General features: G+C 42.9%; 3 protein-coding genes and 1 pseudogene across 4 annotated transcripts; 2 read left to right on the top strand and 2 right to left on the bottom strand.

Moving 5' to 3' along the window:
- Positions 1-13,072: 13,072 nt before the first annotated feature.
- Positions 13,073-13,509, bottom strand: LOC138078605 (midkine pseudogene; annotated as a pseudogene).
- Positions 13,510-22,515: 9,006 nt separating this feature from the next.
- Positions 22,516-26,676, bottom strand: LOC138079198 (tubulin alpha-1A chain). The gene is made up of 4 exons (XM_068972060.1): positions 26,528-26,676; positions 24,287-24,509; positions 24,002-24,150; positions 22,516-23,655 (listed from the first exon to the last, which is right to left on the bottom strand). The coding sequence occupies exons 1-4, from the start codon at positions 26,528-26,530 to the stop codon at positions 22,675-22,677; spliced, it is 1,356 nt and encodes a 451-aa protein (XP_068828161.1). The 5' UTR covers positions 26,531-26,676; the 3' UTR covers positions 22,516-22,674.
- Positions 26,677-64,925: 38,249 nt separating this feature from the next.
- On the top strand, positions 64,926-118,158 carry LOC138079169 (tubulin alpha-1C chain). Of its 2 annotated transcripts, XM_068972031.1 has the most exons (5): positions 64,926-66,406; positions 71,936-72,090; positions 114,449-114,671; positions 114,814-114,962; positions 117,049-118,158. In XM_068972031.1, exons 3-5 carry the CDS (start codon positions 114,551-114,553, stop codon positions 118,021-118,023), a joined length of 1,245 nt encoding a protein of 414 aa, XP_068828132.1. In that variant the 5' UTR covers positions 64,926-66,406; positions 71,936-72,090; positions 114,449-114,550; the 3' UTR covers positions 118,024-118,158. The 2 variants fall into 2 exon arrangements, with proteins under 2 accessions (XP_068828132.1, XP_068828131.1); XM_068972030.1 differs by lacking the exons at positions 64,926-66,406; positions 71,936-72,090 and adding an exon at positions 110,339-110,422 and having other exon boundaries at positions 117,049-118,157.
- A 4,911-nt stretch (positions 118,159-123,069) lies between these two features.
- LOC138077915 (tubulin alpha-1C chain-like) lies at positions 123,070-132,267 on the top strand. Its single transcript, XM_068970312.1, has 4 exons — positions 123,070-123,153; positions 128,692-128,914; positions 129,057-129,205; positions 131,293-132,267. Exons 1-4 carry the CDS (start codon positions 123,151-123,153, stop codon positions 132,265-132,267), a joined length of 1,350 nt encoding a protein of 449 aa, XP_068826413.1. The 5' UTR covers positions 123,070-123,150.
- The last annotated feature ends 11,912 nt before the right edge of the window (positions 132,268-144,179 follow it).

Here is a 144,179-nt window from a genome sequence, read left to right as displayed (position 1 = left end):
CCAGTACTTTGGCCAGCTTATGCGAAGAGTTAACTCATTGGAAAAGACTCTGATGCTGGGAGGGATTGGGGGCAGGAGGAAAAGGGGACGACAGAGAATAAGATGGCTGGATGGCATCACTGACTCGATGGACAAGAGTCTGAGTGAACTCCAGGAGTTGGTGATGGACAGGGAGGCCTGGCATGCTGCAATTCATGGGGTCGCAAAGAGTCGGATACGACTGAGCAACTGAACTGAACTGAACTGAACGCTGGGGAATACTGAAGAAGGAGTAGGTATAGGGAAATGGAAGGAATCAAAAGATCAGTTTTGGATGTTAAGTTTGAGATGCAGTATAGAGACAATGATTAGGCAAAAGGCTAAAGTGCAGAGAAGTCACATTGGAGATAAATTTAGGAATCATCAGAATAGAAGCTGGATGAGGTCACTGAGGAAGAAAGTGTAGATTAAAAGAGGTCCCAGGACTAAATCCTGGAGCACTCCAGCTTTTAAAGGGTTAGAAAGAGGATCCAGTAGTTGAAAGTGAGAAGGACCAGATAGTGGTGTAGAAAAAAAATCATTAAGAATGTGGTGTTCTGGAAATCAAATGAACTAAGTATTTCAAGCAGGAAAGTGATAACCTTGTCAGTTTTTTCTGGGAATCTGGGTTAGATGAAGTCTCAGAACCAGCTAGAAGATGTGGCATTGTGGAGGTCACTGGTGACTTGGGCGAGAGTGGCTTCAGTGGAAGGAATGGTAGGGATGAATGTAAGACTAATTGGGATGGGTTCAAGAGAGAATGCAAGGCGAAGAAGTGGAGAAAATGGAATAAAATCTGTTTTGTTTTTTTTTTTTTAGGAATTTTGCTTTAAGAAAGCAAAGGGTTATATAGCTGGGATAGCTGGATAGGGACGTTCAATAAGGAGAGATTTTAAAAAACATATTTTAGCATGTTTGTTTGCTAACAAGAATAAACAAAAGAGAGGGAAAACTGATGTGTGGAGAAAAGAGGGGATAGTTTAAGGAGCAAAGTTTTAAGTAGTAAAATGGGTGCATGACTGAAGGGGTTAGCCCTGGAGAGAAAGGACTTTGATAGTTCATCCACTGACTTGGGGGGAAACCAGAGTATATGAGTTTGGATTCAGGTTGGCAGTTAGATTTGGTGGTGGGAATAAATGGAATTTCTCTTCTTTTTTTTTTTTTTAAATCTTTTTTTTTTTTTTTTTTTTTTTTACTTTACTTTACTTTACAATACTGTATTGGTTTTGCCATACATTGACATGAATCCACCACGGGTGTACATGTGTTCCCAAACATGAACCCCCCTCCCACCTCCCTCCCCATAACATCTCTCTGGGTCATCACCGTTCACCAGCCCCAAGCATGCTGTATCCTGCGTTGGACATAGACTGGCGGGAATTTCTCTTCTAATTGCTTCTTTTCTCCCCCCAACCCAGTGAAATAAGATGAGAGGTAATTTGTCCTTATTCTCCCCTCATTTCTTTATAAGAACAGAACCCTGATTTTGTTGAGAGCAGGGTGTTGAGCTTCTGTTCCCACTATTTCATGGACATTCATGTGACTAAATTCTGGTAAGTTATTAGTAGAAGTGGTTTGATGAGGTTTCTGAGAAGCAGGATTAACTGAGCTGTTGTATGTCTTTGCCCTTTCTCTTTGTCTTACCTAGAATGTGAACATGATGACTGGAGTTCTAGCGACCATCTATGATAAAATAATCTTAAGCGATTGCTAAGGACAGAGGAAGTTAGACTCTAGGTCCCTGATTACATTGTGGAACTGCCCCACAAACCCTGGATTGCCTACCTCGGGACTTCTCATTATGGTAGAAAATAAAACAATCTGTTTACACTTTACTAATTTTTTTCCTCCCTCCCCCTTTCTTGGGTGTGTGTGTATCTGTTATTTTCAGCTGATCCATAACTGAAGCATAACATCAGTTAATTCATAACTGAAGCATAACATCAGTTAATTCATAACTGATGTGGTGGTGGGACCATGTGGAATTTTCCTTTTCTTTTTTAAAAAATAAAATAAGGGGAGAGGTCACTGGCTGTGTGAGGATTGAAGAGGGAGTGTTGGAAGTTTGAGGGGAGAAAATGTATAAATTAGTCATCTGTGAGAGTGGAAGAATAAATTAACTAGGGAAATAGCGTAGAATTTTGAGGTATTGTTGAAGGTATAGTAGGTTTTTTAGGCATTTGTAGTTGTAAGTATAAAATGAAATCAGTCATCCTGCTTATATTTTTCTCTAGTCAGATTCCGCTGCTTAGGTAGCAAGTCGGATTTATCTAGGAACAGTGCTTTGCTAAAACGACTAGGTCACCACTGTGAAACAGAAGACAAGGTAGAGTCGAGTCACTGGAAAGGTAGCTGAGTATCTTAATGGATTTTTAAGAACATGTAATGAAAACAGACTTGAAAACAAAACTTAAACACATTTTTAATAGATAAAAAATTCCATGATTCAAAAATTGAAGAAGTGAAAAGATACATTGAGAAGTTTTGATCCTACCTTGTGATGGTTAATTTTACATGTCAACTTGACTGGGCCACAGGATGCTAAGATAACTGGTTAAACATTATTCTGGGTGTGTCTGTGAGGGTGTTTCTGGAAGAGATAAACATTTGAATTGGTGAACTGAGTAAAAGCAGATCACTGTCCGTAATGTGGGTGGGCGCCATCCAATCTGTTGAGGGCCTAAATAGAACCAAAAGGCAGAGAATGGTTGAATTCACTCTGCCTGACTTCTGACAGAGCTGGGATCTCCTCCTGACCTCTGTGCTCCTGGTTCTCAGGTTTCGGGTCTAAACAGGAATCTGTATGTTTGGCTCTCCAACCTTTGAACTACATCTCTGGCTTTTCTGGGTTTACAGTTTGTAGATGGACGGCAGAGTGGGACTTCTCAGTTTCTGTAACCAATACTTTTAAAAATCTCTCTCTCTTTCTCTCCTCAGCCTCATTCCCACCTTAACACCAGTTCTGTTTCTCTAGCGAATACTCATTAAAATACATACTCATGTGCTCAGTCATCTTATTCCTCCCCACTGTCCACCATTGACAAGCATTTGTATTACTTTGTTGTGAATTCTTTTGGTGTTTCTTTATGAAAGTGCATATTACCAGATGATTGATCTGTTTATTCTTATTTCATTCTGTTCTTACATACAAAAGGGTAGTAGCAAACTATTGTGCATGCTGTTCTATACTTTGCTTTATTTTAGAAAAATTTATTTAAATTTATTTGGCTGCACCAGGTCTTAGTTGCAGCATGCAGGATCTTTAGTTGCCGCCTGTGAGATCTAGTTCCTTGACCAAGGATCAAACCCAGGCCACCTGCATTGGGAGCTCAGGGTGTTAGCCACTGGACCACCAGGCAAGTCCCCTCTACTTTGTTTTTTTTCACTTGTCAGTATATGCTAGATATCTTTTCCTATCAACACCTGGTGAATATTCTCATTATTTTTATTTTTCATCTACAGAGTACTCTGTTGTCATAGGTGTATCATGATTTAGTAATATTTTGAAAGCAAGGCCTTTATTTGCAGGAACTAGGTTTTGTTAAGGGTTTGTGGATTTGAAGGAACTAGTGTAGCAGGACTTCATATTTCAAATTCCTACCAGGATCCACAAAAATGTGAAGAATGCATGATGATGAAAAAAATCATTATCTCTCCAAAAAGAAGAAAAAATTCAACCAACAGATAGGAAGTGGCGAATCTAAGGCAGAATGATTAATGTTTAGCTGCTTATGGATTACTGTGACAAGATCCAGTATTCTTATAGCTTACTCCACTGGGCCTTGACCCTGGCCGTTGAGGTGAGGGTAGATTAGCTGGTTGAGGAGATGTTCTAAGCAGATAAAATTTGTGTTTCACTTTCTAGGGTATAGCATGGAGAACTGCAAGTCTCTGAAAGAAGTACAACATAGTGCCTGAGCAGGGAAGTAGCCACAGCTGAGGGAAGTGCCTAGGCAGACTAAAAGCAACCTTACAAATTCCTTCCGCATACCCTACTGTGATGGGCAAAGCAGCTGAGAGATCCCAAGTACCCAGTGGGATGTGGAAGTTTTGAGACGGCTGGCAATCTGAAAGAGACTTCAAACTTGAGTAAAAAGGACTTAGACTAGAGGTCAAGGCAGGAACCTGAGATATCAGCACAGGAAGTCTAAGGACAGGTGTGGTGAACTACAATTCAGCAAAGGCCAGCAAGGACAGAAGACAGTACAGGAGTCAGATTCCCTTCCTCCAATTTAAGAATAATACCCAAGCCCCTCTAGGAACTTAAATCACTTTAGAAAATAAGAGAAAGAGAGGATAGAAGAGTTTAAGCCTTGATTTTGACCAAATATTCACGCAAATGAGACTATTCTAAATAGGAAGTAACTGATTTATCGTAAAAGTAGTATTTAAGTTTTTTTCAGTTGCTGGGGGTTTGTGAGATGATGAATTTCAGTTATAGAGAAGGGAAATCCAGATGAACTAAAAAAAAAAAGACTAACGGGCATTTGGCAGAGATGTGGGAGCATTTTGAAAATTTTATATGGAAAATCAACCAAAAAAGGAGGCAGTTATGAAATTCTGCAAAACAAAAATTTATGTGAGGAAGGAAGCATGATTATAATGCACTATTTCTTCAGCAATGAGTAGTACTTAAATAATCATAGTAACATAAACACTAGCTTGTTTAAAATCGAAACTTTGTCAGTGAAATAGTAGCCAGGAAGCGAAATGTGACAAGTATAAAAGAACTAAGTTCTCAACCAACATGGTGAAAGATAAAAAATGTCTAAAACTGATAAATCAAGACATTCCAGCATAGGCAAATTATTTAGAAAGTGAAAGTGAAGTTGCTCAGTCGTGTCCGACTCTTTGTGACCCCCATGGCCTGTAGCCTACAAGGCTCCTCCGTTCATAAGATTTTCTAGGCAGTAGTCCTGGAGGGGGCTGCCATTTCCTTCTCCAGGGGATCTTCCTGACCCAGGGATCAAACCTGGGTCTCCAGCATTGGAGGCAGATGCTTTAACCTCTGAGCCACCAGGGAAGACCAATTTAGTTTCTCAGCCACTTAGCTACTGCTTTCTGCTCACCTTCTCAACCTCTTGTTACTACTTTTGAATCAGTAATTCCTTGAAAGGAAAAGAAGCATTGAATGTTAGGCTTATCTCTTCAAACTCCTTTTCTGTCTGAGATTTTAGCCCTCAAGTCCTTGCTGCCTTGGTCCCTCTTTGATATCTACAAATAGATTGTTTTAATTTTAAATTTTGTTTATGTTTTCCAGTTGTTTTTTTGCTGTAAAATTGGTATGCAAGAAACTGCACCCTTACTGAGAACAGAACTCCCTACAGAATAACTTTAAAAATAAGACAACTGATGCAAGACAATGATACTCAGAGCCTACCTTAAGTTATTTGCCTTTATGTAAACACTACGTCAATGTCAGCAGTTTATGTTCTATTTACCTTTGAGATGCCTTGACTTTTAAGGGCAACAAGTGAATTTTTCCTTAAGAATTTCTTCTCTGGTCTTATTTCTACCATATTTACTGTTTTCTTTGTTCTTTCCCCCACTACTTCCCTCATAATTCCAAGTCTCTAATTTGACTCAGGCAAGATGTGTCTAAATTGTTCCATTAAGTTGTATCTGCAGGTGATAAGATGATGGCTCACTGTCTCCCTTTAGCTCTAGAGAATAAGCCAATCATCAATGAGACTGAATGAAAACATTCCTTAGCTTGATTTCCCAATACTAAATCTCAAGTGATCTTTAGTTTCTATATAGTTGTAATAATAACTTGATAGTGTATCTTTGTAACAAGCTTTCATTTAACTAACAAGCCTTTAACAATTTCCTATTCTCTAGAAATATCTAACAATAATAAAATGTATTACATGATCTTGCCCCATCTAGCCAAGGCTAACTGACCCACAGGAGAAATCCTAACCCAAACTGGTGCAGTCAGATCCTCCCTATCAGAAATTTGACATCTGTGACAATTAAATATAGAGATAGAGTTTTTAGAGCTACATAATATAATACACAGCTTCTAAGGTGGGTTCCCCATTGTAGCGCTCCTTCTAGGAGTCATGTCCTTATGTAATGTTTTCCCCTTGACTATAGGCTGGACCTGGTGATTCACTCCTGACAGACTACAGCAAAAAGTAATAAGGTGTTGTTTCTGAGATTAGATTGGAAAAAGATTTGGGTTCTACTTTGAGGGTTCTTTTTTGCTTGCTCTCTCTCTCTTTTTTTTTTTTTTCTCTTTTGCTCACTTACCCTGAGGGAAGCCAATTGCCATGTTATGCTGCCCTTTGAAGAGGTCCATGTGTCAAGAAACTGCATGCAGGAGGTCTCTAGCCAAGAGGCAGCAAGGAACTGATGCCCTCGATTGAACAGCTGTCTAGATACTAAATTCTGCCAACAACCATGGGAGTGAGCTTGGAAAAGAATCCTCCTTCAGGTGAGTCTTCAGATTAGACTGCAGCCCTGGCCAACAGCATGACTGAAACCTCATGATAAATCTTTTCTAGTAGAACCCATCTTGGCTGCACTCATTTTTCTGACACTCACTTCATCTCCTTATCTGCTTGCTGCTCTAGTCTTTCTAGTATGGCATTACAGTTGATCAGCTTCTTTGGTTCTTGTTTTCTGTTGTTTGCTTAATCAGAGTTTTCCCCATGAGTTCCAGTATTAACTCATTTGATATGTTCTCTTGTGTATTGTCACTGGGCTGTGTCATTCCTTCTGTGATATGCTACTGCAAGGATTTCTATGAACGCCACCCAGAATCCTGGGTTTGTCTTTCATCTGTAGGTCAGACCTTGGATGTCTTGGCCTTCTCAATATCCTGGACACTTGATGAAACATTTAGCTGTTGTTTTCCTAAATAATGCTTAACACAAGAACCAGATAGTCTGCCTAACAAGCCTTGCCTGGGTCCCTGATATATTCTCTTTGAACACTCTGGGTACCTTGCCTGATCTTTTCAAGTTTCTTTTTCTAGGGTTAGCTTCTCACCCTGGTGGCTCAGTGGTAAAGAATCTGCCGGCAATGTGGGAGACCCGGGTTTGATCCCTGGGTTGGGAAGATCCCCAGGAAAAGGAAATGGCAACCCATTCCAGTATTCTTGCCTGGAGAATCCCATGGACAGAGGAGCCTGGCAGGCTGCAGTCCATGGGGTCACAAAGAGTCGGACGTGACTGAGCGACTAAGCAGCAACAGCAGCAGCTTCTCTTTGCCATATTATCTTGGACCCTTCTGATGCATTGTGCCTGTTATTTGATAGGAACTAGTTGTCTACAATATTACTATTCTCCTTCTAACCCTCTTTATCCCATCTCAGTTATCAGATGGAAACCATGCCCTATGTCTCAGTCAATTTTTACCCAGATTCTACCCAGGTAGGTTGTAGCTCAGTTTCAAATCACACTCACTTCCCACCATGGGTACACTAGTTATGATTACAGTTGAATACATTCAGCTATTTTATGTATGCAAATATATTTTTACTATACTTTATGATATAGAACTTTGGTTCATTTGGTTTGCTTTTGTTCATTCCTCTGCATATAATTTTTGTGTGTATTATTCCACATGTTCATATGTATGTTTTTTAGTAAGGAATTTTGAAGAACTTTAAAGTAGTCCTTGAACTTGTTTCAGGACAGAGGAGGGATGGTCCCATAAGTTTTCTCACTTTTCACTTTAGCTTGTCAGTTGCATTAGATTGTAAAGCATATGACCTTTCATTTAATTGCCAAATTCAGTAGTTATCATCTACTAATACAGGGCAAAAGATTATAATCTTAAGCACATTGCTGATAATATCTATCAAAAACACTGGAAAAAAAATTACCAGGTGTTTCCTAAAGAATATTCACTCTTTCATTCCTCTAGTGGTTTTAACTATTTTGGAGGATCTAATAAAAACTATGTTTTCTCTCCAGATGTGTGGGTAAGCAGTTTCAGGTATCTATTGCTGTGTAACAAACTACCCCAAAACTTATCGACTTAAAATAAAAATCACTTACTATTTCTTATGATTAACTGAGTTATGTACAGTTCTGTTCCACATGGTGTCTGTCATCTGGCTAACTCATGTAATAGTTGCATCCAGCTGGGATTTTAGCAGGGGCTGGACTGCTTAGGATGTTCACATTCCAATGTTTGGGGTCTTTATGTTTGCTGTTGGATGGGGTGTCCTGTTTTTTTTTTCTACATGACCTCTCTGAACAAAAACAAGCTGCCAGACTTCTTAACGGCTTGACCTAGATCTGTCATAGCTTCTCTTCTGTCACCTTCTATTAGTCAAAGCAGTCATAAGTCCGACTGAGTTATAAGCGGAGAGGAATAGACTCCACTTTTTTTTTAAATTTATAACTGTATTCATCAGCTCACTGGGCCCTATGTAACTAATCCTTGATCTTTTTATTTCTTTATTTATTTTTGACTGCATTGGGACTTCATTACTTTGCACAGGCTTTCTCTAGTTGCTGCAAGCAAGGGCTACTCTGTTGCAGTGAACAGGCTTTAGGGTGCACAGGCTTCAGTAGTTGCGGCACACAGGCTCAGTAGTTGTGGCTTGTGGGCTTTAGAGTGAGCGAGCTTAGATTCCACCTCTTGATGGGAGATATAGCATGTACCAACAGGGATGGGATAAATGGTTAGTGACTATCTTTGGTGACAATCTACCATTAGCATATTCACACAGAATTTTGCATATAACATCAGGGAGTTCATCAACCCATGAGAACCACCTATGAAGGATCTATGCTTGTCAGAGTCCTAGGTTAAGAATCTCAGCTCTAAAATATAAACCAAGTATAGTGTATCCAGAAATGCAAGTTTGGTTTCATATTTAAAAGGCAATGAACCCAGTTCTCTGTATTATTAATAGTAGGATAAAAGAAAAAAACTCACTCGATCATTTCAGTGGATGCATGCAAAAAAAGATTTGACAAAATCCAATATCCATTTATAAAAAAAAATCAGCAGACTAGGAATAGAAAGAAACATTAATCTGATAAAGGGCATATATGAAAAACTGACAGCTAACATTATGCCTACTATTGTGAGGTACAGTCTACATTGAAAAGTATATAATATGACTCAAATGGTTTTTTTTTTCTTTTAAGATTCTACTTTATTTGGCAAAATTCAGAAAGTAATAACCAATTCATATCCTCCTGTGTCCTCTCTGAAGAAGGCAGTTCTCCAGAGACAAAAACTGTGACTTGGAGGTCATCTATCATGTTTAAGCTTTACACTCAGGCAGCTGATGGCCTAGTGGTCAGGCCTCCAGATCCAAAGCTCTCAGAGATAATAGAAGAAAGCAAAAGGGAACTCTCATTTCAAAGACACTGAAGCCTTCCCATCCCTCCTTTTCCCACCCACCACCTTCCACACTCCCAACTTAAATAGATAATAGAGGACAGTGTATGAATGTGAAAGATACAGACAGACCTTCTTTTCAGTTAAGGAGCTGCAAAATCGTCCCCACCCCCGGCCCCCTCCAGAAGGAGGACAATTGGAAACACCACTCAAGGCTTAGTGGCACAAGGTGAGACTGGTAAAAACCCAGGGAGAGAATATTTTACCTTCAGCCCATTCTCAGGACTCTAGTGAACTTACACTAAAAATAATATAATGCTGGTAGGAGTGAAAACTCACATCATCAAATAGAATCTGGTATCACATTAGAAAAATGAATAGTCACTGTGATCAAGTGTTTTATACTGGAAATGCAATGATGACTCAGCATTAGAAAAGCTTTTAGAATAATTCATTACAATGTGCTGAAGGAGAAAAATCATGTCAGTCTCCAAATATTACTGGAAACACATTTAATAAGATTTAATATCCATTCTGACAAAAATTTTTAATAATATGTAAATAATATAGAAATTCTTGCATTGAGATATATCCTTTCCATACATTTGATTTTAAAAATTATAAGACATGTGTTGTCTCAAGGCCAAGAGTAACATCCAGTTAAAGACAGAGAAAAGGATAAGATGAGTACCATAACCACTATTATTATTTTACTTTTTAATATGAAGAAATGTTACATGCAGGGTAGTTGTAAAATTTATATGATGTCTCAAGATAAATATTCTTTTTACCATCAATTTTAAAATTTTGATTTTCTCAAGATTGTTGTAACCTAATAGATTAAATAGCTAGATAAATGTGTTTTAATATTAACAATGCAATTTAAAAGTGAGCAAAGGACTTTGAATAGACATTTCTCCAAAGAAGATATCCAAATAATCAATAAGTACATTAAAAGATACTGAGCATCAGTAATCTTTTGGGAAATGCAAATCAAAGCCAGAATGAAGTACCACACCCACTAGAATGGCTACTATAAAAAAGGACAAGGGGAATTCTCTGGTGGTCTAGTAGTTAGGATTCCACAGTTTCACTGCTGTGGCCTAGGTTCAGTTCCTGAGGGGGCGGGCGGAACCAAACCAGAAAATAACAAGTGTTGGTAAGGATATCTAGAAATCAGAGATTTTATACACTGTTGGTGGGAAAGTAAAATGGTTTGGTCTCTTTGGAAAGTAGTTGGGGACTCCTCAGAAAAAAAAAAAAAACAACATATATAGATTTATCATATATTATGATCCAACAACTCCACTTCTGGATATAAAACTAAAAAAATTGAAAGCAGCATCTGAAAGAGATGTTTATATACCCAAGTTCATGACAGCATTATTCACAATAGCCAAAAGATATTAAAAACTCTAATGTTCATCAAGGGATGAATGGATAAATAAAATAACATTTGCCTTGTCAGAGGTTTATAGGAAAACTGTGACCAGACCTATGTGGACAGTTGCAAGAACAAAGGATTCTGCCACCAAGAAGTTTGCAGTGACCAGCCACACCCCCTTGCCTTTCAAAAGAAGCTTGAATTATAACTTGGAGAAAGTGGGTCTTTGGGACAGTAGCTCACTATCTTTTCAGTCTGCTGGCTTTCTGAATAAAATCACTATTCCTTGCCCCAACAACTTGTCTCTTAATTTATTGACCTGGGCTGTGGCAAGCAGTACGAGCTTAGACTCAGTAACACCATTTATGCTACTTTCTGTCCCTATGTTTTGTCAGTAGTTGCGACCTGTTGACTCTAGAACTCAGGCTCAATAGTTGTGGCAATAGGCTTAGTTGCCGCATGGCGTGTGGAATCTTCCCAGACCAGGGATTGAACCCATGGTTCCCTTCATTGGCAGGCAGATTCATTACCACTGGACTACCAGGGAAGTCTCTATTTTTAAATTTTTAATATTTGGCCACACCATGTAGGATCTTAGTTCCCTGACCAGAGATTGAATCCGGGCCCTTGGCATTGAAAGTGCTGAGTCCTAACCACTGGATCACCTGGGAATTCCCTTGTTTTTCTCTTTCTGACTTACGTCACTTAGTGATAATCTCTAGGTCCATCCATGTTGCTGCTAATGGCACTATTTCATTTTGAGGGGATGCTGAGCAGTATTCCATATATACACTACGTTTTCTTTATCCATTCATCTGTTGATGGGCATTTAGCTTGCTTCCATGTCTCGGGCTTCAGAAGCTTGGACCTCCCCGGTGGCTCAGATGGTAAAGAATCTGCCTCCAATGCAGGAGACCCAGGTTCAATCCCTGGGTCAGAAAGATCCCTTTGAGAGGGGAATGGCAACCCACTCCAGTATTCTTGCCTGGAGAATTCCATGGACAAAGGAGCCTGGTGGGCTATAGTCCATGGGTCAACACACCATGTCTTGGCTAGTGCAAATAGTGCAGCTTTGAACACTGGGCTGCATGTGTCTTTTCACATTAGAATTATCTCTGGATATATACTCAGGAGTGGGATTGCTGGATTGTATGGCAACTCTACTTTTAATTTTTTAAGGAACCTCCAGTGTTGTCATTGTTCAGTCACTAAGTTGTGTCTTTGTGACCCCGTGGACTGCAGCACGCTAGGCTTCCTGTCCTTAACTGTCTTCCAGATTTTGCTCAGACTCATGTCCATCCTGCTTTCCCTAGTGGCTGCACTATGAAGGCTTCCCTGTCCTTCACTACCTTCCGGATTTTGCTCAAACTCACCTCTATACTGCTTTCCATAGTGGCTACACCAATTTACATTCCCACCAACAGTGTAGGAGGGTTCCCTTTCTGCCGTACTTTTTCCAGCATTCATTATTTGTAGACTTTTTAATGATGGCCATTCTGACTGATATGATGTGGTACCTCATTGTAGGTTGTTTTTTTTTTTTTAATTTTTTAAAATATATTTTTGGCTGCAGTGAGTCTTCATTGCTGTGTATGGCCTTTCTCTAGTAGCAGTAAGCGGGGACTACTCTCTAACTGTGGTGTTCAGGTTTCTCATTTCAGTGGCTTATCTTGTTGCAGAGCATGGGCTCTAGAGCACACAGGCTTCAGTAGTTGTGGCACTCAGGCTCAGTTGCCCTGTGTATGTGAAATCTTTCTAGACCTGGAATTGAATCCAACCCATGTCCCCTGCATTGGCAGGCAGATTCTTAACCACTGAACCACCAGGGAAGTCCCTTCATTGTAGTTTTGATTTGCATTTCTCTAATAGTGATGTTGAGCATCTTTTCAAATGCCTATTGATCATCTATATATCTTCTTTGGAGAAACATCTATTTAGGTCCTCTGCTCAGACAGAGGAGCCTGGCAGGCTACAGTCCAAGGGGTTGCAAAGGGTTGGACACGACTGAGCAACTAACTCTTTGGGTTTTTTTTAAATTAAGAGAAAAGCTTTAATTGGTTGGGGGTCGAGGGAGGACACTTTATTTAATTCTTAGTAATGGCATCACTAGGAAAAGAGAAGTGGGTCCAGGGAAATCAGATCCCTTTGGGGGATGTGCAAGCTGCCCAGAATCCCTTGTCCCTCCCCACTTTGGGCACTTGGGGTGGGTGTGGGTGAGTGAAGGGAAGAAGCAGGGCATGATTGATAAAGCTTTCTAGGAGGCAAAAGGCGCTGATGGGTTTCATCTTGGGCCTGTGGAGGGAGGGTGTGGGCTGGGGCTCCCAGTAAATCCAGGGGCTCTTTTGCATCCAGGCCTGGCTGCTAGCCCTTTTCCTTCACTTTCTTGGCTTTGGCCTTGGCTTTGGTCTTGGGAGTGCAGGACTTGGTCACATGGATGGTCTAATGGCACTCAGCATTGTACTGTGCCTCCTTCAGGGTGGTGGGCTTTCATGTCTGTTCCCCCATCAGATCCCCCACAAGGTCTCAAACTTGTACTTGCAGTCAGCTCCAAACTCCTCCTTCCTTCTTCCAGTGCATCCGGGCACCTGGAACCAGATGCACAGAGTCTGGGCCCTATAGGTACCCTGGCAGCAACTGACACCACAGTCTTTGCTGCTGAGGGTGCAGGGCCTCGAGGTCTACTCCATACACTCGCTCCCTGGGCCTTCCATCTTTACATTGTCTTTCTTTTTGGCCACCTCTGAGGTGAGCACCAGCAGCGTGAGGAGGGCAGGGAGAAGGAAGCCTGGGCACCACATCCTGAGTGCAGAGCATGGGTCAGAGTCCCCACTGGGGGCCGCAGGTGTGGACCTCCCACCCTTTGCCCCAGTTTCCAGACCCAAAGGGTTGGGCTGCTATTGCAGTGGCAGTGGACTGGGATGGAGGCTGCCAGCCTTGGGCAGCCTGGGCTGCCTTGCTGCCAGCCTGGGCTCACAGCAGGAGGAATCTCCCCAGGGGCCACCTGGAGCCTGAGAGGCAGCTCAGACTCCCACTCCACTTCCAGACCCCAGGTTGTCAGCAGGGGAGGTGCTCAAGTCCCTGCAGGCTCTTTTGGGCCCTGCAGGCTCTTTTGGGCCCTGCAGGCTCAGTTCGGTTAGTTTGTTTTTTGTCATTGAGCTGTATGAGCTATTTGTATATTTTGTTCTGAAACTTTTTATCTCTATATGAATAGAAAAGCTTTATATCTTTAAAAGTCAGAGCCTCGAGGATGAGCTATTGTGTCTATTTCAGGATATAGGTAACATTGTTTATTTGCCACATGGCACAGTTTATGGGATCTTAGTTCCCTGACCAGGGATTGAACCTGTGCCTTCAGCAATGAAAGCAGAGTCCTAATCACTGAACAGCCAGGGAATTCCCATGACATTTTTAACTTATAGCAAAAGTAGTAGAATACAAAAGGAGAAGGCGATAGAACCCCTCTCCAGTACTCTTGCGTGGAAAATCCCATGGACGGAGGAGCCTGGTAAGCTGCAGTCCATGGGGTCGCACAGAGTTGGACATGACTGAAGCGACTTAGCAGTAGCAGCAGTAGAATACAAAGGTTAAAGTAAAAGAAACAGGTTCAATATGGTCCAGATTTGTTCTTTCCTATTACAGTGGTTGCCAGAGGCTGGGGGAGGGTGGAGTGAGAATTGTTTAATGGGTATGGAATTTTAGTTTTGCAAGATGAAAAGAATTCCAGAGATTGATTGCATAACTGTGAATGCACTTTACACTACTGAACTGTATACTTAAAAAATGGTTAAGATAGTAAATTTTATTCTATGTGTGTTTTACCACAATTAAAAATAAAGTAAAACTGAGAGTTCTCTGGGGGTTCAATCCCTGGTTGGGGAACTAAGAGTCTACAATCCTCATGGCAAAAAAACAAAAAACAAAAAAAGGAAAATTAATTAAAATAAATAGTATATAAAAATAAACAAAGTGTTTTAAAGTTATTTAAATTCTAATATTAAAAGTATTTCCTTATAAATTTATAAAATTTATTTTAAATGTATCTATAGGATTGTAGTTTATGTTAAAAGTAGTTTGTAATTGAGAAAATATAAAAGCAAAAGGTTTAAAATATCATTCTTGATGATTTACAAACTGTTTAAAAATGCTTAGTCATCTTCAGTGTGCTCCTGCTAACATCTATATTTTGTTCATTTTTCCCCTCCGTTTTTGTTGTTCTGTTTCATTTTGGATACTATTTATTGTTATGTCTTCAATTCATTGACCTTTTCTTCTGTGGTGTCTAATCTACTGTTCAGCTGTTTTTTTTGTCACACTGTATAGTATGTGGGATTTTCATTCCCCCACCCTTCCTCCTGCAGTGAAGCTCAGAATCTTAACCACTGGGCCACGAGGTAAGTTCTCTGTTTATCCCATTTACTATTTTTTTTGAAATCTCAGATATATTTTTCATCTCCAGAAGTTTTTTCTGTATCTCTACTTTCTCATATAATTATAATAACTTTTAAGATTTTTGTTTGATTTAGGTCATACCTGCATGGTCTAGTAGTTTTCCCTACTTTCTTTAAGTCTGAATTTGGCAATAATGAGTTCATGATCTGAGCCACAGTCAGCTCCCGGTCTTGTTTTTGCTGACTGTATAGAGCTTCTCCATCTTTAGCTGAAAATATAATCAATCTGATTTTGGTGTTGACCATCTGGTGATGTCCATGTGTAGAGTCTTCTCTTGTATTGTTGGAAGAGGGTGTTTGCTATGACCAGTGCGTTCTCTTGGCAAAAGTCTATTAGCCTTTGCCGTGCTTCATTCCGTACTTCAAGGCCAAATTTGCCTGTTACTCCAGGTGTTTCTTGACTTCCTACTTTTGCATTCCAGGCCCTTATAATGAAAAGGACATCTTTTTTGGGTGTTAGTTCTAAAAGGTCTTGTAGGTCTTCATAGAACCGTTCAACTTTAGCTTCTTCAGCACTACTGGTCGGGCATAGACTTGGATTACGGTGATATTGAATGGTTTGCCTTGGAAACGAACAGAGATCATTCTGTCGTTTTTGAGATTGCATCCAAGTACTGCATTTCGGACTCTTTGGCTGACCATGATGGCTACTCCATTTCTTCTAAGGGATTCCTGCCCAAAGTAGTAGATATAATGGTCATCTGGGTTAAATTCACGCATTCCAGTCCATTTTAGTTCGCTGATTCCTCAAATGTTGATGTTCACTCTTGCCATCTCCTGTTTGACCACTTCCAATTTGCCTTGATTCATGGATCTGACATTCCAGGTTCCTATGCAATATTGCTTTTTACAGCATCGGACCTTGCTTCTATCACCAGTCACATCCACAGCTGGGTATTGTTTTTGCTATGGCTCCATCCCTTCATTCTTTCTGGAGTTATTTCTCCACTCATCTCCAGTAGCATATTGGGCACTTACCGACCTGGTGAGTTCCTCTTTCAGTATCCTATCATTTTGCCTTTTCATACTGTTCATGGGGTTCTCAAGGCAAGAAGTGGTTTGCCATTCCCTTCTCCAGTGGACCACATTCTGTAGACCTCTCCACCATGAACCCTCCGTCTTGGGTGGCCACACATGGCATGGCTTAGTTTCATTGAGTTAGACAAGGCTGTGGTCCGTGTGATCAGATTGGCTAGTTTTCTGTGATTATGGTTTCAGTGTGTCTGTCCTCTGATGCCCTCTCGTAACACCTACCATCTTACTTGGGTTTCTCTTACCTTGGACATGGGGTATCTCTTCATGGCCGCTCCAGCAAGCACAGCTGCTGCTCCTTACCTTGGACGAGTCGCCCCTCCTGACCTTGAACGTGGAGTAGCTCCTCTCAGCCCTCCTGTGCCCACGCACCCGCTGCTCCTTGGATGTGGGGTTGCTCCTCTCGGCTGCCACCCCTGACCTCGGACGGAGGTTTGTGACATTGTACAGGAGACAGGGATCAAGACCATCCCCATGGAAAAGAAATGCAAAAAAGCAAAATGGCTGTCTGAGGAGGCCTTACAAATAGCTGTGAAAAGAAGAGAAGTGAAAAGCAAAGGAGAAAAGGAAAGATATCCCCATTTGAATGCAGAGTTCCAAAGAATAGCAAGGAGAGATAAGAAAGCCTTCCTCAGCGATCAATGGAAAGAAATAGAGGAAAACAACTGAATGGGAAAGACTAGAGATCTCTTCAAGAAAATTAGGGATACCAAGGGAATATTTCATGCAAAGATGGGCTTGATAAAGGACAAAAATGGTATGGACCTAACAGAAGCAGAAGATATTAAGAAGAGATGGCAAGAATACACAGAACTATACAAAAAAGATCTTCACGACCCAGATAATCACGATGGTGTGATCACTCACCTAGAGCCAGACATCCTGGAATGTGAAGTCAAATGGGCCTTAGAAAGCATCACTACGAACAAAGCTAGTGGAGGTGATGGAATTCCAGTTGAGCTATTTCAAATCCTGAAAGATGATGCTGTGAAAGTGCTGCACTCAACATGCCAGCAAATTTGGAAAACTCAGCAGTGGCCACAGGACTGGAAAAGGTCCGTTTTCATTCCAATCCCAAAGAGAGGCAATGTCAACGAATGCTCAAACTACTGCACAACTGGACTCATCTCACACGATAGTAAAGTATTGCTCAAAATTCTTTAAGCCAGGCTTCAGCATTACATGAACCGTGAACTTCCAGATGTTCAAGCTGGTTTTAGAAAAGGCAGAGGAACCAGAGATCAAATTGCCAACATCTGCTGGATCATGGAAAAAGCAAGAGAGTTCCAGAAAAACATCTCTTTCTGCTTTATTGACTATGCCAAAGCCTTTGACTGTGTGGCTCACAATAAACGGTGGAAAATTCCTCAAGAGATGGGAATACCAGACCACCTGACCTGCCTCTTGAGAAACCTATATGCAGGTCAGGAAGCAACAGTTAGAACTGGACATGGAATGACAGACTGGTTCCAAATAGGAAAAGGAGTACATCAAGGCTGTATATTGTTACCCTGCTTATTTAACTTCTATGCAGAGTACATCATGAGAAACGCAGGGCTGGAAGAAGCACAAGCTGGAATCAAGATTGCCAGGAGAAATATCAATAACCTCAGATATGCAGATGACACCACCCTTATGGCAGAAAGTGAAGAAGAACTCAAAAGCCTCCTGATGAAAGTGAAAGAGGAGAGTGAAAAAGTTGGCTTAAAACTCAACATTCAGAAAATGAAGATTATGGCATCTGGTCCTATCACTTCATGGGAAATAGATGGGGAAACAGTGGAAACAGTGTCAGACTTTATTTTTTTGGGCTCCAAAATCACTGCAGATGGTGATTGCAGCCATGAAATTAAAAGACACTTACTCCTTAGAAGGAAAGTTAGGACCAACCTAGATAGCATATTCAAAAGCAGAGACATTACTTTGCCAACAAAGGTCCATCTAGTCAAGGCTATGGTTTCTCCAGTAGTCATGTGTGGATGTGAGAGTTGGACTGTGAAGAAAGCTGAGTGCCGAAGAATTGATGCTTTTGAACTGTGGTGTTGGAGAAGACTCTTGAGAGTCCCTTGGACTGCAAGGAGATCCAACCAATCCATCCTAAAGGAGATCAGTCTTGGGTGTTCATTGGAAGGAATGATGCTAAAGCTGAAACTCCAGTACTTTGGCCACCTCATGAGAAGAGTTGACTCATTGGAAAAGACTCTGATGCTGGGAGGGATTGGGGGCAGGAGGGGAAGTGGACAACAGAGGATGAGATGGCTGGATGGCATCACCGACTCGATGGATGTGAATCTGAGTGAACTCCGGGAGTTGGTGATGGACAGGGAGGCCTGCCGTGCTGGGATTCATGGGGTTGCCAAGAGGCAGACATGACTGAGCGACTGAACTGAACTGAACTGAAGATTTTTGTTTACTAATAACATTAATGAATTATTTAACTTATTCTGGTATATAATACTTTCTAAATAACAATATCAATATTATTAATAGAATATGATTACTGAAAGCAGATTTTTTTTTGGAGTTCCTTTTTTTCCTTATACTATATACTTAAAATGGATATACAATCAAATTATTTCTTTTTTCTGGCCACCCCCTGCAGTGTGTGGGATTTTAGGTCCCCCAAACCAGGGATTGAACCCTGGGCCCTTAGCAGTGAGAACATGGACTTCCAATCACTGAACTACCAGCAAATTCTGAAAATACTGTGATTTAAAGTCACTTGAAATAATCCTCCAGTTTGTAAATAAGCCACCAACTTCATACTTGGTTAGATTGATTTGTTTCATTTTGCTTTTGATTGGTAGATATTTTTTCCACCTTGATTTAATTCATTTGTATAATACATAATACAGTTACATGTTTCTACAGTCAAATGATACAAAAAATACATTCAAAGAAGACTGGCTAGACCATATTCCTTTCCCTTACAGGTAATTTAAAAAATTTGTTTTGGTTTATGCTTCCATTTTTTGTTTGTTTGTTTAATCATGGTGAGATATTACAAACATTAAATGTACTATTTTAACCTTTAAAAAAAACTGAAATATAGGTGATTTACAATATTATAGAAGTTTTAAGGGTACAGTGTGGAGATTCAGTATTTTTATAGATTACACTTCATTTAAAGTTATTAGAAATATTATATCAATTATGTTGTTTTTGTTGTTCAGTTGCCCAGTCATGTCTGACTCTTTGTGACCCCATGGACTGCAGCACGCCAGGCCTCCCTGTCCCTCACCATCTCTCAGAGTTTGCCCAAGTTCATGTTCATAGCATTGGGTGATGCCGTCCAGCCATCTCTTTCTCTGATGCCCTCTTCTCCTTCTGCCTTCAATCTTTCCCAGCATCAGGGACTTTTCCAATGAGTCTTCTGTTCACATCAGGTCCAAAATACTGGAGCTTCAGGTTCAGCATCAGTCCTTCTAGTGAATATTCAGTGTTGATCTCCCTTAGGATTGACTGGTTTGATATCCTTGCTGTCCAAGGGACTCTGAGGAGTTCTATACAGCACCACAGTTTGAAGTTATCAATTCTTTGGCTTTCAACTATACTTCACTAAAAATAAAAGTTATTATGAAATAATGGCTATATTTCTCTGTGCTATACAATATATCCCTGTTGCTTACATTTTAACCTATATTAAATGTCCAGTTGAAATTGTAGCATTAAGTACATTCACATTGTTGTGCAACCATCACCACTATTCATCATTCCAAACAGATGAAACAGGGTATCCTTTAAACAATAACTTCCCATTATATGCTCCCCCCATGCCCTGGGAACTCTTATTTTCTGTCTCTATGAATTTGACCATTCTAGTTACCTCATAAGTGGAATGAGACAATATCTGCTTTTTTAAAAATTTATTTATTTTTGGCTGTGCTGGGTTTTCATTGCTGCATGTGGGCTTTCTCTAGTTGTGGGAGCTATTCTCTCTAGTGAGTGGGAGCTATTCCTTGTGTGGCTTCTCACTGCAGTGGCTTCTCCTGTTGCAGATCACCGTCTCTAGGCAAGCGGGCTTCAGTAGTTGCGGCTCTCTGGCTCTAGAGCTCCGGCTCAGCAGTTGTGCACACGGGCTTAGTTGCTCCGTGGCATGTGGGATCCTCCAGGGCTCAAACCTGTGTTCCCTGCATTAACAGGTGGATTCTTATTCACTGCGCCACCAGGAAAGTACCAATATTTGTTTTTTTATGTGTCTGGCTTATGCATGATGTCCTCAAAATTCATTCATGTTATAGCATGTGTCAAAATTTCCTTCTCTAAGACTGAATAATATTCCATTGCCTATATTTTGTTCATTCATCAATTCATGAATATTAAGGCTGCTTTCACCTTTTGGCTATTGTGAATAATGCTGCTATGAGCATGGGTATACAATATCTGAGTCCCTGCTTTCAATTCTTTTGGGTATTTATCCAGAAATGGAATTTCTGGATCATATGGTAATTCTATAAAATGTTTTTAGTAATTTTTTAGATTAATTTTTTTAAGCTAAACAAAAACTGTAATGAGTTCATGGATTTTAACAAATTTTGTACAGTTGAATCCATTGCAGTCACTATAGTTTTCAGTACTCACTTTGTATCATCAGTGAGAGCCTCTTCAACTGACTCCTGTGTCTTTTTGGTTTGACTTTGGTCTTTTATATTTTCCCTGCTTTCTGGAATGAGAAAAAAAAAAATGAGGCTGAACTTGTGTATTTTGTGCTCCAGGCTTGGAATCAGTCATTTCTCTAAAATGTCCTGGTTCTGATATTTACGATTGAGGTTAAGATCACAGGGCTTTTAACTCTATGATTTTTATATTTGTTCCTATTTTATCTTACACTTTACTCTTCTAGCCAATGACCATTTTACATCTACTGTGTATCATATTTTGCTATATGCTGGGAATGTAAATTAAACGCTGACATTTGATCTTGTTTCCACACTAGTTTTTTATCTGAATGAGCAAAACCTTTTACTTTTGTGCATCAGGTCTGTTTCCATTAGCTTTAGTTAAAACTGCTGAGCAGAAGTCCCCTCTTGGTCCAGTAGCTAAGACTCTGCACTTTCAATACAGGGGACCCAGGGTTCGATCCCTGATGAGGGAACTAGATCCCACATGCTTCAACTATGAATTTACTAAAGATCCCCCATGCAATTAAAGATCCCACATCTACAACGAAGATCGGAGATCTCGAGTGTCACAACTAAAACCCAGCACAGCCAAACAGATAAATATTTAAAAAAAAAAAACCTGCTAAGGAATACTGAATTGATTTTCAAATTAGTTGATCTTATTTCTTATTTTTATTTCTATTAACTTACACTAAACTGATTATAGTACTACAATACTATTACACCCTTTAGTTTGCAGTGCCAAAGAAAAAAATAGGTTAGGTAGTTAATACCAGAAAGTCATTTCATCATCACCAGGTATTATCCCAGAACAAGGTAGCATGATGGCCCAAGACAGCTTGCTGCTCCTGGGCTCTTAGCCTTTTCGTCAGGTGGACTGGCAGCTGGCCTCTGTTGCTGAAGTCCTTAGTCCAAAGTTTCTTTCACCATGTTGGTTGTCGCCTACAATTACACTATTAGAATTCTGTCTTTTGAAGTTATTGGCTCATATTAAAATAGGAAAATCCTTTGAGAGTTAAAGCTCAGATATATAATTAATACATTAGAGTGAATAAATGTATCCGGCTTTTCCGATGTGATATTCAGCTGAAAATAAGTTTGGAGAGAAGAAAGTAAAGAACGAGGTCTAGTATAGTAGGAAACTGCTTGGAGAGAACATCTTTTTAGAACCCAGGGCAGAGGAAGCATGATGGCACTAGACACTTGCCAAGGAGATGAGGCACATGAAAATAGGCTCATAAGCCCTCCATGATGCATTTGGAATATTCACCATTTTATCTGTTTAGTTGCATGAGACTCAGCAGTCAACCAGATTTTAGTTGTGCATTAGATATAAATTCTCAAAGAACCAGGAATTTAACTATTATGGTTGTCAAAAACTTAAGAGTAGCATGGATGTTATCTAATGGTATTCTTCACCTTTTTTAAAATTAATTTTTAAAGTTGAAGTACAGTTGATTTACATCTAATGATAATTTTTAGATATGTATTTATATTTTGTTTTATAATATACTAGGACAATTTAAAATTAAAAACCAAGTTGCTGTGTAGAATATGTATAAACCACAGTCAATAGTTATCCTTTCTTCTCAATGTACTGAATAAATGAAAATTTTCTGGACACCTGAATAGAAAACACAAGACTGAGCTCATTTAAGACAGGGAATACTTTATTCAAACCCATCAGAGAAATGGATAGCTTGGGTCTGTAACAAAGCATCATGTTTTAAAGCATAGGTCAGTAATTGTATATGAGCGTATACACTGCAACATACAAATTAACTGATCAGACCACAACTTTTCAATGTTTGAAACAGAATAAGCTTCCCTGTAAAAGCAGCACCTTTGTGACATTTTAACTTTAATATTCCTCTCCTTCTTCCTCTCCCTCTCCTTCCACAGAATCCACACCAACCTCCTCATAATCCTTCTCAAGGGCAGCCATGTCCTCACGGGCCTCAGAAAACTCTCCTTCCTCCATGCCCTCACCCACGTACCAGTGAACAAAGGCACGCTTGGCATACATCAGGTCAAACTTGTGGTCCAGGCGAGCCCAGGCCTCAGCGATGGCTGTGGTGTTGCTCAGCATGCACACAGCTCGCTGTACTTTGGCCAGGTCTCCACCAGGTACCACAGTGGGAGGCTGGTAATTAATGCCAACCTTGAAGCCAGTGGGGCACCAGTCCACAAACTGGATGGTACGCTTGGTCTTGATGGTGGCAATGGCAGCATTGACATCTTTGGGAACCACGTCGCCACGGTACAACAGGCAGCAGGCCATGTATTTACCATGGCGAGGGTCACATTTCACCATCTGGTTGGCTGGCTCAAAGCAAGCATTGGTGATCTCTGCTACAGAAAGCTGTTCATGGTAGGCTTTCTCAGCAGAGATGACAGGGGCGTATGTGGCCAGAGGGAAGTGGATGCGGGGATAGGGCACCAGGTTGGTCTGGAACTCTGTCAGATCCACATTCAGGGCGCCATCAAACCTCAGGGAAGCAGTGATGGAGGACACAATTTGACCTATCAACCTATTCAGGTTAGTATATGTCGGGCGCTCAATGTCGAGATTTCTACGGCAGATGTCATAGATGGCCTCATTATCTACCATGAAGGCACAATCAGAGTGCTCCAGGGTGGTGTGGGTGGTGAGGATGGAGTTGTAGGGCTCAACGACAGCTGTGGAAACCTGGGGGGCTGGGTAAATGGAGAACTCCAGCTTGGACTTCTTGCCGTAATCGACCGAGAGACGTTCCATCAGCAGGGAGGTGAACCCAGAACCAGTTCCCCCACCAAAGCTGTGGAAAACCAAGAAGCCCTGAAGACCCGTGCACTGGTCAGCCTGTTAAAAGAGGAACAGAAAAAACATAGTTATTGCTCTTTGTGATGTCATCATAGTAAAGATTTTCACTTTTCATATTAATTCCAAAGAATGAGATTGCATTTTGACAGAAACTTTTAAAATGTAGACCTTCCTTAAATTACTCAGCATTTCTTTATTAAAAATATCTTCAAGAATATTTATCAAATGACATCAAATAGGCCATATTTTAATTGAACTTTAAAAAACTATAAAGGAATAATTAACCTCACTCTTTATTGCATTTCAGTTGTGTTTGAAAAAAGAGCATATTTCAAATATCTCTCTTAGGTTCATTAATTTACTTTATTCTTGAGAATATACATACCAGTTTCCGAATTCGGTCCAAGACGAGGTCAATGATCTCCTTGCCAATGGTGTAGTGACCTCGGGCATAGTTGTTGGCAGCATCTTCTTTGCCTGTGATGAGCTGTTCAGGGTGGAAGAGCTGGCGGTAGGTGCCAGTGCGAACCTCATCTGGAAAAGGAAAACGAAGCAGCCACCCATCAATGACCCATACAAGCTCCACCCCAGGGTATCAGTGGAGCCCACAGGACACACCTCCTGTCACAGACCCCCAGGATTCTCATTGAAGCTACTGAGGTCAACTCACCAATGACTGTGGGTTCCAGGTCTACAAACACTGCCCTGGGCACATGCTTGCCAGCGCCTGTCTCACTGAAGAAGGTGTTGAAGGAGTCGTCTCCTCCCCCAATAGTCTTGTCACTTGGCATCTGGCCATCAGGCTGAATGCCGTGTTCCAGGCAGTAGAGCTCCCAGCAGGCATTGCCGATCTGGACACCAGCCTGGCCAACGTGAATGGAGATGCACTCACGCTGTGGGAAGGAAAAGAGAAAAATTGTAAAATTAGTTATATTAGCATTTTCAATTTTCAATAAATTTCCAAAATGATTTCTAGTAATATACAAGTATTCTTTGAATTTATTTGAGGTCATATTCCTAACATAATAGAAACAGTTAAAGAAAAGCACTTGCTACAAATGCTGCAGATGGGTGTGGTCTGAATAATAAGGCTGCACTGTTAAGCACATGGTGCAAGCCGATTGTTCCAACAGCCATACTTGAATAGAAGATTTTTTATATTTAAAAAATAGTCAAGCACAAAATTTTTGTAAAATGAAGTAATTTCAATCACTAGTTAATTGCAATCATTATTACTGCCTCCTTCACCTTTAAAGATGAACATTTTTTTTGATAGGACTTGGTATTTCAATATGGACATCTGTACTGCAGCTGAGGCTAGAAGCCACACCCTTCTGCAGTCTATCTGCAGAATCCATCAGTATTAGGGGGTAGAAGCTAAACAAGGACTGTCTCCTGCACTGCTGCATTTGCTGTGCCTGGTGCCAGCCTGTACTGTCTGCTACATTATTTAACAGAGCAAGCTCTATTTCCAGCAACTGCCTACATGATCTCATTGTTCTATCTGCCAGTTTTCCTCTTCTGACCCAGCCTGGGACCATATGCCTAAACTGAAATGAATTAATGAAGATGCACTAGAACAAAAGACAGCTACACAAGAGTATAAGTCTTCTTTGTCTGCAGCATTTTCATTATTTAAAAAAGTTTTCCCAGAATCTTCTCCTCTGCAAAAAACTGAAAAAGTATTAGTATCTTTAAAACAACAGTTCCTAAACTAGAAATAAATAGAACATGAAAAGCTACCAAGCTTAAAGCCCAGTGAAAGAATAATGAAATATTTATATAAAACAACAAAATAATGTTTTCATTCTGAAATTTCGTACCCACCACAGAATACTCATGCTCATTACATTCAGTAGAGTGTCCCCTCCGTAGCCTTTACGGTTACAACTTCCTTTGTCTGTCCATTGTCTAGTCACTGACAAACGGGGGCTGGGGGCGGGGAAGGGCGTTTCCCTGGGTCCTCTGCATTAGAGCACCCTGGCTCACAAAATCGGCTTTTTCTCTCGCTGAACATGCGATCAAGACAGACACACAGGAGTCAGCCAGGGCGGGGCGGCCCCAGACCAGACGTTAAAGGGCTTGTCATGTGAACTGTGACTTTGCTCCTCAAAAAAAAAAAAAAAATCTAAGTTTTGACAGTGAATGAAAAACCTTTTAACGCTTACGGTTCTGCAAAGATGAAAGGCTTGTTAAAAGTCTTTCTGACAGAGGAGGCTTAGTGAGGACGAACCCCGCCCAGCGGCTCCAAGGCGAGAGAAGCAGAAACAAACAACTCCGCCCCTGCGCCGCCTCGACGCCGGCCGCCACAGAAACTAACCATTTTGCCTGTTAATACATGGGTGTCTTTCTAAAACACCAACGAACTGGCGAGGGATCCTTTTTTTTTTTTTAATACTAACCTCAGGCTCCGCTTTGTCCCTTTCCTTCTCTCCCCGAGTCTTCTTCCCAGCTACACTCACCGACCCCCGTCTTTTCGGTCGACGAATCCTCTCCCTGTCCCTGGGGAACAACGCGAGGAAGGGCCTCTCCGAGTCACACGACTATCGTGCGCACACGGGGGCCGAGCAGGCGACGCCAAGACCGCCCTGCCTGCCCCAGCCCCTTTCCTGACCGACAGATGGGCTGCTGCACGCGGCTGCCAGGGGCTCGGGTAACAAAACCTCCCTAGGCGCCGCCTTTGTTCCCCCTCACGGCTCAGCCGCGCCCTGGACTCAGTCGTGGTGGGGCTCCTGCACCCCGCACTGCGGCGGGGAGCCCGGCCGCAGACAAAGCCAAACCTCGCAAATAAAACGTAGAGCTACTCTTACCCTTCGAGTTGTAAAGGACAAAGGTTTTAAGATTTTCTAAGGAGACCCTGGGGAGGCTGACCCCACCCAGCGTCACAAAGAGCCGGAGGAGACACTCTTACCATAGTTGCTGTTTTGCGGCTGCCGAGCAGATGGCGGAGAGGAGGAGAAGAGGTTGTTACTTCTTACAGCGCGACTCTTAGGCGGTCGATGTAAGAGAACCTGCGGCACATGGGCGTCTGAGGCTCCCTATATACAACTCGATCACCATGGGGATGGGCTGGGGCCTTTTCCTGTTGGTCCAGACCCCTCAATCTGCCCAGAGGAGCCACGACAGAAGAGTGGTGATTGGTGCATGCGACATGGGATGAGGTAATCTCTCCCCCACCCCTTTTCCCCTAGCATCCATAGACTGCTTGCATCCTTCAGACAAAGAGACCGAGCAAAAACAGTCAGCCGAGCATCCATTACGGGGTGGGGTTGGGAAGGGGTGGGGGGAGGGAGGGAAAGAGAACTGGAGTTGGGTGATTTTATATTGTTTAAACCTCAAACTGCTGTTAAAATCATCAATGTAAAGGTTTTCCTCCCAGCATTTAATCGCAGAATTTTAGATGAAATATTTTAATGGAAAATTACTTTCAGCTTCTCCCTCAAAGTGTGCTAAACCCACATTCGATGAAGATTCAGTATCTCTAGTGCTTTAAAAATAAAGTAGAAGAGAAGATGGGAATGATGCTTAAAATGGCTTGGGTAAATGTGTTTTGTTTTTTGTTTTTTTTTTTAATTAAAAATTATTCAATAACCATCCAAAATGGTTTCTCAGGTTCAAGTAATTTTTTTTCAGAACTTCTTTTGCCACCCTCTCCCTAAAAGCTAAACAAAAACAGTAGATGAAAAGAACAATCATACTATGGAAGCACACAAGTAGTTCTAACATGAAGATAATTCAGATCTAATGAACATACCATACTTACTCTACTGGAAATATTCCAGAAGTGTATGTTAATATATTTTATGTCGTGTATTGTTGCTTAAAATGGTCATCTTTTCTAATATAGAATTGAGAAAATACAAGGAGAGAGAATTGAGTTTAGACGCTAGTACTACCTGTGCATGCAGTTATATTCTGCATTGTTCTCTCTTCTGGAAAGAGAAAATTACTGGGACACCACATTAGAAAGGAAGAGAGTTGTATAGTGTAAAAAAGAAGACCATTTTGTAATATTGTCTCCTTCCGTAGACAGCTGTGTAGATGTCACCTTAATAACTGCATTTTTTTTTAAATGTAAATCTTATGTGAATTCAGTAAATTCTCCTCCTCTAAGATTGGGCTTCAAACTGTGGGAATTGTAGCCAGCCTCATACAGCTGCTATTCAGTCAGAGACACTGGTGGTTGCTCAACTGCCTCTTGGGACAAAAGGCTTTGCTTAAGGAAGTGGACTGCAGTAACATTCTTTTGCTACTCAGAAAGCTTCCATTATCAACAAGGATGTACAGTGCAGAATATGACTCTGGACTGGGTACCATTTGATGTTGCTAATGAAATTTCAGAGGTAAAGAGGTTTGCTATGGCCCCTGAAGTTGAAAATATGCATTTTGGCAGATAATTTTTCCTTTTGGCTTTTAGCAAGAGATTTTCAGGGTCTGCAGCACCATTTATAGTGCTCTGCAGAATCCATTCATTCCTGCTGGGCTGGCAGGCAGTGCTTGGGCGTGGGAGGGAGGGACTTGAGACAGCTGCTGCAGGTTGTGCTGTGACAGTGGCAGCCATGGATTTTTCTAGCCTGCCAGCCCCAGCTCTGCTTTACTTGTTCAAATTTGCTGCAGTAGTGTTCTCTAGGAAAAAACAAGCCCTGACACAAATAATTTTACCAATTTCTTGCATATTTTATAGGAAAAATAGTCTCTATTACCTTATCTTTATACATCCCTTTTGCAAATAGAAGTATATTTCAGTAAAGAGACAGAGAATTAAGGATGACTTGGAGCTTTTTTCCTCAATCCAGAGATACACTTAACAAAAATAGGAATTAAATGTCATAGAGAAGTATAAGGATTAATAAGTAGCCCATTGAAAATACATCTTTCAAAAATTTAATAATGAAATAAATTACACACTTTTGGATCATGATACAGTATAAAAATCTCCTTTTTTGGAATGAAAGACACCGTTTTGAATTTGATTATCTTTATAATATGAAAGAAATATGTCATTTCCCCAACAGCCTCCATTCTTTATGCAATTTACAGAGGATTCAATAAGAGAGGGGCGGGTTCATGCAATTGATTCTTTGTAATTCTATCTCAGAAACATTCATGAAATGCGGCTTTTTCCCCCCTCCTCTTGGCCATAAGTAACAATAAGATCTAGGTCAGAAATCAAATATATGAATACCGTTAATCTTAAATATATACATGGAAAAGGAGGGGAAATAATAATCTATTATTTTTGTTCCTCATTATCTGGCTTAATAGCATGCAAACTATGGGAAACAAAAAACATTTTTTTACTAGATCATTTTTTATATTTACTGTCAACTTCTTTAACTTACATCAGCATGCATGTATAAATATTCTACTAATGTATTATTTCTCGTCGACAGTAAAATTAGCATAAAACATTTTTCTTTCATAGTATTTTTGGAATTTAAATTATTTATTGGATGGTCTGTATCTCTCCTCCATTACAATGTGAATCTGAATCCTTGACAAATTGCCTAGCATATGGTAGTCATTATATACATGTTTGTTGAATTAAATGAATGATTTCTTTCTGTGCATATTTTCATTAACTTTTCATGGTTAGTAGTTTAGAGGTATTTAATAAAGCATTTTCCTTTTTTATTTAATAAGCATTTACTCGCTGTCTACAATAAGCCTTGGACCATTCTATATAGCTTAGAGAATTCAAAGGTACTAGAAAGGTCTCTTTTCTTTAGATTCTTCCAATTAAAGAAATAAAACAAGTACATGTATATAAGTTTGAGAATGGCATGTGTTTCTGTGTGTGTATGGGGAGGAGCCTTGTAGAATCCATTGAATGGCCCCAAATATCATAACTTCTGTAGGAAACAAGGGAGTTATTTATCACTTCTTTTTCCTACCTTTTTTTTTTTTTCTTTTCTACTTCTCACCTCCTATTTAACCCTAAATACATTTCAGTCTGGATTCTGCTCCCACCACTCCTTGAAACCAAATGCCCTCTCTGTTGCTAAATCCATTGGGCACTTTTGGGTTCTTGTTGACCTGTGATAAGCTTTCTCACAGTTGACTGTTATCTGTTTCTTGAGACACTTTGTGTGCCTTTGGCTTCAAAATTCTCTTATTTTCTGGGTTTCCCTCCTACATTTTTTTGTTTCTTCTCAGTTTCTGATTCTTCTTCTTCTTTTAATCTTTAAATATTGGAGCTCCTCAAGGTTTAGTCCTAGACTTTTTCCTCATTTTGTACTGTGGATCCTACTCTGGTGGATGGTAAGTGCGTTCATTCCCAAGATTGCAGATCCTTTCTGCGTGCCGATGACTTCTTGACATCTCCTTTTAGATCCAGATCTTATAGTAAACTTCCAGTCTCTAGCTAGGTTTCTCACATATATACCGAATTGAACTAGTTCAGTTCAGTTCAGTCGCTCAGTCGTGTCCAACTCTTTGCAACCCCATGAATCGCAGCACACCAGGCCTCCCTGTCCATCACCAACTCCCGGAGTTCACTCAAACTCATGTCCATCGAGTCGGTGATGCCATCCAGCCATCTCATCCTCTGTTATCCTCTTCTCCTCCTGCCTCCAATCCCTCCCATAGAATAAGTTAAATCCTGGTAAGTCTATCTCCTAGATATCTCTCAAATATTATTATTTTCTCTGCATCTCTATTGCCGCCACTCTAATAAGTATATCATCTCTTGCCCAGACAACCTCAGTGCCCTTCTAGGTCTCCTCTACCTTCACTCCTACTACTGTCTAGTTCAATCTCCACACAACAGCTGGAGTGGTCTTATTGTGATACATATCACTGATAATGTCACATGTACAGTTGTAGTCTGTTAACATACTACATAGTTGTAGTATGTTAACAGTACAAACTCATGAGTTCATAAAGATATCCCTACAGAACAAAAGAAAAATTAAAAAAGATAAAAGTGAACTAAAAATAATGTTATCTTTGCACCATTGGAGATAACGAGGGCACCAACTCCATTCTCTATACATTGGCATATAGTAAAGAATTGAGCATTTGTCTTGCATTGCCTGTATTTCAAGGTAACCAGATGATCCTCGTTAACTTGAGAAAATCATTCTTTATAGAGTAATGCCAGCTTGTAAATATAGAAGTAATAATAGAGTTAGAATAATCACCCTTTACATCCTCTAGCAAAATAATTTGTTCAGGAAAAGAGTATCAGTGGATGAAAAATAAAATATTGATGGGGAATGTATTAATAGAAGCATAGGCTGTTGCCATCTGAACTCCTTAGTCAATCACAGCATTACTAACAGTGAGACAGTCACACCTCTTGAACCTAAGATGTGATCCCATAGGAAGTACACAGCATCACTGGTGAAGCGATCTATCAGAAGCAATTGTGCTGAATCTAATTAAGCCTTTAGAGCCCACTTCCGTTTATAGGAAATATAGGAGCTAGAGGAACAAGTCAGTTGATAACTCAAGAAGGAAAACATAGACAACTGGAGAGTGTAGGACATTCTACAGGACAAATTATCTTGTTTTGGCAACAAATCAATGGTAGAATGGGTGGGAAAGGTGGGAAAGGGGGACAGCTCTAGATTAGAAGAGTTTTTGGAGACTAACTACTAAATATAACAACAGATGTTGTTTGGATCCTGATTCAAATAAACCAAATGTAAAACATGATGGAGATAACCAGGGAAATTTGAATATGGGCTAGTTATTATATAATAGCAACAAATTATTATTAATTTTATTAAGTGTGATAATGGTAGTATGATTATGCAAGAAAATTTCTATAACTTTTAGAGATGCATGCAGAAGAGTAGTAGGTTAAATAAGGTCTAAGATTTGCTTTAAAATACTTCAGCAAAGAAAAAGGGAAACATGATAGATAAGAGATTGTAGCAAAAATCTTGATAGTTACTGAATTTTAGTAAGGGGTAAAAGGAGTTCATTATATTTTTCTGTACTTTTGCATATGTTTGAAAATTTCTTAAAGGATTTCTAAAGAATATATAGAAAGAGGAAACTGTGAATGCTCTAAACAAATTTGATCTATAGAATTTATTCTGTACTGCCTTGAATGGAAAATTACAGAAATTTCAGAGAGGAAAAAGTCTTTATATTATGACCTATGGTTTATCATGGAAACTTGTTTTTGGAATAGTGGCTTTTAACTGAATGGGATAGTAGTAGAGTGAGTACTTAAATAATATTTAAGGAAAATAATATTAGCAAAGACATAATAATATGATGATATGGTACCTATATAAGGGAGGGCAAAGTAATTTACTTGATTAGGGCATGCAAGAGAATTGTGGGTAATGTGTTATATAGGGAGAGTGGAGCTAGTTAATGAAGCATTTTGAACCCCAGTCTGAAGAAGGAGTTTGGGTTGAGTTCACACACATAGACAATGTGAAGCTGTTGTATTCTCATAGAAAGGAATGAAGGGAAGAGAACAACATTTCTGTAAAATTAATCTGACAGGCTAGTGGAGTAGGGAAAGAGATTGCAGATAAGTGGACCAATAACAAGGTTATTGTAATAATCTAAGCAGAAGGTGTCAAACCATTGTTATCATCATGGGAATGGGTAGAAAGGAATAATAGAAGCGACCACCCAAAGGATGAATCCCGGTGGTGATTGATCAGACATGAGGTAGAAAGGAAAGAGTCAACATTAACCCTTGAAGTTTTCAACTTGGAGAAGTGAGAGAATGAAATGCTAGTTGTGCTCTTTACAGAAACGGGGAAGTTGAAAAGGAATGCCTGTTTAAGTAGGAAATGCGTTTGTGTGTTTTTAAAATATTTATCTATTTTATTTTGGTTGAGCCAAGTCTTAGTTGTGTAATGCAGGATCTTGTAGTTGCAGCATGTGGGATCTAGTTCCCTGAGCAGGGATCAAACCTGGGTCCTCTGCTTTGGGAGCACAGAGTCTTAGCCTCTGGACCACCGGGGACATCGCTGTATATGTGTTTTGAGGAGGGTGTTGAAGGTGCGTGTGTTCTCAGTCACTTCAGGTGTGTCTGACTCTTTGCGACCCCATGGACTGTAGACTGCCAGACTCCTCTGTCGGTGGGATTTTCCAGGCCAGAATACTGGAATGGGTTGCCATGCCCTCCTCCAGGGAATCTGCCTGACCCAGGGGTTGAACCCGCCTCTCCTGAGTCTTCTGTATTGCAAGTGGATTCTCTACTGCTGAGTCACTGGGGAAGCCCATTGAGGGCAGGACCCATCAGTCAATGTGATCTTACAAGTTGAACGTTACCCTGTTTGAGGTGGTAGGTGAATCAAGTGGAGAAGTCATAGAGGCCACAGGGAATCTGCAGTTGGCACTGCTCAGAGAAAGGTCAGTATTAGAGGGGTGACAATTTATATTTGGAACCTAATGACAACAGTATTATGTGCCAGCAGTATGGTACAAGAGTAGAATTCTCCAAGTGTAACCCAGAATTTCAAGTTATGCTGCTAAACAGGCAACACAATTCAGGTAGTTATGTTCACCAGGTGAAAAGACTTCCTTTTTTATTCTTTGATTTGAGAACTTTTTATTGAAGAATAACATACATACATAAATTTTCATCATGTCCGAGGCTTTGCAACCCCATGGTCTGTCCATGGAATTCTCCAGGCAAGAATACTGCAGTGGGTTGCCATTCCCTTCTCCAGGGGATCTTCCCAACTTGAGGACTGAACACGGGTCTCCTGCATTGCAGGCAGATTCTTTACATTGTTCTCATTTCTATGTAATACCCCATTGTATGATTATACCATAATTTACTTCTATTACACCATAATTTACATCTATTTCCCAATGTTGATGGATATCTGCTTAGTTTCCAATTTTTTTGCTAACACAAATTGCATTGCTATTAGCATTCTCGTACACGTGTTTGGGTGAATATATTTACAAATTTCTGCTGCTGTATACCTAGGAATGGAATTGTAGGGTGATAATATATGTTCACTTTAGTAGAAAAATGCTAATTTTTCCGGAGTGGTTGTGATTATGTACATTCCCACCAGCAGTATGGGAGAGTTATTCCTCATCCTCTTTCACTGTAGCCATTCAGTGAGAGTTTATCATGTATCTATCACATAATGGATTGGAAGCATTTGAGATGAAAGACAAGGAGACTAATTTGTAGCTCATACCATAAAGAATCTGCCTGCAATGCAGGAGATCCCAGTTTGATCCCTTGGTTGGGAAGATCGCCTGGAGAAGGGTATGGCAACCCACTCCTGTATTCTTGCCTGGAGAATCCTATAGACAGAGGAGCCTGGCGGGCTGCAGCCCATGGGGTCACAAAGAGTTGGACATGACTGAGCAACTAACACTTTCACTTGGAATCATCCAGGCTTTAGGATGAAAGCCATGGGAATAGAAGGAACGATCTGCATTGCAAGAAAAGTGATACATGTGGGGGATATTTTGGAGGTTAACTTACCAGATTTGGGAATAGACTTAATAAATTAAAGACAGTAAAGGACTTTGAGAGAAAGAAGTGTCAGAAAAGGAAACACTGATGCAGTGGCCAAGAAGGAGGAGAAAAGCTGAAGACTGATGTTACAGAGACAAAGGAAGGACCGCATCAGGATAGAGTGCTGAGTAGCATCACATACTGGATTTGGCTACCAGGAAATGAGAATGGAGTAAGGGCTTGAAACAAAAGACAAAGCGTGCTTTCTGGCCAGAGTTCAAGGTCCTGAGGATGGAAACTATGTTGAGTGCTGTGAGAGAGGTCAGCGCAGGAGCTTTCAGACACAAAGAAGTGTGTCACATTTCCCCACTTCATCCTGCTGTGGTGTGCCCTGTCTCTCACACCAGGTCATCACTGCCTCTGCATCCTTTGTGAAATGAAAATACCTGTCACCTCATGCTGCCTCCCTCATGCAGGTTAAAAAGAATTTGTTTTTTCTATTTCTTTATTATTTTTGGCTGTGCTGAATCTTCATTGTGGTGTGCGGAGTTCTCATTGCGGTGGTTTCCTTGTTGCAGAGCATGGGCTCTAGATGCTCAGGCTTCAGTAGCTGTGATACATTTGCTCAGTAGTTGTGGCACATGGGCTTAGTTGCCCTACGACACGTGGGATCTTCCCAGACCAAGGACAGAACCCGTGTCCCTTGAATTGGCAGGCAGATTCTTAAACTACTGGACCATCAGGGAAGTCTCCCTCAGGCAAATTTGATTGTAAATGGATAAATTAAAACAAGTAAATTTCCCTTAAATTCTACAACAAAAACACACCTCAAATTTTAATTGAAGCAAGGAGATGAACATGATTATGCTGACATGTTGAATTTACATTTATCTTTATTTTCAGGTTCAGCACTGATCAATATATTGAGTGAATTGACTCTTACTAAGTATGGCCTTTAAGGAATATCTACTGCATCCCCCTTGGCCAGATCTTAATGTTAAAAGTTTAGGTAAGAATATGACCCCACATCTGAATTCAGAATTTTATTTAAAGCTTAACATTCACCTTTTCAACCTCTTGTCAACAAATGCACTATTACTAAATAATAATTTTTTTCTGGATAACAATGGTGAGAATTATCTGTGGTGATTCTGATAACTGAGTTTCATCTATTTTGGGGAGGACTTTTGTGTGTATAGCAGAGATAAATAAATATTAATGAATTTCTATTCCAGAAGTAAGACTTGTAACATAATAACATAATAAGTACATGTACTCTAAATATGAAAAATATACCTCTGGTATTGTAATGCAATGCTTTGAGGTCACTCACTGATGTTCAGTTATTTACTGAACCACTCTTTTAAATATAATATTTATGTACTGAGATACAAATTTTAATTTGTAATTTTGCTGTGGTACATTGAAGAGGTGGTTTCCCCACATCTTGTCAGATGAAATCTCACATTTGGAAAAAGGGACAAAACTTGGAAGGGGCTCAAAGGCATCCTGAGAAGAGAAGGAGAAGGAAGTATAAAAGACAGTGGATAATCTCAGTTTTCCATGAAACACAATTTATAATTTAGTTGCATTTCATTAACCCCAATTACATATGCTCACAAGAATGCACATTGAACTGCCTCAGTCCTGCCCCTCCTTTCACTCAAAGCAGATGGAAATTAGGTGGCAGACTGGGAACGTTGCCATGGTGTACTGGCTTCAGGGATTTAATAGCAATAAAAAGAAGCTCCAGGGTCCCTTCCCCCAGTCATCCAAGTGTGTGTTTCTCTTCCTCTCAAGTCCTTGTCTTAATTAACTCCACGTAATGGATAAATCAGGATGAGATTGATTTACTAGTGAGAAACATTTTTTACTGCCTCCATAAGTGTTTATATATGCATTGATATTGTTAGAAGTAAAATACTGATGAATTATAAACTGGTTCATTTTTATGTAGAGCTAGCCACACACAGAGTAAGAATTTATTTTTTAAGTATTAAAAAATAAGTATTATTTTTAAGTAATATTTTTTAAGTATTGTACAATATGCCCCCAACTTTGAGATTTATTTTTCTTATTTGTTTTTATCCCCCTGGATAACATGCAGGCATCTCAAATTCAATATATCTAAATGAAATTAATTATTTTTCTCCATTATCCTTCTCAGTATTCTATACTCTCAGTTGTTCCATATTCTCAATATCAGTTCATTGTCACCATCCTTCCAGTTGATCAAATTAGTTTAAAATAATAATAACCTCATATAATATCTACTATGTGTCAGGCTCTGTCCTTAGCACTTTATGTATGTTATTAACTGATTTAAGTTAATCCCAACTAATCACTAAATTCTGTCAATTATATTTCAAAATTGTCTTAATATTTGCAGAATGAAGAAATGACTAATTAAAAACTTGACCAATTTTATTAGCCAAAGGTCCCAGTTGAAAGGGAGGATGTGGCAGAATATTTAGGACTTGGTCTTTGAATTTTCCTCTTTAAGCGTTACATGTATAAATCCAAGAGCGAGAACAGTAGAAACTAACCCTTTGTAGCATATGGAAACCATCCACTGCATCAGTGTTTCCTGATGTTCTGAAGTAACTAGGGTGCTAGTTCCTGAACTGAAGAATCTGATGCAGTAGGTCTAATTCAATAAATAATAACCTCTTGTAATTAATAATTTACCATTTGAAACTAAAGAGTTTTAATGCTTTGCAGTAGTGTGATGCAGTTATTTCTAAATTTTGATAGCTCCTGGATAAATTGACAGAGAATTACTCTTCAGACAATTGTAATCCTGAAAAACACAATCCTCAATGATGTCCAGCTGAAAAAGGTTTTGGGAAACATTTCCCCATCTTCCTTTAGATTTAAAAATCAATTATACATGTGCAGAAGAGAGGAAAGGCTGCGTTTTTCTTCATCTGCTCAGCCTAAAAGATCATTTCTCCATTCTCCTTAATACTGATTATGCATGTGTTGAAGAGAAAGGATTAGAAAATGCTGCAGGTTTAGGGGTTTTTTTATCTGCTTATAAGAACAGCAATCTTTTATTCTTGTATATAGATTATAAGATGTAGAGATATACTCAAGATATCATGGCCTTAAATAAGACCTTCCTCATGGTAAGAGTATCTCTGAATTTTGTATATTTTAGTAAATGAGCCCAGGATTAATATTTTTAAATGATTTCAATATTTTTAGGTATGTAAAACAGACTTCACTCTCACCCTTCATGTTACTAAGCAATGTATTATACAGTTGCTAGGAGACAGGCTGGCAAGCTTTGGGGTAGTTCAGTTTTCCCTTATCACCTTGCAAACCACATGATTATACACCAGAGAGTTTTACAGCCTTAGAGAAAAGAAAGAAAAGTTAATGGCCCATTGGAAGGATGGAAAAAGAGATCAGGATGAAGGAACAGAATAAAGAAAACAGCAAGGTATTTGAGAAGAGTATGTGAACTTGGCTGAGGAAGGCTATTATGCAATTTATGAATGAGTCATGAAAAATCCTTAAATTGCTCATATTCTTTGTCCTTCTATCTTTTCTAAAAACAAATGAGACAGTAAACTTGGAGAAGATCTTTCAAATATTATTCCTGAATATTTTCAGAAGGGTGGATATCAATTGTAACTCTTACAGAAGACTGACAGTTACAAACACATTAAACAAGTCATACATTATTTAAAATTCCAAAGTCAGATATACAACAGTATTTCCTTCCATTTCTCCCTCAAAATAGTAACAAAAAAAAGAAAAGGATGTTACTGAGAGGGAGATTATAGTATAAATGTTCTCAGACAAACTTAGAAACAAGATGGTCATTTAGGCTCCTGGGCAGTATATATTTCTGTACAGAATTAAACAGATCTAATATAAAGAGGGGAAAGAAGAAGCTATTGTGCTGTACTTTGAGGACTCTGTTGTATCTGAAATAAGAAACCAGGCTCTAGGTTTCATTGTGCGCATGTGAAAGGTTGAGTCTTTGTGTCTCTGTAGTATTTACTGTTGCTGGCAACCAGGAAGCTCCCTAGCGATTGTTGCTAGGTCCTCAGTGCCTCTGTTTGCCTGAAACCTCAATCAATGCCAAAAAGACCAGAGATAGAAATCATTGCACAGATTCCAGTGCCTGTTGTCCCCAATGATCCTGCTGCAAACAGTCCATCTTGTGTTCAGTGAAAGTCAGTATAACATGGAGACCTCACACAAAGAATTCATCCTCAGCTTCCTCTTCATGACTGCTAGTGCTCTGCTCTCGGTGCAGAGCACTAAAGCACACTGGGGGATGGTTTAATTAAAATAAGTTTATATTCTGGTGTCACCAGCTTTGACTAAATGTAATGAAGAGACTGAGACAGGGAATGTAGACAAGAATGATTTTGATAGATTTAGATGACTTCCTGCTCTGAGGTGGGATCGTCCCTTTAATGTATGCTGACAGCATGACACCGTAGTGCCCACAGAAGCCGTGGTACAAATGATGGCACCATTCTAAATTGAAATCTGGAAGATTCTGACAAAGATCCATGCCAGCTATATTCAGTATCTTGTAAGAATATGTGTGTGTGTGTGTGTGTGTGTGTGTATCTGAATCACTTTACTGTACACCTGAAACATTGTAAATCAACTATGCTTTAATTAAAACAAAAAAAAGATCCATGTCAGCATCATCCCCAGAATAACTGACATCTTCTCTTGAAATTAGCCATCAGCTCTTAGATGAACCTCACAGTCAGTAATACATCCGACTTGCTCAAGGCATCCTATACAGATGCAGGCTTTAAATTTTCTTTCCCATCCAACTCCTGCCCAGTCATAGACAGTTTTAGCTCTGAATTTACCTGGAAACAATTATAAATCTGGGGTGAGATTTATTATGATGTTAAGACATAGTATCTACTTAAATAGTATAGTATCTACTACATCAGGCATCTAGCTTCCAAAAGTAGGACTGAGATTTATTTATTATTGTTATTAGTGCTAATTTTTGAGCACCTAATCAAGGCTAAGTACTTTATATATATTATCTAATTTAATCCTTAAAGTAATTCTAGGAGGTAGGTACAGTTATATTCCCTTTTTTCCTCAATTGAGGAAATTGAAGTTCAGAAAAGTTAAATAATATGTTCAAGGTCTCTCACAGCTAATAAATAGCAAAATGATAATTCACACTGGGACCTATTCTGCTCCACTGTTTGGCTCTGATTTACTGTTCTATGTTTTCATTTAATAGCAAATGCTTTTTTTATGGGAATAAATTGTGGTGGTTCAGTTGATAAAGAATTTACCTGCAATGAGGTCAACCTGGGTTTGATCTCTGGGTTGGAAAGATCCCCTGGAGAAGGGCATGGCAACCCACTCCAGTATTCTGGCCTGGAGAATCCCATGGACAGAGGAGCCTGGTGGGCTGCAGTCCATGGGGTCACAAAGAGTTGGACATGACTGAGCAACTAAGCACAGCACAGCACATCATTGTGTCAGGGCGAAGGATGTAGGCTCTGGAATTCTTCTATCCCCTAGTAGGGCAGTTGAAACTCGAATGTCTGCTCCCTCTCTGATTGGCTTTGTCATAATGGCTCTTCCAGGACAGTCCTCCAGAACCCTGAACTTCTCCATCCTTGCGTTTCCCCAAATCTAGGTTATTCAATACGTAATAACACCTAGTGGGATCTTTAGATGGATGGTTCAGATTGAGCTCTGCAGTCCTAGTCCAGTCAAGCTGGCAGTTCTTTTTCAGTGTGAGGCAGACTTGCCCCTACAGCCTTCCTGCATTCATCTGATCGCCTATTCTCATTTCCTTATCTAATAAGAACAGGAGATCATTTTTAGGGGCTGTTTGGTCTGAATTCTGATTTAGAAAAGAAAACTTTTCAAAAGAACAATCTGGAGAGCTGTAACATTTTACATTATTCAAAGAGTGGTTCAGTGTCTTGGAGTCACATTGTCTCAAAATCTTCACTCCAGAATAAATCTTTCCTTTCTCTTTGCAGGACCAAGGAGTCCATTGATTTGATACTTCAAAACAAAGAAACATTTGACGATTAAAAAATATTTTTATTTTATCTAAAATACCTTTATCTAAAACCTTTATTATCTAAAGGTTTATCTAAAAAACCTTTCATTCTTCCATACACAAAAAGACATTAAACAGTTACATGCAGGTGGTGGTGTCTTCTTGTAAAGGCTCATGAGAACTGACTGTATACACCTGTTCCCACAGTTCTGCATTTTTAGTAATTCACATTGGTAGCTTGAAAATTGGTTATAAGGGAAGTACTTATACCATGGTAATTGGCTAGCACTACAAATCAGGGCTTTTTTCCCACTCTGAGAGCTAGTTGTTAAACATTTACTAGAAAACCACCAAGAGAGAAGTTCTCAAAGAGCAGTGCATCAGCTGTTTAACTTCAGTGAAACCTAGCAATCCTTGTGTTACTGGCATTATGTTGCTGGACTTCCCCTATATTGTATAAATGAAGGAAGTCCCCAGCTCAGTGATGTGCACAGTACAGGTTTTAAACGAGGGCATACAGCTTGTGCCCTTCGATCACAATACTTGGTAGAGGAAATTCCATGGCAGTCCAATGGTTAGGACTCCCGCTTTCACCGCCATGGCTGAGTTCAGTCCCTGACTGGGGAACGAAGATCCCACAAGCTGTGCAGTGTGGCCAAAAAAAGAAAAGGAAAGGGCTTCCCTGGTGGTCCTGTGGTTAGAATCTACCTGCCAATGCAAGGGACACAGGTTCAATCTCTGCTCTGGGAAGATTCTGAGATGATTGCCCAAAGAGTCTTTATTGAAATCTATAAATGACAGGCCTAGTCTATAGATGATTGGCCTATGTGTGAGAAGCCTCTGACCTGACTTAAAATGGTACGTGTTACAAACAAAGAATTTTAAAATCCTGATTTCTATTACTAAATGATGTGAGAATATTTATAATAATGGCTGCTGCTGCTAAGTCGCTTCAGTCGTGTCTGACTCTGTGCAACCCCATAGACAGCAGCCCATCAGGCTCCCCTGTCCCTGGGACTCTCCAGGCCACTCTCCAACCCACTGGAGTGGGTTGCCATTTCCTTCTCCAATGCATGAAAGTGTAAAGTGAAAGTGAAGTCGTTCAGTCGTGTCCAATTCTTCGCGACCCCATGGACTGCAGCCTACCAGGCTCCTCCGTCCATAGGATTTTCCAGGCAAGAGTACTGGGGTGGGGTGCCATCGCCTTCTCTGATAATAGTGGCTAACATTTCTTAATTTATTACTCTGTGCCAGATTCTGTTCTAGATGCTTTTTGTGCTTTTTGTATTAACTCATTTATTCCTCTTTATAACTCTCACAGAGAGGTAGTATAAATATGCTTGCCCATTTTACAGATGACCGAACTGAGACACAAAATACTTATAAGTTGCTGAAAGTCACCAAGTAAATATTAGAGCCAGAGTTCAAACCCAAGAAGCCTGAGTTCTAATCCTTTATAGGCCTTCTGGTATGTTTTTCATGTTAGATATAGATCAAGATTAACATTTAGGTTGAAAAGAACGTATGGAATACACTAGTTCAGTGTTTTCAACCTTTGACCATCAATCCATTGTAAAAAATACATTTTGCATTCATATTATATATCCAAAACAGAATAATATGCTTGCTATGCATAATATCATCTAGTATTTTCTACCTAAAATTGTATTCGACTTCACTTTTTGAATGCTGGTTGCAATTCACTAAATTGACTTCTTGACTTACTAACAAACAGTAAACCTACTCTTTGAAATTCACTGCACCAGAACTTTGAATATGTGGCTCCATGCCATGGCTCAGTTCGCTACTGGTATCTTATTTTAAAATGGAATTTACAGTATTCTCATTCCCTTTCCAGTTACCCTATGGTCTCGTATTAATAGCAAAGTATTAATAGCAAATAATCAAAGATGAACACATGATTTTAAAAGATCCAAGAGGTAATAAAATCTAAATGAGGCTGATGGCAGTGAAAGTGGAGAGGAAGAATCTGACATGAGAGATTTAGAGGCACATTTTCAGGATTTGATAACTGATAGGACTTGAGTGTCTAGTGTCCCCTCCCCAGATAATACAACATCCTAAGTGTGTCATAATGTCCTCAGTGTTCTGGCTGGGCAGAGAGATGAGGCAATAGCCTGACTCAGTGGCCCATCAAGTCTCCAGGCAAGTAGAGTTTAGGAAGTCACATTCTAAAGCTGGATTGCTAAATCCAAATGGGCAAAACAAGAGGGGAGGCAAGACGTGAGGGAAACAAGATGGAGACCCAGAACACCTACCAGCAGAAATTCTCATTATCTGAGATGACAACAGAAAAGTGAATCTTGAGGGAAAAGCAGGCAGATGATTCCTATCTGTGGTCTCAGTGCTCCCTGAGAGTTTAGGGAGAGGAGAGGGTGGTGGTAGGCACACTATGTGCTGGACACTATCTGGGACGTAAAGAGTAATGCATGGTTTCACTTCTTCAGGGGTTCAAAGTCTAGTGCAGCATCTTATGAAGGAGCATCATTAAGGAAAACCTTTTACTTTTTCACCACCCTACAATGCTAGGAATGATGACTTTTTGTAGTGCCTTATAGTTTACAGAGAGCTTTCACGTGTTACCTCATTGAATCCATTCAACAACCTTGTGAGATAGATATTCCTACTATACACATATATTCATTTTATACACATAGAAAGGCAGAAACTTAGGTCTTGAGCTTAAGTATATCTAAGTTTCATTTTCTTTCCATTAATTCAGAACTATTTATCAACAATAAATTATAATCATTAAATGAAACTTACCTGATAAACTTTCTTACCATAGAATATGTGTTGGGAAGGGAGCATGGTTGCTGGAAGATTCTGTGATTAAAAAGAAATGTCTGGGATTTCCCTGGTGGTCCAGTGGCTGAGACTCTGCCCTCCCAATGCAGGGGGCCCAGGTTTGATCTGTGGTAGGGGAACTTGATCCCACATGCTGCAACTAAAGATCCCACATTCTGCAGCTAAGGCCCAGTGCAGCCAAATAAATAAATATTAAAAAAAAAATCTAATACTACATCACACACATTAGGATGGCTATAATAAAAAACACAGATAATAATCAGTGTTATTGAGGATGTGGAGAAATTGGAACCTCACACATTGCCTGTGGGATTGTAAAATGATGCAGCCATGTAGGAAAACAATTTTTCAGTTTCTCAGGATACTAAACACAGAGTTAGTATATGACTCAGCAGTCCTAATCCTAGCTATATATCCAAGAGAAGAGAAAACATATGGCCACACAAAAGCTAGTTTATGAATGTTCATAGCAGCTTTATTTATAATAGTCAAAAAGTGGGAACAATCCAAATGTTAATCCACTGATGAATGAATAAATTTTGGTATATCCTCACAGTGGAATATTATTCAACAGTGAAAAGGAATGAAGTACTTATACATACTACAACATAAATGAACTTTGAAAACATTATGCTAAGCGAAAGAAGACATAAAGAGCCACATTTTGTGGCTCATTTATATAAAATGTCCAGGATGGACAAATCCATCCATACCTAAAGCAGATTGATAGTGACCTGGAGCTGGTAGGGAGAAGAGGGTATGGGAAGGGTTGGGGGAATGGAGAGTGACTTTTAATGAATACAGAATTTCTTTGTGGGGTGATAAAAATAATCTAAAGTTGATTTGGCAATGGTTGTACAACTCTGTGAATATACTTAAAATTGTTAAATTGTGCACTTTAAGTGGGTGAATTGTATGGGTTAGATATAATTGAATGGGTTAATTATGTCTAAAGTTTTAAAAAAATTATAACCATAAAAAAATTATTTCCTGGTTCTGTTTACTGAATAGGTCTAAAAATAATTATATACCAGTAGCAAAGAGCTCCCTTAGCACCAAGATTGTTAAGTTTGACAAACTATTCCCAAAACGTTTAGGAGGTCAGAGAATCCTAGAATAGAATGTGATGAAAGAATTTAGCTGTATGACAAACATATGAACCAACCTGTCTGAAAAGGATGGGGAGAAAAGGTGCTGACCTCAGTAACTTTGGAAATGGGTGGACTCTGTATGACTAAAAGTGAAAGGAATTATACATAATAACTACTGTACTCTAGTCAATAAAGATGCTTCCCTCAAGGGTACAGATGAACAATTCTGAAACCAATATACATCCATACTGGAACTGAACAGTCAAGTAAATGGATGGAGGATGGTGAGAGTAATATTTCTTTCTTAGTGTTGGAGTTGGAAGTTACAGAAAAGCAAGAAGAAGCAGCTAAATGATCCATGTGATAATGGATTAGAGTTGGGGACATCAGTGTGAACCCATTTTTAGCTTGATATAGATATAATGGTTATATATAGAAATATTAATAAATATGTCCATGTATATATAAAGGTTAGTATACATACATGTATTTTCTTTCTCTGTTAGCTGAGAGTGCCTAGAAGCAATGACACACCCCAATAGCAGCAAGCACCCCTATCTTGTATTTCTAATATTCTCCGGGAGAAGGCAATGGCACCCCACTCCAGTACTCTTGCCTGGGAAATCCCATGGGCGGAGGAGCCTGGTAGGCTGCAGTCCATGGGATCGCGAAGAGTCGGACACGACTGAGCAACTTCACTTTCGCTTTTCACTTTCATGCATTGGAGAAGGAAATGGCAACCCACTCCAGTGTTCTTGCCTGGAGAATCCCAGGGACGAGGGAGCCTGGTGGGCTGCCGTCTATGGGGTTGCACAGAGTTGGTTAGCAGCAGCAGCAATAACATTCTCCAGTAAAAGGAACCAGAGCTCTTTGGAGAAATGGCTGATTCTAACACTAGGGCAAGAAATATACAAGGTGATCCTAGAGCATCTTATAGTGCCAGAAAGTAGTGTAGTGTTCAAGAAACCTGCAATGGTAGAATTATATCAAAGGGACACAGGTGCCAACTGAAAGAGCTCAATGCCCCCAAACTGGAGCAACTTGAGACAAATAGATTAAGTTATATTGGATTAAAACTCAAGATATAAAATCAATATGTGTACATAGTGTTATAAATAAATAATTGAATGAATGAATGGAGGAGTGTAAACAAAGTTGTCATGCAGAAGAATTCCAAATAATTTATACAGACACTCCCCCTTTAAGGAGAAGGAACATACCTTACTCCATAAGTGTGGGTTGTGCATAATTACTTCCAAAGAGTACAGAATGAAGAGGGAGGAGAGGAGTAACTTTACAGTGGGAAAAACCTGACAAGTATTACCTCAGCCTGGTGATCAAGGTTAACATCATTGGTGATAAATCATGTTGATAGCATGAACCTCTGATAGGATGTGGTGAGAACTGTATTTTACCTCTGTGATCTTCCTCCCCAAGCTGCATAGTCCCAGGGCAATTATGAAAAAAAATCAGACAAATCCCAGTTGTTGGACAGTCTATAAAATGTCTGACCAGAATTCCTCAGAACTGTTAAGGTCATCACAAAGAAAGTCTGAGAAGCTGACTGAGTCAAAAAAACCAGCCAAGAAAAGCCTGAGGAGACTTGTTGACTAAATGTAATGTGGTATTATCGTTGGGATCCTGGAACAAGAAAAAGATTGCATAAAAGCTAAGGAAGCCTGAGTAAAGTATGGGCTTCAGTTAATAATAAAGCAGCAGGGCTTCCCTGGTGGCTCAGTGGTAATGGGCTCGATCCCTGATATGGGGAGATCCCACACGCCTTACAGCGTGTAGGACCGTGCAGCGCAACTGTTGAGCCTGTGCTCTGGAACCCAGGAGCTGCAGCTACTGAAGTGCACGTCTGTGACCTGCGCTCCGCAACAAGAGAAGCCACCACCATGAGGAGCCTGCGCACTGCGGCTAGCGAGTGGCCCCCACTCACAGCGACCAGAGAAAAGCCACCCGGCATGAAGACCCAGCACAGCGATAAACAAAGAACAGTATAAATAAATAATAGGCAAAATTATTTTTAAAAAATGCAGCAGTATTGGTTCATTAATTGTGACAAATATACCACTCTGATAATGCTAATAATGAGGGAAACTGTATGGTGTATATGAGATTTTTCTTTGTATTACCCCCACAATTTTTCTTTAAAACTATTCCACAACAAAAACTTTGTTTAAAAAAACCAATTTCCCACTAAAAAGAAGCAGAGCTTTTTGGAGAAATGGCTAATTCCTGGTCTGAGGAATAAAATGTACAGTAAAAGCCTGAAACATCTTGTTATTCTAGGAAGCAAGTACGTTCTCAAAAAAATCAGTTGGATTATGTCAAAAGGACATAGGGAGCTGGCACAAAAAGACTCTTGGTAAAAAAAAACTGGACACCATAAGCATTCACAAGAACATTTACAGCAATTGATGGAAATGCACTTATCATATTTTTCAAGTCATGATCTCATAAGAGATTTTACAGACAGAAAGCGAAAAACATTCTTATGTATTCTGAAAATTGGCAATATAAAGGGAAAGAATTATGCTTTATCCTATCTTTTCCATATGGACTGTTTTAGGCAACCAAATGGCACTTCTTCACTCTTTGTTACCTATGGTCCTTGAACCTGGATCTAAGCAAGCTTTGCTCAATCACTTCAGTCGTGTCCAACTTTGTGTGACCCCGTAGATGGTAGCCCACCAGGCTCCCCCATCCCTGGGATTCTCCAGGCAAGAACACTGGAGTGGGTTGCCATTTCCTTCTCCATTGCATGAAAGTGAAAAGTGAAAGTGAAGTTGCTCAGTCGTGTCTGACTCTTCGCAACCCCATGGACTGCAGCCTACCAGGCTCCTCCGCCCATGGGATTTCCCAGGCAAGAGTACTGGAGTGGGGTGCCATTGCCTTCTCCGAAGCAAGCTTTAGAGCTAACTTAAAATTACAGGAAATGTGGAGGATAGAGGAACAAGTTAAGTGAACCATTAAGAAGCAAATAAATAAGAATGGCTCACAGTCTTTTAATTATTCAACAAGACAATTGCATAGGGAAAAGGAAGGACTTTAGATTCAAAGAAATGTGACGTAACCAAAATAACATGTTCCCCTTATATAGATCCTAATTAAAACAAGCTTATTAAAAAAATGAATTTTTAAAGATAATTAGGAAAATCTAAATATGGACCAAGGAATTGTTATTGGTTTATTTGGTATGAAAATGGCATTGAGGTTATGTAAGAAAATTTTCATATGTGTTAGAAATGGATATTGAAGTTGCAAGGATGAAATGATATGACGTCTACTTCAAAGTAACGAATCAAAAAAGAGAAAGGGATAGATGAAGCAAGTGTTGCAAAATCTTGATAATCGAAGTATCTAAATAATGGGTTGTTTTTGTTGTTTAGTTGTTAAGCTGTCTCCAACTCTTTAGGCTCCTCTGTCTATGAGATTTTCTGGGCAAGAATACTGGAGTAGGTTGCTATTTCCTTCTCTAGGGAATCTTCCCAACCCAGAGATCAAACCTACCTCTCTTGAACTGGCAGGCAAGTTCTCTATCACTGAGCCACCAGGGAAGCCCAATGGATATATAGCTGTTAATTATACTCTTCCCTCTATTTGGAATATGTTTGAAAATAATCATTAACCTTTTTGAAGAGCAAGTTGCAGAAGACATACATCATACTCCGTTTTTGTAGCCAGTGTGGTGGGCTCTATGATACACTGCCCAGATCTCCCTTTACTGAGGATTTGTTACCCTGGCTGATGCCCTCAGCTGTCAGCCCCTTCAGAGATTGCCTCAGCTGTAGAGACCTGCCTTGACAAGGGTCATACCACTTTTTGAGGTGGCAAGTTCCAGTGATTGACTGATGTGGCAGTATAAAGCCCTGGCCCTCTCAGCCCAACTTAGTACAACTCTGAAGGATCATTCTTGCTCCAGAGAACCCTGTGGGATTGGCTAAGGCAGTTGTGGGGTCTGCATGATGACATGACATCTCTCTACTGATCCTGTCTGCTGCCTTTCTCCAGATGTCAAGCCCAAGGACAAGTCTCAATAAACACTGTGCATTAACTATTTAGAAAACTCAAGACATGGAAGCAACCTCAATGTCCATAGACAGAGGAATGGATACAAAAGATGTAGTATGTGTATATATGATGGAATACCACACAGCCATAAAAAAAGAGTGCAATGATGCCATCTGCAGCAACAAGGATGGACCTGGAGACTGTCATACCAAGTGAAGTAAATCAGAAAGAGAAAGGCAAATACCGTATGATATCACTTATATGATATCGAGGGGAACCTCAAATATAGCACAAATGAACATATTTATGAAACAGAAACGTATTCAGACATTGAAAACAGACTTACGGTTGCCAAAAGGAGAGAAGGAGTGGGAGAGGGATGGATTGGGAGTTTGGGATTAGCAGGTGCAAACTATTATATTAATATATAGAATAGATAACAGGTCCTACTATACATAATACAGGGAACTGTATTCAATATCTAGTAATAAAGCATAATGGAAAAGAGTATGAAAAAGAATATGTGTGATAACTGAATCACTTTGCTGGACAGTAAGAACTGACACAACATTGTAAATCAACTATACATCAATAGAATAAATTTAAAAACAAAAAACAGGGCTTCCCAGGTGGCTCAGTGGTAAAGAATCCTCCTGCCAATACAGAAGACTCCAGTTCAAGCCCTGGTCTGGGGCAATCCCACATACTGTTGAGTAACTAAGCCCGTGTGCCGCAACTACTGAGCCTGTGCCCTAGGGCCCATGTTCCACAGCACGAGAGTAGCCCCTGCTCACCACAACTAGAGAAAAACCCTCACAGCAATGAAGACCCAGCACAGATCAAATAAATAAATAAAATTATTTTAAAATAAATAAAAATAAGAAAAAGCACTGTGCATGATAAATTCCATCTCAGAGTCTGCTTCCCTGGGAATCCTATTTGTGGCAGTCTGATGTCACAAATTTGGAAAACTCAGCAGTGGCCACAGGACTGGAAAAGGTCAGTTTTCATTCCAATCCCAAAGAAAGGCAATGCCAAAGAAGGCTCAAACTACCGCACAATTGCATTCATCTCACACACTAGTAAAGTAATGCTCAAAATTCTCCAAGCCAGGCTTCAGCAATACGTGAACTGTAAACTTCCAGATGTTCAAGCTGGTTTTAGAAAAGGCAGAGGAACCAGAGATCAAATTGCCAACATCCGCTGGATCATGGAAAAAGCAAGAGAGTTCCAGAAAAACATCTATTTCTGCTTTATTGACTATGCCAAAGCCTTTGACTGTGTGGATCACAATAAACTGTGGAAAATTCTGAGACAGATGGGAATACCAGACCACCTGACCTGCCTCTTGAGAAATCTGTATGCAGGTCAGGAAGCAACAGTTAGAACTGGACATGGAACAGCAGACTGGTTCCAAATAGGAAAAGGAGTACGTTAAGGCTGTGTATTGTCACTCTGCTTATTTAACTTATATGCAGAGTACATCATGAGAAACGCAGGGCTGGAAGAAGAACAAGGTAGAATCAAGATTGCCGGGAAAAATATCAATAACCTCCACCCTTATGGCAGAAAGTGAAGAGGAACTCAAAAGCCTCTTGATGAAAGTGAAAGAGGAGAGTGAAAAAGTTGGCTTCAAGCTCAACATTCAGAAAACGAAGATCATGGCATCTGGTCCCATCACTTCATGGGAAATAGATGGGGAAACACTGGAAACAGTGTCAGGCTTTATTTTTGGGGGCTCCAAAATCACTGCAGATGATGACTGCAGCCATGAAATTAAAAGACGCTTACTCCTTGGAAGGAAAGTTAGGACCAACCTAGATAGCATATTAAAAAGCGGAGACATTACTTTGCCAACAAAGGTCCATCTAGTCAAGGCTATGGTTTTTCCAGTGGTCATGTATGGATGTGAGAGTTGGACTGTGAAAACAGCCAAAATTCTTCAGCTGAGCGCTGAAGAATTGATGCTTTTGAACTGTGGTGTTGGAGAAGACTCTTGAGAGTCCGTTGGACTGCAAGGAGATCCAACCAGTCCATTGTAAAGGAGATCAGTCCTGGGTGTTCATTGAAAAGACTGATGCTGAAGCTGAAACTCCAATACTTTGGCCCCCTTATGTGAAGAGTTGACTCATTGGAAAAGACTCTGATTCTGGGAGGGATTGGGGGCAGGAGGAGAAGGGGATGACAGAGAATGAGATGGCTAGATAGCATCACCAACTTGATGGACATGAGTTTGAGTGAACTCCGGGAGTCGGTGATGGACAAGGAGGCCTGGCGTGCTGCAATTCATGGGGTCGCAAAGAGTCGGACACAACTGAGCGATTGAACTGAACTGAACTGAACTGATGGGCTGGATTGTATCCCACTCTAAAATTCATATGTTGAGGTCCTTACCTCCAGTAGCTCAGAAGGTGATCTTTCTTAGAGATAAAGTCTCTAAGCAGGGTTAAAGCAAGGTCATTAGGGTGGGCCCTCATCCCCTGGGATTCTTATGAAAAGGAGAAACTTGGACATATCTGATTTGTGGGAACACGTACAAAGTTCTCTTGCAGAGTTTGGCATTACAAGAGAAGGAAGTATGGGGACTTCCCTGGAGGTCCAGCAGTTAAGATTCCATGCTTTCACTGTTGGGGATGCAGATTCAATCCCTGGCTGGGAAGTTGGGGAACTAAGATCCCGCATGTCTCACAGCACAGCCAAAAAAACAGAGGACAATAACAGCAAGAGAAGGAAGTATGGGCAAACACAGAAATCTGTTTCCTTTTATAAGGACTGAAGTGCACATAGGAGACTTTCTTTGGTCACATTTCACTTCTGGTCCTGGGCGTCTTTAACGGCCAGTGGAACACAACATGGTGGGAGGGAACTCTGCTTCCATTCACAATGCTTTAGCAAACAGGTTGCTCATATGAACTCAATGATGAATCACCTGAAATGACTCATTTATGTAATTTTGAGAAGAGATTCTGAAGATTTCTTTAATTCCAAAATGTTCTCTTGCAGTGGAAAACAACGTGATTGACCTCATTCTCCATCTTGCCAGAAAATAGGATTAGTGTTTACCTCAGAACAGTACTATGAGGCTTAATGTTTCAGAGGAGGTTTTTGATGAGTGGTATTTAAGAAATTCAACCTGTTTGAGCTGCAACTGAGGTTAACTGTTTTCTTGTTTAGCTAAACAGGAATTCTATTTTGTTCTTCCTTTAGTACTAGTCTGAGTGCCTGGTACTCCCTCAGAGGCCAATAGTCCTGGCCCTCTCACCTTCTGAAGGTGATAATGAGGCTTCCTGAAGTCATAGCCAGGCAGGTCACTGCCCCTCTGCCCCTTGCGTGGTTGCCACTGGAGGGTATGCCTTTCCTGCTCTGGGGTCCTGAGCCCTTTTTCCACAAGGAACACTTTCCATACCCAGGAGGGTCACTTAGGGCTGAGCAGCTTCAGAAAGGCAATTAACATTAAGTGGGAAAGCAGTCCAGTCTTAAAAACTTGGCAGCTAGCGGACTGCAGCTCAGATCACACATCTAAACATTGGGAGTAGGGAACAATGAAAAGGAACAATTGCTTAGCGGACATTGAAAACCTATTTTCCTAAGGCTACAATCATGTCTCTTTCTTTTAACTCCAAGATAAAGGACACGGTTGAAGCTCTTCTCAGAAAGCAGGTGGGACTGAGGAGATTTATTTGTGACTTACTGGAATCACAAACAGAAGCTTTTATTGTTGATAGCTAGGCTGGGTGGCTGCCAGGAGACACATCACAGAGAAGCTGGGCTGCCAAGTCCTGACACACACAGAGAGCTGACCTAGTCTTTTTTTATGCTGACTGCCTACTCAGAAATTATATCAGAGAACGGTATTGAAAGACCCAGTGATTTAAGACAATTATGGAGACTTTAGAGCAATCCTAATTCTAAGGGACCATTTAAAGGCAAGTGGTGAAGCGATATAATCATTAGCTTTATGCACAACCCCTGTTCAGTTTCTGTAGAGAAACTGCCCTGAGACAGCTCTACATGGCCAGACATTCAGCACCATCATCTTCCTCCTCCTTGGAAACTACAGATTTAAGTTCAAACTTTCAGCAAATGCCTCCTAGAAACCTCCAGGGGAAAACATTTTAACCAGTAATTACAGGCTAGGGAATATTTTTCAGATTCTGAAATGTAAGTCAGAGGGAGAAAGGGACAGTGTGTGCATGCTGAGAGGTTTGGGAAAGAAGAAAGAGAGCAGGGGAGGGGAGAGAAAGATCAAATTTTTAGGTGAAGAGTAAAAGCAGAGACATTACTTTGTCAACAAAGATCCGTCTAGTCAAGGTTATGGTTTTTCCAGTGGTCATGTATGGATGTGAGAGTTGGACTATAAAGAAAGCTGAGTGTCAAAGAATTGATGCTTTTGAACTGTGGTGTTAGAGAAGACTCTTGAGAGTCACTTGGACTGCAAGGAGATCCAACCAGTCCACTCTAAAGGAAATCAGTCCTGGGTGTTCATTGGAAGGACTGATGTTGAAGCTGAAACTCTGTTATTTTGGCCACCTGATGCGAAGAGCTGACTCATTTGAAAAGACCCTGATGTTGCGAAAGATTGAAGGCAGGAGGAGAAGGGGACGACAGAAGATGAGATGGTTGGATGGCATCACCGACTCAATGGACATGAGTTTGGGTAAACTCCAGGTGTTGGTGATGGACAGGGAGGCCTGGTGTGCTGCGGTTCATGGGGTCACAAAGAGTCAGACATGACTGAGCGACTGAACTGAACTGAACCTACAATATGGGCTTCCCTGGTGGCTCAGCAGTAAAGAATCTGCTTGCCAATGCAGGAGATGTGGGTTGATCCCTGGGTCAGAAAGATCCCCTGGAGGGGAAATCTTGTCTGGGAAATCCCACGGACAGAGGAGTCTGGCCAGCTGTAGTCCATGGGGTCGCAAAAGAGTTGGACAGGACTTAGTGACTAAACAACGGCAAATCTACAATGTGGAGTAAGACATAGGTCTTCTTAGACACAAAGAATCCTAAGATTGTGGGGCTAGAAAGAGCTCTAGAGATGATTTTCCTGTCCCTAACTGGTCATTTTACTAATGAGGAAAAGTGGAGTGACCTGTCCAAATAGGAAGTGCCAAGTGGTGGCACAACAGGGCTGGAAGGCAGCTGCTCACTCTTGTCACAAAACCCTAACTTCCCATCCATCTGTGTTTGCTTTCCACCTTGCCTGACAGCTCTGGCCCCTCATCCATCAGCGGTTTTATACAAAGGGCACAGTTAGCAGGTGGGATTCTGACTCAGTACAATTACCTTCCAGCCTGTCTTATATCATCTCATTCTAAAATAAGTAAATGAATTGTTTTTCCACCAGCTCTTATTTTCTTAATATTTCATTTGGAAGATATGACACTTAAGTATAAAAGAAGAGGAATAGCCCTAAAGGATATTTTCACAAAGCAATTCACATTCTATGATCTTTTATTATGGTATGGATCCACACATGTCTCACACTTGTAGTATCATCTGCTGCAGGCTCATGTCCCCTCCCCCACCTGCAAAAAGTTTGTTCTTTGTAGTAACCTGAGTCCCAAGGATTTTACCAGGATGCAGTCCAGGGACCGCAAAGAACTTAAGGTATTGGCTCTTCCAGATAAACTGATTGAAACCATTTAATTTGTAGAACACTGGGGGAGGGGCATGCTTGGTAATGGGTATAATATAAAACATAATAATAGTGTTTGTCTAGAGCTCAGCCTTGGGTCTTTAATTAGCTTCTTCTTACCTTTATTATCATCTTGTACTCTACTAGACATACTGTCGCCTCAACTACCAACAGGCCAATACAGTAATGTATGTTTATTTCTTTGAGGTACACACAGTCAAAAACAAGAATGACACAAATGGGGGCTATTTAGTTTGGATTCTTAGCTGATGGCTGGTACCTAGCACCCAGAATCCTCCAGGCATTTGAGTTTTAGCTTGTCATCCAATGCTTATTCCCTATTTCCTTATAGAGGAAGGGAGGTAATCCTCTTGCTTTCCTCACCTGGTCTCCAGGACCTAGGTGAGGGCATATATGGGGAAACGATGAGATAGTCTTCAAAACTGGAGAAGTGAAACTGTCCATATAAATGTTTTAAAATGATTAATGTCTGTATAAATACACCCTTTTGCCTCAACACAAGAATTTCTGATTCTTTTAGGAATCTAAAAGAAATGTATGGGACTTCGCTAGCGGTCCAGTGGTTAAGACACCGTGCTTCCGCTGCAGGGGGTCCAACTTTGATCCCCAACCAGGGAACTGAGATTTCACATGTCACCTGGCCGAAAAATAAAAGAAAATAAAAAGAAGAAATTTACATATGAACAACTAAGTCAGCAAAAATTAATTTTTAGGCATCTACCTAAAGAATCTGCCTGCCAATGAAGATCCCCTGGAGAAGGAAATGCAGCCCACTCCAGTATTCTTGCCTGGGAAACCCCCTGGACAGAGGGGCCTGGTGGGCTACCATCCATGGGGTCGCAAAGAGTTGGACATGACTGAGCATGCACTCAGTGACGCAGTGACTCAATGTTCAGTGATACGCCTAGTAGCATGGAGGTTAATAGTAATAGATGATGTTTACTGAGTTCTTACAGCGTGCCAAGCATCAGCTGAGCATTAGCATGTGAGCTGCCTCATTTACCCTTATAGCCACACCTATGAGATAGGTCCCGTTACCATGTCCATCTTAAACATTAGGTACTAAGGTACAGAGAAGGTAGTCATTTGCCCAGTGTCATACAGCTGGCAAGTGGGACAACCAGGATTTGAGCATAGTTTGATTCCAGAATTTATGATCTTAAGGAACTATACGGCTTCCCTGGTGGCTCAGAGGTTAAAACGTCTGCCTGCAATGTGGGAGACCTGGGTTCGATCCCTGGGTCGGGAAGATCCGCTGGAGAATGAAATGGCAACCCACTCCAGTATTCTTGCCTGGAGAATCCCATGGACAGAGGAGCCTGGTGGGCTACAGTCCACGGGGTCGCAAAGAGTCGGACACGACTGAGCGACTTCACTTCACTTCACTTAAGGAACTATACATCATGATTCCCACCTTCAGTAAATTTATAGTCTAGTTGGGTGAAACATGTCTAACACATTAAAATGATTGTAAATTATGTTAGATGCACATATATAATCAAGTGCTAAATTAGATGCTATCAACTGTGAATGCTTCAGAAGTTCAGGAGGCACAGGGAGCCATGGATAAGGCAGGCAGGGTTTCTTGAAGCTGAGCCTTGAGTTGTCTCTGAAATGTGTGCAGAGAAAAGACCACCTTAGGCAAGAAGGAGGCAAAAGAGCTGGAAGCAAGAGTGAGCAAGACCTGTGCAGGAAGAGGAAGCACTCAGCCTGACCACAGCTGTGTGGGGCTGAAGGGAGGGGCTGGACTGGCTATGAAGTCCTTTAAAGCAGAGCAGAGTTTAGGCTTGTGTAGCAGCAGGGAGGGAGTCATTAAAGGCTCTGGATCAATAAAGCAATGTGGGGACATCCCATTAGAAAAGGAAAGTTTAAGGAAGATGTGCTTGGCAGGGTATAGAAGACCCCTCTTATTAAAATCCACCAATTGAAGATTGACATAAAGCTTAGAAAAAGATGTTTGAAATTACTCTAAATTGTTACCCATTCTTGTTCTCAAGTTCACTGTTTATTCTGTATAATCTTTATGATATATTTTTATCCTTATTTCACATGAACAAGTCCTACCAATTCGATCTTTACAATACTTTTCAAAGTTGTCCATTTCTCTATGCTTCCTTGCCATTACTTTAGTTTGGCTACCATCTTAAGAGAGAAGGGAAGCATCAGAGAAGCCTTCCTGGAAGAGATGACATTTTTCCAGAGTTCTGAATATTTAGTAAGAATTAGCCAGGTATGAAGGAAAGAAAAGCAAAAGAGTTCCAGAAAAACATCTATTTCTGCTTTATTGACCATGCCAAAGCCTTTGACTGTGTGGATCAAAATAAACTGTGGAAAATTCTAAAAGAGATGGGAATACCAGACCACCTGACCTGCCTCTTGAGAAATCTATATGCAGGTCAGGAAGCAACAGTTAGAAGTGGACATGGAACAGCAGACTGGTTCCAAATAGGAAAAGGAGTACGTCAAGGCTGTGTATTGTCACCCTGCTTATTTAACTTCTATGCAGAGTACATCATGAGAAACACTGGGCTGGAAGAAGCACAAGCTGGAATCAAGATTGCCGGGAAAAATATCAATAACCTCAGATATGCAGATGGCACCACCCTTATGGCAGAAAGTGAAGAGGAACTAAACAGCCTCTTGATGAAAATGAAAGAGGAGAGTGAAAAAGTTGGCTTCAAGCTCAACATTCAGAAAACGAAGATCATGGCATCTGGTCCCATCACTTCATGGGAAATAGATGGGGAAACACTGGAAACAGTGTCAGGCTTTATTTTTTGGGGCTCCAAAATCACTGCAGATGGTGACTGCAGCCATGAAATTAAAAGACGCTTACTCCTTGGAGGGAAAGTTATGACCAACTAGATAGCATATTAAAAAGCAGACATTACTTTGCCGGCTAAGGTCCATCTAGTCAAGGCTATGGTTTTTCTAGTGGTCATGTATGGATGTGAGACTTGGACTGTGAAGAAAGCCGAGCGCCAGAAAATTGATGCTTTTGAACTGTGGTGTTGGAGAAGACTCTTGAGAGTCCCTTGGACTGCAAGGAGATCCAACCAGTCCATCGTCATCCTAAAGGAGAGTAGTCTCCTGGATGTTCACTGGAAGGACTGATGCTGAGGTTGGAACTCCAATACTTTGGCCACCTCATGCAAAGAGTTGACTCATTGGAAAAGACCCTGATGCTGGGAGGGATTGGGGGCAGGAGGGGAAGTGGATGACAGAGGATGAAATGGCTGGATGGCATCACCAACTCAATGGACGTGAGTTTGAGTGAACTCTGGGAGATGGTGATGGACAGACAGGGAGGCCTGGCGTGCTGGTCGCAAAGAGTCGGACACGACTGAGCAACTGAACTGAACTGAACTGAAGGAAGGAGGTAGGAATGGGATGGGATTGAGAAAATGGGAACAAGATGGAGGGGGAGAAGGGAATAGTAATGGGCAGAAGAAAGCAAAAAACAAAGTAACAGACACAGAATTTAGTGCTAGACCTCAGGTGATGCAATAAGAAAAATTAAAGGTGGTGCTTAGTGACAGGGATCACTAGTGGGTCGTGAGGGCCCAAAGATTTCAGGCTGGAAGGCTGATGACCTTGTTATGTGGTATCGAAACATTTGATCAAGATGTCACTTCTTAGGACTTCCGTGGTAGTCCAATGGTTAAGAGTCCACCTGCCCACGCAGGGGACACAGGTTTGTTCTCTGGTCCGTGAGGCAACTAAGCCCACATGCCACAACTACTAAAGCCTGTGTGACCCAGAGCACATGCTCCACAGCAAGAGAAGCCCCTGCAATGAGAAGCCCATGCACCGAAAGGAGAGAGTAGCCCCTGCCCCCTGCTCGAAACTAGAGAGAAGGTCTGCACATAGCACAAAGACCCAGTACAGCCAAAAATAAGTAAATACATAAATTTCTTTTTAAAAGTCACCTCTTACACCCTGAAGACAGACCGCCTCCAGTGTGGGGGATACAAAGGGCCCTTGAAGAGATGATGTATGAGCCAGGCCTTAAACACACAATTTGGCCTTCTCAGTGGAGGGAACAGTCTTGGCAAAGGCACCATGTCTGGTGGCAAGAACAAGGATCCTAAATGCCAGACTAAGCTCTGGGAAGATTAATCTCTTTGAGGGTATGGGGTGCTGGGAAAGATACCTAAGTAGGGATAAACTAAAGGATAAGATCCATTTGGAAACTATGTATTATTTTAGAGATATGTTGAAAAATAAAGTAAACAATTTAAATTATCTTTCAGAATCCAGTGAGAAGTTAGTGCTAGATTTTTTAAAAACAGTCTTCAGTTCAGTTCAGTCGTTCAGTCGTGTCTGACTTTTTGCGACCCCATGAATCACAGCACGCCAGGCCTCCCTGTCCATCACCAATTCCTGGAGTTCACACAGACTCACGTCCATCGAGTCAGTGATGCCATCCAGCCATCTCATCCTCTGTCGTCCCCTTCTCCTCCTGCCCCCAATCCCTCCCAGCATCAGAGTCTTTTCCAATGAGTCAACCCTTTGCATGAGGTGGCCAAAGTACTGGAGTTTCAGCTTTAGCATCATTCCTTCCAAAGAAGTCCCAGGGCTGATCTCCTTCAGAATGGACTGGTTGTATCTCCTTGCAGTCCAAGGGACTCTCAAGAGTCTTCTCCAACACCACAGTTCAAAAGCATCAATTCTTCGGCGCTCAGCCTTCTTCACAGTCCAACTCTCACATCCATACATGACCACAGGAAAAACCATAGCCTTGACTAGACGGACCTTAGTTGGCAAGGTAATATCTCTGCTTTTGAATATACTATCTAGATTGGTCATAACTTTTCTTCCAAGGAGTAAACGTCTTTTAATTTCATGGCTGCAATTACCATCTGCAGTGATTTTGGAGCCCCAAAAAATAAAGTCTGACACTGTTTCCACTGTTTTCCCATGTATTTCCCATGAAGTGATCTTATTGGGATATAATTCATATACCATACAATTCATATTTTGAAAGCGTACAATTCAGTGGTTTTTTAAATATATTCACAGGGTAACACAAACATTGCCACAATTAATTTTAGAACACTTTTCACCACCTCCCCAAAGAAGCCCGTTTCTAACCTTTCTGCCAGCTCCTGGTAATTTACTAGCTTACTCCTATCAGTGTGGGGTTGTTTACTTTGAACATTTCATATAAAAGGATTCAGAGAATATGTGATCTTTTGTGACTGACTTCTTTTATAAATGCTAGATTTTTCATGATTTGTTATTAAATAACCAGTGGTTATACATTTTCAATTGTATTAGGAAGTAATAATAGTAAATATTCAGAAAACAGTCAGTGGGGCAGGACAGTAGTGTAAGGATAAATACTCCAGGCCAGGAATCAGGAGGTTTGAGTTCTTGTCTTTTTTCTGTTCTTAACCAGGTGTGTGATCACGAGAAAGGCAGCACCTCTCTGGGCCCCAGGTCACTATCTGTAAGATAAGAGGAATGGGATTAGAACAGCCATTCTTAACCTTTAACATACAGTAGAATTGCATGTGAAGCTTTTTGAAAAATAAGCAATCCTGGGATCTCATCCCAAGATATTTCAAAAGCTTCTAAGGTGAGTTTGTTGCTTGACAGGCATTAGGAATTTCAGGGCTTACATGTTCTTTAGGTTTTCTTCTAGATCTGGCATCCTATGAGGAAAATTTATTTACCAGTGCATTTTGCCTAGACCTATGCCTGTGGCTTTTGGTGAAGTCCCTCTGTCTGTGGTCAGTGATTACATCAAATGTGAGGTCCTTGTGATGATGCTCTGGATGCAGCAGTTGCTGGTGGCAGTGGTCCTGGGCGCCTGACTTGAACTCATTGTGAGTCATAGTAGTAACCAAGAGCAATTTGCCTTCCCAAATACTTCCCTCTCTACCGAGGACAGAAATAACTGAAAATAAGGAACAAGCTATGTGAGTAAATAGCATACTTATGGTGTATTGCTAAGCACTGAAATCTGTGAATGTGTGTGTGTGTGAGAGAGAGACAGAGGGAGAGAGAGGCAGATGGAGAGAGAATGCTTGATGTTTTAAAAGCTCATTTCCCCCTAGACAGCTGGTCAAATTCCTAACTTGTGAGGCTACTTTAAACAAGATGGGAAGAGATACTGAACACTTTTAGGGGAAGTCTTGAGTTCCGTACTTTCTGTTTACAAGAAAAATGTAGACATTTGACCTTCTCCTTGAGTATTAGCAGTTCGTCACTCCCATTCCTTTCTCTCTCTCTTCAGCTGCCAAACTCCTTCTTAAAGTGGGAGAAGGCGAAGCTAAAATTATAAGCCTGGCCTCTACTTAAGAAAAAGTAGAGAAAGAAACCTCACAAATGTAAATGAATTAACACTCACTATTACCTAATATGCAGTGTTCAAAACAGCCAGGGGGAAGTTGCTTGCTTCCTGATTTAGTTTAGTTACGAAATCAGTCTTCAGCGCGTGGTTTTGAGGCCATCTTCTGTGCGTGTGTGCTGTCACTTCAGTCTTGGCTGACTCTTTGTGACCCCATGGACTGTAGCCCGCAAGGCTCCTCTGTCCATAGAATTCTCCAGGCCAGAATACTGGGGTGGGTAGCCTTTCCCTTCTCCAGGGAATCTTCCCAACCCAGGGATTGAATCCAGGTCTCCCTCATTGCGGGTGGATTCTTTACCAGCTGAGCCCCAAGGGAAGCCCAAGAATACTGGAGTGGATAGCTTATCTCTTCTCCAGCTGATCTTCTGACCCAGGAATTGAGCCGGGGTCTCTTGCATTGCAGGTGGATTCTTTACCAACTGAGCTATCAGGGAAGCCCTTAAATCTCATAAAAGTCTTACATTATTTTTGTGAAACTATTTGACATTAATGTAATTCCAATAGCACTCTGACATATATATTCATAAGAAGTGACACATAAGTCTACCTTATTTTAATAACTATATAACATTCTATTCTCTGAATAGAATTTTATTAGCTAGTCCCGATTGATATTGCAAATAATGTTCAGATAGACATGCTTTGTACACTTACCTAGTTATTTCCCTAGGATGCATTTCTAAAAGCAGAGAATGATTACCTGTATTACTGGTATAATGCAGCAAGCTTTCCTCTCCCTGGGTTTTCATGTGATAAATGGGCTGTAAACCTTTATTTCCAGTTCAGTGATGATCTTTTCCTTTCTCTTATTCATTTTTTTTTTTTAGTGGAGTAAAACATACAGCATAAAGTTAACTATTTTAACTATCTTTCTGTGCACAGTTCAATGACATTAAGTGTATTCACATGGCTGTGAATACATCACGGTTATCCATCTCCAGAAGGATGATCAAATTGCACTGTAGAAGTGAGTAACAGCTGCTCCTCACAACTTATTTATCTATGAAACATACATTTGTTGAATAGTCTCATTTGTCAAGTAGTGTACTTGTTACCCATAAATAATAGTGAAGGTGGTTTTGTTGCAAATGACAGAAAACCCAACACAAACTGACAAGCAATAGTTTTCTTTCCAAACATAGCTGAACTCAATTCTGTTTCCATCACCAAGATTTTGTTTCTCTCTCTTTCTCTTGGTTGTCATCTCTCCAACTAGTGCCTTTATTTTCAAACAGATTTATCTCTTGTGGTATGAAAATGACTGTAGCCCTGCGCCCTACTGACCATGTGTGGAAGAAAGAGGGAGAGAAAGAAAAGAATTCCTTTTCTAGTAACTGAAGAAAGTCCTGAGATTTACTATGAATGGAAAGACTCAGAGCACATGGCTCCCCTAAACCAGTTAGGCCACTGGAAACAGGACAATAACTGGCTGATTTAGGCCTGTGTCTTTTCCTCTACCCTGGGACAGGGTGTTGGGGAAGCCCCATCCAGATCACAAACCTCGAGAGCAGAGAATTCAGGAAGAAAATCAAGCCTGTTGCCAAAAGAACAGGAAGGGACACTGTGGTGACAAAAATAATGGCCACTTCCATCCAGGAGTAGAGCGAACATGTCATAGAAGAAACCATGCCACACATCACATAAATGTACTTAAAGAAGAGAGGACGTGAAGTTTTGTTCAGTATGGTGGTAGTTTAGTCGCTCAGTCGTGTCCAACTCTTGTGGCCCTGTGGTTCCTTTGCCAGGCTCTTCTGTCCATGGGATTCTCCAAGCAAGAATACTGAAGTGGCTTGCCATTTCCTTCTCCAGGGATCTTCCCAACCCAGGCATCGAACCCAGTCTCCTGCATTGCAGACAGATTCTTTACTGACTGAGTTACAAGGGAAGCCCTTTGTTAAGTACATCAGTTTTTAAAAAGCATATATAATGCCTTGTACTGTACTGAGTACTGATGCTATAATATGTTAAAAAAAAAATTCAGCCTTGGCCAGCAGGAAATTTATATTCTAATGAGGAAACAGACATATAAATAAGTCTAATAGGCTGAGTGTCAGGAGAGGTGGGCTTGCTGCAGAAGCCCAGACAGGGCACCCACAGCCTGAGAACCCAGGAAAGTCTTCCTAGAATAAATGACACCTGAGCTGAATCTTGCTATATGACATGAAGAAGGTGGAAAGAGACTTTAGGGTAAAGAAAACTGAATGAAATGGTTAGAGGGGAATTATAAATGGTTCAATATCCCACAACTAACATCTGTGGAATGTTACTATATGCTAGATACTTCTCAGCCCTTTTCCTATAATATTTCATATAATTGATATATTCAGAGAATATCAAATAACCTAGCATCCTAGAAGGAAGGTGCATGAGAAGAAAAATAAAACATAGCAAAAACAAGCAAACAAACACCCAAAGATCAGGCTGATAAAAACAGGTTGGAATCAGATTATGGAAGGGCTTTCAATATCTGTATTAAACCTAATTCAGTAGGTATTAGGAGCTAATGAAAATTTTAGGGCAAGGGTTTGACCTGACCAAAGCTATACTTTATAAACATTTTCCAGATTCAATACGTCCAAGATGGCAGAGAGCAGAAAGAATTATATATGGACGACTGTTGAAGAGGTTGCAAAAGTATGCCAACCAGAGGTCAAGAGTCCCCTTCTGCCCCTGTGACTCTCAGACACTGCTGATCTTCTTGAAAATGCTCTTCCTAATGCTATCTAAAATCTTTGCTTTATTGGACCAACCCTACATTCTTAATCTCTACAGAAAATACCCTTCTCTTCCTTGCCTTAACTAAAAGTTGTTTTTTGTTTTGTTTTGTTTTCTTCTCTCAAGAATTCACTTCTACTGACCCCCTTGAGCAGAGGTAATTGATCATCCCACTGGACTAGAACTAATCCATTTAAAAACCATTTCTAGCCACTTCCCTCTTCCCATGAGGACCATCCAACCCTCCCCCTCATCTTCCAGGCTTCACTTATTCTCCCCTCTTCAAATTATACTCTACTGAATGTTCTTTGGCAATTATCATCTAGATGCTAAATCCAATGGGTTTCATGTTTTTAACTTGGGACATTTGATTCTATTGACCCACTGTTTCTTCACAGATTCTCTAGAAATTATTTTTCCCTGTTTCTCCTCATATGCCTCTGGCCATTCTTCTCAATCTCTTTTGCAAGTTCTTCCTATCCCCACTTCTTAAACGTAAGTATGCCTTGGGCTTCTTCCTCCGCCATCTTCCCTTCTCACCTGCCACGCTCCTTCAATGCTTTGAATCATCACCCACGTGCTAGTGAGCTGACAGCTCACAAATCCACACCACCCACCCCAGGTGCTCTCCTAAGCTTTAAAGATCTATGTGTCCAATTGTTTACTACACAGCACTAAGTTGATGTTTCACTGAAAGTCCAATTCTGCATCCCTGAAAGAGTAAACTCTTTCCTATCTCCCCACCCACCCAAGCAAAAAACTGGGAATCACTGCAGTTCTTCAGTTTCACTAACCACTTATAATCAGTCACTGAGTACTGTTCATTCTGCCTGTTTGATATCTCTCATAGCTCTCTTCTCTCCATTCTCATTATAATTTCTTTAATTTAGCACCCATTGTTTATTTGCCAAATTGTGTCCAACTCTTTTGTGACCCCCCATGGATGGTAGGTAGCCTGCCAACCTCCTCTGTCCGTGGGATTTTCCAGGCAAGAATACTGGAGTGGGTTGCCATTTCCATCTTCAGGGGATCTTCCCAACCCAAAGATCAAACCCGCATCTGCATTGGCAGGTGGGTTCTTTACCACTGGGCCACCTGGGAAGCCTTAGCATATTATCATGATCCTTTACCAAAATGTTAGCTCTTTTTTTTGAAGATTTTCAGCTATAAATGGAGTGTAATAAAACCCTACATATCCATCATCTGAGCTGAATAATTATTAACTTTCTGCCGTAGCTACTTCATCTATTATTTCTACCATGTTTTAGAGCAAATCCAGACACCATGATCTGTCACTCATAAACATTTCAGTATGCTGTTGTGTTATACTACCACAGTAGCATTTTCACACCTAACCAAGTTAACAAGATGCCTTAATATTATCTAATACTATGTTTTTCTTCCAGATGTTCTGTTTGGAGCTGGCCTGTTTGAATCAAGATCCAGACAAGGTCCACACACTGCATGAAGTTGAAGCCTCTTGGAAAGTAAAACAGTTCCCCCTCCTTGGTCCTTCCCACTGAAATATTTTTAAAATTAATTAATTTTTTGACCACACCTTGTGGTTTGCAGGATCTTAGTCTCTCCACGAGGAAGTGAACCTGGCCGCCTGCAGTGGAAGTGTGGAGTCTTAACCACTGGACCACCAGGGAGTTCCCCCTCCTGGCTCTTTAAAGAGATTGAATTAGCTGTCTTGTCTCGCCTAAATTTTTGCATTGTCTTTCTGTCTTGGGTCTTGCTTCTTCCTACCTCTTCCCATTCTATCTTCTACGCTGCCGTCAGAGCCATCTTTCAAAACCACAGTTTGGATCACGTTACTCCCCTGTTTGAAACTCTTCAAAGGTCCCCATGAGCTGCCACAGTAAAATCTAAACTTCTTCATTTGTCATATAATGTTTTCACTGATCTCTACCTAAATTTCCAGTTTAGTGCGATGCTTCCTCATACTAAGCAGACCAAAAAACCCCCGCCCCCCTCCCCCCCTGCCCCCCACCAAGCACCAGACTCACTGTCTATCCGAATGCCATGCACTCGCCTCACTCCACCTGGAAAATAAGCTTCATTTCCCAAAGCTCAGCTCAAGTATTACCTGTTCCATGACATTTTTCTGATTCCTTAAACCCCCACCAAGGTAAATTGACCATCTCCTCTTCCATCCTGGTTCCCACCGTGCTCCACCGCGCCTAAGCAATTTACACTTCTGGTTCTTTCTAAAGCTCCTTGAGGCTGGGTCCTACTCATTGTAGTAGTCTTATCAGCTTTCAGGGGATTAGCAAAACATGGGCTTTTATTAAAAGGTTGTAAGTGAATGAATGATAAATGAAGGGATTTACATTCCAACCTAGAAACACTAGATTTGTTCCAAGAAGAAATTCCTGACAGTCTCTACTGTGCACAGTTCTCAAGGCTGTAGGCACAGCCAGGCTTAGGTCAAAGACAGGCCCACTCCTATTTGAGAGCAGGGCCCCAGACCTCAGCCTATTGAGTGTCAGCTTGGGCCACTGTGAGAGGCAGGTGGCGTTGGGTGACTCAGGTTCTATTACAAGACCATTGGGTTGGTTCTTAGTAAAGGGACGCATTTCTGAAAACATAGCTCTTGGGTGAGGGGAATTTCTTCCTTGGAGAAAGCAAGTTGCTTTCCTGGCCAATAAAGCTTCTTATCAAGCATAGGCTAAACCAGGAAAAGGCATGTTAGTGACAAAGCTGATTAGCAAGCTATTGTTCTGCACCATGTGTTTAAAGCCTGTGAACTAATTTCATAACACTACGCCTGTTGCCTCCTTCTTTCAGCCTGTGTTTTTCAGTCTTCCAAAGAAAGATACTAGACTAGATGATCTCTTAGATTCTTTCCAGTCGTAAAATTTTATTATCTAATTCTTATATAATACCAGTGTAACATGATATGATAAAGGTTCAAGAATTATCGATGGCATTTTACAGATACAGAAACTGAAGGCAGGGGGTGAGGGATTTGCTTCAGAAGCATGGACGCAGTGCCAGGGCCTGAATCCTTCTAGAGCTCTGTCTCATGAAGCAATGAGTATTTGCTGCTCCTGGGTAGAACTGCAGTGTCTTTCCCTTTAGTAAGCTGGTCTGTTTTCCCCCCAGGCCTGCAGGAGAAAAAAAAAAAAGAGTATTAATATGAAAGATATAAATTAAATGTTAGTGTACACTTATTCTACTCACACAGCCTATGAGGGTTTGAATCTTACAGTATTGAAAGGAAGAAAAGTCAGCGGTGCTGAGACTGCCAGGGGCCAAGTAAGAAGGAGGCTAGAGGGGAAGGAGAACAGATTTGAGCGGCTGGGGATGCCTTTCTGTGTCTGTGGACTGGGAATGGGGGTGGGGAGCTGACTCCAAGGGCATAAAGACAAGGTTGGCCTCATCTCTTCCTCTCCGTTCTTGGCAATAGCCAGTCTAGCTAGGAAGAGCAATCTGTCAAGTCTAATTAGAGTAGAAGAAAGTGAACAATGAGCGCCCACCTCTAAAATGACAGCCTAGTTTAATGGTGTGGAGGAGCTTGGGAGGGAGGCGTGCTTTGTCTGCTTGGAACTGGTTCCTTTAAATATGAATCCCTTCTGAACTCAAACTGCAAAACAACTTAAACTGGATTCTTACTTACTTCACTAGAAATCTTCAGGTCCCTGCGCCTTTGAACACAGGCACATCCAGCAAAAGCAGATGAGAACCTGGCTCTGTTTCAAAGGTGAGGCTGTAATTGAAAACAGTTAGATCATGCGGCGTGCTGCTGTGGTAGGCAACTGATATTTATTAATGTGTTCATGTTTCTCTTTTGTGCTTAATTACATTGGTGATAGTATTTCTCTTATTATTTTTGCAATCCTTTTTATTATAAGGTTTATAATTGGCTACTCAAATTTCAGAACAGTCTGAAATTTTAGTAGGACCACAAATAAGCTCATTTTAAGATGCAAAAAAAAAAAAAGTGTAATGCATTTTTGGCTTATACTTTGAATGGCCTCTCTGTTCGGATATTGTAGTTTTTGTATCAAAAGTAGGTTTTATAAGAAAAGAATATATTTTATAGATGGAATCAAACAGATATATTCCTTAAAATAAATACATGAATACAGGTTATTTAAGCTTAAAAACTACACATGTGCATAACTATAGCTTCAAGTAATGGAGGCCTATTATTAGCAAATGTTATCTGAAGATTAATGGTTTGTTAATTTAACTCTGCCTCATTGTGGGGCATTCAGACATCTAAAGGTACATAAAGCAATCATTGTCTGAAGTAGAGGAGAGAGAACGGGAAGGAAAGCACAAACACGTTTATAAATGTCAGTCTGCATGACTTTGCTGTTCTTTCCTGAGCATTATTTCATTCACTCCTCAAAGCACCCTCTGAAGTATGTCACTATTATCTTGATAGATAAAGAAACTAGGGCCCTGAGAAATTAGCCTAAGGTTACAAAGAAAGGCAGAGTCAGGCCTTGTACCCAGTCATCTGGCTCCAAGCCTAGTGTACTTCGCAGCCCTGTAGTGCTGGTAGAGTCAGGAAACATTACATTTAAAAAACCATACAACTGATAATGATAATGCCAGCACGAGGAATCTCTTCTAATCTATTGGTCTCTTAGGGACATGAATGAGGTAGTGGATTTTAGTTTGTGTATTTGTATCGTTTACTTTTTGTTGCTCACCTTTCATTTTCTAACAGTATCACTTGTTTCTTTTCTGTCCTTTTTTCTCTTATACACATTAATTTAATAAAAAGATAACAAAGAAGTCTGCCAATACTATGCAGCTTGGCCTGGACCCAGTCCTCTCTCCAGATAAACCTATTATCAATTTGAGGTGTAACCAATTGTTTTCTGTGTGTGTTTGCATAGATGTGTGTATATTCGTATCACACTGTTTCGTATCTAAAACATAAATGGCACCATGGTTGTACTTTTTATTCTACAGCTTGCTCACCTTTCTTTCTTTTTTTAACTTACTATGCCTTGTGGAGATCTTTTCTTAGCCACGTATTTAAATCTAATTCATTCTTTTTGTTACATCACATAGCATTTCCTTTTACTGTTTCCTCTCTACCTTGCCTTAGCTTTTGAAATGGCTTATTCCATAGTGAGTCAACATTTAATTGTATCTGCATTTATGGGACAAGTAGAGACAAGCATAAGCTTTAAGGCTCACTGGAGTGTTAGTAAAAGAGGAAAGAAACATAAGAACTCATACCAACACTCTCAGCGGAGGTGAGATGCTTAGGGCAAGGACAGTGTTATCAGATTTGTTGCCTCTCAGCTAAGAAGTTTAGCATTTACTTTTTAAAAAATCAGCCTGTTCTCAAGAGATATATTCCTTATATATAAGAGACAGTAGCAACATACTTGACAGTGCTATGGGGATTAAATGAGATAACATATAGGAAAGAACATCAAAACCACGCAAACTGAAATGTGTACGTTATGAACCGTGTTTGCTTACTTTCCTCCCTCTCTCCCTCCCACTCCAGATATTATGCTATGAGGCAGCCCCTCAAAGAAGGTAGTAAATGGAACTAGAAGTGTCGTTATTAGATACTCTGGAGCAGAAATGTACTTCAGAGCACGCACCTTGGAGCTGGATCTCTCTCTAGATTCAAGTCCCTGATGTGACTCTCTATTAGTTGTGTGGCTTGAATAATATCTTGTCATATGTAAAATAGCGATAGTAATAATAATAAACCAAGCCTGTTGGGCTGTGGTGAGGTTTCAATGAGATGATTTGTGTGACGTATTTACACAGTTTCTGGTCTAGCAAAGTCAGCTGCCGTGGTCATTATCAGAGAAGCTGCAACATCCCCACTTGCATTTTCTGTCCACAAAGTGCCACTAGCCATTTTCTTCAGATGTGACAAAAAAGGCAGGCCTAATCTCAGGATTAAAGCACAGCCTATATATATATATATATATATATATTTTTTAAGATAGAATTCCCTGAGCACCTACTGTCTAATACCTGCTGGCCACACTGTGCAAAACATAAAGGAAGTGCAAGCAAGACATGGCTCTTGCCCCCAAAGTGCTTATTAGTTGTTAAATTGAAATGCCTTAATGTATGAGCTTAACACTGGAAAGACCTTTGAACCTATCAGATGAAAGGCATTCTGTAATATACTCTCTGGGTAACAGGTAATAACCTAAACACAGGGTAGTATTATGACTATACATGCCCAGTGCTATTTTATCCAATTTTTCTGTTAATTACAAAGGTATATATAATCCTTTAACACCTGCTCATTCGTTTCTTGTCTAGCTTCAGAATCATTTTAGAAGCTTACCTGTAGAACTTGGGCCATCAGATCACGTACTTACACTGGGCTGCTTCCCTGGCTGGAGGTTGTTCTCACTTCCTCGCTTCCTGAATACAAATGTGCAGATATTCTGTTACTCTGGACAAAATACCTGATATTTAGTGAGCACATAAAATCCCTAAAAGTTGGAATTGTCTTAAAGAGCCTGAGGATGCCACTTGAAGGGACCGAAGGTACTTTATTTTGGGAGGAAATGAACCTACAGCATTTCCAAAATATTAGGCTAGTCCTCAGCCCATTAAGCTTCCTCTGACCAACAGAGCCCATTTTCAAACAGAAATTCCAACTGGATATAAAAGGCCACCTCAGCTGTCAAGCACGGAAGCCATGTGTAGCTTTGGTTTAAGAATCAGTCCAGGGAGCAGATGCTCTGAGTGCCTGGGGTGTGGCAGGCCTATTCCTGATACAAGAACAAACATCCTTTCTCTTAATTCCACACGTAAGTCAGAGACAGACAATACTGAATGTCTTTATCTTTAAAGGAGCTATATTAAATCATTCTTATGAGAAAAAGAATCACCTGTAGTATAAAAAAGTGTGACTTCTCAGAGAGCCCTTATTTCTTAGCAGACAAAGGAATATGCTCATTAAATCATACCTGTGAGGAAGAAATTATTAAGAATAGAGTGCACGACATCTATTATTAGGTTGAGAAGGATTCAAAGCACTGTCTCTATTACCCCTTTCTGAAGATGACCTTTTTATTATATTTTTATTTGATAAGGAGGGGCACCTTTTTGAAATTTTTGCCTAGAAACCCAGAATAAAACTTACAGCGTGTTAGAATTGTAATGAGTTTGCCCCTGCATTTCACAGTCAGAGTTCAGGGCTCTGAAAAATATGCTGTCCAAATTTTTATTGGGAATTAACTTTTTTTTGCCTTCCTCTGAGAGATGAAAGCAGCTGGTTATGAGACTTAAGAGAGAGCCTATTTTCCAAGGAAGAACAAAGAGAAAGCAGGCACCCCTCCCCCTCGGAAAAGCCACTTTGCCTTGTCGGAGCCGACTGCCGCTGAGGACTGTGACAGGAGAGGCTCAGAGCTGTGTCCCTGCCGATTGGTTTACTAACGCATGGTTCAGCAGTCCTGGGGATGGGGAGGTGTGTGCCCACACGGTGTTAATGTTATCAGCTGCCCTGTTCCTGCGTCCTCTCCCCAGGGACACTTTGTAACACTGAGGGAGACAGCTCCTCCTTTACTCCTGTTTCTCTGCAGATAAACAATCATCAGGCATGTCTTGGATCCTGTCCCTGACTCAGTCAAGTTACTGTATATCCATTACTCTTCTTTGTACTCCAGACACTGTGCTCTCAGTGTTCCTTTGGTTGGATCCAGATTGTGAAGGCTACAGTAGTCATAAACAGGACTTGGGGGCCCAGCTTTCCTTCTTTCTGGACCCTCATGAAGCTTCTCCTTCAGTCAGGTTCCGAATTTCTGGTGCTAATGCTCAAAAGAGAGGGTCTGCTTTGAACCAGAGCCTATAATAAATGCCTGCAGCTATGCCTTGATGGGAGATGGAAATTTTCATGTCAAGAGAACATCGATCTGATAAACAGCATGACTAATCTAAATAAAATTGTCCACCGATGGGTCTTCACTCCCTTAAAAGAAGACAAAGAGGGGTGTACAACTCTTAGGCTTAATGCACTGAATCTCTGCAAGTAGAAGGGAGGAGAAGGTTATTAGCACACCACCTGGGCAAAGTGAAGGACAGGGCTCTGTAGGGGAAAGCATCAGCTTAATGAAGGGCAACCTAAAACTCTATACAGCATAAAAGGAGGGAGGCTGCGCTTTGGCATCATCTTGCAGGTTAACAGTTCCCAACAATCGCGCTGGGTCAGGAGCAGAAACGCAACCGTCATCTTCTATCCGCGGGCTTCAGCCATAGGGGGAGAAAGGTGGTACCACACTTTTCTCCCAGTGGATGACGATGACGTATTCTAGGCCGATGACTGCGGAGGCTCCTGTCAAATGAGTGAAGAGAAAAAGGAAGTGGGGAGAGGAGGAGGGACTCTAGAAATGAAACTGCAACAACCCTGGAATAAAAATGAGGGGCCATAATGAGAAATGATAAGCACAATCACCTTGAAATTCAACCTTCTGCCCGTTTTTTTCCAATTTGCTTCTGATCACCTCTTTTATTATTTTGTAAATAAAGCAGGGTGGGATAAATGAAAGAGAGCACCTATAGGGTTCTATTTTTCACTCTCCTTTATGAATTGCTTTAAATAACAATTATACCATAATAAAATCCACCATTTTTGGCTTTAGGAAGTGTTAACAACACTGAAGGTCTTTGAAACACCGTATTCCCAAACCACAACGGGCCGCTAAGATTTCTCTTCTCTACAGAAGGACTTATCTGGTTGTGCCCATTACTTTCAGCTTTGTTGGGGAAGGGGCATAACGTGCAGCATCTTGACTGTAAATGTCTGTGGGGAGTAAGTGTCCAGGGAGCCACGCCGCAGCCTCTGGCAAGATCCGAGCTTTTTCTCTTTCGACCAGCAGGCGGCGCTGTTTTCCACGGCCACCGCCCCGCCCGCCTCGAAGGTCACTTCCGCTGCGGCCCAGCGAGGCTCTGCCCTGTCCCTCCTTGTTGGTCTTTTTGAGGCTGCCTTTCTTCACCTAGCACACCTTGCTAGCGTTTCTGAACCACTGTGCTCTTGTGACAGTTTATGCTACTTGAGAGCTTCCTTCCTGAATCATTTGTGAGAGTGGAAATTCTTAAGAAAACAAAACAACCCCCCCGCCCCCAAACCCCGTATTTGGTATTGCGTCATCGCTGATTTTTTTTAAACATCTCAAATGCATTTCAATATAAGTCAAATTAAAAAAGCTTCTGACTCAACAAAGAAGGCAATATATGTTGAAACAGAATGCTTTAAAAAACAAATTCCCCTTCCTGTTTATTCCAGACGCTTCTCCTGGTTTGGAGAGCGGGTCGCGAAAATTCAGCTGCGGCGCCATCTGCTGGAAGCGCCGCGACGCTGCAAGGAGCTTGCCGGGGAAGGAGGAGACGGGTTGCAGGTGAACGTCCGGCCCTTTGCCCAGAGAAAGCTCTGACACCAAGGTAACAGTCAAATGCAGTCCGTTTGTCTAAAAAGAGACCAAATTGACCCTGCAAGAAAATGGCCTCAGTTTTGAGGAGCCCTCCGGCCTAAATGAACTGGCATATGGTATATGGGTGTTAGGAAAACCTGGGGCTTCCCGAAAAGAGGAGGCTTAATTCATTTCATTACCCAGCCCCCAGCCTGCCACGTTCTCAGGTGCAACGCTGAAAACTAAAACCGTATTTTCCATCAGTGCACATGAGGAGGTATAAGGTGCACAAGTCACAATGTATTTGTTCTGTTGAATGGAACTGATTTTGCTGAATGGAAGGAATTTTAAAAGATGAAGAGGGTGACAGAAATTAAATTAATGTGGGAGTGGGGATGTGTTGGAATGTGGCCTTGCCATGGTTTGATACAAGGTCACTAAGGCACACTGCCATTTTCCAAACTCTTAAGTCAGTTCTGATTTACTTGATGATTTTTCTGTTTAGGAGACTGCAGGCTTTTTCCACACCAGGATCTAAACCTATTTGCAAACACATTTATATACATACTCCAAAACAAACCTCAATTTACCATTGCTGGGACCTTTGTTAAAGGCCACAATCAGAAAACTCCTGGGGAAGTGGAAGAAAGCAGGATTTAGAGCAGAAATACAATTGGCCCACCCATCTGGAAAAATATGGTGTCACTGATAGGAAACATTTGTAATAGGAAAGTGATATCAATCATAGTCCTCACCCTCCAGAGCTTGATAATAACATTCTAACAAAAATGAGTTTTTGTTTTCTGGGATGAGCTCATAATGAGTTTCCTGAAAAAGATGAAGTAGCTTTACCAACAATATAAACCTGTTGGAACCTAACTGGTGATGTAGTTCTTGGGGTCCATGTCATGTCATTTTCGTATGCAGTCAGTGTTTTATAGAGACATCCTTTGGTGCTTGTATATCTAAGCCCTCATGTATGAGACCTACCTGATTCTACTGCCATAGTGAATAGTGTCACAGAGAAAATGTTAACCCTCCAAATGGATGCTGGAAGAAAATAAACTAGGAAATCAGGATGAGAAATAAAATGACACTCCGCTGTGATGATGTAAGAAAGGACTGTATCAGAGAAGATTCAGTATATTTTCTATTTTGAATGAGCAAAGAGTTATTGGGCGTGAAATTGTCACCAGTAGAGGAATTCTTTAGTGGCTGATGCCGCATCTGTTAGACCTCGCTTCTATACGGTATTTGTTGAGGAGAGTCTTTAATAGAAATCAACAACTTACAGCACATCAGTAGAGTGCGTGGTGACATGCCGTGGAATTGAGCGTCTCTTGGTGAAGGTGCTTTCACGGTCTCTGGGTTGGAACAGTGCAGGAGGGCAGCGGAGGCGGAGCCCTGAGGCCCAGGCAGTCTAAGCCCTCTTGGTCCCTTCCTTGTGCATGGCACAAAGCAGTCCCTAGAAACTGAATTTCTTCTATAGTGTTTCTTCTTTCATTAACTTGTTTGTTTAGAGAGTGCCTGCACCCTCAGAACAGAGCCACATGTACAACCTGCCCTGGCCTTCCTCACAGATGTCTCAAGAGTATTCATTGGGCACTATTTCTGGTGAACCCAATATAAAAAGTCTACCCATTCCCTCAGCACTTGAGCTTGGGATTCAAATATTTTGTGTTTGGCAAAAAAGAAAAAACACACACACGGGAAATTTTTTCTAGAGATGACCTCTCCCTTGACTTTCAGCCTGTTCTAAATTGGGCTTTTGAGAGAAATGTGATCCTTCGTTCAAAGACATGAAAGAAGTTGAGCTTAGTAGAAGTTTCTACCTGGACCTTAGGGTTGGGTAAGTGTGTCTCTTGTGATGAAAATCCTGACTTCACAGAGGACTTGCCTTAACAACATCAGTTCAACTCACGGTTGTTCTCTCAGCACCAGTCAGTCGTCTTCTCCCTCCCTGCAAAATGCCAGGCTAACTCCTGCTCATCAGTGGGTCTTGTCCTTCTGGCTGCTTCCTCCAGGATTTCCTTGACTTCCCCAGGTGAAGGGAGGGTGCCCCTGCTGAGCTCCCTTCACCCTGTGGTTCCCCATCATAGCTTTGTCATGTATTGTCATTGCTTATCTGTCTCCCATTACAGACTCTTACATCCTGTGAAGACAGGGTTAAGGCTATTATTATGTTTATTTTGCATCCTCAATGCCCTAATTAGTGCTTCAGATCAAGCAGATAATTACATAGGAATTCAGCATACAGAGATGACAAGGAAGGGTATTTCTGATGGAGGGACTAACGTAGACACACACAGGTATAGACTTGGAAGAATGGCCAGAAGCCTGAGTGTGGTTTGGCCAGAGCCTGAAGCCCCTAGCTCCATTTTTAAATTAAAGGCAAAGGCTAAGAGGAGATTAGGTGGGAAAGAGTCTGAGGTGGTTAAGAATATTGTGAATGTTTGTTTAAGGCAGTGGTCATCAGAAGTTGGAATAGTTGCGAATGATGACATTTCTGGTGTATTGTCTATCAGATAAGTACTGTATGTGTATTTTCATCAGCAAGGAGGAGTCACAGAGCTAGCCCATTTCCCTTATGAAAAATACCACTACGTTGGCAAAACTGGTCTACATGATCAAACTAGGCAGTTAAGCAGGCTTATTTTCTATTAGGAGAAGTTAGCCTCCATTTAAAAAAATTTTTGGTAATTGTTTATTTTTGGTAGTGCTGGGTCTTTGCTGCTGTGAGGGCTTTCTCTAGTTGTGAGCAGAGGCTACTCTAGTTGCAGAGCGCTGGCTTCTCATTGCGGTGGCTTTTCTTGTTGCTGAGCACAGCCTCTAGAGTGTGTGGGCTTCAATATTTGCAGCATGTGGGCTCAGTAGTTGGGCCCCTGGGCTCTGGAGCACAGGCTCAGGAGTTGTGGTCACAGGCTTAGTTGCTCTTTGGCATATGGGATCTGTCCGGATCAGGGATCGAACCAGTGTCTCCTGCATTGTCAAATAGATTCTTTACCACTGAGCCACCTGGGAAGCCCCTAGCTCTGTTTTTAAATTAAGAACACTATATTACTTTAAGGTCTTCCAGCACCTCACTTGTGACTTCTAATTCTAAGACAGTCACTGTCCAGGGCACAGAGGGTTGCTGGGAATCTGTTCAGGGGATGAAATAAGGCGCTGCCCTTTTTGGCATTTCTTACCGGGATCTCAAGAGACTCTGCCTCGGGCATAATCCATTCTCAAATCATCCCTTCCTTTGGTAACAAACCAGAGTTCAGGGTGGCTGAGGAGTGCCTTTCTCTTGTGAGGGGTCAGAACAGTTGGAAAGAGAAGGCTGGAAAAGAGAAGTCAGCTCCATGTCAGCCGTGCCCCAACAGATCACTTCCAGGAGAGGACACATTTGGTAGCTCAGAATCTGGAAATGGAGCCTCTTATACCATCTGTGCTGTGTACCCTAAGGGTACCTAGATCCCAGCTTGAAGGCTGTGTTTCTGTTTTCATTGTTATTTTAGTTATTTATTTGGCTATGCTAGGTGCTAGGTCTTAGTTGCAGCACGTGGGATCTTCCTTGAAGCATGCCCGATCTTTAATTGCAGCATGTGGGTGGGCTCTTAATTCCCTTACCAGGAATAGATGGAAGTTGGGCCCCCTGCATTGGGAGCGTAGGCTGTTAACCACTGGACCACCGGGGAAGTCCCTGAAGACTATGGTTTTTAAAAAAACCTGGATTTTATTCTACAGAAAAGTGGTCTCCAGAGTAGAGTATATAAAAGGTACAGAAAGGAAGTATTACAAATTCTACTGGTAAAATGTCATCCTCTTAAACTCTCTATATTGGTAGATGTTTATGATTTATAGAAAATAGAAGTGTAATGCTACTGCTAAGTCACTTCAGTTGTGTCTGACTCTGTGTGACCCCATGGACGGCCACCCACCAGGCTCCCCCATCCCTGGGATTCTCCAGGCAAGAACACTGGAGTGGGTTGCCATTTCCTTCTCCAATGCATGAAAGTGAAAAGTGAAAGTGAAGTCGCTCAGTCGTGTCCGACTCTTAGCGACCCCATGGACTGCAGCCTACCAGGCTCCTCCGTCCATGGGGTTTTCCAGGCAAGAGTACTGGAGTGGGGTGCCATTGCCTTCTCCAAGAAGTATAATAGTGTATAAATAATTTAAAAATAACGTGTGTGTGTGTATCAGAGGATGTGCAAACATTAGTCCACCGATAGGCACATGCAATTTAAAAACGCCTGTGGACTACTTTTAGGGACAGTGAAGAGTCACTGAAGGTTTCCAAGTGAGGTAGTGAAAATGAGCGCTATCATGCCTACATCTGAGAACGAGGAGTAGTGTCTGGCATCCAGGGAAACACGTGGAGGTACTCCCTCCTTCAGAGCTGGCAGCCTGGCTGACAGGTGCAAGAGCAAGTAACGATAGTGAGTGCTTGGCTAAGCAAAGGGAGGACAAAAAGGCATCACTTTACAAGAATGTGGAGGGGCTTCTCTGGTGGCTCAGTGGTAAAGAGTCCGCCTGCTAGTGCGGGAGACACGGATTCGATCCCTGACTTGGGAGGATTCCACATGCCTCGGAGCAGCTAAGCACTGTGTGTCGCAACTGCTGAGCCCACGCACTCAGAGCCCACGCTCTGCAGCTAGGGGGCCACCAGAGCAGGAGGCCTGAGCACCGCAGCTGGAGTGGCCCCTGCTCCCCCAGCGAGAGAGAGCCTTCACAGCAGCAGAGACGCCACTCGGCCAGAAATAACAAATACATAAGTTTTTAAAAATAAAAGCATGTGGAAAGAGCAATTGTTTTTTGTTGTTTTTAAACATGTATTTCCTACAGAAAGAGCTGAATTTTCAGTAAAGCCCTAAGATGGTGATAGTCTTGCCTTGCTATTTTCATTTCAAATTCCAAGCATTCTGTTTAGTCGTTCCTTTTTCTCTGTCTTTAACCACCAAATTGATGTTTTATTTCTGATTGGGGGGGACCATGCTCTTCTGTTCTTAGAAAGTGAAGAAAAGTGACAGTCAGTTGCACAGTCTTGTCCGACTCTTAACCTGCCACGCTCCTCTGTTCATGGAATTCTCCAGGAAAGAATACTGGAGTGGGTTGCCATTTCCTTCTCCAGGGGATCTTCCCGACCCAGGGATAGAACCCGGGTCTCCTGCATTGCAGGCAGATTCTTTGCCAACTGAGCCACTAGGGAAGCCTTGCCATGCTATTTTCATTTCAAATCCCAAGCATTCTATTTAGTCTTTCCTTTTTCTCTGTCTTGAACCACCAAATTTATGTTTTATTTCTGATTGGGGCGGGGATTGTGCTCTTCCGTTCTTAGAGGAAATACCTAAAAGCTGAGAGTTTGTAATTAAGACGGGTTTATCTATTGTGTTGGTCTTTCAGAAGATACCAACATAATGGTTAAAACGTCCAGGGAAAAAGGAAGTTAGGGGAATAATTTCAGTAGCTTCTCCATATTTAGAGATTCTACTGTGATCAGAAGTTCCCAGAGAGAAAGGCATTTTTAAAAGTTCCCAAAGGACATCATAAATAAGGCATAATGATACCTTAACAGTTGTGAATAATAGATGCACTCTCAGAGGATTTTCATGGTATTATCCTTGCATTCTCACCAGTTATGTCTCTGTTGAGTGTGAGGATGATAAAAGAGGTCCAAAAGAGTCCCAGGCTCCATCCGAATGGAAGCTTAGACTTCCTGAAAAACAAAAACACTGTTGGAAAAGAACCCTGAAACGTTCATCTAGATGCTTACTCCTACCCCTCCCTACTCACAGTAACACCATAGGTATTACTTTTTAATGATGTTGATTTTATTGCATCATTTTACTGATTAGAATGCCAGATACAGTGGATATAAATATGAAAAGAATCAAATTCTTATAAATAATACTTTGCTGCTATAGTATTGAATAATTAGTGGAGGTTGCAATTATAGTGCAGCTTTAAATAACATTTTCATAATGGATTTAACACAACGAACCAACCAGGGCCTAAGGTTTAAAGTTCTGCAAAGAGAAATCTGGGACAGTATGAAAACTCAGTAAGTTCATCCTTCAGCTACTTGCTTCATTTAACCGTAAATCCAGCAACAGAAACATTCACAAAACTTGCAGCGACCCCTGATGAGAGATCTTTTAAGAAACAGGCAAAATAATAATCTGGAAATTTCCCAGGTAGATTCATTCCATCCTATCCCTGTCTAGTCCTATCCTTCCTACCCGAGAACTCTGTACCTGAAGTGCCTTATTATGTATCCATAGGCGTTGTTTCAGCCATTTAACAGAAGAAAAAACAAGACTTGGGCAAGATAAATATACTTCCCGAGTACACAGTTGCTAAGTGGCAGACTTAGAATTCAGCTGATGTCTGTTTTACTTAAAGCCTTTTGACTGCCTGGGAGGCAACTGATAATTTTTGATGGGAGAGTCTCAGTAGCGTGGCAGAGTAGAAGACAGATAACACAGGGCTTGCTGCTGCTAAGTCGCTTCAGTCGTGTCCGACTCTGTGCGACCCCATAGATGGCAGCCCACCAGGCTCCCCCGTCCCTGGGATTCTCCAGGCAAGAACACTGGAGCGGGTTGCCATTTCCTTCTCCAACACAGGGTTTAGTCACTCATCATTCAGTTATTTATTGAGAAGGGTGGGACTTCTAGGTGTGGTAAAGTGAGGAGGTGGGCAAATCAACTCTCCCAAAAAGCAACTACAAAGCTGGAAAAAATTGATGAGGACAACCATTTTAACTCCCTGAAAATCGACGAAAGGCATAGAATAATCTGAGAAGTGTTTGTGTTTGAACAATTGCTGAAATGTAGTAATAACAATGGGAATCTGTGACACGCTTGCTTGAGGATGCTCCCATTTTCCAGCCCTGCTGCCAGCCTTGTCACCATGGAGATTTTGCCTGAGGTGAGGATGCTGTGAGGACTGGCAGCTTTGCTGCCAGAGTTAGAGGGCTCACTTAATAGGGAGCAGGAGAGGACCAATGGTTTTACTAACCCAAGGTTGTAATTGTGGTTAGGAGAAGAGTATTCCTGGCTGAGGTGTATACATTTGCAGCTGAGAACGGGGCCTAAGATAGCCACATACTCCTGGCTGACCTCAAGGATTTGTACATGGAGGAGCTATGAAAGGGCCCAATGGAAAGTAAAAGTAAAAACTCAAATAGTATTGAAAACAGCCTGAACTTTAAATGTGCTCCCCTGCCCACATACCCATTACCAGAGGACAGAAGCCAATTTCTGTTTGAACACTAGCTAACCATTAGGCTACTTAGACACACGGATGACCCCTAGGAAGCCAGACTTAAAAAGTAAAAACAAGAGAAAATAAACTGAGCAGAGATATCAATAGCCATACCCTCCAAAGGGGACAGATTTAATTGATTTAAGCAACTTACTTAACACACAAACACAGAAGATAGCCTGGAGGGAGAAAAGGAATCCAGAGTTGCTACAACACAGTATTTAAAAATTTAGCTTTCAAATAAAATATGCAGAGACAGGAAAGTATGACCCGTTCTGAGGAAAAGCAAAAAACTCTCTCTGCATGTCCCCAGAAGTTGGATTTAGCAGGCAAAGATGTCAAAGCAGTTACATTCAAAGAACTAAAAGAAATTGTGTTTAAAGAATCAAGAGAAAGTAGGACAGTAATATTAATAAATTAAGATACTCAATAAGAAAATACATTATTTTAAAATTTAAAAATGATTAAGAATGTAGAAATAAGCAATACTTGAAATTTTTTTCCAGGGGTAGAAATAAGTGATGCTTGAAAAATTCACTAGAAGGGCTGAAAAGCAGATTCAAGATAGCAGAGAAAAAGCAGCAGTGAATTTGAAGAGAGAGCAACAGAAATTATCTACTGAAGAACAGGAAGAATGAGAATGGAACAATGGTGAATGGAGCCTCAGAGACCTGTGGGACAACAGACCAACATACGTGTAATGGAAGAGGAAAGGAAAGGTTAGAAAAAATATTTGAAAAAATAATGTCTGAAAACTCGGCAAATTTGATTGAAAACATTAATCTACACATGCATGTAGCTCAACAAACCCAACTAGGATAACTACAGAGATCCACACCTAAACACAGCATGCAAACTGTTAAACAACAAAAAATCTTTAAGGCATCAAAACCACCATCGTGTACAGTGGAACATCAGTGTAATTACTAATTTCTCATCTGAAACAGTGAAGGCTGGAAGGCAGGAGAATGGAATTTTCAAAGTGTGAAAGACAAAACTGTCTACCAAGAATTCTTTTTCAACCAAGAATTTTATATTCCACAAAGCTGCCTTCAAAAATGAAAGAGAAATTAAGACAGACTCAGATTAAACAATTTTGAGGAAACTGCCCTCAAGAAATGCTAAAAGCAGTTCTTCAGGCTGACAGGAAACGATATCAGATGGTATTAATAACAAATCCAAAGGAAGAAATGAATAAATAAAAATTTTTTTAAAAAAGAAATGAGCACTGGAAATGGGTTAATGAAAAGGATTATATAGTGCTATAGCTCTGTACTCAATATTTTATAATATCCTATAAGGGAAAGGAATCTGAAAAGGAATATATATGTATATTTCTGAATCAGTTTGCTGTCCACCTGACTAACTCAACATTGTAAATCAATTAGACTTGAATGAAAAAAAGACAATATAAATATGTATTTCTTGTTTCTTCACAAAACATCTTTTAAAAATATGAAATTGTATGAAGCAATAATTATAACACTATATTCATGAGTCATAATGTGAAATAATATAATACCTAATAATATATTGGGTAGTATAGATATAACTATATGACAAATAATATTAAGTTTTAATATGAAGATATATTTGAGATATTTATATTATAGCACAAAGGAAAGTGTGGGTAGGGTTATATTGGACCAAAGTTTCTATATTTTCCTGAAATTAAGTTAGAATTAATCTGCAATAGATAGTAGTGGGGAGAAGGCAATGGCACCCCGCTCCAGTACTCTTGCTTGGAAAATCCCATGGATGGAGGAGCCTGGTAGGCTGCAGTCCATGGGGTCGCTAAGAGTCGGACATGACTGAGCAACTTTACTTTCACTTTTCACTTTCATGCATTGGAGAAGGAAATGGCAACCCACTCCAGTGTTCTTGCCTGGAGAATCCCAGGGACAGGGGAGCCTGGTGGGCTGCCGTCTATGGGGTCGCACAGAGTCGGACACGACTGAAGCGACTTAGCAGCAGCAACAGCAGCAGCAGCAGCAGATAGTAGTGAGTTAAGATGTAGTTTATAATTTGTATAGTAACCATTAAGAAAGTAATTTTAAAATATATGGTAAACCTACATAAGACTTAAATGGCACACTAAATATATTTATTTAACACAAAAGTGGCACTGGTTCAGAGTGGCTATAGTGGAGATAATGAAAAGTGGAAATATAGTAGATATATTTCAAGATAGAGCTAATGGGATTTGCTGACATACTGTTGGGAGTGATAGTAAAAGACGAGTCAGTGATGACTCCAAAGTTTTGGGCCCAGGTGACAGGAAAAATGACATTGCAATTAATTGAGATGGGAAAGGGAGGAGCATGTTTAGGCAGAAGATTAAGAATTTAGGTTTAAGAATCTATTAGATATCTAAGCAGAGAATTCCAACAGGCAGTTGGATATATGGGTCTGCAATTCTGAAAAGCATTCTAAGTTGGCGACTTACATATCCATCGGTGTTCAGTTCAGTTCAGTCACTCAGTCGTGTCCAACTCTGCAACCCCATGGGCTGCAGCACACCAGGCTTCCCTGTCCATCACCAACTCCCAGAGCTTGCTCAAACTCATACCCATCAAGTCGGTGATGCCATCCAACCATCTTAGCCTCTGTTGTCCCCTTCACCTCCTGCCTTCAATCTTTCCCAGCATCAGGGTCTTTTCCAATGAATCAGTTCTTCACATCAGGTGGCAAAAGTATTGGAGTTTCAGCTTCAGCATCAGTCTTTCCAGTGAATATTCAGGACTGATCTCCTTCAGGATTGACTGGCTTGATCTCCTTGCAGTCCAGTGACTCTCAAGAGTCTTCGCCAACAGCACACTTCAAAAGCATCAATTCTTCAGCACTCAGCTTTCTATATAATCCAACTCTCACATCCATAAATGATTACTGGAAAAACCGTAGCTTTGGCTAGATGGGCCTTTGTTGGCAAAATAATGTCTGCTTTTTAATATGCTGTCTAGGTTGGTCATAGCTTTTCTTCCAAGGAGTCTTTAGCTTCATGGCTGCAATCACCATCTGTAGTGATTTTATCACAGACAGAAAATAAAGTCTGTCACTATTTCCATTGTTTCCCCATCTATTTGCCATGAAGCAGTGGGACCAGATGCTATGAGCTTAGTTTTTTGAATGTTGAGTTTTAAGTCAGCTTTTTCATTCTCCTCTTTCACTTTCATCAAGAGCTCTTCAGTTCCTCTTCACTTTCTGCCATAAGGGTGGTGTCATCTGTATATCTGAGGTTATTGATATTTCTCTTAGCAATCTTGATTCCAGCTTGTGCTTCATCCAGCCTGGAATTTCACATGATGTACTCTGCATAGACGTTAAATAAACAGGGTAACAATATAGAGCCCTGGCGTACTCCTTTCCCAATTTGGAACCAGTCTGTTTTTCCTTGTCCAGTTATCACTATTGCTTCTTGACCTGCATACAGATTTCTCAAGAGGCAGGTCAGGTGGTCTGGTATTCCAATCTCTTGAAGAACCTTCCACAGTTTGTTGATCCACACAGTCAAAGGCTTTGGCATAGTCAATAAAGCAGAAGTACATGTTTTTCTGGAACTCTTGCTTTCTTGATGATCCAGCAGATGTTGGAAATTTGATCTCTGGTTCGTCTACCTTTTCTAAATCCAGCTTGAACATCTGAAATTTCTCAGTTCACATACTGTTGAAGCCTGGCTTGGAGAATTTTGAGCATTACTTCGTTAGTGTGTGAGATTAGTGCAATTGTGCAGTAGTTTGAACATTCTTTGGCATTGCCCTTCTTTGGGATTGGAAAGAAAACTGACCTTTTCCTGTCCTGTGGCCACTGCTGAGTTTTCCAAATTTGCTGGCATATTGAGTGCAGCACTTTCACAGCATCATCTTATTAAGATTTGAAATAGCTCAACTGGAACTCCATCACCTGCACTAGCTTTGTTTGTAGTGATGCTTCCTAAGGGCCACTTGACTTCACATTCCAGGATGTCTGGGTCTAGGTGAGTGATCACACCATCGTGGTTATCTTGGTCATGAAGATCTTTTTTTGTATAGTTCTTCTGTGTATTCTTGCCACCTCTTAATATCTTCTCTTCTGTTAGGTCCATACCATTTCTGTCCTTTATTTAGCCCATCTTTGCATGAAATGTTCCCTTGGTATCTCTAATTTTCTTGAAGAGATCTCTAGTCTTTCCCATTCTGTTGTTTTCCTCTATTTCTTTGCACTGATCACTGAGGAAGGCTTTCTTATATCTCCTTGCTGTTCTTTGGAACTCTGCATTCAGATGGGTATATCTTTCCTTTTCTCCTTTGCCTTTCACTTGTCTTCTTTTTTTAGCTCTTTTGTAAGGCCTCCTCAGACAGCCATTTTGCCTTTTTGCATTTCCTTTTCTTGGGGATGGTCTTGATCACTGCCTCCTGTACAATGTCAGGAACCTCCCTCAAAGCGAGAGACTGGAGTCACTGGACATAGAAATGAAAGGAGACCTTGAACCCTTGACATTAGGAGTTTAGGAGGGACTTTCTTGATGATCCAGTGGTTAAGACTCCACACTTCCACTGCAGGGGCCACAGGTTTGCTGCCTTGTCAGAGTGCTAAGTTTCCACATGCCATGTGGTGCAGCTAATAATAATAATAGTAATAATAATAAATTGTTGGAAGCGTTTAGGAGACCAAGAAGGAAAGAACAATAGCAACTGAGAAATCACAGCCAGGAAGAAAACCAGAAAAAAACCTAATGAAGAAAGTGTTAAGTGAAGTGTTTCACAGTGTCAGATGATGCTGATATTTTAAGTAAAATAGCTAGGAACTGACCATTAGATTTGGTAAACTTGGGGTCATGGGTGACCTTTGTAGAATTGGTGAGGGTTAAAGGCTGATTCCAGTGGGTTCAAGGAATAAGGGGCGGAAACTGGAGGTATTGGTGGTACATAATTTTTTGCTATGATGATAAGGAGAAAATGGGATAATAGCCACAGGCAGAAGTGAAATTGAGAGAGGTTGTTTTGGAGATGGAGGAGCAGGTCTTAATGCTAAAAGAAAACAGACTAGAGGTGGGAAATTGATGCAGAAGACAGAAAAGAGAATCACTAGAGTAAAATCCTTGAGTGGGCAAAGGTGGATGGGATATAATGTTGTTGTTCAGTTGCTAAGTTGTGTCAGAGTCTTTGTGACTCCATGGACTGCAGCATGCCAGGCTCCCCTGTCCTTCACTGTTTCCCAGAATTTGCTCAAATTCGTATCCATTGAGTTGGTGATGTTATCTAACCATTTCATTCTCTGGTACCCTGTTATCCTTTTGCCTTCCGTCTTTCCGAGCATCAGGCTCTTTTCCACTGAGTTGGCTCTTCACATCAGGTAGCCAAAGTATTGGAGCTTCAGCTTCAGCATCAGTCCTTCCAATGAGTATTCAGGGTTGATTTCCTTTAGGATTGACTGGCTTGATCTCCTTGCTGTCCGAGGGATTCAAGAGTCTTCTCCAACACCATAATTCAAAAGCATCAATTCTTCAGTATGTAGCCTTCTCTATTGTCCAATTCTCACATCTATACATGACTACTGGAAAAACCATAGCTTTGACGATATGGACTTTTGTCGGCAAACTGAAATCTTTGCTTTTTAATATGCTGTCTAGGTTGGTCATAACCTTTCTTCCAAGGAGCAAGCGTCTTTTAATTTCATGGCTGCAGTCACCGTCTGCAGTGATTTTGGAGCCCAAGAAAATAAAATCTGTCACTGCTTCCACTTTTCCCCCATCTGTTAGCCATTTAGTGATGGGACTGGATGCCATGATCTTAGTTTTTTGAATGTTGAGTTTCAAGCCAGCTTTTTCACTCTCCTCTTTCCCCCTTATCAAGAGGCTCTTTACTTTTTCTTTGCTTTCTGCCATCAGAGTGGTGGTATCTCCGTATCTGAGGTTGTTGATATTTCTCCTGGCAATCTTGGTTCTAGCTGTGGTTCATCCAGCCCGGCATTTCACATGATGTACTCTGCATAGAAGTTAAATAAGCAGGGTGACAGTATACAGCCTTGACGTACTCCTTTCCCAATTTGGAACCAGTCAGTTGTTCCATGTTCAGTTCTAACTGTTTCTTCTTGACTTGCATACAGGTTTCTCAGGAGACAAGTAAGGTGTTCTGTTATTCCCATCTCTTTAAGAATTTTCCATAGTTAGTTGTGATCCACACAGTCAAAAGCTTTAGTATAGTCAATGAGGCAGAAATAAGTGTTTTTCTGGAATTCCGTTGCTTTCTCTAGGATTCAGTGAATGTCAGCAATTTGATCTCTGGTTCTTCTACCTTTTCTAAACCCAGCTTGTTCATCTGGAAGTTCTTGGTTCACCTACTGCTGAGGTCCAGCTTGAAGAATTTTGAGCATTACCTTGCTAGCGTGTGAAATGAGCACAATTGTGCAGTGTAGTTTGAACATTGGCATTGCCCTTCTTTGGGATTGGAATGAAAACTGACCTTTTCAGCAGTGGTCCTGTGGCCACTTGCTGAGCTTTCCAAATTTGCTGGCATATTGAGTGCAGCACTTGAACAGCATCATCTTTTAGGATTTGAAATTGCTCGCTTTATTTGTAGCAGTGCTTCCCAAGGCCTACTTGACTTCACACTCCAGGATGTCTGGGTCTAGGCACAGACCCAGATCACACCATCGTGGTTATTCGGGTCATTAAGACCTTTATTGTTTAGTTCTGTGAATTCTTGCCACCACTTCTTAGTCTGTTCTGCTTCTTTTAGGTCTTTACCATTTCTTCCTTTACCGTGCCCATTCTTGCATGAAATGTTCCTTTGATCTCTCCAATTTTCTTGAAGAGATTTTTAGTCTTTCCCATTTTATTGTTTTCCGCTACATTTTTTCATTTTTTACGTAAGAAGGCCTTCTTATCTCTCCTCGCTATTCTCTGGAACTCTGAATTCAGTTGGGTATATCTTTGCCTTTCATATAGAAGTGGAAATATTGACCTTGAATAAGAGCATAGACAGTTTATTGTCAGAAGCTAGAAGATAGGCAGGAATGCGTGGGACAATCACAAATAGGTAAGTGGTTAAGAAGAATTATCCCAAATTTTGAAATTGTGCTAACAGGATTGCCGAGTGTCTTTTTAGTGAAGAGCTGGGCTCTGTCCAGCAGGCCCTCTGGGGATTGTCTCATTTTCTAAGGGCAGCCACCTTTGCTTGACTTTCTACTTATTACTCATTAGGATTATTTTTTTTTAGATTTTTTAAAAGGTATATTTATTTATGTTTGGCTGAGCTAGGTCTTCGTTGCAGTGCACCGGCTTTCTCTAGTTGCAGCAAGCGGGGGCTACTCTTTGCTGTGTGCAGACTTCTCATTGGGATGGCTTCACTTGTTTTGGAGCACAGGCTCTAAGCAGGTCGGCTTCAGTAGTTGTGGCGCACGGGCTTGGTTGCCCTTCAGCATGTGGGATCTTCCTGTATCAGGAATCAAACTCGTGTCCCCTGCATTGGCAGGAGGATTCTTGTCCACTGGACTACCAGGGAAGTCCTGATTAGGATATTTAACAATCCTGTTTGTTATAGAAAACTTACGGTGATGCACACAGTGTTCATCTGAGAGAAATACAAATGGTTTTTGCCCTATGGAAAAGATAGCCTCACAGGTTAGGATTTTTTTGTTTTCTCTTGAAGGGCATTATCAGTTTTGTTTCTACCTAGCAGTCTTATTCTAATATTTTTAAGGTGCCTTTCCTGATGAAATATAACTCTTGTTCCTTAAATGCTCTTTGCACCAACTTTATCATTTTACTGGTTCCTTAGTCAGTAAATCTTGAGCACATGTTTAATTCTCTCTATATATGTTATGATTTTAACTTTTTAAAATACTTATTTGGCTGTGCCAGGTCTTAGTTGCAGCATGCAGAATCTAGTTTCCCAACCAGGGATTGAACCCAAGCCCCATGCACTGAGAGCTTGGAGTCTTAGCCACTGGACTACTAGGAAGTCCCATGATTTTACCTTTTTGAAAATTATGTTTTAGCAAGGAAAGCATAATATTGGGAGCTTGTGGACAGCCTCTTTTGATTGCTTCTATTTTCCCAGTGAATAAAGATGCAAAGTTTAGGAGAATGGGAAAGTGAAGGGACTTAGGGACTTACTGCTAAGCAATGGAAGGCCCTCTGGAGGTTAGTGATCATGAATTTTAAGTGGATCTGTCAGCCTGCCACAGCCATGCCTGTAGGCATGGGGTAGGTAGAGATTTAATTAGGCTTGAAGTTTTGCTAAGTGAACACGACAAAAAAAATGGAACTAGGGAGTTGCAGGTGTAAGCAAGAGTGCAAGATTATAGTGATGGACTGTGCGAGGAGAGGTGTGAAGACATAGAGAGTAAAGGACAGTGAAACGGTGGCAAGGTTGACGTCTCTCAGTCTCTTTAAGGGGAAGGATTGTTGGGATTGGTTTTCTCTTACTGGAAAGGTGGAGATGGTAATTGGATGGTGGGATGCTTAAAATGGAAAAATTGACCCCACTGGGGTCAGTGGGGAGGGGATACTTATTAAAGCTAAGAAGTAAATGGGCGGATGAAAAAACCCACAAATTTGAATAAAAGGGAAGAGATATAGGATAGTAATTCAAACAGGAAATGACACTATGGTGGTTTAGGAGTAATTTGTGTAAACAAAGAGAATTAAGGGTCAAGCAAACGGGTTAATTAATAAAGCAAGTTCCCAGAGGCTGTCAGCAGGAATATAAACGAGGGCCCAAGTGGGTGGGATTAGTATTAATAAAATTGGAGGGGACTTTGGTGAGAAAAGTGGGAGGATAATATAAGGAACAAGAAAGACAGACAGTTTGTGGAGGATGGGATGAAAGCTGTTGGAGCTCAGATTGAATCCTTTAATCTTATCACTACATTAGGAATCTAGGTTGTCTGCTGGGACTGAGCAGGTAAATGAAGACTAGGAGCTTGAAGGATACAGAAGCAACTGGGAGCACCTCTTTCCTTGGGAAAGGAGTAAAAGATGGTTAAGAGTCATACAGCAGTGAGGGCTGAAGGCAGAGAAGTTCAAGTCTCTGAAGAAGGTGATAGATTAGCTTAACTTCCTGTGTCTCTCTGTAAAGGTGGAAAGCACAATGAGCTACTTCTGTGGGTTGATGTATATAATGTAACAGGTTCCAAAATTGATCACATAGAAACAATGGTACTTTAAATCATTCTTGAGCTCCCTTACTTACTAAACCTGCTTGTTTGTTCTGATGGTGTCCAAAACACTCTACTGGAAGGCCAAAAGCAATCTAGCTTTAGCCTCTTATAAAAATAAATAAATAAATAGACAGAAGTAACCCTGACCCCCACCTCCTCTGGTATTGCCTATTATGATTGCCAACCGAGGCTCCAGAGATAGGAAATTCAGAGCCTTTTCCTACCCCTCACTCTCCAATCTAATTAGACACTAATTTCTACAAATTCTACATTGTAAACACCTCTAAAAGTTTGATGCTCCTCTTGGGATTACTTATAAACTGTTGTGAAATAACGTTCATATTTTATGTCACGACAAGAAAAATCTGAACATGAAAACGTCTTTCTGCCTGTTGTCCTCCCCTCCCACTGTGCATTTTGTATCTACATCATGACTGACTAAACCTCCCCCATCAGCAGCAATACCTGCTCAACCATAAAGAGAAACCTTCTCCTAGCATCAACAAGACAACTCCTTAAAAGATAACATTCCTTCTTGAGCTTGTAAGGGGTCACATGACCCACCACAATGACACCTAGATCCAGATCATGTGAACTGTCAGTAATACTTCATTTCGTGTACAGCCCTCTGTCTCAAAAAACTTATATAACTGTGCATTGACTTCTAATGGACAGAAGAGTTCTCAGAGCTTTCTGAGTTGTGCTTTCTGGGTTATGGTCCTCAAATTTGGCTCAAATAAAATTTTCCATTCCTTTCTTAGATTGATGGATTTATTTTTCATTGACACTGTCCAGAATCTTAGGTTTGCATATGCCAAATTGGGACATAAGGGAATGAGGTAGATTAGTTATGTTCTAACTCAAGCATAGAGGAAACTAGCTCAGATCAAATTCTTTGGATGGCTAAACTGTAATGGGCTTACAGCCTCCAGTTCCAATTTGTACAGGAGCACAATATGTGGTCTCACATCAATACATGGGGCCTTGGCACTTCCCTGGTGGTCTAGCAGCTAACACACTAAGTTCCCAATGCAGGGAGCCCAGGTTCAATCCCTGGTCAGGGAACTAGATCCCATGTGCCACAACTAAAAATGCTGCATGCTGCCACCAAGACAGTGGCAGCCAAAATAAATACTAAAGAAAGAAAGGAAAAAAAAAGAAACAGCAACATACACTTAAAAAAAATACTTGAAATGTATTAATACTTGAAATGTCTTAAGATGCATCTCTAGTCTAGACTTCTTTCCTCAAGACGGTTTTGAGTCTCAGAATCCTTTTCTGCCACTGGGCTACCACTGGGCTGTTGTCAAGCACTCCTAGTTCTACTGAGGCTAGATTCCCTAATGTAAGAACTTGAGGATTCGTGTTGGAAGTCCTGGTCCCTTTCCACCCTAGGATTCTTATGCATTTTGATTTCACTGCCCCCTTAAGTTCTCCACTGGCATCTCATCCTCACCGTGTTCAAAGCAAATCATGAACTTCCTGTTCCTTACCACCCTGAGACCTGCTCCTTCCAAACTGTTCCTCGTCTTAGTATCAGCTCCACTTTTCCAACTGTTCAGACCCCAACCCTTGGGGTCACTCTTACAGTTTTACAGTTTTATTTTATATGTTTATTTTTGGCTGCACTGGGTCTTTGTTGCTGCGTGGGTTTTCTCTAGCTGCAGCGAGCAGGGCCTCCTCTCTAGTTGCAGTGAGTGGGCTTCTCATTGCAGTGGCTTCTCTTGTTGCAGAGCATGGGCGCTAGGGCCTGTAGGCTCCCCAGCTGTGGCTTGAGGGCACTAGAGCATGGGCTCAGTAGTTGTGGCACATGGACTTAGTTGCCTGTGGCATGTGGGGTCTTCCCAGATCAGGGATCAAACCCGTGTCCCATGCACTGCAAGGTGGATTCTTAACCATTGGACCACCGGGGAAACCCCGATTAGGGGGGATCATTCTTGAATGTTTTCTCACAACCCACATCCAATCCATCAGAAACTCCTAACCGGAATCGGGCCACATCTCATCATCTCCTCTGCTGCTGCCCTGGGTTCCTGCTCAGATTACTACAGTAACCGCTTAATTGGTCACCTGCTTCCATTCTTACCTCCCTAGAGTCTATTCTAAGCATAGAGGCCTGAGTGACCCTGTTAAAACAAAAGTCTTATTTTATCATGACATTGGGCCAATGACTTCCAACCTAATGCAGAGAAAAAGCCATATTCCTTATGGTAGCCTCTAAGGACCTGCACAGTCTGGACTCTATTCTCTCTCTAACCTTTTCTGCTGCTTTTTCCTTTGTTCTCAGTCTCCAGCCATTTCCTCTGCCTGGAATGCTCTTCCCCCAGACAGTCACATGGCTCAGCTCTTCCTTCAAGTCAGAGAGGCCTTCATGCCACATTAGCTAAAACAGCACTCATTACTCTCTAGCATCCTCCCTAGATTTCATTTTTCTTCCTACGTCACTTCTCTTCCCCAAATGCATATGATCTCCTCAGAGGTTTTGTCTTTTCCTTAATTCCTAGTACAGTGCTTAGTATATAACTAGGGGCCAGATAAATATATGTTGTGTAAAATAAAGAATAATGTAATTTTGCATTTCTAGAAAATCTTTATGTTTTCAGGGTACTATGTAAAGAAACTAAATTATATAAGGAAACTTAGAAGCTATGTTTTATTTTACAAATGATGAAACTAAGATCCATTCAGTAAGTTGTGCTAGAACTAGAATCTAGATCTCCCAACCCTCAATCCAGGGATCTACTTATTCAGAGATCTGTTTTAGATCAGTTATTATCCTCACACTGCCAATGGGGAAACTCAGATGCAATACAGGAAGGGACCTTACCAAAGGGCATGTTATCTATTCACACTAGAAACCAGAATTCCCAGTTCCTAGTAGTTATAATAGCTTTGACAGTTTACATTCTTGTCAGGGAGGAGTCAATAAAATTGTTACTTCAGTAGGTTGTTATTCTCATTTTTGCCTCCCCAACCTGACAGTATCTCTCACTTTGCATTTTACTCTGTCTTTGTCTCTAGAGGTCAGACTGATTCTGTTGCTGTCTCAGTCAGTTCAGTCGCTCAGTTGTGTCCAACTCTGCAACCCCATGGACTATAGCATGCCAGGCTTCCCTGTCCATCACCAACTCCTGGAGCTTACTCAAACTCATGTCCATCCAGTCGGTGATGCCATCCAACCATCTCATCCTCTATCGTCCCCTCTCCTGCCTTCAATCTTTCCCAGCATCAGGGTCTTTTCAAGTGAGTCAGTTATTCACATCAGGTGGCCAGAGTATTGGAGTTTCAGCTTCAGCATCAGTCCTTCCAATGAACACTCAGGACTGATCTCCTTTAGGATGAACTGGTTTGATCTCCTTGCAGTCCAACAGACTCTCAGGAGTCTTCTTCATCACCACAGTTCAAAAGCATCAATTCTTTGGCGCTCAGCTTTCTTTATAGTCCAACTCTCACATCCATACATGACTCCTGAAAAAACCATAGCTTTGACTAGACAGACCTTTGTTGGCAAAGTAATGTCTCTATTTTTTAATATTCTGTCTAGGTTGGTCATTGCTTTTCTTCCAAGGAGCAAGTGTCTTTAATTTCATAGCTGCAGTCACCTTCTGCAGTGATTTTATCACAGAAAATAAAGTCTGTCACTGTTTCCATTGTTTCCCCATCTATTTGCCATGAAGTGATGGGACTGGATGCTATAATCTTAGTTTTCTGAATGTTGAGTTTTAAGCCAGCTTTTTCACTCTCCTCTTCCACTTTCATCAAAAGGCTCTTTAGTTCTTCTTCACTTTCTGCCATAGGGTGGTGTTATCTGCATATATGAGGTTATTGATATTTCTCCCAGCAATCTTGATTCCAGCTTGTGCTTTATCCAGCTCAGTGTTTCACATGATGTACTCTGAATAGAAGTTAAATAAGCAGGGTGACAATATGCAGCCTTGATGTACTCCTTTCCCTATTTGGAACCAGTCAGTTGTTCCTTATCAAGTTCTAACTGTTGCTTTTTGACCTGCATACAGATTTCTCAGGAGGCAGGTAAGGTGGTCTGGTATTCCCATCTCTTTAAGAATTTTCCACAGTTTGTTGTGATCCACACAGTCAAAGGCTTTGGCATAGTCAATAAAGCAGAATTAGATGTTTTGCTTTTTCAGTGATCCAATGGATGTTGGCAATTTGATCTCTGGTTCCTCTGCCTTTTCTAAATCCAGCTTGAACATCTGGAAGCTCTCAGTTCACGTACTGTTGAAGCCTGGCTTGGAGAATTTTGAGCATTACTTTGCTAGAGTGTGAGATGAGTGCAATTGTGTGGCAGTTTGAACATTCTTTGGCATTGCCCTTCTTTGGGATTGGAATGAAAACTGACCTTTTCCAGTCCTGTGGCCACTGCTGAGTTTTCCAAATTTGCTGGCATAATGAGGGCAGCACTTTCACAGCATCATCTTTTAGGATTTGAAATAATTCAACTGGAATTCCATCACTTGAACTAGCTTTGTTCATAGTGATGCTTCCTAAGGCCCACTTGACTTTGCATTCCAGGATGTCTGACTCTCGGTGAGTGATCACACCATCGTGATTATCCAGGTCGTGAAGATCTTTTTTTAATAGTTCTTCTATGTATTCTTGCCACCTCTTCTTAATATCTTCTTTTCTGTTAAGTCCATACCATTTCTGTCCTTTTATTGTGCCCATCTTTGCATGAAATGTTCTCTTGGTATCTCTAATTTTATTGAAGAGATCTCTAGTCTTTCCCATTCTGTTGTTTTCCTGTTATTGCTGCTGTCTAAGCATTAATAAATAACCACTACTTTCAACCTAGACAGCGTATTAGAAAGCTTTAGAGACATTACTTTGCCAACAAAGGTCTGTCTGGTCAAAGCTATGTATCATGTAATCCGGTAATCATGTATCAACGTGAGAGTTAGACTATAAAGAAAGCTGAGTGCCGAAGAATTGACACTTTTGAACTGTGGTGTTGGAAAAGACTCTTGAGAGTCTCTTGGACTGCAAGGAGATCCAACCAGTCCATCCTAAAGGAAATCAGTCCTGAATATTCCCTGGAAGGCCTGATGCTGAAGCTGAAGTTCCAATACTTTGGCCACCTGATGCAAAGAACTGACTCATTTGAAAAGACCCTGATGCTGGGAAAGATTGAAGGTGGGAGAAGGGGACGACAGAGGATGAGATGCTTGGATGGCATCACTGACTCAATGGACATGAGTTTGAGTAAACTCCGGGAGTTGGTGATGGACAGAGAGGCCTGGTGTGCTGCAGTCCATGGGGTTGCAAAGATTCGGATAAGACTGAGCGACTGAACTGAACTTTTTCTTGTACTTCATCTTCTTTGACTTCCATAACAATGAGCTTGGGCTTCCCAGGTGGCACTAGTGGTAGAGAACCCTCCTGCCAGTGCAGAAGAGACATGGGTTCAATCCCTGGGTCAGGAAGAACCCTTGGAGGAGGATATGGCAACCCCTCTAGTATTCTTGACTGGAATCCCCTGGACAGAGGAGTCTGTGGCCTACAGTCCTTGGGTCACAAAGAATCGGACATGACTGAAGCGACTTAGCACACACACAACAATGTGCTTGGGGTTAGGCTGTGGCTTTGTTCAGTCTGCTCTAACAAAATCCCATAAACAGGGTGGCTTATTAACAACAGAAATTTATTTCTCACAGTTCTGGAGGCTGGAAGTCCAAATTCAGGGTGCCAGCGTGGTCAAATTCCAGTGCAGACACTCTTCCCAGTTGTAGACTGCCATTTTATCCTTGTATCCTCTCAAATGGCAAGAGAGCTCTCTAGGTCCCGTTTATAAGGGCACTAATTCCATTTGTGAGAGCTCCACCTCGTGACCTAATTATTCCCCCTTAGCCCCACTCCCAAATACCGTTACAGTGAAGGTCAGGATTTCAACATATGAATTAGGTCGGGGTCAGTTGGGGGAGAGGGGCAGGGAACAGAATACGTTCAGTCCATTGCAGGCTCCCTGGGCCCTGAACAGAGGCCGTGAATCCCCTCAATTCAGTTAAGCAAACCAGCATCAAGGAAACAGGTTTCATAGCTTGTTAGGTGACCTACATTCCAGGTTATTTTTTTTCCCTCTTTGAAACAACTGTGGTTTACTATCACTTGTTTCAGGCACAATAAAGGGAAAGAGCAGCCTGAATGTAAAATTTGTTTCTTTGTTTTGAACACAAAGAATTTCCTCCTTCTCTTTTTCTTTTTCCCAGTGTGTGAACCTGGCTCTGTCCCTTGGGTTCAGTACAAATAAATGGAGCTGCTGAGGGAACAGGGTAAGCAAGCTGATTTTTGTAGTTACAGGCTGTTCCACATAACCCATTTACAAGGTCAGTAGGGACCACAGCTTACCAAAACAAAGAGGTATGTAATTTTAAATGAGGAACTCTTGATCGATCAGAAACAAGCAAAGACCTTCCAGGGTTTCTAAATGGTTTATATTCCTGACTGTATTGCAACAAAAAATTGCTGGAGGGTAAGGAAGAAAGAACACAGACTAGAGGATCAAAATATTAAAGTGCTGTAAAAATAGAGTTCTGAGTACGGCCCGTGTCTGTTAGAACTCTGTACCAGCCTCTTTCCTTCATTGTGTTCTTATAACTGAACGGGATCATTACAGGTTTGGATGATTTGGAGAAATAAACATGTAATTAAAGTTGTAGATATAAAAGTAGTTTCATATGGATGTTTTTAGAGAGAAGAACAGTGGTTAAGAAATGATAGCCTTAAAACCAACCTCCTGAGGAAAGGGCTGAGGGTCCCAGTGAGGAAGACTGGACTGCAGGCAGCATGGGCCGGCATGTGCCTTTTAGATAAGTTACTTCAACCCATGAGCCTCAATTTTCTCTTCTGTAAAGTGGAGGTAACAGTAGTTTCTACCTCATAACCTCATAGACTTATTGTGACAGGCAAACAAGTGAAGGTATGTGAACTCTTCATCCTGAGGGTGGAAGCTGAGTGGAGACACTGGTCCTGAAGGTGGGATGCTGGGGTGCAGTGTGGCTAAACAGGAGTTGGGGACCTTTCTAATCGAAGAAATAAAAGCATTGGAAAAGAAGGTGTTGATTGGGATTGGAGGGGCTAAGAGGTAGTAACCCTTCCGTAATTCCGAAAGCTGAAATTGGGAGGAGAAGCCAAGCTGGGCTTCTGGACTTTGGCTGGCTATGAGGAGAGCACTGAATCAAGCTCTGAGACCAAAAAAAAAAAAAAAAGTTCTTTTTTTTTTTTAATATCAGAGTTCTAAAGAACTAAGAGAAATGTCCCGATTTGGACTAGAGTGGAAGTAGAGGCAATGGAAAATGTTTTAACAACCAGCTGGGAGTGGAGATGAGAGCCTAATTTGTAGTATTCACCAATTTCCATGATGTAAATACATCCATCATTGCTTATTTCAAGCTGCCGAAGCAATGTCTAACTGGCTCACCAAATTTCTAAAAATGTAAATTGTTGGCTCTAGTGGGCTCTCTCACACACCAGTGAGTAGGAGGATTAGTATTACCAAAGAACCATATGGGGTTCAGATTAGGAAGCAGCCCACTGACTTGAAGTGGGAGAAACAGACACTGGAAAAGGCCAAATGCTTTCAGCCAAATTAAACTAATTATGGGCTTCCCTGCTGGCTCCAACAATAAAGAATCTGCCTGCAGTGAAGGAGACCCGGGTTTGATCCCTGGGTTAGGAAGATTTCCCTGGAAAAAAGAATGACAACCCAGTCCAGTATTCTTACCTGGAGAACTCCATGGACAGGGGGGCTGGTGTGCTGTAGTCCATGGGGCCTCACACTGTCACTTCACTTTTTCACCTGAGTAACACCAGACTGTTTTACCTCTAAATTTCCCAACTGTGTACAATTTATGCACTGATACTCCCTCAAATTGAGGTACTACTGGACTAATTAGGTAGGAAAAAACAAGGACTTGGTGAACTTGAATATGGCCGGCTCTGTGTCTTAGGAGGAGGTAAAAAGATACCAGGAAAGTGAAAGAGGAAAGATTATCCTAAGATTCACAGTCTCTGGGTAAACCCACCTACCATCTCAGCTGCTGGCAAGGAGCTACAGTCACAAGGAAAGAAGTTTCTCAGGGGCCTTTCCACTTTGGGCTGCCAGGGGCTTTTTCGGTACATGAGTAAATAAAATTATTAAATAAACATTGCTATAAATAGAAAAGAGTTCCAGACTCCAGGAAATGGCCTACTTACTGCAATAATAATGTAGATGATTAGAGAATGTGAGTAGTTCTTTTTAATTTTCTGCAAGAGTATATTACCCGTCTATCCTGAAGGGACAGGGGAGGAGAATCATGGAAATGGTTTTTAATTACAGGAAAGATCAGAAAAAGCTTCAGAAGGATTGGCTCTGGGATATAAAGTGGGAATACAGGGGAAACACAACCTACTCAGTTGCTTCATTCGGTCACCGTGAGGAAACAACCCCCAAATACAGTATTTTTAGGGATTATAAGGCAGGTTCGAAAAAGCCATGTGATGTCTCAGTGGAAATAAAATGTGAACTTTCAGAAATGAAAGCCAGTCTTCTGGGGTAGTCTCACAGAATGGAGCTTGCATTTCACATAAAGTCCTAATGGAAGAGAAGGCCAAAACCCTCCTCCCGTCATGAGGAAGGAGAAATTCAAAAGAAAATATTTGCAGAGAACAGTAAGTGAAAGTTAAAGGATCTGAGGATTATTTTTCCCATATTATCTAGAAGATAATATCCTGCTCTTCTCTATTTACAAAGGGTAAAGAGAAGAAGGGGAAAAAATGCTTCAAAATACATATATTTTATTGTATTATTATTTCATGCAGAGGGATCCCATGCCCCCTGCATTGGGAGCACAGTCTTAACCACTGGAGGGCCAGGGAAGTTCCAGGATTTTAAAAATGCTTATCATAAAGAAGGTGGCTGGACATAACTGAGAGGAGTCTTAGCTGTCCTTTGGAGGTCTTGAAAGTAGGACAGATTCTCTTTTTCTTATTATATTAGCCTTGCCTTAAGAAAAATTCAACAAATGACTTCTAGGATGTTCTTTCCTTGTGAACTAGTGCCAGTAGCAGGCTAATACAGGGCAAAGAAGTAAAAGAGGCAACTGCCATTTTAGGCGTTTGTTCTGGGTTCCACCTCTTGTGGTTCAGAGTAAATTATTTCAAGTCTCAAGACCTTATTTCCCACAGTTCCAAATAAATATCCTTGTTAAAAACTTATTTTTGAAAACTTTTCCAAGGCACTGTTCAGTTCAGTTCAGTCGCTCAGTCATGTCTGACTCTTTGTGACCCCATGGACTGCAGCTTGCCAGGCCACTCTGTCCATCACCAACTCCCATCTCATCCTCTGTCGTCCCCTTCTCCTCCCGCCTTCAATCTTTCCCAGCATCAGGGTCTTTTCAAATGAGTCAGCTCTTCACATCAGGTGATCAAAGTATTGGAGTTTCAGCTTCAGCATCAGTCCTTCCAATGAATATTCAGGACTGATTTCCTTTAGGATGGACTGGTTGGATCTCCTTGCAGTCCAAGGGACTCTCAAGAGTCTTCTCCCACACCACAGTTCAAAAGCATCAATTCTTCAGTGCTCTGGACATGGAACTGGACATAGAACAACAGACTGGTCCCAAATAGGAAAAGCAGTGCGTCAAGACTGTATACTGTCACCCTGCTTATTTAACTTATATGCAGAGTACATCATGAGAAATGCTGGGCTGGATGAAGCACAAGCTGGAATCAAGATTTCTGGGAGAAATATCAATAACCTTAGATATGCAGATGACACCATCCTTATGGAAGAAAACCAAGAAAAACTAAAGTGCCTCTTGGCGAAAGTGAAAGTGGAGAGTGAAAAAGTTGGCTTAAAGCTCAATGTTCAGAAAACGAAGATCATGGCATCCCATCACTTCATGGCAAATAGATGGGGAAACAATGGAAACAGTGGCTGACTTTATTTTTCCGGGCTCCAAAATCACTGCAGATGGTGACTGCAGCCATGAAATTAAAAGACACTTGCTCCTTGGAAGAAAAGTTATGACCAACCTAGACAGCGTATTAAAAAGCAGAGACATTACTTTGCCAACAAAGGTCCATCTAGCCAAAGCTATGGTTTTTCCAGTAGTTATGTATGGATGTGAGAGTTGGACTATAAAAAAAGCTGAGCGCTGAAGGCACAATTGGAATAGGAAATATTTTGTTCTAAATTGCTATATGAGCACAAAATATCCCTATACATTACCTGTAACATGTAATTTGTAACTGGACAAAAATAAGTTCTTCAATATTACTGGTAGCCTAGCAGTTCAGTTCAGTTCAGTCACTCAGTCGTGTCCAACTCTTTGCGACCCCATGAATTGCAGCACACCAGGCCTCCCTGTCCATCACCAACTCCCGGAGTTCACTCAAGACTCACGTCCATCGAGTCAGTGATGCCATCCAGCCATCTTATCCTCGGTCATCCCCTTCTCCTGCCCCCAATCCCTCCCAGCATCAGAGTCTTTTCCAATGAGTCAACTCTTCGCATGAGGTGGCCAAAGTACTGGAGTTTCAGCTTTAGCATCATTCCTTCCAAAGAAATCCCAGGGTTGATCTCCTTCAGAATGGACTGGTTGGATCTCCTTGCAGTCCAAGGGACTCTCAAGAGTCTTCTCCAATACCACAGTTCAAACGCATCAATTCTTCAGCCTTCAGCTTTCTTCACAGTCCAACTCTCACATCCATACATGACCACCGGAAAAACCATAGCCTTGACTAGATGGACCTTTGTTGGCAAAATAATGTCTCTGCTTTTCAACATGCTATCTGGGTTGGTCATATCTTTTCTTCCAAGGAGTAAGCATCTTTTAATTTCATGGCTGCAATCACCATCTGCAGTGATTTTGGAGCCCCAAAAAATAAAGTCTGACACTGTTTGCACTGTTTCCCCATCTATTTGCCATGAAGTGATGGGACCAGATGCAATGATTTTCGTTTTCTGAATGTTGAGCTTTAAGCCAACTTTTTCACTCTCCACTTGCACTTTCATCAAGAGGCTCTTTAGTTCCTCTTCAATTTCTGCCATAAGGGTGGTGTCATCTGCACATCTGAGATGATTGATATTTCTCCCAGCAGTCTTGATTCCACCTTGTGCTTCATCCAGCCCAGCGTTTCTCATGATGTACTCTGCATAGAAGTTAAATAAGCAGGGTGACAATATATAGCCTTGACGTACTCCTTTTCCTATTTGGAACCAGTCTGTTGTTCCATGTCCAGTTCTAACTGTTGCTTCCTGACCTGCATATAGGTTTCTCAAGAGGCAGGTCAGGTGGTCTGGTATTCCCATCTCTCTCAGAATTTTCCACAGTTTATTGTGATCCACACAGTCAAAGGCTTTGGCATAGTCAATAAAGCAGAAAGATATGTTTTTCTGGAACTATCTTGCTTTTTCCATGATCCAGCGGATGTTGGCAAATTGATCTCTGGTTCCTCTGCCTTTTCTAAAACCAGCTTGAACATCTGGAAGTTCATCGTTCACATATTGCTGAAGCCTGGCTTGGAGAATTTTAAGCATTACTTTGCTAGCGTGTGAGATGAGTGCAATTGTGTGGTAGTTTGAGCATTCTCTGGCATTGCCTTTCTTTGGGATTGGGATTAAAACTGACCTTTTCCAGTCCTGTGGCCACTGCTGAGGTTTCCAAATTTGCTGACATATTGAGTGTAGCACTTTGACAGCATCATCTTTCAGGATTTGAAATATCTCAACCATCCCCATGGAAAAGAAATGCAAAAAAGCAAAATGGCTGTCTGAGGAGGCCTTACAAATAGCTATGAAAAGAAGAGAATTGAAAAGCAAAGGAGAAGAGGAAAGGTTTAAGCATCTGAATGCAGAGTTCCAAAGAATAGCAAGAAGAGACAAGAAAGCCTTCCTCAGCGATCAATGCAAAGAAATAGAGGCAAACAACAGAATGGGAAAGACTAGAGATCTCTTCAAGAAAATTAGAGATACCAAGGGAACATTTCATGCAAAGATGGGCTTTATAAAGGACAGAAACAGTATGGCCCTAACAGAAGCAGAAGATATTAAGAAGAGGTGGCAAGAATACACAGAAAAACTGTACAAAAAAGATCTTCATGACTAAGATAATCACGATGGTGTGATCACTCACCTAGAGCCAGACATCCTGGAATGTGATGTCAAGTGGGCCTTAGAAAGCATCACTATGAACAAAGCTAGTGGAGGTGATGGAATTCCAATTGAGCTTAGCAGAGACAACACTAAAAAACCCAAGATTTGGCTTTATCTGAATTCACTTCTCTTTACTATATGTGGATCCTATATATGGTGACATAAAGCCCAGGCTTCCCTGAGCTGGAGTAGGTATTTAGCACTTCTTTCCCTTAAGCATTGTAAGACTCAAACAAACGTCCAGTATATAAGAATGTATCTAATGTACTGGTGATTCCAAGAAGACCCTGACTGAAGCATGTTTTCAACTTTGCTCATTTTTGTACAACTCACATGTACAGCAGAAGTCTCAAGTCAGAGTATTTCAGAATATTAGGGCTGGAAGAGGCCTTAGAGATGATCCTGTCCATGGCCCTCATACTGCACACACAAAACCTGGGCTCCAAGGAGGAGGAGTCCCTGTCCAAAGTTATAGCGCCAAAAATGGCAGAGCACTGGCTCTCTGTTAATAACTCAATATGTTTGTGATCAATTCTGGAAACTGTCAGCTAGAAAGTAAGCCTTTCCTCACTCAGTAATTTCTAGACCCATAAAGGCCTGTTTACATAAAGGTTAAAATTTTAACTGTCCACTCAGGAAAAAGATTCCCCATCCCTCCAAAAATAAAATCCAGCAGGGGGCAGAAAACTTAAATGTGGATCCTAACTTAAATATGGATGCTTAAACTAATTTTCAAATGCAAGAAGATGCAGCGTCATCTCTGGATTTGTCTGCCACCACCACCACCTTAGTACCACTTGGTGCTTTACTGGGTGTATGTACTCTATTATGTATCTCAATTAGTCCCTACAACAGTGTATCGACCTATTAGTTATACATTATCCCCATTTTATAAGGGAGGTAATTGAGAGATATTAAGAAATTTGCTGAAGCAAAATTTGCTAGAAAGCAAAAAATGCCAGAATCCAAAACAAGGTAATCAGGACTATAAAGATAGTGTGATTCCTCAGGGGCAATCTGCTTGAATGTGAGGAGGTAGGGAGTTAGAGGAAGAAAAATAAAAGTAATTTGTTAATGAATCATATGAAAACAGAATCTAAAAATAGAATGCCTATTAAATTTTTTAAAAACTTTTTATTTTGTATTGGGGTATAGCCAGTTAACAGGTGAACAGGGAAGGGATTCAGCCATACATATACATGTATCCATTCTCCCCCAAACTAAATGTCTATTATTTTTCAATCACCACACTAAACTATTCCCATCCAGGTTACTAGTGACTTCTGTGTGGCTAAATCCTTGGTCATTTCTGAGTTCTCGTCTTGTTTGGCCTACTGGTAGCATATGACGCTGCTGATCATTCCTTCCTTAGTTTCCAGGACTGCACACTCCCAGGTTTCCTCCTAAGTCATTGACTGTTCCTTCTCAGTGACCTTCATGGGATCTGCCTCCCCTCCCAGAGCTCAATCCTTGGTCCTCTTCTCTCCTGTTTCTATACTCATTTCCTTAGTGATCTCGCCCCATGTCATGCCTTTAGGACGGCACTTAGATGTATATCCCTACCCAGATCTCTCTCCCCTGAGATCCAGACTCTCACATCTAGCTATGTCCTGAGCATCTCCACCTCGACATGGACATCTCAACATCTGGATTTAACATCTCCCAAGACAAACCCCTGATAACATCCCCTTCCAAGCCTGCCCCATTCCCAACATTTTTCATCTGTTGATGGCAAAATCATTTCTTACTCATTCAGGCTAAACATCCTGGAAAAATGCTTGGCTTTTTTTCCCCCTCATATGTGAGCCTTCAGGAAATCATTTTGGCCCTATCTTCAGAAGGTAACCAACTGTAACCACTTTCTGCCACTTCCTCTACTCCCAATCTGGTCTGAGTTTCCATTATCTCTCAAAGGGTACTGCAGTAAGTTACCATCCTGCTTCTCCCTGTGCCCTCCTATGATCTGTTCTCCACACACCAGAGGGATCTTGAAAAGAAGGTAGTCAAGGCCTGTCACCCCTGTTTGGGACCCTACATTGGCTCCCTGTGTCGGGGTTAAACCCACGGGACCTTTTTTTTCTCGGTTTGTTGCTTTACATACTGAATAGCAAAATCAATCAGCCATGCATATACATATATCCCTCCCTTTTGGACTTCCTTCTCATTAGGGTCACCACAGTGCATTAAATAAAGTTTCCTGTGTGTTGAGGTCCTTTAATGGACCAGAACCTGGTGGTCTGGAGTCGATGATAAGAAAGTAAAGGAGAGAAAGAGGCTGATATTCCTTGGTTTACACAGGAAGCCAATAAAGCCCCTGCATGGGGCTTGCTCTGTTTATGAAGGCCTCAGGCACCCTCTCGATGGGGTGAAGCTCTCGAGAGGATCTTAGAAGCCCAGGCAGGAAAGTGAACTCAGAGAGCCTCTTTGCTCCAGGGGATCAGCCTGAAAAAGAGAGAGAGAGAGACAGACAGACAGACAGACACGGGGACCAGAGCTCTGATGGAGCAAAGGTGTTTTATTCAACATTGTGTAGGTATTTATACTGTCTTACAAGATAGCTATTTTCAGCAGAAATAAAATCAAAACTTAAAAGTTATCAAGAAAACATGAGCTCATCCATATGAAAGAGAGAATTGTAAATAACTACTTTTACCATATGGTTCATAAAAAGGAAGAGGGTACTTATCACTGTATAGAAAAACTAACGAAGGAAATGCCTGGATTCCTCAGTCCCAGGAGAGTCTTGCCTCTCCTCTTAATTTGGGAATATTCAGGAATTAATAAGGAACAAAGAATTCCTGACGGATCCAAAACAGCACACAGGAAGCCCCCTGTTAAATGCTTCCTGACCCCTGTGCTATACAGTATGTCCTCACTGGTTCCCTGTTTTATTCATAGCATCAATAGTGTATATGCGTCAATCCCAATCTCCTAGTTCCTCTCACCTCGCCCCCTTCCCCCTTTCAGTTCAGTTCAGTCGCTCAGTCGTGTCCGACTCTTTGTGACCCCATGAATCGCAGCATGCAAACCCTCCCTGTCCATCACCAACTCCCCGAGTTCACTCAGACTCACATCCATCGAGTCAGTGATGCCATCCAGCCATCTCATCCTCGGTCATCCCCTTCTCCTCCTGCCCACAATCCCTCCCAGCATCAAAGTCTTTTCCAATGAATCAACTCTTTGCATGAGGTGGCCAAAGTACTGGAGTTTCAGCTTTAGCATCATTCCTTCCAAAGAAATCCCAGGGTTGATCTCCTTCAGAATGGACTGGTTGGATCTCCTTGCAGTCCAAGGGACTCTCAAGAGTCTTCTCCAACACCACAGTTCAAACGCATCAATTCTTCAGCCTTCAGCTTTCTTCACAGTCCAACTCTCACATCCATACATGACTACTGGAAAAACCATAGCCTTGACTAGACGGACCTTTGTTGGCAAAGTAATGTCTCTGCTTTTGAATATGCTTATCTCGGTTGATCATAGCTTTCCTTTCAAGGAGTAAGCGTCGTTTAATTTTATGGCTGCAGTCACCATCTGCAGTGATTTTGGAGCCCCAAAAAATAAAATTTGACACTGTTTCCACTGTTTCCCCATCTATTTGCCATGAAGTGATGGGACCAGATGCAATGATCTTCGTTTTCTGAATGTTGAGCCTTAAGCCAACTTTTTCACTCTCCTCTTTCACTTTCATCAAGAGGCTTTTGAGTTTCTCTTCACTTTCTGCCATAAGGGTGGTGTCATCTGCATATCTGAGGTGATTGATATTTCTCCCGGCAATCTTGATTCCAGCTTGTGTTTCTTCTAGTCCAGCGTTTCTCATGATGTACTCTGCATAGAAGTTAAATAAGCAGGGTGACAATATACAGCCTTGACGTATTCCTTTTCCTATTTGGAACCAGTCTGTTGTTCCATGTCCAGTTCTAACTGTTGCTTCCTGACCTGCATACAGATTTCTCAAGAGGCAGGTCAGGTAGTCTGGTATTCCCATCTCTTTCAGAATTTTCCACAGTTTATTGTGATCCACACAGTCATTTTGTTCTCTGTCTCTGTCTCTATTTCTGCTTTGCAAATAAGATCATCTATACCATTTTTTCTAGATTCCACATTCTCTTCTGTTCAGTCCCTCAGTTGTGTCCGACTCTTTGCAACCCCATGGACTGCAGCACACCCAAGCTTCCCTGTCCATCACCAACTCCCAGGGCTTACTCAAACTCATGTCCATTGAGTGAATGATACAATCCAACCATCTCATCCTCTGTTGCATCCTGCCTTCAATCTTTCCCAGCATCAGGGTCTTTTCCAATGAATCAGTTCTTCACATAAGGTGGCCAAAGTATCAGAACTTCAGCTTCAGCATCAGTCCTTCCAATGAATATTCAGGACTGATTTCCTTCAGGATTGACTGATTTGATCTCCTTGCAGTCCAAGAGTCTTTCAAGAGTCTTCTCCCAACACCACAATTCAGAAGCATCAATTCTTTGGTGCTCAGCTTTCTCTATGGTCCAACTCTCACATCCACACACGACTCCTAGAAAAACCATAGCTTCGGCTATATGGACCTTTGTTGGCAAAGTAATGTCTCTGCTTTTTAATATGCTATCTAGGTTGGTCATAGCTTTTCTTCCAAGGAGCAAGCATCTTTTAATTTCATCGCTGCAGTCACCATCTGCAGTGATTTTGGAGCCCAAGAAAATTAAGTCTGTCACTGTCTCCATTGTTTCCCCATCTGTTTGCCATGAAGTGGTAGGACTGGATGCCATGATCCTTGTTTTTTAAATATTGAGTTTTAAGCCAGCTTTTTCACTTTCCTCATATATGTGTTATTATACAATCCCTGGTGGCTCAGATGGCAAAGGGTCTGCCTACAATGTGGGAGACCTGAGTTCAATCCCTGGGTTGGGAAGATCCCCTGGGAAAGAAAATGGCAATCCCCTCCAGTACTCTTGCCTGGAAATCCCGTGGAGGGAGTATCCTGCCAGGCTACAGTCCAGGGGATTGCAAAGAATCAGACATGACTGAATGACTTCACTTTCACTTTCACTTTATACAATGTTTATTTCTCTTTCACTTACTTCACTCTCTATGGCACTCTCTCTAGAACCCCAGGACTTTGCTCTTATGTGAAGCCCAGGACTTTGCTCTTATATGAAGCCACAAGAGCTGGCTTCCATTGCCTCTCTAACCCTCACCTCCTACTGTTCATCTCTTCCAGTCAAGATGGCCTCCTGCTCTCCTTTCAGGAACACTGAACTCTCACCCTTGCCTGGGGGGCCTTGGCTCCAGCTTCTCAGTATTCTGGCACTGCTCTTCTCCCAGGGTCCTGACTAGCCCCTCAGGACGGTCAACTCTGTTCACATCTCACTTAACATTAAGGCTAACCTTGACCATCTTGCTTACATTCCAGCCTCCTCCCACACTCTCCCCCCCAGCACCCTCATTCCACTTTACTTTGCTCCGTTCTTCTATAGTTTACTTACGTTCACTGTTTATCTTTCTTCCCTGTCCTGCTCTAGAACATTCACTCCATGACACAGAGACCTGTTTTGTTCACATACTTATTTCCAAGCACCTAGAAACTCTGCTAAATATATATTTGTGGAATGAATTTAAAAATGGGAAACCACTACTAATTAAGGCTAAAATATCTAACAAGACTAAAGTGCTAGTTATTCCAGATTTCAGAATACCTTGCCACACAATAGGTGCTCAAGAAGCATTTGATGAATGAAGGAATTATGTACTGTAATTTGAAAAGGAATCTCTGCACACATTTCCACAGCATCCATTTTGTGTGTATGAGTTGGAGTGTATCTTGAGTTCTACCTATTCAGTATCTGAAACTCATTTTGCCGTTTTCTACTTCAGGAAAAAGTCCTTTAACATATTCTTCTATTCAGTAGAATATTTCTTTTTTCAATTGAAGTACAGTTGATTTACAATGTTGTGTTAGTTTCAGGTGTAAAGTGATTCAGTTTTATATATATATATTTCAGATTGTTTTCCCTTACAGGCTATTGCAACATATTGAGTATAATTCCCTGTACTGTACAGTAGGTCCTTGTTGATTATCCATTTTGTACATAGTTAAAGTGTTAGTCTCTCAGTCCTGTCCGACTCTTTGCCACCCCATGGACTGTAGCCCAGCAGGCTCCTCTGTCCATGGAACTCTCCAGGCAAGAATCCTAGAGTGGGTAGCCATTCCCTTTTCCAGGGGATCTTCCCAACCCAGGGATCAAATCCAGGTCTCCTGTATTGCAGGCAGATTCTTTACCGTAGTGTGTATATAATAATCCCAAACTTCTAATTTGTCCTTCCTCTCCCCTCCCCTGATGTAACCATAAGTTTGTTTTCTATGTCTGTGTCTGAGTATTTCCATAAATTCTATCACTCAGAGGTGGCTGAGGAATTTAAGAATTAGGAACATGATGAAAGCGTTGCAGGAAGGGGAACCCCTTCCAGCAGTCTAACACTGAGAAATGAATCATCCAAGGAGACACACGTACTTATTATTGAAAGGTATAGTCTGGCTGCTCACTGCCCAAAAGTCAGTAAACAGGCCTGGTCAGTGGAAAGGAAAGTTTGCTTTATTTCAGATGCCGACAACTGGGGGTTGGGGGGAGGGGGTGCGGGGCGGACATCTGTCCAAAGGCTGATTCCGCCCCCTGACAAACAGGGGGAGAAGCTTTTATACACAGAGTAGGGAGGGGGGTTGGCTACATACAGAAACAGCATAGTCAGCTCTGACAGTCATCTTCAGATTGGTCGTTGGTAGTCTGACTAGCATCATCTTGATTGTTTTAGGTACAGTTAATCTTCAGTTCCAGAGTCTGTTTGTTCCCATTTGTTTGAGAACAGTTCTTGGCATTGTGGCAGCTCATGTCCTGGTACAGTCCGGTCATCATGCAGTTAACTTTTCCACCTGGGGTTTCAGTATCTGTAAGACAGCTCACAGAATATGGCTCAGAATATTACCTGTAATCCTTGAGAAGGAACTAAAGGTCCTTGACTATGCTTAGTGACTACATTATTATTCTTTGATCTCCTTTGACTGTTTTCCTATGTTTCTGCATTTCTCACTTCTCTGATGAAACGTATCCTTTGCTAAAGTTTTCCACAGACAACAGGCAGGCAGAGTACATGGCTGGGGGGAAGGACCATAGGGTCATGCTGTTTCATGCTGATAGAGCAAGAGATTTTACTGAGAAGGGGTGCCTGGGCAGAGAGCAGGAGGGTAAGGGAGCCCAGGTCTGCTCTGACACATGGCTCACAGCCCGGATTTTATAGTAATGGGATTAGTTTTTGACTCAGGGTCCTTCCTGGTGGTGGGTGCGCATTTCACACAGTCAGGATGGATTCCAGCAAGGAGGAGCTTGGGAGGTTGGTAGGACAGGAGGCATCTCCTTTTGAACTTTCCTGAATTCCCCCGGTTGCTGGTGGCTCCTTAGTTTCCTGTTCCTTACCAGGACCTCCTGTGGTAAAGTAATTCACATGAGTGGTTACTATGGTTTCTGGGCAGGATGGGTGGTTCCCTTAATACCTCCCCACTCAGACAGTGCATACTCAAGATGCTTCTTGGTAATCAGGGCAGAGGTCTCTTTTCTTCTGTAATTACTCCCTGCTGAGATTCTTTGCCAACTGACCTGGGGGTTTCCAGGTGACTCGGTAAAGAATCAGCCTGCAACGTGGGAGACCCAGGTTCTATCTCTGGGTGGGAAAAATCCCCTGGAGAAGTAAATGGCAACCCACTCCAGTATTTTGCCTGGAAAATCCCATGGATGAAGGAGCCTAGGGGCTACAGTCCATTGGGTCGCAAATGGACTTTATTTCTACTTTATTTGTAGAAAACAGAAAAAAGCCTCCCAGGCCTTTCTTGAGTGACAAAGAGCAAGCCCAAGCAGTTACTGATTAGGACACAGGACTCCTGGTTCTTCCTGAAGCCATAAAGATAACAACCTGATGCATTATCTTTGAGTGGTTCTACAAAAACTAAGACCCCACCACCCAGGAGGATGTAACTACAAGTCCACCACAAGCATACAGACTCCAGACCAGTTGGAACCAAAAGGCTGAGATTCTGGAAACACCACCCTGTTACCTCACCACCAAACAATGAGAAGGTCCAGGAGCTGGTCAAGCAATCTATGACCCATTTGTAAAACAGTCTTAGCTGAAAGTGCTTGGAGGGTTCAGGTCTTTTGTACACCCAACATCTATTCTTGCTTTTAGCCTTTGCAATAAATCTTTCTCTGCTGCACACTCCCAAGTCCTGGATTGTTTGCTTCAGTGTGCCAGGGACACAGGAACTTGGGTTCCATAACAAAGAGTGGTATACTTAGGGTGAGGCAGTGCAAGGCAGTGAGGGCCTAACTCTCTCCAGCTGTGTGACGTGCAACTAGCTGAATTACTCTCTGTGTGGCTCAGAGGGTAAAGCGTCTGCCTACAGTGCAGGAGACCCGAGTATGATCCCTGGGTCAGGAAGATCCCATGGAGAAGGAAATGGCAACCCACTCCAGTACTCTTGCCTGGAGAATCCCATGGACAGAGGAGCGTAGTAGGCTACAGTCCATGGGGTCGCAAAGAGTTGGACACGACTGAGCGACTTCACTTCTTCTTCACTTCTTCTAGTTTCTTTATCTGTAAAAACGGGGGTAAGGCACAGCATTTGTCTAATGGATGACATGTGATTAACATTGTCTGAAAAACAAACAACTCTGCATAGTAAGCAACTGAAAAGTGAAAGCTATTATATGCACGTGTGCTCAGTCATGTCAGACTCTTTGAGACCCCAAGGACTGAAGCCCACCAGGCTCCTCTGTCCGTAGGATTCTCCAGGCAAGAGTGGGTTGCCATTTCTACTCCAGCGGATCATCCCCACCCAGGGATCAAACCTGCTTATCTTGGCTCTCCTGCATTGGCAGGCAGATTCTTTACCACTAGCGCCACCTGGGAACCTGGGGTTAGTATAGTTAATTCCAGGCAGGGGGAGAAACGGCATTTGCACGGGATGGAAGGAGTTTGCTGTTAGAAACCAAAAGGTTCATTTAAAAGGAGGCAGGAAAACAAGGAAAGAAAAGCAACAAAAAAGGTGAGATTCAAGATTTCAACTTGGTTTGTGGTGACTAGGACCTGGAATGGGGAACCTTAGGGCTTTCCTCTTGGAAGTCGCTCAACTGCGAGAGCTGCGGGCGCTGGGGTTACCCGCGGTGGAAGCAGCCGGATCGTGTGGAAGGTCCTGATTGGGGGCTGTGCGGCTGGAACTTGCTGAAGGCCACCTAGGCCGCCCTCCAGTCCAGGGTCGGGGGTCTGGAGCCCGGCGACCGGGCGGGCAGCGAGAGGAGCCGCGCCCCCAGGGCTCCGCCGCGGCGCCTCCCTTTACCTGGCGCCCCTCCTCGCTTACGCGTCGCCCACTGCCGTCCCCACCCTTCGCCTCGCTTCTCTTTCCCGTCGCCGAGTGCATCCTCTCCCTCACCCCACCGGCCCATTCTTCGGCCCCTGGATGCCTCCTCCCTTTTCTGGTTCTTCTGGCTGGTTCCGTAGAGTTTGGTTTGAACTTTTGAACCCACCAATGAGCGCCGCGCGCCCCTCCTCTCTCGGCCGGGAGGGTAAAACCCGGTGTAGGGCTGGGAGGCGGGGCCGCGGAGGCCGGGGCGGGGTCGGGTCCCGCCCTCCTGACACGTGGCCCGGGTAGGGGTTTATAGGAGCCCTCCCGGCCCCGGGCCTCTCCCTACTTCTCCCCCGGACTCCTTAGTAGTCTGTCAGTGGGAGATCTTCGCGGCCGGCCTCTCCCCTGTTCCAGCCCCGCAGAGCCGTCCAAGTCTCCGTCATGGTGAGTGGGGGTCCCGGGGCGGTGGTGTGCGGGCAGAGTGCGGAGTCCGAAGGGGCGTTGGGACCCCAGTGCGAGTGCAGCCACGTCCACGCCTCCGGGCAAACTGGTTTCAGGTGGCCAGGTTGGGAGAGTCGAGTTCACCTGGCTGGCTCTTCGTCGGGCTCGAAGACGCGACCTGGGTACTGCCTTGAGTGGAAGTGGAAAAGCCACTTGATCCTAGAGCGGGGCCAGTCATTGAGTCCTTCGGGGCCGCTACTGCCCCAGGAAGGTGGGAGAACCTTCGCACTGGCTCCCAAGGACTTGTGAAAGCTACAGATCGCTCCCATTTCCTGAAGTGATCTCACCCTCCCACAGCCTTCCGCAAAGGACCCCTGGAGCATCTCGTGTGCTCCAGCATAGTAGGTGCAGACGTTTCCTGGCGACCCCTCTCCTGTGCCCTGTGATTTGGTGCTGAGTCCACCTGTGGCCAGACTCTGGGAAGAGTTTCCAATTGCACCATCGTCCCCTGTGGCCGGGATGGGGGAGGGTGGGCGGGGGCAGCTCTTGCATTTGCGCCAGTCCACCTGAAGGATGAAGGCAGGCTCCTCCTTTGAAGGAAATGACTGTCCCGTGTTTATCCCTGCATTTCTAGGGTTTCTAGTGTTAATTTAGTGGGGTGTTTAGTAGCTGAAACTTTCTTCTTACAGGTTTTAAAAAGTCGACAAAAGAAATATTTACTTATAAAGTCACAGAGTAATCTAGTAATGACATAGTAGTCTTGCTTTTAAAGATACATGAAATTACGCACAACTTGAGTATTTTCTATTTAGTAGCCACAGGTTTTGGAAACAAGTATCTTAGGAAACATCCGTTGGAGGTCTACCTAAAGCAGGCCATGAGTATCAAATGTATCAAAATATCTTTTTTTAAAAAGGAATATAGTGAATAAATAGTCCCTTTTTAGGGACTACCAGAGTTATCAAAGGATGTCTGACTGTAACACTTGCTTGAGTGCTTTTTACTAAGCCAGACCAAAGGACACTGGTAAATGTGTTATTGAGAAAATGGTGGGAGTGTTTAAAGGGCAGGAAATCAGAAGTAGCAGCAAACCTATTAAGACATACACTGGTTAGACTCGTATTTCACAAAGGACAGGTGCTGATTATCCCATTAAGGCTAGACTAAGTGAAGTGACACCATCACCGGTATCTCACTTCATCTCCCAAGTGGCCAGGGGAGAGTGGAGGACAAGCAGTGGCCACAGTGTAAGCCATACTGTTGCACAATATGAAAAGGTTTTAATTCAAAAACTATATTAGAAATGCTTCATTAGGATGGCAGGGTCTTCTCAGATACTTTTATCTCTTTGGACCTGGGACTGTCATGGGCAAATATCTGGTTCTTTCCTGGTTTCTACGACTGTGAAATGTCCAGAGTCCAGTTAAAGGTAAACACGATGCAGTGGTTAAAAGTCATGGGTTCATTAGAACAAACTCCCCTTTCTCCCACAGCCTTAGAGCTGGGCAAGTAGATGCAGGTAATAGTGAGCTTGCTGATGAGGTCACCAGAGCATAATTGCTTTATGGGGAGTATGGTGAGAAAGAGGGAACCATAAGTCAAAGGTTATGAGTAACTGGAGGTTTTATCTTGTGGTTATGAGACTAGGCCCTTTGACATCATAGGTGATGTTGAATTTTCTTTAGATTCCTATTGTTCAGTTGCTAAGTCATGTCCGACTCTTTGCGACCCTACAGACTGCAGAATGCCAGGCTTTCTGGTCCTTCACTGTCTCCTGGAGTTTGTTCAAACTCATGTCCATTGAGTTGGTGATGTTATCTGAACATCTCACCCTCTGCCACCCCCTTCTTTTGCCTTCAATCCTTCCCAGCATCAGGGTCTTTTCAACTGAGTCAGCTCTTTGTTGCAAGTGGCCTAAGTATTGGAGCTTCACCATCAGTCCTTCCAATGAATTACTACTACTAAGTCGCTTCAGTCGTGTCCCACTCTGTGAGACCCCAGAGATGGCAGCTCACCAACCTCACTCTGCTGTCCCTGGGATTCTCCAGGCAAGAACACTGGAGTGGGGTGCCATTTCCTTCTCCAATGCAGGAAAGTGAAAAGTTAAAGTGAAGTCGCTTAGTCGTCTCGAATCTTAGCAACCCCATGGACTGTAGCCCACCAGGCTCCTCCGTCCATGGGATTTTCCAGGCAAAAGTACTGGAGTGAGGTGCCATTGCCTTCTTCCAAAGAATAGTCAGGGTTAATTTCCTTTAGGATTGACTGGTTGGATCTCCTTGCAGTCCAAGGGACTCTCAAGAGTCTTCTCCAGCACCACAGTTCAGAAGCATCGATTGTTCCATGCTCAGCCTTCTTTACACTCCAACTCTCACATCCATACATGACTATTGGAAAAATACAGCTTTGACTATGTGGACCTTTGTTGGGAAAATGATGTCTGCTTTTTAATATGCTGTCTAGGTTTGTCATAGCTTTCCTTCTAAGAAGCAAGCGTCTTTTATTTCATCTCAGTCACTGTCTGAGGTGATTTTGGAACCCAAGAAAATAAAAGCAGTCACTGTTTCTGCATTTTCCCATCTATTTGCCATGAACTGATGGGACCGGATGCCAGCTTTTTCACTCCTCTTTACCCTCATCCAGAGGTTCTTTTCTTTCGTTCCCATTCACTTTCTGCCTTTAGAGTGGTGTCATCTGAGGTTACTGATAGTTCTCCTGGGAGGCTTGATTCCAGCTTGTGATTCATCCAGCCTAACATTTTACATGATGTACTCTGCTTAGAAGTTAAATAAGCAGGGAGATAATATACAGCCTTGACATACTCCTGTCCCAGTTTTGAACCAGTCCATTGTTTCATGTCTGTTTCTAACTGTTGCTTCTTGACCTGCATACAGGTTTCTCAAGAGACAGGTAAGGTGGTCTGGTATTCCAATCTCCTTAAGAATTTCCCATAGTTTGTTGTGATCCACACAGTCAAAGGCTTTAAATTCCTATTAGCAGCTTTCAGAACCCTGAAACTCTTATTTGGAGAACATGTAATAGGAGATATTTGATGTGGATACTTGAAAGACTCTGTCTCAAGCAGCTAATTTGATTTATGATGGAAATACAATAGAAATCCTCTTTGTTTTCCTCTTAAGTCTGTGGGTTTAGATTCTGTGTTCACTGTCTTATTTTACCAAGCAGGAATGAGTTTGGTAACTTATAAATTACCTTGTTCAGCAAGTAAAGGAAAACAAATGCTTGCCTAAATCATTAAATTTATGAAATTATAGACTCTTCTTCCACAATGCCAGAGCGAGATGTACATTTTGCTAGAAAAGAGCTGATTTCTTAAACTATTAGTGAAGTCTTGGTGACACTTCTCGCCTTTGTTACCCTGTCTCCGTCTGCCCACCCTCCCCCACTCTCCCCTCAAGGTGTGTGGACAGTGAAGGAAAATGTTTTTCCCTAAGATTAAATACTTCCACAAGGATGAAAGGATGCCTGTGACCAGTTTTTAAAGTCCAGGTGACTGCTACTTATCTGCTGTTTTCTCCATGAGTCATACAGCTGTAGTTTGCTGGTTTAAGCTGGTTTGAAAGGGAGAGGCAGAAGCTGTTTAAAGAATAGAATTAAAGAGGGATGGGAATGAGCTGTAGTTACAGTCACACAGGGAATGAGTCAGAGCTGGAAGGAGGAATTTTGCATGCCTCTAAGGAGTCAGCAGGCATATTTCCCAGGAGTTGGGGAAAATCTATTGCTAGAGTAGCTTGTGTCATTCTGAAGGTAGAAACCTGACCATGAATATCTAATGTGGCTGTAAAGCCAAAGTCTGGTCTCTGGCCTTGTCTAGTAGTTCATTAGCGTATCTGTGGTTTTCCAAAGCCTGTCCTCTGAATTGGCCTGTTTGTGAAATAGTGCCTGGGCAGGCATGGCCTCCAGAAAGGTGCTGATTTGTCTTGAAGGTTAATAGTCATTTCCGTGTGAATCATTCCTGAATGTCCCATCCGCCGTGTCACATTCTGACACTTCCTTTCTTCCTTCCCACAGCGTGAGTGCATCTCCATCCACGTTGGCCAGGCTGGTGTCCAGATCGGCAATGCCTGCTGGGAGCTCTACTGCCTGGAACATGGCATTCAGCCCGATGGCCAGATGCCGAGTGATAAGACGATTGGGGGAGGAGATGACTCCTTCAACACCTTCTTCAGTGAGACAGGTGCTGGCAAGCATGTGCCCAGGGCAGTGTTTGTAGACCTGGAACCCACAGTCATTGGTGAGTTGACCTCAGTAACCCCAGTGAGATCCCAGGGATCTGGGACAGGAGGTGTGTCCTGGGAATTCCACTGATGCCCTGGGATGGAGCACACTTGTGTGGGTTGTTAATGATAGGTGGCTGCTTCATTTTCTTTTTCCAGATGAGGTTCGCACCGGCACCTACCGCCAGCTCTTCCACCCTGAGCAACTCATCTCAGGCAAAGAAGATGCCGCCAATAACTATGCCCGAGGTCACTACACCATTGGCAAGGAGATCATTGACCTCGTCTTGGACCGAGTTCGGAAACTGGTAAACAAAGAACTTTTTTTAAACTAGGATGAGCGTTTTCTCTTAGAGTTTTGAGAGACCAGACTATGGGGATCATTCTTTGTGCACTAGAATGAGCTTTACTCTGCCCACTATAACTGGACTTCTAAACCAAACGGTCCTGTGCTATGGGACAACTTTTTGAGGCTGAAGTAGGTGCTGCTTGGCCTCCTCCTATGTCTTCTAAGGCAGATTTGGGCAATTGCTCACTCAGGGAGGGCAGTTTACCTGAAGTCAAGTGAGTACCAGGAAGCCTTAACAGTTTTACTGACACTTAAGCCCATTAAACATCCTTGTTCATCTTAATCAGGCAGCTTCCTGCCTCCAAGCTGAGGCATCCCTTTTTAGGTCATCTTAGTCACAGTGGTAGGTGGCTGGCTCTGGATGTAACTAATTGATCAAACTCATAAAAACTGGACAGCTGCCCTATGTTGCTCCAGAAAGTTACAGCAAAAGAAGCCAATGGAATACCGACTAGAACCAGCTGCCATTGGGAACTTCAGCAACACTGAACGTGGAGTCCAGGGAGCTCCCTCGTCACAGAAGCAAGTATAAGTCACTGGAACTTTGAAAGGGTTAAGACAGAACCCCAAAAAGCGGTACTCTTGCTTTTCTACTAGAGCTCAGGGCAGTGTAGACTAGCCTTGAGGCCGATAAGTCTAAGGTAACTGTATTCACATCGGTAAGGTTGATAAGGGTTCTGTTCAGATCATTTTAATTAAGAGTCTGGCAATCAGATGAGTCTGTTCCTTAGGCATCCGGGCAACTTGTAAGTAATTGACTAAAATCAAGAATGAAGGCCTGGGCGCATAGCGTGTCAGGAAAATCATATAACGCTAAGCCCAGCAACAACAGGTCTATTTTCGAAAGAATGGCCTTACATCGTTCTTGATGTCATACTTTTTCAGATGTTTATCATAGTCTTCACACCAAAATTGGGCTAATGGTTCCTCTATTTGCAAGTGAAGCTTCAGCTACAGGCACTGACTTGGAAATTGGCTCCTGCCTTAGGGACAAATGAACTAGTGAAAGTCACTGAGGGTTCTGGAGTGAAGTTCTTTAACCACCAGAACAATTGCACTTGTCCCTGGTGTTTATTACTGTGTCCACAAGAGCCTTAATGGATGGAAACTGGTAAAGGAGTCTGCCCCTTGCTTTGATCTCATTCAGAGGGTGGACCCATAGAAGTGACTAAGGGCTCAGTAGAGGATGTCCACAATCTTGGAGCACCTTAAAGTGAAGACTGTCCATAGAATACTCTGTCGGGTTAAGATCACCCTTTCACAGAGTAGCAGTTTGTTAGGCAGGAGAGCTCAGTTAAGTGGTGGAAAGCCCCCGTGACACAAGGACATGGATTGCTGACAGCAAATCACCTTTCCCGGAATGAACAGACTTGCTGCTAACCTGTGCTGACGGTGCCAGGCACTGTTCCAGTACTCATTTAATTCCTAGCAACCTCAAGCAGATTACTGTTCTCCTCATTTAATAAATGAGAACACTGAGACTGAGACAGGAATTTGGTCACAGGCACATGGCAAGGAACTGGCAGAGCCAGAGCCAGCCTTATTCTAGCACCAGGGCACTAGCTCTTCACTCTGATGCTGCATTCCGGCTCAGAAGGCAGCTGCCACAATTTCTGTAGACATCCATTGTATGGGGCCGGTGTGGTCTCAGGCCTGCTGGTGGTAGCTCTCCAACTGATAAGAGGTTGCCTTTGCTCTGTGGTCATGGCACGGGCAGCAGAGGTGAGCCTCCCGGTCCCCAAAACTTGGGCCCTGCATCCATTCCAGACTTGGTGATTCCTCTGCCTGCAGAAATGAAAATAATTCATTTTAAATAGCCTTTTCACAGATCCCCTCCCTCCAGGCCCCAAGAGATGACGGTGAAAAGTTTCTCTGAATCACGTAGCACTTAAAAGCTCTTCAAGTGTCTGCTTTCTTAGCAAGTATTGTTCAGAAGTTTTCTGTTTTTTTTTTAAGATCTTGATCAGTGTGATTATGGATTATGGATTCAAAGACATCACTGCAGCTGTCACCAAAGCTAAAATTAAACTTTTTTCTTTTTTCAGGCTGACCAGTGCACGGGTCTTCAGGGCTTCTTGGTTTTCCACAGCTTTGGTGGGGGAACTGGTTCTGGGTTCACCTCCCTGCTGATGGAACGCCTCTCTGTTGACTATGGCAAGAAGTCCAAGCTGGAGTTCTCCATTTACCCAGCCCCCCAGGTTTCCACAGCTGTCGTTGAGCCCTACAACTCCATCCTCACCACCCACACCACCCTGGAGCACTCTGATTGTGCCTTCATGGTAGATAATGAGGCCATCTATGACATCTGCCGTAGAAACCTCGACATTGAGCGCCCGACCTACACGAATCTTAACCGCCTCATGAGCCAGATAGTGTCCTCCATCACGGCTTCCCTGAGGTTTGATGGCGCCCTGAATGTGGATCTGACAGAGTTCCAGACCAACCTGGTGCCCTATCCCCGCATCCACTTCCCTCTGGCCACATACGCCCCTGTCATCTCTGCTGAGAAAGCCTACCATGAACAGCTTTCTGTAGCAGAGATCACCAATGCTTGCTTTGAGCCAGCCAACCAGATGGTGAAATGTGACCCTCGCCATGGTAAATACATGGCCTGCTGCCTGTTGTACCGTGGCGACGTGGTTCCCAAAGATGTCAATGCTGCCATTGCCACCATCAAGACCAAGCGCAGCATCCAATTTGTGGACTGGTGCCCCACTGGCTTCAAGGTTGGCATTAATTACCAGCCTCCCACTGTGGTACCTGGTGGAGACCTGGCCAAAGTACAGCGAGCTGTGTGCATGCTGAGCAACACCACAGCCGTTGCTGAAGCCTGGGCTCGCCTGGACCACAAGTTTGACCTGATGTATGCCAAGCGTGCCTTTGTTCACTGGTACGTGGGTGAGGGCATGGAGGAAGGCGAGTTTTCTGAGGCCCGTGAGGACATGGCTGCCCTTGAGAAGGATTATGAGGAGGTTGGAGCCGACAGTGCAGAGGGAGATGATGAGGGTGATGAGTATTAGCATGTCTGCTGCAGTTTCATCTTGGGACTGTATTACTTGTGTTCAGTGGAGCTGCCCACTGTCGCCCTATCTTGACAATAAAGGTGATATTTCCACTTCCAAGGTCACGCTGTATCATAGTAAATGTTTACTTATTGAAAACCAGTTTGTGATGGAGGAGGCTGGCAATTCCATCTGATCATTTGCTCAACATTTCAAGTGGTTTCTGTGTACTGCGCTAAGAGGTTTGTCTATTTCACTAAGACCTGCAACGATGACTGGTGATAAAATCATAAGTGAGGCAACAGGCTCATTGGGCCAGTGCTTTTCAATCTTTAATATGGATGTGTATCTCCTGTAGATTTTAAAAAGGAGACCTGAATCTGTAGGTCTGAAGTGGAGTTTTAACAAACATACTGCATTTTTTTTCTTTTTTTTTTTGCCTTTGTTTTTTAAAGCTCTCAGGTTTTCTTTGTTTTTCTTTTTAATTGCAGGATAATTGCTTCACAGTATTGTGTTGTTTCTGCCATACATCACCATGAGTCAGCCATAGGTGCACATGTCCCCTCCCTCTTGAACCTCCCTCCCCCGCCACCCCGTGCTACCCCTCTAGGTAGTCACAGAGCACTGGGTTTGAGCTGTCTGCATCAGACAGCAAATTCCCATGGCTGTTTTACATGTGGTAATGCATGTTTCACTGCTCCTGTCAACTCATCGCTCCCAGGTATTCTTGGTCTGCTGTGACCACATGTGGAGTACCAAGGGGTTAGGTAACACAGCTAATAAATGGTGGAGCCATAACTCAAGTCACCAGGCTGACTGCCAGAACTCCTGCAGTCTTTATTTCATAAAGTGTTGGAATCACATGGGAAGGGCTTGGAATTGGACTGATTCTTTGTCCTTGGCCAAAATCTACAATGGCAAACTAGGACTGTGCTTTAAGAAGTCACTGCTTGGAGAAAGGAGAGCAGGCTGAGACACAAAGTACGGTAGTCTCAGGTTGTTATGGTATTGGTCCTTGACCCAGTGTATGTCGCGGGGAATATTTGAAGTAGGGGAATAATAAGGAAAATTGTAGGAGTATGTATGTAAAAAAGGTTGAAGATCAGAGCTCCCTAACTTGGACGCTTTTCTGAGCACCTGCTGGAAGCTGTGTGGTTCTTGAGCGGGGCAGGAGGCAACTGTGAGAAGCTGAGGGTGGGGGAAGAATGTGCGGGTGGCTGGAGAGCTCGGTGCTCAGGGACCAGTGGTGTGGCCTCTGAGGATGAACTGAGCAATGAAAGGACAGCGATCATCAGAGGGCCAGGGCATGTGGAAGGGAGGAGCCAGTTTTGATGCTTAGGTCCTGGCCTGAGTGGGGAGGCCAAGCAAGTGGCAGGAGGGTGGGTGCAGGTCTTCTCACCTTTGCTCCAGGACTGAGCTTGCTCAATGGCGCTCAGCTACCATCTTTCTTTTCCCACTGGTGTTTTCACCTCTTACTTGTTGCTAACCTCTGCCCCCTTGCTTTAAGGAGAGCATTTTAAACATGCACATCCTGGGAATTCCCTGGTGGCCCAGTGGAATTGGTGCTTTCAATGCTGAGGGCCCGGGTCCAATCCCTGATTGAGGAACTAAGATTCCACAAAGCACATGGCACAGCAACCCCCTCCCTCAAATGCACATTCTGTCTTGGGGCACAGCTTCCAGCCTGAGCCCTCTCAGCTTTGTGCTTGGAAGAGTTGTCATGAGAGCAGCCGTTGTCTCATGCTTTAAGGGCTATGCCCAACCCACCCCATCCTTGAGTACAGCCAGCCACTACTATTCAAAGTGACGGGCTAGATCCCTTCTGCAGCCTGAGCATGGGCGTCCTGGGCTGAAACAGTGAACCTCGGAGAGGCTGGCCACTCCAGCTGCACTCAGACCTTCCCAACCTGGGTTTTCTGCCAATTGCTACAGTGGGAGCTCTCGAGGGAACAGGACATCCAGGTGAGAGAAGGAAGAGACAGATCATCAGCTTCAGCTGAGCACAGCACCCCACGACACCCGAAAGAAAGGTCCATTCTCGTAGCCTGCATGTCCCAAGCTGGAGACCCTGAGAATGGGGTTCAGGGCTTGTCTATTATCCTCCTCCTCCCTCAGCCTTCAGGAGAGCCTGGCAGCACCTGCAGAGCCTGAAGCCCCGGGGCCAGTGCACACCCCCACCCCCTGCAGCCCCCTGGCCAGGAGCAAGCCCCTCCAGTTACCTCCATAAGTCTTACAGTAGAATAATCTGCCAAGATGTAGAAGGGGCTGGAAACCTTTAAGCAGCTGCAATGGTGTGGGGGTGAAAGAAGAGTTTAGCTGAGAAAAACGGTTCCAGTAGAACAGAGCCTGGGGAATTGGAAAGGGCAAAATGCGAGAGCTTGGAGAGGGATCTGTCCTTGCAGTGATGATCTCCCCCACCCCTGTGCTGGCGAGAGAGTGAACAGAAGTTAGCCTGCAGCAAGAACAAATATACCCCAAGGTCTGTCACTGCTTTGTGGCTAACAATCATCCCATCTGCCCTTGAGCACAAATGGAATGTCTGCACTCAGAACTGCCACCAGGGCTGAGGCCACGGGGCTTGATGGGGATAGATGGAAAAAGCCTAAGAGGGTGCAGCCCCAAAACTGGCTGGCACCCCAGACTCTGGGCATCCCTGATAGCTCAGTCGGTGTAGAATCTGCCTGCAATCCAGAGACGAGTTTATCCCTGGGTCGGGAAGATCCCCTGGAGAAGGAAATGGCAACCTACTCCAGTATTTTTGCCTGGAAAATCCCATGGACGAAGGAGCTTATCGGGCTACAGTCCATTGGGTCGCAAACAGTTGGACACAATGGAAGCAAGTTAGCACAAGTGGGCGTAGGCATGTGCCTGAGGCCTAACAAGGCCCAAAAAAGGCAGGCAAAATTTGGGGTGAATTTTGAATGTGGTGGATGCAGAATGTGTCGCTTTCTTCTGATTGGTTGGTGGTGAGGTAATAGGGCAGTGCTGCAGGAATCTTGTGCTCGACCTGAAGTTATCATCCTCCACCTGGGTAGGGGCCCTGGTACTACAGAACTTAGAGAGACTGTTACACATATTCCTTGAGTAGGAACCAGGCTCCAAGGCTGTACAACCACTTGACTTCTCCTCCTATTTCTGCATCCCCTCCCTTCCCTGATAAGCAACTGTTTGAATCCGCCCTTTGGATTTCAGGGAAGGTCAAGGAGGCTGAATGAAGCCTATATCCTCTGAACAAGAAAAGCAAATGAAATAAAGGATGCTTCTGAGGAATAAATCCTTGCATGGAAGTCAGAGTGAAACTAAGCCAGGCCTTGCAGGTCCTGCCCAATTTCAAAAGGCCCTCCATGTCCCCTGTATCTTATTTGTAGAAAACCGGAAAAAAAAAGTCTCCCAGGCCTTCCTTGAGTGCCAAAGAGCAAGCTCAAGCAGTTACTGATTAGGACAATAGAGTCACAGGACACCTAATTCTTCCGAAGCCATAAGATAACAACTTGATGTATTATATTTGAGTGGTTCTACAAAAACTAAGACCCCACCACCCAGGAAGATGTAACTACAAGTCCACCACAAGCATACAGACTCCAGACTGGTTGGAACCAGAAAGTTGAGATTCTGGAAACACCACTCTGTTACCTCACCACCAAACAATGAGAAGGTCCAGGAGCTGGTCAAGCAATTTATGACCCTTTTCCATAACAGTCTTGCCTGAAAGTGATTGGAGGGTTAAGTCTTTTGGGCACCGGACATCTATTCTTGCTTTAGCCTTATGCAATAAATCTTTCTCTGCTCCAAACTCCCAGGTTCTGGACTGTTCGGCTTCAGTGTGCCAGGGACACAGGAACTTGGGTTCCATAACAAAGAGTGGTATACTTAGGGTGAGGCAGTGCAAGGCAGTGAGGGCCTAACTCTCTCCAGCTGTGTGATGTGCAACTAGTTGAATTACTCGAAATTCTAGTTTCTTTATCTCTAAAAACGGGGGTAAGGCACAGCATTTGTTTAACGGATGACATGTGATTAACACTGTCTGAAAAACAAAAAACTCTGCATAGTAAGCAACTGAAAAGTGAAAGCTATTATATGCACGTGTCAGACTCTTTGAGACCCCAAGGACTGAAGCCCACCAGGCTCCTCTGTCCGTAGGATTCTCCAGGCAAGAATACTAGAGTGGGTTGCCATTTCTACTCCAGCGGATCATCCCCACCCAGGGATCAAACCTGCTTATCTTGGCTCTCCTGCATTGGCAGGCAGATTCTTTACCACTAGCGCCACCTGGGAACCTGGGGTTAGTATAATTCCAGGCAGGGAGAAAACCTGCTTTGCACGAGATGGAAGGAGTTTGCTGTTAGAAACCAAAAGGTTCATTTAAAAGGAGGCAGGAAAACAAGGAAAGAAAAGCAATTTAAAAAGGTGAGATTCAAGATTTCAGGTTGGTTTGTAGTGATTAAGACCTGGAATGGGGAACCTTAGGGCTTCCCTCTTGGAAGTCCCTCAACTGCGAGAGCTGCGGGCGCTGGGGTTACCCGCGGTGGAAGCAGCCGGATCGTGTGGGAGGTCCTGACTGGGGGCTGTGCGGCTGGAACTTGCTGAAGGCCACCTAGGCCGCCCTCCAGTCCAGGGTCGGGGGTCTGGAGCCCGGCGACCGGGCGGGCAGCGAGAGGAGCCGCGCCCCCAGGGCTCCGCCGCGGCGCCTCCCTTTACCTGGCGCCCCTCCTCGCTTACGCGTCGCCCACTGCCGTCCCCACCCTTCGCCTCGCTTCTCTTTCCCGTCGCCGAGTGCATCCTCTCCCTCACCCCACCGGCCCATTCTTCGGCCCCCGGATGCCTCCTCCCTTTTCTGGTTCTTCTGGCTGGTTCCGTAGAGTTTGGTTTGAACTTTTGAACCCACCAATGAGCGCCGCGCGCCCCTCCTCTCTCGGCCGGGAGGGTAAAACCCGGTGTAGGGCTGGGAGGCGGGGCCGCGGAGGCCGGGGCGGGGTCGGGTCCCGCCCCCCTGACACGTGGCCCGGGTAGGGGTTTATAGGAGCCCTCCCGGCCCCGGGCCTCTCCCTACTTCTCCCCCGGACTCCTTAGTAGTCTGTCAGTGGGAGATCTTCGCGGCCGGCCCCTCCCCTGTTCCAGCCCCGCAGAGCCGTCCAAGTCTCCGTCATGGTGAGTGGGGGTCCCGGGGCGGTGGTGTGGGGGCAGAGTGCGGAGTCCGAAGGGGCGTTGGGACCCCAGTGCGAGTGCAGCCACGTCCACGCCTCCGGGCAAACTGGTTTCAGGTGGCCAGGTTGGGAGAGTCGAGTTCACCTGGCTGACTCCTCGTCGGGCTCGAAGACGCGGCCTGGGTACTGCCTTGAGTGGAAGTGGAAAAGCCACTTGATCCTAGAACGGGGCCAGTCATTGAGTCCTTCGGGGCCGCTACTGCCCCAGGAAGGTGGGAGAACCTTCGCACTGGCTCCCAAGGACTTGTGAAAGCTACAGATCGCTCCCATTTCCTGAAGTGATCTCACCCTCCCACAGCCTTCCGCAAAGGACCCCTGGAGCATCTCGTGTGCTCCAGCATAGTAGGTGCAGACGTTTCCTGGCGACCCCTCTCCTGTGCCCTGTGATTTGGTGCTGAGTCCACCTGTGGCCAGACTCTGGGAAGAGTTTCCAATTGCACCATCGTCCCCTGTGGCCGGGATGGGGGAGGGTGGGCGGGGGCAGCTCTTGCATTTGCTGCCAGTCCACCTGAAGGATGAAGGCATTTCCTTTGAAGGAAATGACAGTCCCGTGTTTATCCCTGCATTTCTAGGGTTTCTAGTGTTAATTTAGTGGGGTGTTTAGTAGCTGAAACTTTCTTCTTACAGGTTTTTAAAAGTCCACAAAAGAGATATTTACTTATAAAGTCACAGAGTAATCTAGTAATGACATAGTAGTCTTGCTTTTAAAGAAACATGAAATTACACACAACTTGAGTATTTTCTATTTAGCTGTCAGAGGTTTTGGAAACAGGTATCTTAGGAAACATCCATTGGACGTCTACCTAAAGCAGGGCATGAGTATCAAATGTATCAAAATACCCTTTTTAAAAAAGGAATATAGAAATAAATAGTTTCCTTTTTTACGGACTACCAGAGTTATCAAAGGATGTCTGACTGTAACACTTGCTTGAGTGCTTTTTACTAAGCCAGACCAAAGGACACTGGTAAATGTGTTATTGAGAAAATGGTGGGAGTGTTTAAAGGGCAGGAAATCAGAAGTAGCAGCAAACCTATTAAGACATACACTGGTTAGACTCGTATTTCACAAAGGACAGGTGCTGATTATCCCGTTAAGGCTAGACTAAGTGAAGTGACACCATCACCGGTATCTCACTTCATCTCCCAAGTGGCCAGGGGAGAGTGGAGGACAAGCAGTGGCCACAATGTAAGCCATACTGTTGCATAATATGAAAAGTTTTTGAACTCAAAAGGCTTCATTAGAAGTGCTTCATTACAATGGGTCTTGACCTGGGACTGTCATGGGCAAATATCTGGTTCTTTCCTGGTTTCTAGGGCTGTGAAATGTCCAGAGCCCAGTTAAAGGTAAACACGATGCAGTGGTTAAAAGTCATGGGTTCATTAGAACAAACTCCCCTTTCTCCCACAGCCTTAGAGCTGGGCAAGTAGATGCAGGTAATAGTGAGCTTGCTGATGAGGTCAGCAGAGCATAATTGCTTTATGGGGAGTATGGTGAGAAGGAGGGAACCGTAAGTCAAAGGTTATGAGTAACCGGAGGTTTTGTCTTGGGGCTATGAGACTAGGCCCTTTGACCTCTTAGGTGATGTCAGTTTTCTTTAGATTCCTATTGTTGTTCGGTTGCTAAGTCACGTCTGACTCTGCAAACCTACAGACTGCAGAATGCCAGGCTTTCTGGTCCTTCACTGTCGCCCGGAGTTTGTTCAAACTCATGTCCATTGAGTTGGTGATGCTATCTAAACATCTCACCCTCTGCCACCCCCTTCTCCTTTTGCCTTCAATTCTTCCCAGCATCAGGGTCTTTTCAAATAAGTTGGCTCTTTGCCTCAAATGGTCAAAGTATTGGAGTTTCAGCATCAGTCCTTCTGATGAATAGTCAGGGTTAATTTCCTTTAGGATTGACTGGTTTGATCTCCTGGCAGTCCAAGGGACTCTCAAGAGTCTTCTCCAGCACCACAGTTCAGAAGCATCGATTCTTTCATGCTCAGCCTTCTTTACACTCCAACTCTCACATCCATACATGACTACTGGAAAAATACAGCTTTGACTATGTGGACCTTTGTTGGCAAAATGATGTCTGCTTTTTAATATGCTGTCTAGGTTTGTCATAGCTTTCCTTCTAAGAAGCAAGCATCTTTTAGTTTAATGGCTGCAGTCACCGTCTGCAGTGATTTTGGAGCCTAAGAAAATAAAATCAGTCACTGTTTCCACATTTTCCCATATATTTGCTATGAAGTGATGGGACCAGATGCCAGCATTTTCACCCTCATCAAGAGGTTATTTTCTCACTAATAGATGGAGAAATATACCATGTTCATGGATTGGAAGAATCAATATAGTGAAAATGAGTATACTACCCAAAGCAATTTACAAATTCAACGCAATCCCTATCAAGCTACCAGCCATATTTTTCACAGAACTAGAACAAATAATTTCAAGATTTGTATGGAAATACAAAAAACCTCGAATAGCCAAAGCAATCTTGAGAAAGAAGAATGGAACTGGAGGAATCAACTTGCCTGACTTCAGGCTCTACTACAAAGCCACAGTCATCAAAACAGTATGGTACTGGCACAAAGACAGACATATAGATCAATGGAACAAAATAGAAAGCCCAGAGATAAATCCACACACATATGGACACCTTATCTTTGACAAAGGAGGCAAGAATATACAATGGAGTAAAGACAATCTCTTTAACAAGTGGTGCTGGGAAAACTGGTCAACCACTTGTAAAAGAATGAAACTAGATCACTTTCTAACACCGCACACAAAAATAAACTCAAAATGGATTAAAGATCTAAATGTAAGACCAGAAACTATAAAACTCCTAGAGGAGAATATAGGCAAAACACTCTCAGACATAAATCACAGCAGGATCCTCTATGATCCACCTCCCAGAATTCTGGAAATAAAAGCAAAAATAAACAAATGGGATCTAATTAAAATTAAAAGCTTCTGCACAACAAAGGAAAATATACGCAAGGTGAAAAGACAGCCTTCGGAATGGGAGAAAATAATAGCAAATGAAGCAACTGACAAACAACTAATCTCAAAAATATACAAGCAACTTATGCAGCTCAATTCCAGAAAAATAAACGACCCAATCAAAAAATGGGCCAAAGAACTAAATAGACATTTCTCCAAAGAAGACATACGGATGGCTAACAAACACATGAAAAGATGCTCAACATCACTCATTATCAGAGAAATGCAAATCAAAACCACAATGAGGTACCACTTCACACCAGTCAGAATGGCTGCGATCCAAAAATCTGCAAGCAATAAATGCTGGAGAGGGTGTGGAGAAAAGGGAACCCTCCTACACTGTTGGTGGGAATGCAAACTAGTACAGCCACTATGGAGAACAGTGTGGAGATTCCTTAAAAAATTGCAAATAGAACTGCCATATGACCCAGCAATCCCACTGCTGGGTATACACACCGAGGAAACCAGAATTGAAAGAGACACATGTACCCCAATGTTCATCGCAGCACTGTTTATAATAGCCAGGACATGGAAACAACCTAGATGTCCATCAGCAGATGAATGGATAAGAAAGCTTTGGTACATGTACACAATGGAGTATTACTCAGCCGTTAAAAAGAATTCATTTGAATCAGTTCTGATGAGATGGATGAAACTGGAGCTGATTATACAGAGTGAAGTAAGCCAGAAAGAAAAACACCAATACAGTATACTAACACATATATATGGAATTTAGAAAGATGGCAATGACGACCCTGTATGCAAGACAGGAAAAAAGACACAGCTGTGTATAACGGACTTTTGGACTCAGAGAGAGAGGGAGAGGGCGGGATTATTTGGGAGAATGGCATTCTATCATGTATACTATCATGTAAGAATTGAATCGCCAGTCTATGTCTGACGCAGGATACAGCATGCTTGGGGCTGGTGCATGGGGATCACCCACAGAGATGTTATGGGGAGGGAGGTGGGAGGGGGTTTCATGTTTGGGAACACATGTAAGAATTAAAGATTTTAAAATTTAATTAAAAAAATAAAAATAAAAATTTAAAAAAAAAAAAAAAAAAGAGGTTATTTTCTTTAGTTCCCATTCACTTTCTGCCTTTAGAGTGGTGTCATCTGAGGTTACTGATAGTTCTCCTGGGAGGCTTGATTCCAGCTTGTGATTCATCCAGCCTAACATTTTACATGATGTACTCTGCTTAGAAGTTAAATAAGCAGGGAGATAATATACAGCCTTGACATACTCCTGTCCCAGTTTTTTTTCTTTTTTTTTAAATTTTTTTTACTGTCCCAGTTTTGAACCAGTCCATTGTTTCATGTCTGTTTCTAACTGTTGCTTCTTGACCTGCATACAGGTTTCTCAAGAGACAGGTAAGGTGGTCTGGTATTCCAGTCTCTTAAGAATTTCCCACAGTTTGTTGTGATCCACACAGTCAAAGGCTTTAAATTCCTATTAGCAGCTTTCAGAACCCTGAAACTCTTATTTGGAGAACATGTAATAGGAGATATTTGATGTGGATACTTGAAAGACTCTGTCTCAAGCAGCTAATTTGATTTATGATGGAAATACAATAGAAATCCTCTTTGTTTTCCTCTTAAGTCTGTGGGTTTCGATTCTGTGTTCACTGCCTTATTTTACCAAGCAGGCATGAGTTTGGTAACTTATAAATGATGTTGTTCAGCAAGTAAAGGAAAACAAACGCTTGCCTAAATCATTAAATTTATGAAATTATAGACTCTTCTTCCACAATGCCAGAGCGAGATGTACATTTTGCTAGAAAAGAGCTGATTTCTTAAACTATTAGTGAAGTCTTGGTGACACTTCTCGCCTTTGTTACCCTGTCTCCGTCTGCCCACCCTCCCCCACTCTCCCCTCAAGGTGTGTGGACAGTGAAGGAAAATGTTTTTCCCTAAGATTAAATACTTCCACAAGGATGAAAGGATGCCTGTGACCAGTTTTAAAGTCCAGGTGACTGCTACTTATCTGCTGTTTTCTCCATGAGTCATACAGCTGTAGTTTGCTGGTTTAAGCTGGTTTGAAAGGGAGAGGCAGAAGCTGTTTAAAGAATAGAATTAAAGAGGGATGGGAATGAGCTGTAGTTACAGTCACACAGGGAATGAGTCAGAGCTGGAAGGAGGAATTTTGCATGCCTCTAAGGAGTCAGCAGGCATATTTCCCAGGAGTTGGGAAAAATCTATTGCTAGAGTAGCTTGTGTCATTCTGAAGGTAGAAACCTGACCATGAATATCTAATGGGGCTGTAAAGCCAAAGTCTGGTCTCTGGCCTTGTCTAGTAGTTCATTAGCGTATCTGTGGTTTTCCAAAGCCTGTCCTCTGAATTGGCCTGTTGTTTGTGAAATAGTGCCTGGGCAGGCATGGCCTCCAGAAAGGTGCTGATTTGTCTTGAAGGTTAATAGTCATTTCCGTGTGAATCATTCCTGAATGTCCCATCCGCCGTGTCACATTCTGACACTTCCTTTCTTCCTTCCCACAGCGTGAGTGCATCTCCATCCACGTTGGCCAGGCTGGTGTCCAGATCGGCAATGCCTGCTGGGAGCTCTACTGCCTGGAACATGGCATCCAGCCCGATGGCCAGATGCCGAGTGATAAGACGATTGGGGGAGGAGATGACTCCTTCAACACCTTCTTCAGTGAGACAGGTGCTGGCAAGCATGTGCCCAGGGCAGTGTTTGTAGACCTGGAACCCACAGTCATTGGTGAGTTGACCTCAGTAACCCCAGTGAGATCCCAGGGATCTGGGACAGGAGGTGTGTCCTGGGAATTCCACTGATGCCCTGGGATGGAGCACGCTTGTGTGGGTTGTTAATGATAGGTGGCTGCTTCATTTTCCTTTTCCAGATGAGGTTCGCACCGGCACCTACCGCCAGCTCTTCCACCCTGAGCAACTCATCTCAGGCAAAGAAGATGCCGCCAATAACTATGCCCGAGGTCACTACACCATTGGCAAGGAGATCATTGACCTCGTCTTGGACCGAGTTCGGAAACTGGTAAACAAAGAACTTTTTTTAAACTAGGATGAGCGTTTTCTCTTAGAGTTTTGAGAGACCAGACTATGGGGATCATTCTTTGTGCACTAGAATGAGCTTTACTCTGCCCACTATAACTGGACTTCTAAACCAAACGGTCCTGTGCTATGGGACAACTTTTTGAGGCTGAAGTAGGTGCTGCTTGGCCTCCTCCTATGTCTTCTAAGGCAGATTTGGGCAATTGCTCACTCAGGGAGGGCAGTTTACCTGAAGTCAAGTGAGTACCAGGAAGCCTTAACAGTTTTACTGACACTTAAGCCCATTAAACATCCTTGTTCATCTTAATCAGGCAGCTTCCTGCCACCAAGCTGAGGCATCCCTTTTTAGGTCATCTTAGTCACAGTGGTAGGTGGCTGGCTCTGGATGTAACTAATTGATCAAACTCATAAAAACTGGACAGCTGCCCTATGTTGCTCCAGAAAGTTACAGCAAAAGAAGCCAATGGAATACCGACTAGAACCAGCTGCCATTGGGAACTTCAGCAACACTGAACGTGGAGTCCAGGGAGCTCCCTCGTCACAGAAGCAAGTATAAGTCACTGGAACTTTGAAAGGGTTAAGAGAGAACCCCAAAAAGCGGTACCCTTGCTTTTCTACTAGAGCTCAGGGCAGTGTAGACTAGCCTTGAGGCCGATAAGTCTAAGGTAACTGTATTCACATCGGTAAGGTTGATAAGGGTTCTGTTCAGATCATTTTAATTAAGAGTCTGGCAATCAGATGAGTCTGTTCCTTAGGCATCCGGGCAACTTGTAAGTAATTGACTAAAATCAAGAATGAAGGCCTGGGCGCATAGCGTGTCAGGAAAATCATATAACGCTAAGCCCAGCAACAACAGGTCTATTTTCGAAAGAATGGCCTTACATCGTTCTTGATGTCATACTTTTTCAGATGTTTATCATAGTCTTCACACCAAAATTGGGCTAGTGGTTCCTCTATTTGCAAGTGAAGCTTCAGCTACAGGCACTGACTTGGAAATTGGCTCCTGCCTTAGGGACAAATGAACTAGTGAAAGTCACTGAGGGTTCTGGAGTGAAGTTCTTTAACCACCAGAACAATTGCACTTGTCCCTGGTGTTTATTACTGTGTCCACGAGAGCCTTAATGGGTGGAAACTGGTAAAGGAGTCTGCCCCTTGCTTTGATCTCATTCAGAGGGTGGACCCATAGAAGTGACTAAGGGCTCAGTAGAGGATGTCCACAATCTTGGAGCACCTTAAAGTGAAGACTGTCCATAGAATACTCTGTCGGGTTAAGATCACCCTTTCACAGAGTAGCAGTTTGTTAGGCAGGAGAGCTCAGTTAAGTGGTGGAAAGCCCCCGTGACACAAGGACATGGATTGCTGACAGCAAATCACCTTTCCCGGAATGAACAGACTTGCTGCTAACCTGTGCTGACGGTGCCAGGCACTGTTCCAGTACTCATTTAATTCCTAGCAACCTCAAGCAGATTACTGTTCTCCTCATTTAATAAATGAGAACACTGAGACTGAGACAGGAATTTGGTCACAGGCACATGGCAAGGAACTGGCAGAGCCAGAGCCAGCCTTATTCTAGCACCAGGGCACTAGCTCGTCACTCTGATGCTGCATTCCGGCTCAGAAGGCAGCTGCCACAATTTCTGTAGACATCCATTGTATGGGGCCGGTGTGGTCTCAGGCCTGCTGGTGGTAGCTCTCCAACTGATAAGAGGTTGCCTTTGCTCTGTGGTCATGGCACGGGCAGCAGAGGTGAGCCTCCCGGTCCCCAAAACTTGGGCCCTGCATCCATTCCAGACTTGGTGATTCCTCTGCCTGCAGAAATGAAAATAATTCATTTTAAATAGCCTTTTCACAGATCCCCTCCCTCCAGGCCCCAAGAGATGACTGTGAAAAGTTTCTCTGAATCACGTAGCACTTAAAAGCTCTTCAAGTGTCTGCTTTCTTAGCAAGTATTGTTCAGAAGTTTTCTGTTTTTTTTTTTAAGATCTTGATCAGTGTGATTATGGATTATGGATTCAAAGACATCACTGCAGCTGTCACCAAAGCTAAAATTAAACTTTTTTCTTTTTTCAGGCTGACCAGTGCACGGGTCTTCAGGGCTTCTTGGTTTTCCACAGCTTTGGTGGGGGAACTGGTTCTGGGTTCACCTCCCTGCTGATGGAACGCCTCTCTGTCGACTATGGCAAGAAGTCCAAGCTGGAGTTCTCCATTTACCCAGCCCCCCAGGTTTCCACAGCTGTCGTTGAGCCCTACAACTCCATCCTCACCACCCACACCACCCTGGAGCACTCTGATTGTGCCTTCATGGTAGATAATGAGGCCATCTATGACATCTGCCGTAGAAACCTCGACATTGAGCGCCCGACCTACATGAATCTTAACCGCCTCATGAGCCAGATAGTGTCCTCCATCACGGCTTCCCTGAGGTTTGATGGCGCCCTGAATGTGGATCTGACAGAGTTCCAGACCAACCTGGTGCCCTATCCCCGCATCCACTTCCCTCTGGCCACATACGCCCCTGTCATCTCTGCTGAGAAAGCCTACCATGAACAGCTTTCTGTAGCAGAGATCACCAATGCTTGCTTTGAGCCAGCCAACCAGATGGTGAAATGTGACCCTCGCCATGGTAAATACATGGCCTGCTGCCTGTTGTACCGTGGCGACGTGGTTCCCAAAGATGTCAATGCTGCCATTGCCACCATCAAGACCAAGCGCAGCATCCAGTTTGTGGACTGGTGCCCCACTGGCTTCAAGGTTGGCATTAACTACCAGCCTCCCACTGTGGTACCTGGTGGAGACCTGGCCAAAGTAGAGCGAGCTGTGTGCATGCTAAGCAACACCACAGCCATCGCTGAGGCCTGGGCTCGCCTGGACCACAAGTTTGACCTGATGTATGCCAAGCGTGCCTTTGTTCACTGGTACGTGGGTGAGGGCATGGAGGAAGGCGAGTTTTCTGAGGCCCGTGAGGACATGGCTGCCCTTGAGAAGGATTATGAGGAGGTTGGAGCCGACAGTGCAGAGGGAGATGATGAGGGTGATGAGTATTAGCATGTCTGCCGCAGTTTCATCTCGGGACAGTATTATTTATTTGTTTTGGTGGAGCTGCCCACTGTGGCCCTGTCTTGTCAATAAAAGTGATATTTGCACAGCACAGCTGAATCTGTAGGTCTGAAGTGGAGTTTCAACAAACATACAGCATTTTTTAAAAATTTATTTTTTTTGCCCTTGTTTAAGCTCAGGTTTTCTTTTTCTTTTAATTGGAGGATAATTGCTTCACAGTATTGTGTTGGTTTCTGCCATACATCACCATGAGTCAGCCGTAGGTGCACATATGTCCCCTCCCTCTTGAACCTCCCTCCCCCGCCACCCCGTGCTACCCCTCTAGGTAGTCACAGAGCACTGGGTTTGAGCTGCCTACATCAGACAGCAAATTCCCATGGCTGTTTTACATGTGGTAATGCATGTTTCACTGCTCCTCTCAACTCATCGCTCCCAGGTATTCTTGGTCTGCTGTGACCACATGTGGAGTACCAAGGGGTTAGGTAACACAGCTAATAAATGGTGGAGCCATAACTCAAGTCGCCAGGCTGACTGCCAGAACTCCTGCAGTCTTTATTTCATAAAGTGTTGGAATCACATGGGAAGGGCTTGGAATTGGACTGATTCTTTGTCCTTGGCCAAAATCTACAATGGCAAACTAGGACTGTGCTTTAAGAAGTCACTGCTTGGAGAAAGGAGAGCAGGCTGAGACACAAAGTACGGTAGTCTCAGGTTGTTATGGTATTGGTCCTTGACCCAGTGTATGTCGCGGGGAATATTTGAAGTAGGGGAATAATAAGGAAAATTGTGGTGTGATCACTCATCTAGAACCAGACATCTTGGAATGTGAAGTCAAGTGGGTTTTAGAAAGCATCATTATGAACAAAGCTAGTAAAGGTGATAAAATTCCAGTTGAGCTATTTCAAATCCTGAAAGATGATGCTGTCAAAGTGCTGCACTCAATATGCCAGCAAATTTGGAACACTCAGCAATGGCCACAGGACTGGAAAAGGTCAGTTTTCATTCCAATCCCAAAGAAAGGCAATGCCAAAGAATGCTCAAACTATTGCACAACTGCACTCATCTCACACGCTAGTAAAGTAATGCTTAAAATTCTCCAAGCCAGGCTTCAGCAATACTTGAACTGTGAACTTCCTGATGTTCAACATGGTTTTAGAAAAGGCAGAGGAACCAGAGATCAAATTGCAAACATCCGCTGGATCATCGTAAAAGCAAGAGAGTCCCAAAAAAACATCTATTTCTGCTTTATTGACTATGCCAAAGCCTTTGACTGTGTGGATCACAATAAACTGTGGAAAATTCTAAAGAGATGGGAATACCAGACCACCTGACCTGCCTCTTGAGAAATCTGTATGCAGGCCAGGAAGCAACAGTTAGAACTGGACATGGAACAACAGACTGGTTCCAAATAGGAAAAGGAGTACGTCAAGGCTGTATATTGTCACCCTGCTTGTTTAACTTATATGCAGCGTACATCATGAGAAATGCTGGACTGGAAGAAACACAGCTGGAATCAAGATTGCCGGGAGAAATATCAATCACCTCAGATATGCAGATGACACCACCCTTATGGCAGAAAGTGAAGAGAAACTCAAAAGCCTCTTGATGAAAGTAAAAGAAAGTGAAAAAGTTGGCTTAAAGCTCAACATTCAAAAAATGAAGATGATGGCATCCGGTCCCATCACTCCATGGGAAATAGGTGGGGAAACAGTGGAAACAGTGTCAGACTTTATTTTTTTGGGCTCCAAAATCACTGCAGATGGTGATTGCAGCCATGAAATTAAAAGACACTCCTTGGAAGAAAAGTTATGACCAAGCTAGATAGCATATTCAAAAGCAGAGACATTACTTTGCTGACTAAGGTCCGTCTAGTCAAGGCTATGGTTTTTCCAGTGGTCATGTATGGATGTGAGAGTTGGACTGTGAAGAAAGCTGAGCGCCGAAGAATTGATGCTTTTGAAGTGTGGTGTTGGAGAAGACTCTTGAGAGTTCCTTGGACTGCAAGGAAATCAACCCTGGGATTTCTTTAGAAGGAATGATGCTAAAGCCGAAACTCCAGTACTTTGGCCATCTCATGAGAAGATTTGACTCATTGGAAAAGACTCTGATACTGCGAGGGGTTGGGGGCAGGAGGAGAAGGGGACAACAGAGGATGAGATAGCTAGATGGCATCACTGACTCGACGGACGCGAGTCTGAGTGAACTCGGGGAGTTGTTGATGGACAGGGAGGCCTGGCGTGTTGAAATTCATGGGGTCACAAAGAGTCGGACACGACTGAGCAACTGAACTGAACTGAACTGAACTGATGTATGTAGAAAGGTTGAAGAGCAGAGCTCCCTAACTTGGACGCTTTTCTGAGCACCTGCTGGAAGCTGTGTGGTTCTTGAGCGGGGCAGGAGGCAACTCTGAGAAGCTGAGGGTGGGGGAAGAATGTGCGGGTGGCTGGAGAGCTCGGTGCTCAGGGACCAGTGGTGTGGCCTCTGAGGATGAACTGAGCAACGAAAGGACAGCGATCATCAGAGGGCCGGGGCATGTGGAAGGGAGGAGCCAGTTTTGATGCTTAGGTCCTGGCCTGAGTGGGGAGGCCAAGCAAGTGGCAGGAGGTGAGGGTGGGTGCAGGTCTGCTCACCTTTGCTCCAGGACTGAGCTTGCTCAATGGCGCTCAGCTACCATCTTTCTTTCCCCACTGGTGTTTTCACCTCTTACTTGTTGCTAACCTCTGCCCCCTTGCTTTAAGGAGAGCATTTTAAACATGCACATCCTGGGAATTCCCTGGTGGCCCAGTGGAATTGGTGCTTTCAATGCTGAGGGCCCGGGTCCAATCCCTGATTGAGGAACTAAGATTCCACAAAGCACATGGCACAGCAACCCCCTCCCTCAAATGCACATTCTGTCTTGGGGCACAGCTTCCAGCCTGAGCCCTCTCAGCTTTGTGCTTGGAAGAGTTGTCATGAGAGCAGCCGTTGTCTCATGCTTTAAGGGCTATGCCCAACCCACCCCATCCTTGAGTACAGCCAGCCACTACTATTCAAAGTGACGGGCTAGATCCCTTCTGCAGCCTGAGCATGGGCGTCCTGGGCTGAAACAGTGAACCTCGGAGAGGCTGGCCACTCCAGCTGCACTCAGACCTTCCCAACCTGGGTTTTCTGCCAATTGCTACAGTGGGAGCTCTCGAGGGAACAGGACATCCAGGTGAGAGAAGGAAGAGACAGATCATCAGCTTCAGCTGAGCACAGCACCCCACGACACCCGAAAGAAAGGTCCATTCTCGTAGCCTGCATGTCCCAAGCTGGAGACCCTGAGAATGGGGTTCAGGGCTTGTCTATTATCCTCCTCCTCCCTCAGCCTTCAGGAGAGCCTGGCAGCACCTGCAGAGCCTGAAGCCCCGGGGCCAGTGCACACCCCCACCCCCTGCAGCCCCCTGGCCAGGAGCAAGCCCCTCCAGTTACCTCCATAAGTCTTACAGTAGAATAATCTGCCAAGATGTAGAAGGGGCTGGAAACCTTTAAGCAGCTGCAATGGTGTGGGGGTGAAAGAAGAGTTTAGCTGAGAAAAAACGGTTCCAGTAGAACAGAGCCTGGGGAATTGGAAAGGGCAAAATGCGAGAGCTTGGAGAGGGATCTGTCCTTGCAGTGATGATCTCCCCCACCCCTGTGCTCGAGAGAGAGTGAATAGAAGTTAGCCTGCAGCAAGAACAAATATACCCCAAGGTCTGTCACTGCTTTGTGGCTGACAATCATCCCATCTGCCCTTGAGCACAAATGGAATGTCTGCACTCAGAACTGCCACCAGGGCTGAGGCCACGGGGCTTGATGGGGATAGATGGAAAAAGCCTAAGAGGGTGCAGCCCCAAAACTGGCTGGCACCCCAGACTCTGGGCATCCCTGATAGCTCAGTCAGTAAAGAATCTGCCTGCAATGCAGGAGACCGTAGTTCTATCCCTGGTTCGGGAAGAAATCCTGGAGAAGGAAATGGCAGCCCATTCCAGTATTCTTGCCTGGAAAATCCCATGGATGGCGGAACCTGGTAGGCTATAGTCCACGGGGTCGCCAAGAGTCGGACACGACTGAGCGACTTAACTTCTACAGAGATTGAACCCTATGCTGCTGTAGCTGCGTCCTTCAACAACCCCTGAAGGAGTTCAGGGTGGAGGGAGGCACTCTGCTCCAGGGAATCTGGTGGGACAGGTCTTCAGTAGTTCAACGTTTTTAGGAACAGATTTGATGATCTCAGTCCTTGCAGCTCATATCTAGAGAAGCGTTAAATCCCTTCATGATGACATCAGATCCTCAAAACTAACAAAAAGCCTTTTGTCAAAGGAGTGCTTCATGTTATTGAACTGCCACTTCACCAAAGCCTTATGTATTGTCTTTCTCCCACTGCCAGTTTGGAGCAGGCTCTCAGAGTTATCTGAGATGCTGCCTCCCGAGCTGCAGTCCTCATTTTGCCCCAAATAAAATTTCACTCACAGCTCTCAAGTTGTACATCTTTTTTTAGTCAACACTTGCCTGGAACATCCCATGGATAGAAGAGCCTGGCGGGCTGCAGTCCACGGTGTCACAAGAGCCGGACTTAGTGACTAAACCACCGCCAGACCCTGCGTGTGCGCTCAGTTACCTCAGGTCCGACTCTCTGCGACCCCATGGACTGCAGCCTGTGAGGCTCCTCTGTCCATGGGACTTTCCAGGCAAGAATACTAGAATGGGTTGCCATGCCCTCCCCCAGGGCATCTTCCCAACCCAGGGATCAAACCCACCGCGCAGCTAGTATGCTGCTCTCACCTGACCTGACTGATGGAGCAGTCTGCTTCCACCCCATGGAGGCTGCCCACCCTGGGGGGGCGGCCTGTGGACACCCCGGCAGAGCTGCGATTCGAGTTCGGGTGAGGAGGAGAGAGTAACTGGGAGGACCAGCGATGCTGGCCAGTGTGCCGGTTGTCCTGTTTGGGAAGCAACTGGCAGGTGTCTCTGCACTAGTGGGAATCTGTCAAACAGGCCCCTTTCAGGCCAGAGGTGGCCAGGTGGGGTTAAGCTCAGAGTGTGTCTTCAGGCCTCTAGGTGCATGGAGGCCCCGCCTGGGGTTGTGGGAGAAGGGGGAAGCTCTGTCAGGGTAGGGGGAACACCTTTCCCTTCTTGGGTGTTTCATGATCTTCACACCTGTGAGGAGGGGACGTGCTCACACCCATTTCCACAGCTGAGGAAATCTAACCTTAGAGAGATTAAGCATGTAAATTAAGGCTACAGAGCAAAGAGCCAAAAGAACTCTGACTCCAAAGCAGCACTCCACTCTGCCCAGCAGCCCCGGGGAGGTGGTCACCGTGCCTGGCAGTCTTTCCAGTTGCCTGGGAGGAGGCTAGCCCTCCTGTGGAGTGCTGGGTGGAGCCAGGGTTGGAGAACAGAGATCTCAGCTTGCTGTTGTCAGGAGCCTCATTCCTGGGACCGGGTGACCCAGAGGAGCAAAGTCAGCTGCCTCTCACTATCCAGGCTATAGCTTCCTGAGTGAGGGGGCCTTTTTTCAAGTCTTCTGAACTCAGTGAATCAGCTCTCAGATCATACAGACACAGAGTCGGTCCGTGGAGGGTAGCTGCTGTCGCCTGGCTGGACTTGTGCTGACAGGACGCCAGCCACCACACAGACAGGACAGCTCTCACCTGGAGCACTGCCCCCCTGAGCACCAGGGCAGGGTGGTCAGCTCCTGCCAGCCAAGGCCACACAGTGAAGTTGGCAGAGATGACCCAGGCAGATGGCTCCTGGAGCCCACTGCCAGAGTTCCTGTCTGGGAGGCCCAGGGCAGAAGAAGATGAAGGGAAAATACACCCAGTGCGTCAATGTGGGGAAGGTTCCCATTTTCAGCCCCGTGGAGAAAGTCCCCTTGGCTGACATCTCATTAGCCTGTCACTGCCCCATTCATTCCTCTGAGTTTGTCAGTCCTGAGCAGGTTCTGGAAAATGGTTATTTCCTCCTCTAACGCTCCCTCTGACTGCAGCAGGAGAGAACTGTTCAGCAGCGAGGAGTCTTACAGAACTAGAGATGTGTCTTTGGTAGTCATAATATGGAAAATGCTTTTGAACACTTGCCTCACCACCAGATGACTTCTTTCTCTCTCTCTTATTAAAATGAGAACAGAATATCAAGCATTCCTAATTACATGAGAATTTTATCTACGTTCACAAATTAGTTTAACTCATTGGGAAGGTGAGCATAAATACACAATCTCTTTGCTGTCACCTTTCCCCTCCTCCCACCCGGGCCAGCCCCACTCTGTTCTTATCAAATATCTCATTTGACTCAAGGGAGATGTCTAGCTCAACAGTAAGCTGATACTGAAATGCCTTTGACAAAGGTAATCATGTCCAATTGTACCATTATAAAAATTATTGCAGTTTTTAAGTTTAATTCATTGTTTTCAAACTTTAAATTTTGTATTTTGTATTTGGGTATAGCCCATTAACGATGTCGTGGTAGTTTCAGGTGAACAGGGAAAGAACTCCGCCATACATATACACTCATCCATTCTCTTCTCATTCATTTTTAATTAATTTTCACTGGAGTATAGTCACTTTATAGTGCTGTGTTAGTTTCTACTGTACAGCAAAATGAATCGCCTTACATGTACATATATCCCCTCCCTTTTGGACTTCCTTCCCATTCAGGTCACCATAGTGCATTAAGTAGAGTTCCCTGTGCTCCACAATATGGTCTCGTTAGTTATCCATTTTATGCATGCATTCTAAGTCGCTTCAGTCATGCCCAACTCTTTGCAACACTATGGACTGTAGCCCACCCACCAGGCTCCTCTGACCATGGGATTCTCCAGGCCAGAATGCTGGAGTGGGTTACCATCCCCTCCTCCAAGGGATTTTCCCAATCCAGGGATCGAACCCATGTCTCTTAGGTCTCCTGCATTGGCAGGCGGGTTCTTCACCATAGCACCACTTGGAAAGCCATCTATTTTATACATAGCATCAATAGTGTGTATATGTCAATCTCAATTTCCCAATTCCTCCCACCACCACCACTCCCACTCATTATTTTTAAAGAGCCTATTTGGTTCAAGTCATTATTCTAGGTTCTACAGGGAATATATTTAGCTTTATTGTCCCCCTCAGTTGTTAGAGATAGATCACAAAGGCACAATCCTAATTTGAGGCAGAACAGACCACATGTCAGAAGAGGAAGGCACACGTGGCAGCCACCATGGCGTGTCTACCGCCAAGCCATTCCTGGCTGGTAGTTTTTATCTGCCAACATAACCTCTGGGCCTCTCCAGCACCAGGGTGACTCCTAGTCTAAGCTGATCGAGGTCACTGAGTTCCGTCACCAGGGTCTGGTTAAGGAAGCAGCAGATGATGCAATTATGCAGATGAGAGGTGGGATAAAGTTGGCGGGATGGGGGTTGGTGGGAAGATGTTCTTGGAAGAATTCCTGTGCTCTTGAAAAAAGGAACACTGGGAAACAATTTTCTTTTTTTTGAAACTTTAACATTATTTTGTGAGCACATAACACTTGAAGTTGCTGCAGTTATCTTGTGACCACGAGGGAACTGACATTGTTGTAGCCACACATTCTGGGAAACAAACTCACTCAGAAGGACAATGCAGACAGTGGAGCGCAGTTTATTACACGAGCGGGCCCAAGGCAGAGTCTCCTCTTAGCCAAGGACCCCGACCAGTTTTTTCTGAAAACCTTATATACCTTAAGTGTACGTGCCCAAACCCACCTCCCCAAATTCCCTGAAACTAGTCTGAACAAAGGAAAAGAAAGATACAATCAAAGTTAACCTGTGATTCATATGCCTTAAGCCTAGGTAGTTAACAGTGGACAATTATCAATAGGCCTGTGGTCATACCCCAATATGCATAATAGAATTTATGATTCTATTCGGTTACACAGATAATTAGGGTATTCTTTTAGGCAACAGAGAGTCTAGGTACGAGCCCTGGGGCTCTTCCATCCAAGGGGCCTGTTTTTCCAGTTGGTATGTCGTTTCCATAGATACTGGGCATAGAGCTCAAAGTCCACAGTCCAGCCTGAGATGGAGTCCTGCTTTCAAGAGGGAGCTTGTTCTGTCTGTTTCCTCCTTCAACATGAGGACAAAAGCGAACATTCCAAGCCTAACAGAACAGAAAGATGTAAAGACCCTGGGTCCTTGATGGGATGCTGAGAGCCTCAACTGATGAGTCCTGAAACTTCTCTCCACAGTGCATTTTTCATTACGTGAGATGCTAAACCTTTTATTGTTTGGGGGCATTTTGAGTTGGGTCTTCATTACTTCCTGTCAAAAGTATCAATGTTCTAATATAAAGGCCTTATGCAATAGTTCATGGAAACTTTTAGCAAGATAATAATAAAAATATTAAGACTTTAAAAAAAAAAATTGTGTAATCCCCTTGGGACTTCCCTGGTGGGCCAGTGGCTAAGATTCTGCACTGCCAATGCAGGGGGCCTGGGTTTGATCCCTGGTCAGGGAACTAGATGCCGCATGCTCCAACCAAGAGTGTGCATGCCACAGCTGAAAAGATCCTGCGCGCCGTAACCAAGACCCGGCGCAGCCAAACAAAGAAGCATTAATAAAATAAAATGGGACACTCCCCTTCGCAGCGCAAGCACTGGCCTGGGAGAGTAAAGCCTCCGTGCCTCCCTTCCTTAGCTTGGTTTTTGCCTGTAATGCCTGGTCAACCAAACTGATCTGCTGCTTCTTTTCAGCCTTCCCAGGAGTTCTGGGTGAACTTAAGCTGTAAATTGAAAGCACACAGAGAATATCTGCAGGCCTGAGAAAACCTCCTTCTCTTTTACATGCGGCAGGGAATGGAGACATAGCCTGGTCTGCGGAGATCAGGTAGAAGATCTGATACAGAAGAGCAAAGAGGGCCTCTGGAAGGAGTGTCTCCCTCCTGGAAGCCTAGCCAGAAGGAGCCAGGGCAGTCCTAAATCTTCCAGGGCCTGAGGCACTTTGAGCTGCCCTTTGAGAGAAGGGGGTGGTAGCAGGGGACTCTTAGCACAAGAACCAGGCCAGACTCTAGGGGCTCCAGGGTGTGAACGGGGGTCACTTGACCGGTTGTTTCCTTGTGTTGGGGGGCCCTCGGGTCCTCTCAGGCTTTCTCTGGACCACTTGGTTTCTTCTGCTCTCCCCTCCTGCTCCCCTCTCTACCCCACCCTCATCTTCTCTCTCCACTTCCATTTCTCCCTCCCCTCCCCCTTCCCCATCTCATTTCCTCCATCACCTCCCTTCCCTCTGCTCAGGCGTCAGCACAGTAGTGTGCAGTGGAAAGAACTCGTCAGCATAGTAGTGTGCAGTGGAAAGAACTCGTCAGCACAGTAGTGTGCAGTGGAAAGAACTCGCCTGGAGACTGAGACAGCATCTAACAGTGGCTGACGGTCAGCCCTCAACAGCTGGGAGACCCACAGGCTCGGAAAGCTCGGGCCCAGCCAGACTCAGCCGTCAGCTGAGCGCCTGCGTGGCCTGCAGGCAGAGGGCAGGCAGGGCAGTTTGTAGGGCATCAAACGCTTTGAACTTGTCTGTTCAGCTGCCACCTGGCCTCTCCCTGCAGGAGGCGGGGGACGTGGATGGCACAGGGTCATGATTGCAGAAAAGAGTCTCCTGGTGGCTGGCCTGAGGGGCAGGAGCCCTGTGCTGGCCCATCTCATGCACATGCATGTGTTCACGAAATTCTTATCAGACACAATCTCTTATAAGAGAGCTGCAGAATCAAGTGGAGACCAGGATGAGAAGCCCGGCTTCTATTCTGATAAGCGGTGTGACTAACTCTGCAGCCGCTCCTTCCCGGCCACACTTACTCAGGAGCCAGAGTCACTGCCTTGTACTGAAACGACATCGAGGACAACAGAACTGACTCTCTAGAAAGAAGGTTGTGGACATCATGGCACTTCACCCCTGAACACTCCTGCAGGCACCTCCTAAGAGCTAGAACATTCTCTTACCAACCAATTCCTGTCTTCACATCTAAAAACAGTAGTCAGTTATTCCATAGCATATAATCTACCCAAATTTCTCCAGCAGCATTTTTCTTCTTCAAATCCAGGATCCAATTTAAGTTTGAACAGTGAGTTTAGTTGTTATATCTCTTAGTTTCTTGTCTAGAACAATCTCCTACTATAGTGGGCTGAGTGGTGCCCCTCCTCCTCCAAATAAGATATGTCCACATCCCAGAACCAGTGAATATGACCTTGGGAGAAGGGTTCTTTACCAGATCAGCTGGGCTTCCCAGGCAGCTCAGTGGTAAAGAATCCATCTGCCTGCCAATGCAGGAGACACAAGAGATGCAAGTTTGATCCCTGGGTTGGGAAGATCTCCTGGAGGAGGAAATGGCAAACCCAGTCCAGTATTCTTGCCTGGGAAATCCCATGGACATAGGAGCCTGGTGGGCCACAGTCCGTGGGGTCACAGAGTCAGACATGACTGAGTACACGCATGAGGAATGAAACAAGATTAGTTAAGGACCATGAGATCATTCTGGGTTACCTAGGTCCCCAAATTCAGTGACACATGTCTTTATAGGAAGGAGCAGAAGACAGACTTAGAGGAGGAAAGGCCACGTGAAGGCAGAGGCAGAGATCAGATCTGGATCCAGTGGCCTGGAGCCACTGGAAGCTGGAAGAGGCACGGAAGGGTTCTCCCCTAGGGCCTTTGGGAGTAAATCTTACAACATCTTGATTTCCAATCTCCAGAACGGTCAAAGAATCAATTTTTATAGTTTAAAACCACCACATTTGTGGTAATTTCTTATGACATCTCTAGAAAACTCATACACTCACTTTTCTTGGAATCATCTTATAGAATGTCCCAAATCTGAAATTGTCTTCAGATTGACCTTTTAAAATCATAAACCTGATCAAATCATTTGCCTGCTTAAAACCCTCCAATGTCTTTTCATTGCATTTAAAGCAAGCTAGAGGGGAGAAGGAAATGGAAACCCACTTTATTACTCCTGCCTGGAGAATCTCTTGGACAGAGGAGCCTGGTGGGCTCCATTGGGTTGCAGAGTCGGACACGACCGAGCAACTCACACACACACACAAAACTGAAGAGATACTTGATGGTGCAAGGGTACACTTTATCTACTCTCCCATCTGTAGGAAGCAGGATGGGGCAGGCAGCACCTGGGAGGCAGGATGGCTCGACTGCCCCCCCAATCCCTTCTGGAAGTCTTGGGGCTTCAGTGCCTGCAACAGCTGGCCTTGAGCAAATAAAAGACTAAGTTGTTTACTGTAAAATAATAATAATAATAATAAAGTAAGCTAGAGAGGGAGGGAAATGGCAACCCACTCCAGTATTCTTACCTGGAAAATCCCATGGTCAGAGGAGCCTGGCTGGCTACAGTTCATGGGGTCGCAAAAGAGTTGGAGATGACTGAACCACTAAGCAACAAAAACAACAAATGTTGGTCTCTATGCACATATGTAAGAGAAGAGAAATTTGCACCCTTAACATTAACAAACTACTAAATGTAAAATATTAGATAACCAAAAAGGACCACTCTAAAGCACAGGGAACTTTATATTCTATAATAATCTAAATGGGAAAATAATTTGAAAAGGAATAGATAAATATTTATGTATAACTGAATCACTGCTGTACACCTTAAACTAACACAACATTGTAAATCAGCTACACTCCAATATAAAATGAAAATCAAGTTAAAAAAAAAAAAAGAAACAAAAAGGGTAAGCTGGAGGGACTTCCCTGGTTAAGAATCTGCCTTCCAACGCATGGGACACAGGTTTCGATCCCTGGTCATGGAATTAAGATCCTACATGCTATGGGGCAACTAATCTCTGACTCCACAACTACTGAGCCCATGTGCTCTAAAACCCGAGCACCAAACTAGAGAAGTCCTGGCCACAGTAAAGACACAGTGCAGCTGAAACAAACAAACAAA

This window comes from Capricornis sumatraensis, chromosome 4, assembly GCF_032405125.1.
Source record: "Capricornis sumatraensis isolate serow.1 chromosome 4, serow.2, whole genome shotgun sequence".
NCBI lineage: Eukaryota > Metazoa > Chordata > Mammalia > Artiodactyla > Bovidae > Capricornis > Capricornis sumatraensis.
The sequence above is the reverse complement of the archived record's forward strand: the minus strand, read 5'-3'. Positions and strand labels throughout refer to the sequence as shown.

Coding starts and splice junctions, on each gene's coding strand:
- LOC138077915 (XM_068970312.1), top strand. Junction 128,915..129,056: donor CCTGGAACCCACAGTCATTG/GTGAGTTGACCT, acceptor TTCCTTTTCCAG/ATGAGGTTCGCACCGGCACC. Junction 129,206..131,292: donor TGGACCGAGTTCGGAAACTG/GTAAACAAAGAA, acceptor TTCTTTTTTCAG/GCTGACCAGTGCACGGGTCT.
- LOC138079198 (XM_068972060.1), bottom strand. Junction 24,151..24,286: donor CCTGGAACCCACAGTCATTG/GTGAGTTGACCT, acceptor TTCCTTTTCCAG/ATGAGGTTCGCACTGGCACC. Junction 23,656..24,001: donor TGGACCGAATTCGGAAACTG/GTATGTATATTC, acceptor CTCTTTTAACAG/GCTGACCAGTGCACGGGTCT.
- LOC138079169 (XM_068972030.1), top strand. Junction 114,672..114,813: donor CCTGGAACCCACAGTCATTG/GTGAGTTGACCT, acceptor TTCTTTTTCCAG/ATGAGGTTCGCACCGGCACC. Junction 114,963..117,048: donor TGGACCGAGTTCGGAAACTG/GTAAACAAAGAA, acceptor TTCTTTTTTCAG/GCTGACCAGTGCACGGGTCT.